This window comes from Hetaerina americana, unplaced genomic scaffold (genome assembly GCF_022747635.1).
Source record: "Hetaerina americana unplaced genomic scaffold, ioHetAmer1.1.p SCAF_9, whole genome shotgun sequence".
Taxonomy (NCBI): Eukaryota; Metazoa; Arthropoda; class Insecta; order Odonata; family Calopterygidae; genus Hetaerina; species Hetaerina americana.
This window is the reverse complement of record NW_027287538.1, coordinates 6,429,138-6,573,316: the sequence shown is the minus strand read 5'-3', so window position 1 is coordinate 6,573,316 and position 144,179 is coordinate 6,429,138. Positions and strand designations below refer to the sequence as shown.

At 40.0% G+C, this 144,179-nt stretch overlaps 1 protein-coding gene across 2 annotated transcripts; it reads right to left on the bottom strand.

Moving 5' to 3' along the window:
- Positions 1-70,349: 70,349 nt before the first annotated feature.
- On the bottom strand, positions 70,350-137,185 carry Sap130 (Sin3A-associated protein 130). 2 transcript variants are annotated; one of them, XM_071597515.1, is made up of 18 exons: positions 136,825-137,185; positions 135,875-136,037; positions 135,391-135,591; positions 116,446-116,575; positions 115,185-115,456; positions 113,617-113,783; positions 112,442-112,819; positions 109,358-109,700; positions 106,034-106,381; positions 93,221-93,709; positions 91,979-92,282; positions 88,063-88,358; positions 84,719-84,938; positions 82,315-82,368; positions 77,464-77,552; positions 75,238-75,509; positions 72,963-73,085; positions 70,350-71,638 (listed from the first exon to the last, which is right to left on the bottom strand). In XM_071597515.1, the coding sequence occupies exons 1-18, from the start codon at positions 136,945-136,947 to the stop codon at positions 71,489-71,491; spliced, it is 4,122 nt and encodes a 1,373-aa protein (XP_071453616.1). In that variant the 5' UTR covers positions 136,948-137,185; the 3' UTR covers positions 70,350-71,488. The 2 variants fall into 2 exon arrangements, with proteins under 2 accessions (XP_071453616.1, XP_071453617.1); XM_071597516.1 differs by lacking the exon at positions 82,315-82,368.
- Positions 137,186-144,179: the final 6,994 nt, after the last annotated feature.

The window sequence follows — 144,179 nt, the reverse complement described above, 5'->3', positions numbered from 1 at the left end:
ATGGACACTTTCTGTTCAAGCGATATATTCCATTTATAGAGATAGTGCAAAAGTATTTTCGTGTCTTTCTGGCTGCAGGTCCGTTCAAAACCGAAATCAATGAGATTAAAATTGGTACAAATGAATAAGGAGAGGATTGTTATATTATTTCCCGCAATTACACATCTGCACAATGCTTTTGTTTAGGGATCACGATGAAGATGAGAGCTTAATCGAAACCTTATCCTTTGGTTTTTTTTACCAATATTATTGTCGTATCTTTAAATCGTATATAAGGTTATTTTATCTTATGTCAAATGCTGATATAGTAGACAGGATCAGCTGGATGTCCGCGTCATTATTAGAAGGCAATTGCCTTTTCCATAACGCTCGACAGATGCAAATCATCAATCTATTAATTTGTATACAGTATTTGGTTCATAGCGATATATGTTTCTGGTATTAAGGGACACTGCTGCGGACGTTTTGTCTCCGAGTGTTAGGCATGTGAAGAATCCCACGAAGAGGGACACAGTCTAACCAAACACTTCCTTCCCAATATGATTTTTTTCTAAAGTGTCATACAGAAATTATTTTAAGAACAAAGAAGCAAAATTTTCACCAATAAGACACCAATTACAGATACAAAGAAGCATGTATAAATAACTTCGGAGGATCGGACTGATGAGGTGGATGTACTTATACTGGTTCCTCACCCTTATAGCTCGGGTTCGTATCTCGGCGGTCGCAGATTTTTTCAGGTGTCCAGATCTTTCCATGTGGCGCAGTGAATACATCACTTCCAGCGGAGTACGCCGTCCGTCGGATGAGACGTTAAATCGGTTGTCCCCTGGGCACCTCCCGTTATTGAGAGTGGGCTGATGTCGACGCCGGGTTTCAATCCCTTCATTTCCCATTCCCTGTAAATCCTACCTCTACAGAAATACCCATCTATACAGAAAATCCTATCCCTTATACCAATCATAGTACCCACAGGTGCGATTGACCTCAGCTCTTGGTCACCTTTCACACGGGAAAAACTGAAACCATACGGATTGAATTGAGCACATTTTAAATGAAGAGTAAATGAATGTCCCGTGAAGCACGTGAAAATTGGGAGCGAGATAACTGGTGGGCAGATTGTTCGGCCACAATGCAGAAGGCTAATGGTTCATTAACCGGTGACTTCGGATACCTACAGGTCGCCCCAGTCACGTCATTTCCGGGTGACGGATCACCCAGGAAACCACATTAGACAAGATGGAAGGAACTTGGGCCACCTCGTTACGTTGACGTGCATATTTCATCCGTCGTATGGTTTGGTATGAAGTGACCTCCACCCTGAACTATAAACCAACCTTCGGGTTTACTCCTTTGGTTTTGATAAAAATGCAACATGGGGCATATAGAAGGTAATATATAAACTGCTATATATCAAATTAAAATCCATGTTTGTGGAAGAGAGAAGCTGAATGCAGATATCACAATTCGAGGAGTGAAACTAGAGCAAGTGGAATCCTTCATCTATCTGGTCCGCAGGATAACTTGGGATGGAGGAAATTCGACAGACATGAAGCGAAGGATATCCCAAGCTAAGAACGTTCTCATGAAAAGGACGATTACTAAAGAACCTAAGCCTGGAAACAAGGAAACAATTCGTCAAGACTTTCGTTTGAAACTTGGTGCTCGAGGTGAGTGCTGAAGATTAAATGGAGAGATAAAGTAAGGAACGAGCAAGTATATAGAAGAGTAGTAGAGGATAGGACCATTTGGAGAACTCTACAGCAAAGAAGAAATAGATGGATTAGGAATATAATAGAAGGAAAAATAGAAGGGCAGATCCCACGAGGAAGGGACATGAGCATAGGACAAATTAAGAATGAAGTAACAAAGAGAATGCATCAGGGATTGAGGGAGTTGACATTAGATAGAGTAGAATGGAGGTCTGCAGTAAACCAATCCTAGGATTGAAATACGGGGATGATGAGAAAGCACTGTATGTTATTCCACCAAAAATACAGAATCTCGTTGCTAAGCCCGGCACATGGGGCACATTCATTTTCAAAACCTTCGACGCAATTACGATATCTCAGATCGTATCTTATATCTTATTTCGCATACTAACAAGTAAGTTTGCAGAAAAGCGATCAGGAATATCGAATTCTCGGAAAGGCATAAATTCTTTTAAGGAAATGTTTGGTAAAAATAAGAGTGTAATTAAAACACGCGGGTAAGGAACAGAACAGAAATTGGCAATTTTTTTAAAAAAACATTTTCGGTAAAAATATGTCAACTTGGTATAGTTCTGCCGTTTCACCGTTCAACGAATGATTTTTCAAATTAGTGAATCTGATATGAAGTGCAGAAAGTTTAAATATCATGGGTCCTGCTTAATTTACTTTCAATTATAAATAAACAATTAACGATCAATTGTAGGAAAGGGTCCAATGAAAATGCTTTCATTGCACAAACAGGGCGTGCGCTATAATCACCCATTCCATTGCTCCAGTTGGTTAATTAAAATGTTAAATGCCAAGAAACTCAACGGGAAAGTAAGCGCCGAATTCAAATACTGGCCTGGGGTACGTATAAATATCATACACCCGGGTAATAGGGAAGCCGGAATTCTCTGCTCATCCCCATCGGAGACGGCCAGCGAAGAGGAATCAGAGCCAGGCATCAAGCCGTGAAGGGGTGAAAGGGGCAGGGAAAGTTAAAGAGGCGTCGGGTGAACAGTTACGCCACCAAGGTCGCCCAAGGCAACGGCGATGGCAGGGGGAGGAAACCGGGAGGGGGGGGGTTAGCGAATAGGGAGGGTGTGACACCAACGCGGAAGGACTTGAAAAGAGTATTGATAATAAATCACAAAAACAGATTTCTGACAAAGCTTTATTACATTTTGCCAGTGAGGATCCATTATTATCGGTAACCTGCCGGTTAAAGTAGGTTGGACAGGTTTGACATTCAAGTTGGGTGAAGTTGACAGTGCCCAGAGGCAACGCCCAGACCCTCCGGGCAATTGTACCACCACACCCCAACATATTGACTAATAAGTTGATTTTTTAGTATTTTATAGGGGCAGTAAATGTTTCTATCAATATAATGATTAATGGGTTATTATTAAAAGGTAATATCCCGGTTAAGATAGATTTGAATGGACACAACTGCCAAATATCTAGTATCTTATAACAAAACACAGCCCAACATCCTACTCTACAACAAGTACCTCTCCATCTCCGTTTATTTCCTTCCTACTTTCGTCCCGCCCAACATCCCTATCCTATTCCTTCTCTTTCGTTGTTTTCCCAGTATTCTCCCCTCTATCACAGTCTTCAACATCTGTTTATCACATCCAAATGCCAATGAAAATGTTTTTCTTCCATTTTTCCTGCCTCCATAGGATTTATCCCAACAAACCCCTGTCCTCGCTCACCATACCAAGTACTTCCTCATTTGTTTTCTTCTCTGTCCATTTCACCTCCATTCTTCCTTGTGAAATCTTCTTTGCCTAGCGCAATTCTTCTCCTTACGTCCCTACTACTTTGACCGTGTTGGTCCAAAACACTACCGAGATACGTCAACTGTTCTACCTGATCTAGTTTTTGCCCTCCTATTTTAATGTTTAGCTTAGCCTTTATCTTTCTGGAAAATCGCATAACCTTTGTTTTATTTATATTTATTCTCATCCTATTTATATCGCATTGGATTTCCAATTCACTCAGCAATGCTTGCAACTTAAAATTAGACAAATATCCCTTTAAATTGGAAATTTTTAAAACCTCTTCAACATATCAAAACCATCGAGAGCATTATACGAGATAGATAGATAGATAGATAGATAGTCGTCTTTATTTGGGCGAAATTGAGACCAAATGGTCCCTTCTTCCATTTAACCCATTGTCATATACATATTATATTAGCCATTTAAACTTACAGTTACATTCAAATCTAAACATAAACACATAGAGATAGACATAAATTCATTAATCCAAATTTGCACATCGAAAAGAAAAAAGTATATACATATATATAGACACACACATACACATACATACACATACACACACATATATACCTATATACATACACATACATACACATATACATACATATCCACACACACATACATATATACACACACATACATATACACACATAAAACATACATACATGCATTCATAGACATGCATAAATACATACATAAGTACGCACATACACACCCATACATACATACATATATAAATTAAGAACATTATCGGTGATATCGAGGCATACGAGGGTCATCCGGAAAGTAGTACCCGTTCGTGAAATAAAGACACAAAAGTAAATATTAACAAACATAAAAAATTTTATTTGAAAGAGGATACTTTAAACTACTTCTCAACATAATCTCCAAGCAAATTAAGGCATTTGTCATAACGTGTGACAAGTTTCTGTATTCCTGCTGCATAGTCCTTCGCCGCCAGCTCATTGAGATACGCGAGGGACCCATCTTGCACAAATTTTTGCATAATGCAGATGGTGTTTAACAATTTCATGAACAATTGTTCGAGAAACATTGGGAAAATGCTCACAGATGTCATCAATTGTGACGCGCCGATCGTTCCTCACGAATTCGTCAACTGAGCTCACCAGTTGGTCTGTAATGACAGACGGTCTCCCCGAACGCTCATCGTCGTGTGTGTTCCCCCTCCCCATGTTGAAGTTGCGACACCACCGCCGAACAGACGACTCGTCCATTACATTGTCTCCATACACCTCCTTTAATTGGCGATGAATATCACATGGGCGAACGTTTCTTGCATTGAGGAATTTAATCACTGCCCTCACTTCACAACTGGCGGCGTTCTCAATTTTTTTAAACATTGTAAACAATCACAGAAACAACACAGGCAATGCTAGCGTCACGCAACTTGGCTCAGAGAAGGCAGACAAGCCACTGAAGCTATCTGACCTCGTCCAGCGGCTACTCGCGTCGTCAGCACTTCATGCGGCACGAACGGGTACTACTTTCCGGATGACCCTCGTACAAAGGAAATTAACTCCAGTCCGATTGTCGAAATTTTCGCGCAGAGAATTGAATCGTTGCTGCGATGTGTTCAACGTTCGACGCCCTTCGCGGTAGGACGGCAAAATCTCAAAGTTGCCTGGTTGAAGCTACAGCCCTGTATATACAGGTCCAGCCCTGTACATCATTTTGTGCGTGCATCAACTTCAGGTTATCTCACCGGTCGGGAGGGAAGGGATAATCCCCACCTTTCCTTCCCTCCCCCAACAGCCCTCCAAGGAATTTCGATCTCCAGCCACCAGCGGGACGAACCCCTCCAACACGTGAACCATTCATTTAAATCTCAACGGTGCTGTCGTGATTCGTCGCGAGCGTCTATCCATCCGTTGGCCGTCATCCGACCGCGCCGATGACGCAACCGCCCAGGCGTAATAGAAAAAAGAACCCCCCCCCCGCCTTCACTCTCCCCCTCCAACGTCCTATTCCCTCCCACCCCCCCCTTACCAATCATCCCCCGGTGGAAGAAGAAGGCGGGCGAGGGTGGATGTAGTCGCCGTGCCCTGTGAAATTCACACACGGCAAAGCCTCCTTTTTAAACTCTTCATTCATTTTTTCCCCCGGGAGGAAAAAAAGGGAGAGAGAGAGCGCCTCCGGAGATGCCTCGTATCCTATTTTTTGACACCCAAGCGATAAAAACCGCAACGCGCAGAGCTTCAATGAACGATAAACATAACCTCAACCTTGGGAACTTGACTGGGGGGGACCGGATAAAAATGGACATGGGAGCACTTCGGCAACGAGGAATCATGGGAAGTCATGCAGTGGAAATATCGATTAAAGCGATATTCCGGGGTTGTGTGCGAACTTTTCGTTAAACGTATCCCCGAAAAAAGAAAAAGGACGGACTTTGACGCGTGCGCGGATGAACTTGACACAAAGGGAGCTATGAATAGGAAACTGTGGCGCCATAGAACATTAGTGGATGTTGCTGCCGAGATTAAATACTTTTAGGAATTTAAAAATGCATCGATTGAACTCCTCGTGTCTTTGTTTCAAGTTCACCAAATCAAACATGGCGTTTTTTCCGGGGTAATTGTTCAGACAATTCGGTCTCTGCTTTGAGCTAAAAATGAACTCATAATGTGAATTCAAGTAAAATGAAGATGAGGGAAAAAGAGATTCAGTTTTTTCAAAAAAAAAACAAAAGAGAGACTGATCTCAAAGAACAACATTGAAGGTAACAACTTAAAAAAATGGGTTTATGACAGGTTGTCATGGAATTGGAAATCAAAACGGGGTAAAGTGAGATAGCTTAGCCTTTTTATTCTTGGAAAACAGCATAACCTCTGTTTTACTTATATTGATTCTCATCCCATACCTGTCGCACTGCATTTCCAAATCACTAAGCAATGCTTGCAACCCCTTGGCTGACTGACAAACTAAAGCTTGGTCATCAGCAAACCTAACTGATTTCATGGATTCCCCGCCCACTTTCACTCCTACCTCCAGTTCTTCCCATGCTTCTTTAATCAGCTCTATATATCACATCCAAATGAGAACATTCGTTTTTTCAACGGCGAGTGACATTTCGTGAGTTGTCGCCAAAATATAATATATTCTTCCAACTTTAAACTCCTTTTAGTCGTGGTGGGCTGGTAAACACTTTCGATTGCCTCCAGAGCACGTCGCCGAATTCTCTGGATTGATGAATCAGGACAATTTATCTGGATGTGCAAGTACTAGCAGTATATGCATATATAAGCCGTCTCTCTCAACAACAGCGGCCGCATTAACGAAGACGCAGTGAGTCAAGACTCTTCCCCTCCGGATGCAATCTTTACGATGAAAGGTCACGGTTATCAGGTTTTCATTACTCTTGCGAGGCGACAACGATTTGCACCTCACTCCAACCAATGAGATCACGTTCTAAACACATACGGAAAAACCATGATGACGCTCGGAGTAGAACCGACGGATGGGCCTTCCGGATAACAGCTCCTCCTCCTTTTCATCCTGGGCTCACTGATGTCTTAACTACACACAGAGTTCTCTCCATTTTTAAAGTGTATTCCCTTCCCATTATCTGAACACTTTTCCCTTACATAAACGGACATTTTAATAAAGTTTTAAAAGTTTTTTACACAGATATATTAATAACAATTGATGTTTGCAGAAACACTATAAAGAACGAGGACGATCACAAACACCTCATTGAAGGAAAAGCAACATGAGCAGAAATCGAACCCGCGACCTCCTGATTAGGAGACGACGACCCTACTACTATCACGCAGATAAGTATAGCACACAGTGTAGGGGCATCCCAGAAGTAAGTACGTACCGCTACGCTTACACGCCCGCCTTAATATAAGCCATTTTTCTACTCTACATATTTTCATTACCACCAAGCCTTGACGTCAAAGGGTCTATCCCCCCCCCCCCCTAACTAACATCCTTCCCTCTGACACACCACAACTTTCAACATCGAAAGGCACCTCCCAATCTCCTTCATCCTCGTTTCCTTCCGTCTTCGATTTTTTTCAAGAAAGGAATGCATCGAAAAGACATCGTACACATCTATGTACGTGGTCTATGCAATAAACGCGCGAACTGGTGCAATCTGGCGGCCATGACGTGGACTATAAGCCCTGCTCACTATCGGCGCTAGTTGCCTGAGACCCAATGTCGGCCGTTTGTGCTTGGCGGATCGTCGAGCTGTGCGTATGGCGCCAGTTATGTTAGTTTCTGTTATCCTTGTTTTTACTGTTCGTCGAAAATGGAAATTGACGAAATCACGGAACAACGAATCAACATCAGGTTTCTTAGTGGAATGCGGTAAAAGTTATCAAGAAAGTGCTGATATGTTGACAGCTGTGTACGGCGATAACGCTCTGCAGAAAACATCCGATTCTGTTGGATTAAGCGTTTTAAAGATGGTCGACAAGATGCAACGGATGATACCTTCAACCACCTGTGTTGACGACAACATTGATCGTGTGCGGTCTCTTGTCCTTACCGATCGTTGGAAAAATGTCCGAATGATAGCTGATGAACTGAATGTAGGAAAATCAACAGTGGACACTACTATTTTTATCGAACATGATGGATGGATGCTTCGCCATGACAATTCACCAATGCACGTTCAGCATTGATTGTTCGCAAAGTTTCTGGCAAAAAATTCAATCACCATCCTTGATCATCCTCCTAATTCGCCAGATCTCGCCCCCTGCGACTTCTCTCTATTCCCTAAACGAAAAAATGTGATGAAGGGACAAGAATGGGAAGATGTGGACACAATAAAGCAAGAAACGACGAGAAAGGCAAAAAAGTCCAACTGCCAAGAGGACTTCCAAGGGTGCTTAAAACATTGGAAAAGAAGATGGAATAAGTGCATAGCAACGAATGGAGAGTACTTTGAAGGGGACAATATCGATGTAGAATAAATTTTGCAAAATACAGTTTCTATGGCTTCAGTTCGCGTATTTATTGGACAGACCTCGTATATCGCCGGTCAGAACTTTAAGGTTTGGCCTAAAGGATGCGACACAAATCATTCCCCACACAAGGGGACACTGCTCACGTCACCTAAAAGTCGTTACTTTGAAAATATATGGCCACTGAATGAATATTTACGCTAACGACGCAAGATTTTCCCTCGGTTCCTGTCCCAGATCAGTAAATACAGGTATTTGCTCCATCTTCGCCGTGGTCGACCCCTGCCGCCCGCACCCTTGTCACCCTAAACGGAGATAAAAGACGCCTCGCCACCTTAAGGGGTCTCCCTCTCTCTCTCTTCCCGATACACTTTTTGCGTTATTCTTCCTTTAAGTTGGCTCTTTAAATATGAACTCTTAAACTCTTTGCCGGAGCCCAAATAGTTTATTTGACTGCGTAAATATATATATGCCAGTTGTCATGAAAAACTGATACATGACATAACTTGATTATCTATATGAATATTTATGACCAGTGAACGCGTGAGTGGTTTTGCAGATTATGCATTTTAAAGAATTGAACTTTGGAAATATTTCACCTAGAGCTGAAAATAGTGCCACAATTCAAATACAAGTTTATGACGTGAACAGAATATGAAGAGCATCATATAAATAAGCTAGAATGTACTTACACAGATAATCACATCATATTTGATCGTTTGGAAATTGTATATGCATAATATCATCAGCTTAAGTGTTCGTGATTTCATAGTGCCGATTTCTTTCAAGGAAGCGAAATATGCCAGGAGTAGGGTTGAGTTCAAGTTACAACCTTATGCATACATCATATCATGACGATCATTAATTAATAATCAATTACTCCATACATCTATAATTCCTTGCAGCTACCGGGAAGGTATGTGGCAGGGGGTGTATCTACGCCAGGCATGCAGAGCACACGAACAGATCGAGTCACGCACCACGCGTGAGAGAGACAATTCCTGAAAACACATCGACAAGCAAATGAACTCGCAACGACATGTTTAATGTTAATACAATAGCCTCGCTATAATAAAATATCTGTAGTCATATAGTCTCAACTACTTTAAATATATGTACACTTTCGGGCGCATACATTGCCATACATACACAGATGCATATAAAAAAAACCATAAACACAGTAATCAACCCGAAGGTCGGATTGGTATGTGATGGCAGAGTTCACCCAGTACTAAGCCCGGCTTCACACATTAGCAGGGGTTATAATTTGGGGGGGGGGGGCAGTTCCTCTTCCTGTACCGCCTAAGGCTTCCCAAAATGACCTGGTACCCGAAAACCACATAGCTAGGGTGAAGCTGGGGGTGCTTCGAGTGGCATGCCCCGGGAATCGAACCAGGGCCCTTCGCTTATTAGTCCAACGCTCTACCCTGTACTACCATGTATATGCATACATTGTATACATACACTAAAATATGCACACATTTTTTAGTGTGATAAACGTCCGGGGAAAACTGATCGGTCTCAAATTAACTTAAAAGATTCATTCTTAAAATTAATCTTCGTTTTTGGAATCGGAACTTTCAACAATATCGGTGATATAATAAGAGCAATTCCACATGCTAAGCCATATCATCCCCATCATACAAATGTTCACTTTTTAATAATTAGGATAAGAAACATGATAGTTGACAAATTAAGGCAGTCTGGTCCCAGACGCATCACCTTCGAGGGTGCGCCCACGTCTCGATTCGGAAACTCGGCCCGTCTCCCCACCTCTCACCGCGATCCATCGACCATGGAATGCCGTGAAACGTCCGAGATTCCGCGACGAAACCGCAGCAGCGTACCCATCGCCCGTCGCCGATGAAGGAGCCGGGCATCGTCACGTTCCCGTTACGCCATAAATTATTCATGCTCTGGGTTTCACTAATCGTCCTCCTCTTTGATGGTAAACCTATTGCAACCGCTTCCACGAGCCTCGGGAGCCACCCGCGGTGTAACGCCAACACGGATGGAGATAAAAACTTTTTGAGCGACTGAAAAACGGAAGTTAATTAGGAATATCGTCTTGCTTGAGAGGGGAAACCGATTCCGGCAAGGAGTTACTCCGTGATCGTTCCCTGGTAATCAGAACCACGGGGTGGGGAAAAAGAATTTTTCGATCCGTTTTAATAATTACGACTCCGAAACCATTAAGTAGTCGTACGGCACGAGATCACGTCAGTGGAATGTCGAACGAAAATCAAAATATGTTGCAGCACACCAATCCGCATTGAAGGAAATATTAATAATTAAAAAAAAACACCACAGTGAAAAGAACCTCTTTTAAACTACGCCAAGGTCCTGGTATCCCCCGATCTCTATTTGACATGCCTTGCGGAGAGCACTTTGAGCGACTACGCAGTCCGTCGAATGGGAGTCACTCAGTCACTTGCTAACCTTGGAGCCCGATGGCGACGCCGGGTTTCTCTCCGACCTTCATCCTTTCCCATCCATCCCTAATGGCGCAAATGACCTCAGCTGTCGATCGCCTCCCCTAATAATAACTACTACTTCTACTACCCCGTCCCTGTCCACCAAAAATGCTGATTACGTGCCATGTCTCGATTGTCCTCCTTATTGACAGTACTCTTAAGGATTAAGGTTCCTAATGGACCATGGCACGTCACCGTGCTGCACTCAGAAGCTCTAACTAATTATTATTTATTTACTATTATTTAGGTAATCTACCGGTTAAGGTAGGTTTTTGGATGGACACAGCTAATAAATAAATATTTTGTGACTCCTACAAAACTCAAAATCCATCATCCTACTCTACATCAGGTCCATCTTCATCTCTGAGTACTTTCTTCCTCCCTTCAACACTCCCTCCAACATCCCTATTCTGTTCCTTCCCTTTCCTCGTTTGCCTAACATTCTCCCCTCTATTACAGTCTTCAACATCCCACTGCCGGTCAATACCCCCTTTATAGTATGACACAAAAAATCGATTATACTTCTATTATTTATACTATATTTTTCTCGAAGTCTTCTGCAATCATTTCACTGTCGTAGCTATCTTTGATTATTCCATCTTTCGCTTTGACCTCGAGTGCCTTGATTATTTCTCCGTTTATTTTGTCAACTCCTGGTGCCTTGTTGTTTCTCAGGTCTGCCACGGCTCTATCGAATCCGCTTCTTAATATCTGCGGAAACCTATTGTCTTTACCTATCATGCTTCCATCTTTAATTAATACATCTTCTATGGGTCTGGGAGCTTGATATAGTACTTCAATGTATTCTTTCCATCTATCATCAATATCCTTTCGTTAGATTTCCAGTACGATATTATTTTCCTTGCCCATTTGTTCGAGAGTATGATGTCTACTCCTGCAATTTTCAGGTCGTCTCCCGAGTATATCACCCTGTAGCCGTCGCTCCAGGAGTCGTTCGCCCCCGCCCGCTTAATTTCGCTCACTCCCAGGATGTCTTTCCCCAGCCTATCCATCTCCATCTTGGTATTTTCTAATTTACCGCACGCCCCTAATGACCCGACGTTCCATATCCCTATTCTGCATTCATCCACCTTGATTGATGCTCCCCTCCCAGTAGTCCCCACCCGCAGATCCGATTGAGGGACTAGTTCACCTCCGGAATATTTTACCGGGAGGAAAGCCATCGTGTCATATTCGAATGCAAGGATGCATATTCTAGGGAGAATAATCAAAGGAGGTTTCCCACTTAACTGAAGTATAAAACATAAATCAAAAGATGAACGATAGATTACATGAAAAGAAGACTTATTCGCATCTTTCTCACTCATGCTAGAGCGTTATGGGACCATGGAGGGTTATAACTTTTAATGGGCGTTCAACAATGGCAAGGTGGTATTTAAAAATGCAGTTTAACTTGGCAACTCCACACAAGCCCACGGCTTTCTGGACCACAATGAAACACATTATTTTCTTCAAGATGTTGTTATCCGCTGAATATTAACGCTAAAGTATTTAGAGAAGGGACGTTCACCACAATTCGCAAAGTAAATTATTGGACGGCAATACGTGTTCAATGTCCGGAAAAGACGACTGGAAGGGAACCCAAACAAAATTATGTTTGCACGGGAGATAAACTACCGCCTGCCTAAATAACTTGTGCTTTCAGAATCGATGTTTACCGCACAAAAGACACGACGCCGTGCGCTGCACACTGTGAGTGTCCGTGCCGGAGATATGATCGCCATTGTTTTGTGAGAGCATTGACGGTATAAGTAAGCCCGAGGTATTGTTTCCGAAGTAAGGACCGGTGCGTCGAAATACAAAAGCGAAGCAAGTAATGACGAAAATCTGTAACTCATTTAATTATTCACAAACATTTCATTTTCCTACAGAGCCACTAGCACTTCGTGGATCTACTAACAAGCTACTACCTTGATCAAAAAGTTCCCGGAATAACCACCGTGTGGCGCTCCCATCGTTCCGATTTGGGTTTTTTTTGGTTAAATTGGTACATCTGTTGTTGATATTCCCTTTAAATCTTAGTGTCATAACTTGACATTTGCAAAAGTTACGTAGCCAAGAGTACATCTATCTCTGTGTGTGTTGGCGATTTTTTACAATTTCAGAAATGGATTTAAATTTGCAACAACGAACTTGTATTAAATTTTGCGTAAAAAACGGATTTAGTGGCGCACGGACGTTGGAAATGTTGGAAAAGTGTTTCGGCAACGATTCTCTAAAAAAAACGGTCGTTTACCAGTGGCACGAGCGGTTCAGAAGTGGTCGTGAGTCAATCGAAGATGATGGACGCAGTGGCAGACCATCGACATCGAAAGTCGGTGAAAAAATTGATAAAGTAAAAGAAATGTTGGTCAATAACCGCAAATTAACCATCAGAGAAATAGCGGAGGACTTGAACATTGCCTATGGATCCGCCCAAGACATTGTGGTTAATGATTTGGGTTTCCGTCGTGTAGCAGCAAAGTTGGTTCCAAAAGACCTCAATTTCATGCAAAAAAGAGACCGTGTTGACGTCGCAAAAGACATGATTTGCGAGGCTGAATCCGATCCCACATTCATCAAAAGGATCATTACTGGAGACGAGACGTGGGTTTATGAGTACGACACGCAATCCAGACATCAGGCAAGTGAATGGCGTTCACCAAATGAGCCGAGACCAAAAAAACCACGTCGTTTTCAGTCAAAAAAGAAGGCAATGCTGACGGTTTTCATGGATTACAACGGTGTAGTGCATCATGAATTTTTGCCAGAAGGCCAGACAGTAAACAAAGAGTATTATTTGGGCGTTATGAGACGTTTGCGTGAAGCAATTCGCCGAAAGAGACCAGAAATGTGGGCAGAAAACTCGTGGATTTTGCACCATGATAACGCACCGTCGCACAGTGCTATCATTATTCGTAATTTTTTGACGAAAAATGCAACAAATACCATCCAACAGCCACCGAATTCACCTGATTTGGCTCCCTGTGACTTCTTTCTGTTCAATCGAGTTAAAAAACCATTACGGGGAACGCGTTTTAGCAGCCGAGAGGAAGTAATGGAAAAATCGCAGGAAGCATTGATGGACATACCGAAAACCGACCGTAACTTTTGCAAATGTCAAGTTATGACACTAAGATTTATAGGGAATATCAACAACAGATGTACCAATTTAACAAAAAAAACAGAACTCAAATCGGAACGATGGGAGCGGCACACGGTGGTTATTCCGGGAACCTTTTGATCAAGGTAGTATTTCAACCCATGTTCATAAAAATCTACCGCCTGAGATTTTGGCCAGTTTTAACACCACGTATTTCTCCCCTCGCTAACTCCTCACTGTTCTTATACAGATGAGAGCCAAGTCGCTCCTAAAGGCGAAGGAAGATCAAGTCACGACCAGGCCCAGGCGCTAAGGGGAGGTGGGAAAAAGGGGGCGGGGGAGAAATAATCAAAAAAATACACGTTAAGTTTTTGGCTCATTGATGAAGAAATTGAAGCTCGTATTTTTCAAGTACAATGTGGCTCATTATTGCCTATCACTCGATATTAGCAACCGAAAATTACTTTTGAAAACGAATCGTAAAGCAGTACTATAGCATAGGATATAATATTTACTGTGGGTCGCGGTATTCCAGGGGGTAAAGCGTTGGACTGCTGACCGGAGGGTCCCGGGTTCGATTACCGGCTGCAAGGCACTCTGGGCACCTGCAGCTCCACCCAAGCTGTGTGATTTTTCTGGTACCAGATCTTTCTGGGAAACCATAACCGGCACAGGGAAAGGAACTGGCCCCCCTACCCTGATGTGTGAATTTCACACGCCGTATAGGGCTTAGTACTGGGTGAACTCTACGATATTATCACCTACCAAACCCACCTTCGGGTTGATTACTGTGTTTATGGTTATTTACTGTGTAATGTATACCTTACACCGGGACGAGGTAGCCCATGGGTAGGGCGTTGGACTGGAGGGCGCGGGTTCGATTGCCGGGCACGCCTCTTTGCACATTCTCAAACTCACTCGAGCTGTGTGATACTTCGGATACCAGAGCTTCCTTTAAAGAACGCCGTAACCGAAATGTTATTTTTTTACCCAAATGTTTTACGGTATCACCCTCTCTCCAATGTTTTTCGTGCCATCAACTCCCGTCCACCATCTTCCTGATTTCCCTGACGTTCCCATCCAAATCGATTATATTCTTCAACAGTTCACAATCTCTCGATAAACTTTGACTGTGCTATTGCAAATACATCCACTTAATTATACACACTTCCCACGGCCAGCTTAAAACTTCCTTTCTCGTTTATTGCAGTTCGCTGACCGAATCTAGACTTGCACTTTTGCATGCTGGTTCGGGTAGGTATACATGACATGCGATGATTTCCCATGCTTGAGGATGCGGCACGACCTAGCGTCCGTCAAAACACCTTAAAAAAAAAACCCTAAACCTACTCTATTTCAGCAATAGTTAGACAGAAATACCTTCGTTCATGTTCTTTTTTTAAAATATGCGTATAACGGTTTTAAAATACGGTCAAATGAGTAATAATTCACTGACGTACACTTTCTTTTTCGTAAAAATGATTGGTTTTCAATCTCCAAATGTATCCCTTATATTTCGGCTTCCCATGGTAATAGCAAGTAAAATAGGGTACCTAGGGATCCCTAGGGATATTTTATGCAACAGTATCATGGGTAAACCAAGGGAATATAAAATGGAACCGAACATCTTGCCAGAGATCCCCAAGAATTGAAAGAAGGAAGTGTCGGCATGATTTTAGAAATAATATGTGTATAGTTATTTAACAACAAAAGTCTTCGTCGTCTCTTCTCTTGTATCAGCAAGGAAATTGTCGCTTTAAACACAACCAAATATGTTATTATTAGCGTTAGTGTATCATCGGTTTATGGTAGGTATTTGATGAACCCGGGCACCATTGCTTTTAAGCTACGAGGGCGTATTGAAAAGGAAGGTCTACGTATTTTTTTTCGTGGAAAATCAAATTTATTCTCTACTTTTCGTACATCGTATGGAAAGGTTGAGCATTAAACTATTTTTCTACATCGTCGCCTTGACTATCAATCACTTTTTGCATCCTTGTAAGCAGCTTTTCAATACCGGCGTCGTACCTTTCTACCTCCGATAGGAGACCTTCCTTTTCAATACGCCCTCGTGTAACAAAAATGACACAAAATATCCTTAAACCTCACACTACATTTCACAATAGCTCATTCTTTAGATCTGCATAATTTCTAACTCTTTTAATTCCACATTCCCACTACATTTCGTATCGCTTACCCAGCACTCTCCTCTCCTCTTACCGTCTTCAGTATAATATACTACACCTACTTGTCCTCCCTTCTTCGAATTTCTCCAAACAACCTCTTCTCTTCACATGCCATTTCCGAGAACTTTCACCAAATATATCAATAGTATAATTTTTAACCACATTTCGGACGGAAAAGGAAGCTAGAAACATTATTCCACCATGAGTCGAAAATAAGTGTCCGGCCGTCATCTCACTCCCACAAATGCAGAATTCCGTGCCTGATGACCTTTTCGGGTCGAGATGCACACCGCAGTTCGCGGAGAACTGCGAGAAGAATGGATTCCATTTCGCTCGCAACCAATCTAGCAACTCCTTAATGGTCACCCGGGGGACCAATTCTTAAAGCTATAAATCCTTTTACAAATCCTCTAAAAACAACTTTAAAAAAAAACAGAAACATAAAACTTCCAAAGCGACAGCCTCTGAGAAAAGAGATACGTGAGAAGTGCTGCAACGGATTTATTACCACTGAAAAGACCTCTCTATACGCTCAACTAACTATAAACAGTAAATTATCAAATCACTAGCGCGCTCAAGTATACGGAGTGAGACATTCCGACTTGACAATCTAAAATATTGCCTAGACAAATAACCGCCCTTGAAATACCGTATACAAAAAAATAAGCACAACAGGGAGATAATTGAAAGACAGAAAACGGTATGACAAAATCTCAGGTACCATTGACTTCAACGAAATTATATACTTTTGTACGAAAACTCGTAGTTTGTCACTAAATTGAAAACAAAGTTATGCATATTGTTCGCAGAAATTCTTCCGAAACAAACTCTGCTGCTAAGTATACAACAAACAGAATCCGATGCGTCTCTCGTGTTCACTGGACTTCGGAAATTTCCAAATCTGATCACCGAAGCTCTTCATGATGCCTAACTCAAGAATTATTTCAAACAGACAAGTACAATTAATTCGATTTAAAGGTCATTTTGAGAGAGTGCCTATTTTTTTAACATTAAACATTATATAATATACACAATACAAGCATAATTACTATGGAATAAAAAAATCATGAGCTTTTACTGCCTTCGTAACGTTAAGAAAAAGATCAAAGGTCAAAAGATAATTTTCGTTAGACAATCAGAAGACAATACACGATAAAATAAAATTTAAAAAAGTAAAACTATCAATTATGGCCATGGTCCATCGGCGAACACTATTTAGCATTCCAATTATACTTGTTTTGAAACGCGATCGACCATATTTTTGTGGTGGAAGCACAGTACGTAGTGAGGGAAAATATTCTTTGAGTAATCAGGACTGAAGTTGAGAGAGTAAAACAAAGGAACGGTGCAGTGGGAAGCACGAAAATAAAAATAACCCAATAGGATTCGTAAATTATGGATACCCACATTTCTTCTTCTTTGGCGCAAGGGCCCGGTATGGGCTTTGGCCTCCCTTAAGATGCTCGTTCATTCTACTCTCTTCTGAGCCTTCTCCCACCATCTTCTATCTCTCATGATCTTCAAATCCTCTTCGAAGTCCTCTATCCATCGCTTCCTTGGTCTTCCCCTTCCCCATACTCCCATTCAGCAACCCCCCTAGGCATTCTTCCCTCACTCATTCGCCCCACGTGAGCTAGCCAAGCCAACGTGGGAAACTCACGTGTCTAATTAACCAGGATGTCTTCTCCTAGGAGAAATATTTCTATTTCTCTACTATATCTTATTTTCCTTCTTACCCCCTCTCTCTCACTCGTCCGTAGATCCTATCCACATTTACCGCTTGCAAGGCCCTAAAAGGGCCCTCTTGGTCACACTTCAAAGATGCTCTTACGATACTCTTTCAATCATTTTTAAGACCAAAGGAGCATGGAAAGATAAGTCCATTTACCACCGGGAGTATTTCGCAGGCATTACTGATCGTTTGGGGCGAGGAGGAGAGAATCTTTTATCAACTAATTTTCACTTTGAACTAAAATTTAACTATTGAACTTTTTTACCACTAAAATATACGCTGAAAATTCATTAAATAAGAAATAAAACGAATTAAATCATTTAACTTCACTAAGAAATAAGTCAGCCAAACATTTTAGTTTAACTTTACCGTAAAAAATGTCAATCGTCCATCGCACGCAAAGAAAAATTCAAAGAGACCCAAAGTACCCAAGTGTACATTCCACCGCTGAATTAATGAAGCTGTAAAAAGGCCCTTGATCAAAGGGGCCCTACAGGACCTATCATGGGATCACATGGGTGGACCGAGGGATATTGTAAAAAGCATTTCCCGAAAAATATGCACACAGTCCCTGAATGAGAGTGCTACATCTCATCTCGATCAAATCCAATTGCCTACAAGATGTGAAAAATATCTATTTACCATTGAATCAGACATATATGTGAGCTTTTTCCTCTGCTATATGACTAGGATATGATATTCATCAAAGGAATCAAGGTGAATTGGAAAGAAACTCACAGGCTCCGCTATCTGGGTGACCTCGCAATTACAGCAGAGGATCGAGGGAAGGCATGCGGGTATCCTCGAACGCAGTGGGTAAAGTACTTCAAAAGAGTATAAAATGAAAATAACGAGAATAAAACTAAAACCGTAGCGGAGGAAAGATGCTGGAGGCAGACGCTGCACTGCGAAAAGAGAAATTAGATCAAGTGGAAACTCTTTTATTTCTCCACCTCGGAAGCTGCACGGCCTGGAGTGAAAGAAATTCAACGGATATCGCCAAAGGATAATACCTTTGACTTTGTATGCGATCACCGGGAAGACGCAACTGCGACATGTATCGCAGAAGATCGGATGGCAAACATGGGTGGCGGAATGCGAAAACTATATTCTGAAGCAAGGCAGTTTATTAATTATGCATGCATCACTGATTGCCCCACGCTATACTATGGGTAGATCAGACCACAAAGATAAAATAAGGGAGACAGATTCTAAATACAGATAGATAGTAATACTCGTTCTTTCCCCGAACAATCAGAAATCATAATAGTAAGAAACCGAAGTCACTTTAGAAATATTAAAAACATTGAATTTACAAGTCGGAACAAAATTAAACATTACAAAGATCTTAGGTATACTTGTAGGTGCATGTGTACGTTGATTGGTAGTTTGCATGTTTACATATGTGTGGGGTGCAAGAGTTTTTGCATGAATGTATGCCATGTTTTGTTTGTGGATTGTAAATATTGTTGCTTTTGAATGCCTTTTTTTTCTTAATTACGGGTGGTACCCTAACATCCCCCGCCACAAGCCCTTGCGGCGGCTCGCGGAAAGAAGAAATGGGTATTTGTACAGAAAATTAGAAGAGGGAAGTCCCCTATAAAAGCAATAAACAGGTTGTGAGTCGAATCGGATTTGTTTGAACATAATTGAAGGGAAAATAAATTAAAACATCTCCAAAGGGAGAGGAAATGGTACACACAGGAATTGAAATTTCCGCCCGGTTTGTCTTTCGTGACACAGTCGGCGCGTAGAAGTTTACAAGAACTAACGTCGTGCCGCTTCCACAGCTTGGAGAGCACTGAGACCGGTTGCGCGGCAAAGCTTAGCGTCCCCCCACCTACTCTAAATGGTTTGATCTCACTCCGACCAATAGAAGCGGCGCGGGAAATTCATTTGCATTACCCTTAGAACGCACCCTGTACCCTCACAGTCTTGCATTGTTTCACACTAGCCCTTCTGTTTCTCCCGAGAGGTATAACATTGCCCTTGACTGGCCAGTCCGTTCCAACATACTCAACCGTGACTTTCTCCGCCCATCCCTCTCCTTTCTCTCCCACACGATGCACACTTTTCTCATATATCAGCGTGGAGATTCGACTCTCAGCCATTCCCTCAACTGGACAAAACCAGCGAAACACACTTCCATACTTGTCCAATACTCTTTCATCAAATCCTCATTGCTTCACGACCAACTCATTCCTTACCCTATCTCTCCAGATTTTTACCAAAAACATTCCTCAAGCACTTCATCCATACACGCTGCATTTATTATTTATTTATTTTTCTTTATTAAGTACCCTAAGAGCCACCAATAGGGTGTGGGGCAGGGGGTCACTACCCTTGACCCTAAAAACTTTCCCTCCTAGCGCGGTCGGACAAACGTTATTTTATTCTGATCCCTTATCGTTCGTGAGAAAAATGGCATCTTGAATCTGTTCTACACTTAATATCTCAAATTTTATCGACACGATCTCGCTTACCTAATACGATGGGGCAAATGAAACATTTTCAACATCATTACTAAAAGATATCCTTCCAATGAATGCAAGGAATTTAATCTGTAATTTAACCTACGCTCCGAGAGTGATTCTCAACTAGATCCTCTAAAATTTTGATACGCCACTCAGTTTGTCACAACATATTTGGATATTTATTAATTTATTTACACAATTACGTTGCAATTAGGCGAATTACCTGGTGGCAACGGTCAAGTTAGGTCAAAGATAACTCTTACAACGAAAATTAAATAAGAACACATATAAAAACAGATAAGAGACAAAATATTTTTACATACAATCACACTTCCACATCACATACAAACAAACTTCCACATCACATACAAAATACCGTCCACATCACATACAAACAATATTTTCACAACTACAATGAAGTTTATTACCCAGTGGCTGCTTTACATTTCGACTTAAAACTTCTAAAATTGGAAGGAAAGGACTCAAACAAACCTCCAGGCAGCTGGTTCCAATCAATTATAGTTTTGTTTAAAAAAGAGTATTTTTTCTTATTTGTTTTTTGAGTCCTTATTTTTATTTTGAAGCTATGGTCGTTTTTTCCCTTAAAGTTAGGCTTTTCTATCCCTTGCCATAAATCTTCCCACGCTTCGTCCTTTAGACTTCCACACACCAAATAAATTCATAGACGTGCACCAAATAAATAGGAATTTCAAAGGAGAGAGGATATATAGTAGGGCTAAAGGAGGGTGGGTTGGATACTCGTATCTTCGGATTGGAGGACTAATGAGGGCCGTGGTAGTCGAGAATATAGACAGAACTCTGCCACTGACTGGAGGACCTCATTTCGATTCCGGTTGATTCGCTGGGTACCCTCAGCTTTACCCCAAACAGTCTATCTTTTCGAACGCTACAACTGCTTGAGAAATCACAGGTGAACAAGGAAAGGAACTACCTTCGCGTGAGAATTTTACACACAGTGCATTCGATGAGATTATCTATCGAACCTACGGGTTAAATTTCTGTGACGGCTTTCGCGCAATAGTGTTGATGAATACATATCTATTCAGGATCTCATTCGCTTGTGATGAAAATAAAATCGCAACAGTTACGCCGGCTTTTCAAACGGCTTCTTCAAGTGAAGTATAATTTTTTTCCAGTGAAGTCTTCGCCGGTTTCGGTGCGTTAAATACCTTGAGGACGAAGGACATTAGCTATCGAAACTTCGACAGCTGCAACGTCGATTTGTTGGAAAACCCACGAAGAATTCATTGGAATGGAATTCCCGAGCGAACACAAACGCAACGATTAGGTCAAACTAGATCCACGCTTACATAAGCCATAATATAATACTGAATTTCAAATCACCTGAAGAAGCGGGCTGGAACGCCGGCGAAACTATTTTGTGTTCATAACTTCATAAGCGAATTAAATCACAATTAGAGATGTATTTATCAACCGTCTGGATGATTACTGAGGTTTGTTTGGAAGTACTAATGAAGAAACGAGAATTCCTTTGGATCGGGAGGCTAGAAAGGATTTCCCAAAGTCTGACGGCGAAGTGTTGAGAGCCAGAGGGGGTGCAAAATTCTTCCAGGCGTTCGTCCCACACGGCAGATGGGTGCCCGCATAATGCGTATCGCATGCCCGCCATTGTGACACCCACTTGCAGCGAAGGATGGAGGCGGAACGCGGGCGCCACCGTCATTGGCTCCTCGCAAAAGGAACGTCACACACGTCGGCCTAAGGAGACCGTGTGGGGCAAATTAAATTTCACGACCGAGGTCATACAGAACGTCGCCGCGGGCACTTCACGCTGTTCACAAGCTTACCATTACGAAAGAGGGGGGTGTCAGAGCGTGTGGCGTGCTTAAAACACTCCTCCGTGGGGATGCATCGAAAAGATCAAACGCTTCAGTAGCTCTGGCCTGACTACGTGACTTCGTTTCCATTTCAATATTTAACTAGTATTAACAGTTGATAATTACATTTATTTCATAATTTATATTATTTATTACTAATTGTATATATATTTTTTTCTTTTAATTTATGTTATCTTGTTAAAAACAATGTCTTAATCTATATTTATGCGTCTTTATCAAAAATTGATGCACGCCATTTAGGTGTTATCTTTACAAATATTATATATATATATATATATATATATATATATATATATATATATATACTATATTATATATATATACACTATATTATATATATATAATATATACTATATTATATATATATATATATGTATATTTATATATATATATATATAAATACACACACTCAAGCCAATAACATCTATTCATGTAGAAACGGTACCCCTCCTCCGACATGATCAATCACAATAGATATTAATTTATGATCCCCATTCATGATATGATATATTTAAGGGTGTAACTTGACATCAGCTATATACTTAGTATATTTAAATTATTAGATAGAAATCTGTATCATAAAATCACCTCGGGGATGCTATATTGAAATTTTCAGAATATCTCGAATAAGTGACCCCAAGGCCAGAGCAACGATAAGATCACCTACCGTCTTCTGGAGATCAACCTTCGGCGCACAGTCCAGATATCGGCGAACGTCTGCTCAATAAGAAGAACCAGAGATCCAATTTTAATCAAAATGTCCAACTAGGGCAATGCAATGTAGGTCTTGCGTGGGCTTAACGGTGTATGGTGATTGTATTTTGCTTATACCCAGTGGATGAAATCACGCATCTCCAGGCGAAAGCTGGGAATAAGTAAGTGGGTATTCACTTGTGGCGTGAATCCGCAAACTGGGGACTGACCATCGAAAGCGTTAGCCACCAGACAGTGTAAGTACTGTGCGGGTAAGGTAATCCGTAGCCAAATTTAAGTTAAGCGGTTCTGATTTTTGACTACTTGTATGAAGAAACTCGACGAACAAGGAGACTCCTCTTCTATCACCACTCTCTACGCTGCACAAGAAGTAATGGGAAAGTGTTTCTCAACCGTTTCATCACATCGAAAGAAGGAACAATATCCCCAAAATTGAAAAAAATAATAACTGAGTAGTTGCAACAATTAATCAAACACGTTTGGAATGAAACATAATACTGCTAAAAGCTCTCAAATTATTTATTGCGACAAAGGACGCTGGACAGTTGTTGGAAATTTAACACCGCGTATTAACGACTTGCGAAAATCTCTCCATGCTAAAACCCGAAACGGATTCAGATGAGAAAATGATATTACTCAGTCCAAAAGGGCTTTCTCTCGCGTTCTGAAAGTTTGTAATCAGCAAAAAACAAAGAGTTGAGTGATGAAGGATTAGAAGAGGGCTGACACAAGAGTTGACCACAAAAGGGTTCGCGCCGGGCATGGAATCACAAGTCAGGATCTGTTATGGAGGCATCCAGCTAATGCCGCATGAAAAAGGATCCCGAGAAAGATGACACACCCACGCGACTCGAGCGCTGCAGAAATTCAAATTTACACGGATGCACATTGTAAAATATTTTATAGAAAACATGGGTCCTGATAATTTCTACAAGGAAGAGGGAGTTTACGACAAAGAATAATTGGAGTAGGGCAGTAATTGGATGTAAAGAAAAGGATTAATGAAAACTTGATTTAGGACGAAAAAGTAAAATGGACGGAAAAGAAAACAAACGAAGTACGGGGGGTTATGGTGGAGGAGGATAGGATTGTTGGGAGAAAAACCCAAAGGAAGCAGGAGAGATGCATGCAGAGCATTTAGATTGGTGATGGAAAGTCGAAGACTGAAATAGAGGGCAGAAACATTAAGCGGGAGAGGTGGGGGGAATGGGTAGTGTAGGTAAGGGAGGGAGGAGATATGCATAATTGCAAGTGTTACTGTTGTCGGGTTGCATTGTTATTTTTATTACATTATAACAACATTGTACCCTGCACGCGACCGCTAGGATTTGTGGCAGGGGGTGATTATACACCAGACTACTTTTGACACAAAATACTTCCCCCGTCGTGGCCGGACATCGTTATTCTGATCACTTACCGTTTGCGGGAAAAGTGAAATCTCAAATCTATCCATTCTACACTTAATCACTCACATTCTACTGACATGACCTCTCCTACCGTAGTGCGATAGGCCAAATAATACAGTTTCAAAAGGGATCGAGATGGTGCGATGGCTATCGTACTGACTCGGGTTCAAATCCAGGCGGTGTTGAATATTTTTCAGTGATACCCGGATCCCTACTTGAGGTGCTTTGTGGAGGGTACAGTGAGTGAGTAAGCCGTCCGTCGGATGGGAGGTTAAGCTGCGGACCCCTTGGCGCCTTTCGTTAAGAGTAGGCTAATGCCGACGCCGGGTTTCTCTCCACCCTTCATCCTTCTCTGCCCATCCCTAATGGCGCAAATGACCTCAGCAGTCGGTCGCCTCCCCTAAATACTACTACTACTACAATACAGTTTCAACATCATTCCTAAAGGGGCATCCTTCCAATTTATGCAAGAAATTTAATCTGTAATTTAACCTTCTGTCAATCCAGTTTCTCTAATAATTTTGATAAGATGCTTATTTTATAATGAAAACGTTTTACAAATATAGCTCCTCTAACGTAAATGCCTGTGCGTCCACCCAAAATCTACCTTACCTTTTAGGTTGAATACCATGATAGTAAGTTGGTCTCGATGACCCATTCATACCCCATCAGCTTCAGGATACGGCATCAGGCTCTTTAGTTCTCCATCAATAAATCTCGCAACTGTTTTTTTCGGGCAGTCATCAACCCTGAATTTTATTTGGCGTGACCCCCACCGTACCAACATCAAATAAAAACGTCAGTAGCACACGGAAAACGACTTGAATGACGACAGAAATGGGCTCTGATTCCGCAATCCAGAGAGCATTAAATAGCAAGCAAACGCGTGAATGGGATTTAGCCTTGACGCCATGAGTGTCACGACTGAGTCCAGTTGGACCAGCTCGCAATTCACCGCCGTGGAACAAATTCAACAAAACGAATCCCAACCGGCTGGGGCCCGGAACTGACCAAATGACCGGAGGGCAGGTCTCCCTAAATTAAACACCACAATCCCCCCCAACCCCCAAAACACTCACCTCTGGATCCCAACCAAGCGGGCGAAAAATGCTCAAATGAAAAAAAAAAGGCTACTTCGCCATGAATTACGGAGATCGCGTAAACTGAATCCTGAATTTTTGTGCGCACACGTTTGAAATAAATTCCGCAAAACCGCTCAAACACACTCCGTCACCCGAATTCGCTCCTCGCGGCCCTTCCACACACGCACCGGCGGCGATTTAGCGGCTTTTAGGTGTAAGGACTGTGGCTCTAGCAAGTGAGGATCGAGGGATATAAATACGTATCCACTTTTTTCATTTGCCTTGCTTCATTTACTATTTACTCGATAGTCTACCGTTTACGGAACGCTTTGGATGAACACAAGAGCATCGCTACCTTTCTAGGCCTCGCCCAACAAGTAACGACCTGACATCCCCCACGCTAAACTAGTAGAACTACATTCAATTCCCAATATTTCCTACCTCCCTCCCTTCATTCATTCCGTAGGACATGCCTAGCCTTTCCCTATCTCTTCCTCGCTTACCAAACTCTCTCCCCCCTACAATAGTCGCAGTATAAGTTCATAGGGGAGGCGACCGACAGCAGAGGTAATTTGTGCCATTAGGGATGGATTGGAATGGAGGAAGGGTGGAGAAGAACCAGGCGTCGGATCAACGAAAGGCGCCAAGGGGTCCGCAGTTTAACGTCCGACGGATGGCGTACTCACGCAAAGTGCTCTCCTCAAAGAACCTCAATTAGGGATCGAGATACCTCCGAAAAATATTTCTTGTCTCCAGGAATTTGACCCAGGCCCTCCGAGTACTCAGTCACAGTCCACATCAAAATTCTCTGCATCCATTTGCCTTAATTAGAGAATTTTAGGATTCCCTTCTTCGGATTTACACCCTGTGATCCCCTTCTCTTCCCCCACTATACCTCTTCTTCCTTTGTTTCCCTTTCCGTCCAGATTTCCCGTCCTTATTTCTTATACCTCATGCTTACACGCATTACAACAGCCACCGATTTCCCCTTATCACTTTGATTCATTGATCAAGTTTTCGCGCCGTACAAAACCAAGCTCCAAATCCAGGTTTTCACTAACCTTTTCTTAATAATCTTACTAGAAATAGTTTTTAAGGGAAGTGACCGACAGCTAAGGTCATTTGCGCCATTAGAGATGGATGGGAAAGGAAGGGTGAAGAGAAACCCGGCGTCAGCATTAGCCTACTCTTGTCGAAAGGCTTCAAGGAGTCCGCAGTTTAAAGTCCCATCCGACGGTCGTGGTACTCACTCAAAGTGCTCTCCACACAAAAACCTCAACTAGGGATCGGGATACCACTCACAAATATTTGTTATCTCTAGGATTTGAACCCGGGCCCTCTCGGTGGGAAGCCTGTACGTTATCCCCCGCACCATCCCAATTCCCAACTATCTTACTCTACGCCCATGTATTCATTGAATTAAGTCATACAAAATTAACTTAACTGTTCATTTGTTGAAGTTTTTCACGGAATTAAGCGTTTCCATTATTAAATTATTTCTGGATTTCCAACTGCGCATTGAAAAAATTTTTTTCAATTAACTTTAACGGAAATTTTTTTTTAAGAAATAAGAAAGATTATCTGACCATTTGGCGGAAAAGACAATCGCTGTTGGGATATGATTGACCGCTTGATATTTTTTTTATGTTTGAAAATAAAAACGGCCTTCTCAGCAACGTGCACGTAAAGAGCCGCAAACAAAAAACCAAATGAAGAGTCCGCCTTAGACTACGTTCTCAGTAGGAAGAACATCGATGCCATGTTAAGGTGAAACCCGTCAGCATTTTTTCAACTTAGAATTGTAGAAATATAACAATCCTGTCTCCTCTCTGAAAATTAGTATTAAAATGCTAGATTATTTATTTAGTATTTTAAACAACCATTTTACTGTGATAGCAGGATCGTTCGTGGGACTCCATGAGGAAAATGTTCTTTTTTTTTGAAGAACGCTTTGAAGGACGAACCAGCGTGGATATTGGTGTCAATAAAAACGAATGATTCTCTCAATCGAGATGACCCCATTGAGGGTCATATTGTGGATTTTATTTGTGAATATCCGGGAGTCATCTCGTCTTGAAAGTACAACTACCTTAAGACAGAAACACTGATACGCCCCTGTCTCCGCTGCCGAAAGTAGAACGGGCGCGTGTTAACTCAACGCTCCGTGTCCCAAGAGAGTATAATAAAAAAGGGGGCAACAATGCACCTGAATGACTTGTAAGATGGGGGAAATCACAAGAATGTATGTGAAGAAGGTTTCGTAAATCTGAGGAAACGAGTACACACTAAGGGTCGTAACAATAGACTATATGCATTTGGAAAGGGGTCAAGGGAAATGTGGAAATACATTTGGAGTTGGCATTTCAAGAAATGAGAATCGTGAACAAGTGCAGGAGTGAAGCAGATTAGAAGATACGGAGAAGTGGTTCGACCGAACGACATGCGACGAGTGGCCATCCACTTAAGGGAAGCATTACAGAGATCGGCCAAGGGCGAATAACGAGACGCCATTACGAGACCCTAGCGGGAGCTGTCAGGGTACCACGTGCGTATGGACGGGAGCAAACAACTATGAAACATATGCAGAAAGCAGGACACTACGTAAATCTATCACAAACCAATACTAGTTGGATGACCTATGACAACGAAATAAAACGACCACTGACCTCATAGGGTCCAAATTGGGACGGGGAGGGAGAGGGGACTGATATTTTTTTAAACTACTCCGCACTGAAAATTTTTCAGCATATCAGGGTAACATTTTATTCTCTTTTCCCATCTCAAACATGATCTTCCCAACATCACGTCCCGTTTAAAGAATCAAACCGCGAAACAGTTGAAATTTACCAAAATGTGGTTTTCATAAAAAAATATTCAAATTATCTCTTTCAATTTTAGGACAACACAATTCGAAATTTAAATGCACGAAAGATTCGTCGAGGAAACAAACGCCACTTTCATAATGGCGGCATTTTCGTTCAATCCGAAATTATCTAGAATATCCACTGAATCCAAACAAACGTTTACAAAAATCACATTATTCTTACCTATTATTTTATTATTATTAGTAAACTGCCGGTTAAGGTAGGCTTCGAATGGGCACAAGCTACTAAACGGTACAGAGACAATATCCTTTTGTCTCCTAACAAACACGACCCATAATCCTATTCTACAATTAGCCCCTCTTCAACACCGTGTACTTCCTTCCTCCCTTCATTCCATCCGACATCCCTATTATCCTGCCCTTTCCTCGCTTGTCTAAATTTCTTCTCTCCATCACAGTCTTCAGCATTTCAATGCCAATCAATAGGCCCTTCATCTACCTTTCCTGCCTCTACCTATTTCCTCTTATCCATTACTTACCTCTTACCTCTTAGTGAAGGAAAATTTTTAAATACGACTCCTGGTCACCCAGAGATTCCTCCCTCGCCGGACTTCATTCCGAACCTCTTCAAACTTCTCACTTGGTCTCTCCGGTCATCAACTCCCGTAGCGAAAGAGGATGCAACATCCTTTCCACCAGACTCCCCAATTCGGGAGAAGAAAAGCACCTCGAACTTGAGGGTCACGAAGCCTATGAGAGCACATCCCTAAGGATTCAAAAGAACCCAAAGCGACCTAAGAACAGGGTGACGTCGATTACTGATCCGTGATCCAGTCTTCATCTTCAACCAAACGTGTTTTCATTCTTTCGTTCATTCATACCACCGCCACTGTGTGTGGCAGGGGATGATAACACAGCAAACTTTACTTTCATCTAAAAATATAATCCCCCCCCCTTAGCGCGGCCGTGTAATGCTACCCTGATCTTTTATCGCCCGTGGGAAAAATGAAATCTTAATCCATCTATATATTACACTTAATCTCTCTGATTTCATTCATATGATCTCTCCTGCCGTAGTTCGATTTTGCTAATAATACATTACTAACCTAATCGCTAAGAAGAGATCCTTCCAATTTATGCAATAGATTTAATCTGTAATTTAAACTTTGCTCCGTGAGTGAATTCCGCCCTTACTCATCATAATTTTGATACACTACTCATCATATGTTTGTCATAACAACGTTTAACAAATCTAGTTCCTCTACGCTACACGCGATCTAATTCGGCAATGAAACCATCACTTGAGGATCCCATATACTAGAAGCATATTCTGTTCTTTTTGTGTGTTCATGGGACTTTAATCTCCCCTCCTCCCATCCACCCCTAAGAGTGTGGAGGGATTAATTAAAAATCTGTCTCCAATTTAATGTTTATGAAAAACAACAGTTTCTCCGGCGTTCCAGTCGTCTTCTTCGTGCGAAACTTTCTTCTTGGTGGTGAGCACACGACGAAATAGATTTTTTAACTAATTCTCTAAATATCAATCACTTGCGTATTTATTTTCGCTTTCCCAATATCCTGCATCTACCACTGCAAGGTAAACAAATCGATAATTCCTCAGGCATCACTGGGACATACTACCTTGATCAAAAATTTCCCGGAATTTATTCAGAAAATTAAAAATACAAGTTTATTCATCTAAATCTATATTGTCCCCTTCAAAGTAATCCCCATCGACTGCAACACACTTATGCCAGCGCTTGATCCAATCCTCGAAACATTTTTTATATTCGGTTTTCGGTATGTCCATCAGTGCTTCCTGCGATTTTTCCATTACTTCCTCTCGGCTGCTAAAACGCGTTCCCCGTAATGGTTTTTTAACTCGATTGAACAGAAAGAAGTCACAGGGAGCCAAATCAGGTGAATTCGGTGGCTGTTGGATGGTATTTGTTGCATTTTTCGTCAAAAAATTACGAATAATGATAGCACTGTGCGACGGTGCGTTATCATGGTGCAAAATCCACGAGTTTTCTGCCCACATTTCTGGTCTCTTTCGGCGAATTGCTTCACGCAAACGTCTCATAACGCCCAAATAATACTCTTTGTTTACTGTCTGGCCTTCTGGCAAAAATTCATGATGCACTACACCGTTGTAATCCATGAAAACCGTCAGCATTGCCTTCTTTTTTGACTGAAAACGACGTGGTTTTTTTGGTCTCGGCTCATTTGGTGAACGCCATTCACTTGCCTGATGTCTGGATTGCGTGTCGTACTCATAAACCCACGTCTCGTCTCCAGTAATGATCCTTTTGATGAATGTGGGATCGGATTCAACCTCGCAAATCATGTCTTTTGCGACGTCAACACGGTCTCTTTTTTGCATGAAATTGAGGTCTTTTGGAACCAACTTTGCTGCTACACGACGGAAACCCAAATCATTAACCACAATGTCTTGGGCGGATCCATAGGCAATGTTCAAGTCCTCCGCTATTTCTCTGATGGTTAATTTGCGGTTATTGACCAACATTTCTTTTACTTTATCAATTTTTTCACCGACTTTCGATGTCGATGGTCTGCCACTGCGTTCATCATCTTCGATTGACTCACGACCACTTCTGAACCGCTCGTGCCACTGGTAAACGACCGTTTTTTTTAGAGAATCGTTGCCGAAACACTTTTCCAACATTTCCAACGTCCGTGCGCCACTAAATCCGTTTTTTACGCAAAATTTAATACAAGTTCGTTGTTGCAAATTTAAATCCATTTCTGCAATTGTAAAAAATCGCCAACACACAGAGATAGATGTACTCTTGGCTACGTAACTTTTGCAAATGTCAAGTTATGACACTAAGATTTAAAGGGAATATCAACAACAGATGTACCAATTTAACAAAAAAAACAGAACTCAAATCGGAACGATGGGAGCGCCACACGGTGGTTATTCCGGGAACTTTTTGATCAAGGTAGTATATGCAAACAGCAAGTTTCGATGAGAAAACGAATGAATGCCTTTGCTCGACGTTGTTTCGGTACATCTTGGCATTCAAAATTGCCCCGAGCCGACGGAAGGATGAAATAGGGCACCAGCTATAAATGGAAAAATACGAGCACATGTATGAGTACATATTCGCTCACATTGTAACACAAACACAGTGTGATAAACGTTAGCAGGGTAACAAATATTCTTCCAATGCCAAACCCTCGACGTCATGAGACATAACCGATGGAGAGGGAACATCTAGGATTATTAAGATAACAAATATTTCGTGCACCAACATAGAAAACATAAAAGAGTCGAGGAGAGGGGAGTACGTATCTATCGACGATAGCGTGAGAATAGTGTAAAACCGCGCAGCGGATGCGTGCTTGGCGTTAGGGGATGCAAATTTGGACGTTCGATGTCGATCAGGTAGCGACGCGATGTCAAAATACGGGCTGGCGATTTCAATTTACGTCGCGTCGTGATGTTCATAATAATCGAACAATCCACCGAGACCCATGACGCAGGGCCCACCACCGAGACCACTACCCTCGAAGGGATTCAGGGTGGGGGGTCAACGAGGACCGGTTTGACGGAACGGATGAGATGGGTGCCGAGTTCGGGATAACGAGAGTGGACCCATTACAATGAAGGGGTTGGGAGGGGTGGCGTTGGGGGGGGGGGGCGAAGGGTCACGAGGCCAGGTGGGGTGAGGTGGAACAAACCCGCTTCGGACATCAAGGCAACAGATAAAGGGACTCACGGACGCAATCCTAACGGATACGACCGATCGTGTCAGCGGTAAACGAATTCATGGGGTCCGGGCACAGGATTCCGACTCTCAGGCATTGGGAGATTGGCGAGGATCGTAGGTTAAGAATCGATGGATTGGAATTATTAGTTTCTACCCGATTATTACCCGATAAACATGGTTTGTATAAAAAGTATCGGGAAAAGTTTCGGAAAAATAATTTATTTCAGATATCGCTACGATTTATCCAAATGTTTACCAACCCAGATGTAGCGGAACATAATGAAAAGAGAAACTTTGTAATTCCACATAGATTTATTAGACGGACGACCTAGGTTTCGACGTGGCACGTCATCATCAGGTGATGATGACGTCCACGTCGAAACCTAGGTCTTCCGTCTAATAAATCTATGTGGAATTACAAAGTTTCTCTTTTCATTATGTTAAGTCGATTCCATGAAGTCACGCCCGAGACAATGAATTACAGATGTAGCGGGTTCGATTCCCACCTACGCGGGGTTTTCTCCACCTAGGGCTTGGGAGTTTTTAATTGTTTCTATTGTTATATAATTTTTTAAGTTCAATGTTTCGGCCGAAGTGCTGTTTTCAGATTAATGTGAAATAAATAAATGAATTCTTCCAAGTACATCCATTGAGCGTCCACCCACGTTGGTCAGTGGCTTTCCCGAACAACTCGAATGCTCCCTGGTATGCGGATTCCGGAAGGTCCTTAAAGGTACGCGTGCAAGCTTCTTTGACGGCACTTAGGGTTCCATAGTGGTGTCCTTCGAGAGAGGATTTATGGATTATGATCCTAGTTTGCTAGATCCTAGATTAATAGGTAAAATACTCTGGTTTTTCACTCACGTCAAACTTTTCAAAGGGATAAAAGATATCGAAAGAGCATGAGGGTTTAGTGAAACTAGAATTTCATCGGATGGGTTGCGTGAAAACGTGATGAATCTGTAAAAGAGATGTGAAACTCACCGCCTAGTTACGTAGGCAACGATTGGAATACGCGGCACGCATTCGGGGTACATGGGACAAGATGTTTTCATTATGAAATTGGAAAACGTTCAGAGAAAAGCTGCTAGAATTGTAAAAACAAAAATGCCTACGACAAGTTAGAAAGCGTGCATAGGAGTGCGTCGAAGGGATCAGATTGGGAAAGATTCACGAAGATGGAAGGCGAGATCATAACTTTTAGAAATGTACCAAACCCCTCACAATTAATACCACCTCGTAGCAACTCTTATTTTTTTATGGAGTCCTTACTTATTTTCTCCCATGCATCCCAAACGCTTAATTACAAATAAGACCAAACTAAGGCGGAGTAACAACTCTCTCTGGCATATTAAATTAGATTTTCCCACAACTTTGCAAAATATTTTTTAAAAAAATCGACATTTCCCTACGATGTTTAATATTTGCATTTACATTACCTTCGAAATCATTTCATCTTCTTTCGATATGCGTTGGGCATAAGAGCGGCAAAATTACTAAACATTTAATCCCGTTAAAATATTAGTTTTTCGATTGATTGGAATCGTCCATCTTTCCCTTCGTTTCGCCACTATGTGCGTGGACATCGCTGACCTTCAAACACCTAGCGGGCGGTAAGGCGAAGGAAGGCCGTATTAGGAAAGGACATCATCACTCGTAAACAAGATCAACTTCCCACCAATTCATTCTCACTCGACTTCGCAGTCGCCAATATCCGCCGCATTGCTGTCACGATTTTCCCGATCCTTTAATTTGAATTAGTGTCAGAATTCAGTAACGCCCACCGGAAGACTTGATAAAAAAAGAGCAAAGACTTCTTGGGATCCTATCTCGGTCATACGGACGGCCGAATGTGTCGCTCATTCAAGTAAGTGGCTCTGGCCACGTGAATCTGCCATACCATTTTCAATTACTTTATAAACATTGAAAATAAATTAATGCACTCTTTATACATTATCAAAACGATAAAAAAATCAAACGCTATGCGGTTTTCGAAAAAGAGGAAAGTTTAAGCAAAGCGTTAAAATAGGAGGGAAAATCTAGAGCAAGTGGAGCAGTTTACTCATCTTTATTTTCATTTAGATATTTTCGTACCCTGCAAGCCACCATTAATCTGTGTGTGGCAGGGGGTGAATACACGCCAGAATAATTTTGACCCGATTAAGTTTACCCCTACCGCGGTCGGACAATGCTATTCTGATCCCTTATCGTTCGTGGAAAAAATGACATCTTAAATCTATCTGTTGTACGCTTAATGTCTCTAAATTTACCAGCATGATGTCTCCTACCGTAGTACGATGGGGATAATAATAATAAATGTTCAACATCACTGCTGAAGAGACGTCCAATTTATACAAGAGTTTCAATCTTTATTTTAACCTTCGCTCCATTGATTGAGCCTAGCTGCTCTAATATTATGGATACGCTACTAAGTTTATCATAACAACGTTTTACAAATCTAGCTCCTCTACGTTGCGCGCAAACCAATTCAGCGGTCATTCTAACTTCGTGAGGATCCCATATACTAAAATCATATTCTACATGAGACCTAACCAGCGTCAGATGATATTTCTCTTTGAATCTTGGAAGAGTTTTGGACCAAAATGGTCGAAGTAGCAAGGACACAAGGAGAAGAATTGCGCTAGGCAAAGAGGATTTCACAAGGAGGAGGGAATTTATGACAGGGACGTTGAGTAAGGATATTAAGAAAAGACTCGTGAAAACTATAACAAGGAGTGCTGTTTCGTACTTCTCGGAAACGTGGTCATTGAAGCAGGAGGATAGACTTAGACTGGAGGCTTTTGAAATGTGGGTGTGGAGAAGAATGGAGAAGGTGTAATGGAACAGAGAAGACAACAAATGAGGAAGTGCTAGATATGGAGTGATAGAAGGAGATTGTCGGGAGAAATCAAAAGGAGACAGGAAAAATGGTTACAGAGCATATTTATTGGCAGTGGCATGTTGAAGACTGTACTGGAGGGGAGAATGTTAAGCAAACGAGAAAGGGCAGGAATAGTATAGGTATGTTAGACGGAATCAAGGGAGAAAGAAGTATGCGGAACTGAAGAGACCTTACCGTGTGCAATTTTATTATGTCAGGTTGTGGTTTGCAGGGTAATGCAAGTAAATACATTCTAGAACAATTGTATAGTCTGTGTCCATTCAAAGTCTACCTTGACCCCTGGAATGCCAATAATAATAACACATAGTTCTAGCAGTTAGTAATGACAATCCCCCACCGATATGATGGATAACGACGCGTGCTAATCAATGATTGTCATGATATGATACTGCGGAAGGACGGAAATTAACTTCAGGTCTACTCGCCTTGAGTTTCGTTTCTGCGAAAGAAAGTCAATACATGATTACACTTATCATAAGTGACATTACATATTTTTTTTCCAAACCCACAGATACCATATGATTATAAGTATATTTAGCCATATTTTATTCAAAACTGCTCACTGTAAATACTTGCAGGTGAAATATGATGCTATATTTTAGATGGCGGCGAAATACGATTAGTAATCTTACTTGACTATTAAAATATATGTTTTTTGGGGTGTAGGAAGAAATCTTCAGGTTGAAATAAGGATTCTTGTTGAAAGCGCCATCTTTAAGAAAGAACTACGTAAAATGTACCAGGGGAACTCATTTTTTAATGTAATCCTAGTCAATAGAATGAACTTAAAAGATAAAGACGATGAAATTCTCCGAATAACTGACATAAGGGACCCTCAAAACCCCAGCGAACGTGTAAGTTAATATGAGTAACATAAACTAACGGGACGGGTACCTCGATAAAACCCGAAAATAACTCTACCCTCAACATTTCACACCGATGTAGTTAGTAGGGAGACGAAAGGTGATTTGAAAAACAGTATTCAACAGTGTCGTGAAATCGCATGGTCTTATATAAATGTGAGTTGCCAAGTGAATGCGACGTGACCACGGGAAACGTGGTATGCAATATCAACAATTTATTTTGCCATGGCGGTTCAGTCGCACATTTCTCGAAATTCGATTCGCAGCACATGGCGCCCGCCGATCGAATTCGATCGGGCCAGCCTCCCGCTCCCAAACGAAACCACTTACCCCCGAAATGCCGCTCTCGCACCCAATATCCGGCGGCCTTCGCCAGCGACAAACAAGGGGAGTTGGATGAGGAGCGAAGGTCTCCTTGGACCCCGGAAATATTATAAGAACGACGGTAAGGGTGAAAGGATATTACAGAAGAAAGTAGGAGATCGCAGAAAAGCAATAACACGAAGATCGTGCCGTGCGTTTGCAAAAAAACAAACGGGAGGGAGCAAGTTTCACGGAAAGAGCAAAGCACAGGCGTCACAAAAAAGCATTTGGTATCTCATGCAAGAGTTCGTTAGGCAGATATCTGTCTTCCTAAGTTGAATAAGGATAATTAAAAAGAAAGAATTTTTTACGTTTAAATAGTAGCCGGCAAAGCCACCGCTAAGCTTCAGATTAAATCTCTTGCACATGAATTAGAAGGAGGTCTCTTTAGCAGTGATGTTGAATATGTATCATTACCCCCATCGTACTAGAGACTAAGCCAATAAAATTAGAGAGATTAAGTGTAGAAGAGATAGATGTAAGCGGTCATTTTTTTCCTCGAACGATAGGGGATCATAATAACATTGTTCGACCGCGGTAGGATCATTTACGGGTAAAATTATTCTGGTTGGTATTCACCCCCTGCCACACACCCTCAAGGCGGCTTGCACGGTATATATAGAAATAAATAAAAAATTGGATGTGTGGCAAGGGGGGGATTACACATCAGACTAACTTCGATCCGAAATCCTTTTCCCCCCCTAGCTCGGTCGGACAACGTTTTTCTGATCTCTCACTCCTACAGGTCTACACTTACTCAGTCTACGCTTATTTACATTATTTTTCCTACGATGGAGTTAACAATTTCATTTTCAACATCATCGCTAAAGAGCCATCCTTCCAATTAATGCAAGACATTCTATCTATAATTTAAACTTCGCTCTGTGAGTGATTCCCTAACCTATCTCCTCTAATAATTTCGATACGCCACTAAGTTTATCATAGCAACTTTTCCCAAATCTAGCTTCCCTATGCAGCATGCAATCCAATTAGGCAATTGATCGAACTTAATGAGGATCCCATATACTAGCAGCATACTAAAAATGAGGCCTAACTAGCGAAAGATAACCTTTTCATCAAATTTCCCAATTTTCCCGACAATATAATGCGTTTGAGGACGGTAATTCAAAATTAATCTACTTCCGATCATTCTATAACCACCACCACATCCGCTTCGTATAATAGAGGATGACTCTGAAAAGGAGAACGAAAAAATCCCGATGTGTTTGAAGTCAATTTACGAAGTGCACTTAAAATAATTGGCGCTGGTAGCGTTTGTCTAAAGCGTCATATGGCGTCACTAAATTGCGACACTAAATATGTCAGGCAAGAATCGACTGCAAGCCCCGCTATTACGCAAGCCCTTCAACTCCTGAAAGTAATACTTCCTGGGTAATCTAGGTAGTTCCTTTTTCTGTCTCTCCTTCGCTGTTCCAGTAGATTATCCAAAAATCGCAAAACTTGGATTTGGTTAAGTCTACCCCAGAGACATTAGCCATATTCGAATCAAATTCCCCCCAAAATTCCGCCATGTGATCGATCAATCAGGTTAATTAATGCACGCAATAACGATAGTTACATTACGATCTGAATAGTTTCAGTAATTAGAGTAATCAGTATGTGCAGGGGTAACTTTGTGGAATTTAGTCATCTTTAAATTACGCAAGTCCACTTTCGCCCTAACGTAATTCAGGAACCATTACTCATCCTCCACCCCCGATAGGCCATTTTAAAAAGAACAAAAAAATACGTATTGGTAGTTAATAGCCGAAATTAAAAAAAAAATAAAGCAACTGAATACTATCACCCTTATCCAAAGCACAGGCGCAGATACAACTATTGGGACTGAAACCTGGTCATCCACAGATATCGCCGACAGTGAAATTTTCCCAAAATCCTTTTACGTTCACAGCAACATGAGAGAGTAAATACCATCGGGGGCGGTATCTTTATTGTAGTTAAAAACTCTTGCGACATCAAGGATGAGGCAATTCCAAACATAATTCCTGAATACAAAAGAATAACGCATGCGCGTTTTCAAATGCCGCCGGACGACAAAGATTATTCAATACCAGAACTAAACAAGCAAATCGAAATTTAATAAAACAATGATCGCGACGTTATAATCGGTGGAGATTTTCAATGTCCCATCTGTTGACTGGAGCACACATAGTTTGGCAACGGGGGGTAAAGACAAAGATATCTGCGAGTCGCCATTGAATTCCTTTACGTAGAACTCCTTGCATCAACCCGCCACTTCAACAACTAAAGGCGATAATATCCTTGATTTGTTAGCAACGAACATACCCAAAAAAGTGTTAGAAAACTATAGAAACTATAGAAGGAATTAGTGCAAACAGGCTCTTATTGGCGCTATTATTATTATGTCCAGCAAGTTCCCTTATTATAAGAAAAAACGTATTTAGCTCTGAAAAAAGAGTTTTTCACTACGACACTAATTTACAGGTCGCTTCAATTGCGTATGCGTACTCAAAGAAGTACATTAAAATGAAAACAAATTGTTTTTTTAAACAAATAATTTTATTCATATTGGAATACTTGAAATAAGGGAATGAAGCAAACATTATAGAAAACATTTAAAACAGATTGGTTAAATCATTAAATAATTCCAAAAGTGGAATTACATAAATGCGGACCGCCTGCCACACACCACAGTGGTGGATTGCAGGTTAGCATGTCCATAGATAGATGCGCAATGTGTTCTTTGGTGTTCAAGGATAATTAAAATTCTCATCCACTAGCTGACATAAATGTAATGATTAACTTTACGTAAAACTACTCTCTTGAATTACCTTCCCTCCCGTTAGGAAACGTAATGACATTGGGCACCTCCTTTCCTCCACACATCTTACGCAATTTAAGTACACCCTCTTATTTATTCTTACCGAAATTAGACAAAATACCCTCGATTATTTCACACAAATTACTGCGGGATGACCGAAGGCTCTTTATCTTACATCAGGGTGTTATGGAAGCATTGTAAAACGCAAGGTTATCGACTCCGAGGACCACGAAAAACACAGGGAGACAATCCAGAGGTTAAGGTCTGTGCAAAAACAAGACTCCCTAACACGAATTAAGACTTGAAATCAATACTCCGGGTTACACGAACACTTCCTAACAAGAATGAAGACTTGAAATCAGCTCACGCCATTACGAAATACGACGCGCCTTTCTCTTAATGGATGGGGAGGGGGGGGGGGAATGTGAATCATCCCGAGTTCCCTCTCATCCGCCGCCCTCGGGATGACCCCGCCCCCCCCAACCCCACTCGGAATAGCCCCCTGCGCCATTGGCCTTGCTGCGTCTCTCCGGCACAAACCGCCCCCGTGTCACCATCATCCCCCCCCGCGTCACACCCCCGCCCCAATTCCGCTACGTCGCAAAAACCTTGCCGAGACCACGAGAAGTAAACACTGCGAGGCAAAGAGGGTGGGGGGGGGCGGGGGGAGAGGACGCATGTCGTACGCATGCGCGGGAGTAGAGGCTGCGCGCCAATGTTTTCGCCAAAATCATCGAGCACACGCACTTCCAGGACCGAGATCGGCGAATCGTGCCCGGAACGGAAACGCTACTACTACATGAAGTAATACACGGATTACATTGTCGTGCCCGTACGTTCAATACACTCTGAAATAATAATAATTATAAGACTGTCGGGATTATTTTCACACTAAATGTCTTTTTCACATTCTTACTTTATTACTATTATTATTATAACATAAATCTCGTCGCAATTGGGCGATTTTACTAGTGGCAACGGTCAAGTCTGGTCAACTGTCATTCTAAAAAATGGAAATACATACATACACGAGATGAACAGATATGAGACAAAATGCTCTCATATGGAATGACACTTAAAGATCACCAACCGCACCTTTACCATCCATCACACAAGGGCTAGTTGGTTCACACCACACATGAGCTACAACGCTCCGTCCATAATCACGCACTCTTCAATTTCATATATCGTTCAAAATCACGCTCCGTTATCACACATAATTCACTTTTGCCATACAACTTCTCACGCCGTCCACATCACTAATAGGACAATATTTTAATAAGTACAATAGTATAATAATCACTGATCAATGAAGTTTATCACCCAGTGACTGCTTTACTTTTATTCTTAAAATTCCTAAAATTGGATGGAAAGGACTCAAACCAACCTCCTGTGGCAGCTGGTTCCAATCAACAATAGTTCTGTTTAAAAAAAAGAGTATTTTTTTCTTATTTGTATTTTGAGTTATTATTTTTATTTTGAAACTGTGGTCGTTTTTTCCCTCTAAGTTTGGTTTTTCCATCTCTTTCCATAAATCTTCCCACGCTACGTCATTTTGTTACAATTCTATGCATCGCGCCTAACCTACTCTTTTTTCTTCTATTTTTTCAAACTCTCCCTCCAACATTTCTGCAACACTATCAGTTCTTTTGTACCTTCCGAGTGCAAATCTTGCTGCTTTTCTTTGAACTTTTTCTATTCTTTTTGATACTTCCCAACTCGTATATATGTACATATATATATGTACATATATATATGTGATATATATATATATATATATATATATATATATATATATATATATATATATTAAATCTATTTCCATGTGAATGAATAAAAAAAATATATAATATATATATATATAATGTATAAATATACATCATTATTATTATTAGGTAATCTACCGGTTAAGGTAGTTTTTGGATGGACATATATACACATAAAATGTTATAACAGAAAACACGGAGGGCCACGAAAAGGATTGTAAAGCCACAGGAAGGAGTAGAATGAAAATAAAGAGAGGATTTGTAAGTGCACATAGAAGGAACAGTCGCGCCACGCAAGAGGGATGGAGACAAACTGGAAAGATTTAAAGAGACCGACGAAGAAAGCCTTCGTACCGTAAAGGAAAAATGAGTTTTATGTAATTCACCAGAGAATTTCCGATACTCCCAAGACAGTCACTCAATGAGCACCAAACAACCAGTATGGACAATGGAAAGCATTGATGAAACACGACAGCACTGGGAGGTATGAAGGAATTTAGACATTGGTACAGAAAAGGGAAATTTGGATGGTGGCCAAAAACCAATAATTGGAGTGATAGCTTCCACGACGTTTTGTATTGTCATAAATTTGCTTTGCCTTTCAAATGAGGAAGTAATAAGGTCCTCATCACTGACCCCGCTGATCCTTGCTCGCCGTCCAAGCACTGACACCAACCGAACATCTGACCACGTGAATTGAAATCGAAAATCCCAGACATTCCGCCAAACAATTCCCGCCGCTCGCTTTTCTTTTGTTATTCCGACATACTTAGCATTTCGCCGCCAAGAGCGATCGGGTGACGATGCTTCGCCGCCTTTCCCGCGACCTTGACCTATCGAGTCGGGACACTTCCTCCTCCTCTGACCTCCTCCTCATCGCTGACGGGAATAAAAATAGTCACGAGTCATTCAATGCATCCAAGACGGACGATGCATTGAATGACTCGTGATCACCAAATCGGCGCCCAACGTGACCCGTGAAGGGGACCCAGCGATAGGACCGGTAGGGAGAGAGGGGACGCTTCGTCTGGGACGCTGAGACAGTACGGACGCATTGACCGAAGCGAAGCGTGATCCTGCGGAGGTGACCATGCAAAGGGGTCGACACGCTCAGCACCACACTTGAAAGGCAATACTTGCGCGGGCATCGCACCCGCTCACGTAATGAGTTCACCAGATCACAGGCCCCATGCCTGGATGGAGTAGACCGACGTACTGGTCACCGTTCTGATGTGTTGACGATAACTTAAAGCTTAAATCGATCAGTAAGGTAAAAAAGCCGTACATTTTATCCATCAGTGTCTCCGAGTATTAAATGCATTATTCTGTGATTTAAGTGCCATCGGAAATGTGGAAATGTTTTTTTTTTGCATTACAGACGCAGGGCAAGAAGAATGGAAGAAAAGTTGACTCTTAATAGTTTTCACAAGATGAAGGAATGTAAGGACGTTCTGAGTGGATGTCCAACACAAAAAGATTACAGACCACTTTGTTTCGGGACGTATTTTTGTGCGACGTGGAAACTAGATCGTAGAGGCAAACTGATAGGTGTGGATTGGATGACTTGGAGATGTTGGTGTGGAGAAGGACGGAAAGCTAATTAAAAAAAGAAGCATTATGCTTGCAGGCGAGGAATTGACATCCAAAGGAAAGAAGATAAATGGATGCAAAGAACTTCGATTGGCGATGTAACGTTGAATACTATGATAGAGGAGGGAACGTCATGGATCTAAGAATTTTCAAGGATTAAAAATAAATACGTTCCGGCATTAAAATCGATTTTTCGGCATCGAAATGTGGCAGGAGAGCGTGGTCGGTTAAGGGTGGAAATTAGGGATCAGATAAGCTAGCCCTCTTACCCACCCTGTCCGGAATGGAAACTGACCAGAGACTTCCGGGTTCGCAAGCGACCTCGCAAACCCCCGTCGAACCTATTTATAATCTATCACTAAAATTCTAAATTGCATAATGCCTATCAATAACGTACTTTCATTCCAACAGTTAACATTTGTCCAAATTATTGCAATCGTAAAGGAAATAATTTTGGGGTTAAAGCCGTTGTGATAAGAGGCATGAATTGATTTAGGTGACGAAAAGGTTATGAAGAGCTCAATGTTCTCTTTCGCTGGTTAGGCCTCGTTTAGAATGTACTGCTAATGTATTATTGGACCCTCATGGTGTTGGATCGACTGGCGAATCATATCGTCTGCAGCTAGAGGAGAGAGATTTGAAAAATATGAATAGAACAAACTGAGTAGCCTATCAAGATCATTAAAGATGCCACTCTGGGAATTAATCACGGAGCGAAGGTTAAATTATAGATTAATTCTCTTGAATAAATTGGAAGGAGTACCCTTTAGCGATGATGTCAAAAATGTTTTATTATCCGGGGATCGGGATGGTGACGTGGATAAAGTACAGGCTTCCCACCGAGAGGGCCCGAGTTCAAATCCTGGAGACAATAAATATTTTTCACTGATATCCCGATCCCTACTTGAGGTGCTTTGTGGAGAGCACTTTAAGTTAGTACGACGTCCGTCGGATGGGACGTAAAGCTGCGGACCCCTTGGCGCCTTTCGCAAAGAGTAGGGTAATGCCGACGCCGGGTTTCTCTCGACCCTTCAACCTTTCCTATCCATACCTAATGGCGCAAATGACCATAGCTTCCGGTCGCCTCCCCTAAGTACTATTACAACAACTGTGTTATTATCCCATTCGTACTACGTTAGGAGAGACCATTTAAATAAATTAAGAGAAGTTTACTTTAGAATTATTAGATTTAAGATGTCATTTTTCCCACGAACGATAAGGATGGAGGGGACCCATTGTTCTCATATCTTATCACAGTCTTCAACATCCCATCGCCAATCAAAGTAAGAATACGACAGTCCAGGCACTCTGCTCTGAAGACCTGACGTCATCTGACAAAACGATATGACAATTCACATTGAAAAAATCGCAAAATTATTTAGCCAAGACCCGAACTACTTAATTTTCCGACCCTTTTCGTGTCTGGACAACACAACAACAATTCGATACGGACGATCTGTCGATGCAAAAAAACATGTTCGATGAGGCTTAAATGCGATTAGGGATGAACAACGACGACATTGCTCGATACACACGATATTGTCGGCTTCGATCGAAACCCAGATGAATGTCGACACGTCGAAATATCGTCGCCAGCTGGATGTTTCTTTCAAATCGTGGCTCGACATCGAAAAGCGGTACCAATGGACGGAGTCCCATAATGTCGACTTCACTACAATGCAGCGGCACGGCCAAGTCGGGCCCACGAGGTCTCGGGGTTATTCTTTTCTTTCTCCGGCAACACGGGGACATGGATAAGGGGGAGGGTAGGAGGAACGGGGTCAGTCGCGCGTGGGCGTGGGGTGGACCCCATTCATACGGAGGAAGGACTCCGAAAACGACAAGCTTTTCATTCCCCGCCGCAAACACACACACACACATGCCCTGCCAAGATCCGGACAATCGCATTATTCACGCGTTTATAAAAAAGTGTTTCGAAAGTTTCGCGTCCGCCCGTCTGCAACCATAAATACTGTTTTTTTTTCCATACCATCGAAATGCTTTCAGCGCTTCTGACGGCACGCGATGCATCATAGTCCGCCAGCTATCTCGGGAGCGCGGCGAAGGCCTTGTTGATCCAAAGGAACCACTCCCAACGAAGCTCTCTTCAAATAATGAAATATAAGAGTATTATTCCGAGACCCCCATCCGCAACTGCATATGCATTGAATCCATTAGTTTCATGAGTATTGGGGTAAGAGAAGAAGCTGCTGAACGAGCGCAATTCGAAAAAATCAGACAAGGTGGACGAAGTAAGATATTACGAGGGTAGGCTGAAAACTAATGCACACATGCTTGTAGACCACAAATAAAATTACCTTCAGAAGCACTCCTGGTGGCATGTGGAAGTAACATTCCTCATCTACAAGCATACGTCAGGTTTGAGGCCATTACATTCATCCAGAGTACTTTGAGAAGCGGAGGAAGTATGGAGACGTGTTCTAGTGCTATGTCAACGCGAGTTAAACAGCGTGCTGTTATCGAATTTTTAACTACTGAAAAAGTGACGCCTACTGAGATTCATCGTCGTTTAAAGGCTGTTTATGTTGAGGAAGCTGTTGATAGGTCTATTGTAAACCGATGGGTAGTAACATTTCGCGGTTGCGAGCCTATGAAAGCCATAATTGTTCATGAAAAACGCAGCGGACAACCCGATCACTGCCGCAGACGATAAACATCGCAAACCCGTCGAAGATTTGATTCAGAATGACCGGCGAATCACACTCAAAAGCGTATCGCAAACCATATTGGAATATCCAAGGAACGTGTCGGCTTCATTATTCAACAATTTGGATACCGTAAAATCTATGCGCGATGGATACCACGCCGTCTTACAGAAGAGACAAACAAAACCCTCCTTATTCCCCCGATCTTGCTCCTTGCAATATTTTTATTTTTTTCCCGGCTCAAGAGACACCTCAAGTGTAATAATTACACAACGGCCGATGAGGTGAAGGCAAAAATTCGCTAACAGCACGCAATTCAACTCGTCAACAACGTTCAATGACAGGGATGTGTCGGAAGATCAAAATCTTCACCGAACTGAACCTGGCTAACAAATACGAGTCCGCTTTCATCAACAATAATGGCTTATTTCCCAGGCTCGTAACCACGAAATTTTACTACCCATCGATTTACAGTAGACCTATCAATTGTATTGTCACCATAAACAGCCTTTAACCGACGATGAATCTCAGCAGGAGTCACTTTTTAAGTCACGGTGTTCAACTCGCATTGACATAGCACTAGAACACGTCTCCATACTTCCGCTTCTGAAAATACACAGCATGAATGTAAAGACCTAAAACCTGCGAATGCGTGTTGCGGGGGAATGTTACTTCCACATGCCAAAAGGAGTGCTTCTGAAGGCCATTTTATTTGTGGTCTACAAGCATGTGTGCATTACTTTTCAGCCTACCCTCGTAATTAAGAAGTTCTTGTCGGAAGGAAGAATAGTAGATTCGCAGGGACCAAGTAGACAGAGCTTGTTTCATTGTATTTCGGGTAATTGACAGCATGTAGAACTAATTAACCGATGTTATCTACCAGTTTAAGTGGCTTTTGGATGGATCCAATTACTAACCCCTGAAACATTTCTAAGGTCCACCCGAATCTAATTAATGTAAAAACCTGCCTTCCAATTACTAATTCTCCATCTACGTCTACTCCTTTCATTCCGTCCAACGTACGTATTCTTTTCCTGCTACTACATGGCTTGCCTAGCGTCATTTCCCTCCGGTTAGTCTTGCCGCGCGAGGAAAAAAAATTGTCGTAATGCATACATTCAGTTGGCTTGTCACTTTTCAAAAAGTCATTACTAACGACGGTATTAACTCTCAAATTTCTAACGTACTGAATATTTTTACAAATGAATAGCGCACGGGCCGTCCGTTTCAAGCCCACTATTGCGATGGAATGCATTGAAGGCGCACGGAAAAGAGCACCAGTCCACGCTGAAGTGCGCTGAATACTTCAATCGACTGAGCAAACGAAGTTTTTAATTACTGCTATCGGAAAATTCCCAGAAATCACTGACCTGATTACAAGATTTTCATTCCAACTTAATCGGAGGAAGAGATTGCCAATTTGCGGTTGATTTCGACACAAACTCAATTTAACGTTTCAGTACCTTCGACCTTCGGCAGATAATAAGGCAGGTGTGGGCATCAATTCTGGAACGACTTGGGATATCAGCCAATGAACAAACTGACTGGCGCGGAGTTGCATCTCATAATTCTCAACACCCACTTCTTGGAGCTCCAGGCTGGATCTCCTCCAGTTAAAAAAAAGAGGCTGCTGTTTCGACAATTGACTCGCGTGTACACAGACTCCTAACCTTCGTATGAAATGCAGCTTCCGACGGAAATCAAATCTTGAAGGCATCACTTGCCACGTTGATGCTGAGAAGGAATTGGATTTTAAATGGGAAAACAATAAATGGAAGTATTTTTCGGGAGATGGGTTTAAGATTTGATACAGGTTATCCATTATTATTGGTAGGTTTTCGATGGACACGGCCTAAACTGCACTCACTGCAGTAAATTGCACAAAAAACACATTCACTTGCCTCTCACAACAGAAAGCAAAACCTGAAATCGGGCTCTTCAGGAAAATCCTCTTCAATTCCGCCCCTCTACTCCCCCACCTTGCCTATAGCACCTCCTCATTTGTTTTCCATTCTGTCTATTTCCCCTTCTCCACACCCACATTTCAAAAGTCTCCAGTCTACGTCTATCCTCCTGCTTCATTGACCACGTTTCCGCACCGTACATAGCTACGCTCCATATCAAAGTTTTTACGAGTCTTTTCTTAATATCCTTACTCAACGTCCCTGTAATCAACTCCCACCTCCTTTTTAAAGCCTCTTTGCCTAGAGCAATTCTTCGCCTTACGTCCCTACTACTTTGACCGTGTTGGTCCAAAACACTTCCGAGATACGTAAACTGTTCTACCTGCTCTATTTTTGATTATTTGATATCTGATTATTATCCTCATGTAAAACAAATAATTAACGATATAGGATTTCTTTCAAGCTTTTTAAACTTTCTTTCAATAAAAATGCTTAGTGAAGCTCGATTCGAATTCGTTTAGTGACAGATGAACGAACATATACGAGATGCATGTTATGTCGTTCCGACGACATGGCATAGGTACTCTACTAACTTGATATTCATGTTCTGTTCGAAAATATTTCTTGTAACTGGAAATGGTACCCTTAACTAGTCGTTGTTGTGGTGATTTATTTCTAAAAGTTTTAATCACATGCAATCGAACCGAAAAGGGAGTAAAACGTTAGCCGTAATACTTGTACGCTTTTTAGCTTGGATCAAAGATGGCAGACTTCGCCAGACATCTGACGATTTCACCCTTCATTCAATTCTTTGATCGCTGGTTGATCGTATCATTAATCTCTGTCGCATATATACGCAAACTGTTCCACCTGCTCTAGTTTTTGCCCTCCAATTTATAATGTTCAACCTGGCCTTTCCCTTTCTGGAAAATCGCTTAAACTTTGTTTAATTAATATTGATTCTCACCTGTCGCCATACCTGTCGCACTGCATTTCCAAATCACTAAGCAATGCTTGCAACTCCTTGGCTGACTGACAAACTAAAGCTTGGTCATCAGCAAACCTAACAGATTTTACGAATTCCCCGCCCACTTTCATTCCTACCTCCAGTTCTTCCGATGCCTCTTTAATCATTTCATCCACATATACGCTGAACAGCACCGGTGATAATGTACAACCCTATCTAATTCCCCTTCCTTACACAGCCCATCCGGACTCTCCGTACAAGTCTGAGACGTGTAGGTTGCGGATAAGTCTATGCTAAAGGCATTTATGCACACAGGGAAATGAGGAAGGGAGTGGAGAGAATCCAGGGCGCACATTACCTTGCTATTAATAGAAGGCGCTGAATTGCCCAAGGAAATGTTTCAGGGCGAATGCGACCGGGTGAACTACATTTAAATTGTACTCAACTCATTATAGAATTGCGAATCAAGATTCCAGAAGAAAATTCGTCCGCTCTGGGACTAGAACACCGGACAAGCCATACGCGGAAAAGCATGGTGTGATAGACCGCACCATTCCGATCCAACCCGAGTTTCCCCCAAACTGGTGAAATTCTCGCAAGGGCAAATCATTCAACCGTTTCAGTTCTTCGATGCACTCCGCTGACTATAGAAAGTTTGCTTTTTTTTTCGTTTAGGTCTTCTTTTTTATTTTTTAGGTCACATGCACGTTACGTACATCTCACATTTTTAGGTCATAAAAAACAAGGCGATAACTCATTGTATGGGTGCGTAGTCTTTCGAAACTACGTTGAAAAATCGGTTGCATGACTGAAATATCACTTGCGGCAGTTTACGCCTGATGCACGAGTTTTAAGTGTCTCCAGTCACAATATTGAGGGAGGTAATTGAATGTTGGCAAATTATTAACGGACGTCAAGAGTGTAAGTTATATAGTTTCTTTCGGCGTGGGAACGATATTATTATCTTTTCGATTGGTGACATTATTTTCCCAGTTAGACCTCATCCATCGGTCGCTCGGATTTCCTAAATTGTGAGTATGGTGTATGGGATATAAATAATTACTATTATTTGGTAGTGTGTCGTTTAAGTTAGGTTTTGAATGAAAAAACAGTCTCACGACACCACATTTCTAAGCCTCGCCTAGAGCAACACAACCTGGCATCTTAAATTACAACAAACACTTCTTCAACTCAGCAAATTTTCTATCTCTCTTCATTCCGTCCAATATCCCTCTTCTTTTCTCCCCCTGCTTCTCCTTGGGTTAAATGGAAGAAGGGACCATTAGGTCTCAATTTCGCACAAATAAAGACCTACAGGGTCGCACCCAAAAGTGGTAGGACTGATTTTCTCTGGCGCGAACGGAGCGGTGGAAGGGGGTCTGCCTAGCAGGGTAAGGTGGAGGGGGCTCTTAGCAACAGACCAACACCAACCTCAGTCGCCTGCGGGCTGTCGTTGAGTGAGGACACCGTTTTTAGTGAAGCAAGTTTTTTGTCCGCGTCGAAAAACAAAATGAATCTGAATTTAGAGCAACGTTATTCCGTGAAGTTTTGTGCGAAACTCGGGAAGACGGCAACTCAGACCCTCGATATGATCAAGCAGGCTTATGGGGACACTGTCTTAAGCCGTACCACAGTATTTGAGAGGCACAAGTTGTTTAAAGAGGGTAGGGAGCTCGTTGAAGACGACCATCGCTCCGGACGGCTGTCGACGGCAAGAACCGACACGAATGTGGACAGAGTGAGGACACTGCTGAACACAGACCGACGCTTAACCAGTGAAGAAATTGCAGACCAGTTGGGTCTGTCTGCATCCAACGTCCAACGCATTAATTTCACAGAATTTGGCCATGCGCAAGGTGTGCGCCAAGATGGTGCCGAAAATTCTGCCATGGCGCGCTCGTCGTCAGACAGCTCCTGGCCAAATACGGCGTTGCCACGTTGCTGCACCCGCCCTATTCTCCCGATCTGGCACCACCGGACTTCTTCTTCTTCCCCCTGACGAAAAGACAGCTCAAGGGACGACGTTTTGACTCGATAAAGGCCGTTCAAGAGGCTTCGACGAGGGTCATCAACGGCATCCCCAAAGAAAATTTCCAGCGGGCGTATGGGGAATGAGAGCAACGTTATACTAAGTGTGTAGCAGCTCAAGGAGCATACTTTGAAGATTATTAAGTCGATGTAAGTATATCGTCAATAAAATTCTTTTAAAAAGTCAGTCCCACCACTTTTGGGTGCGACCCTGTATGTCTATATATCCTGCCTTTCTACCTTCTATCAACTGTCTCCATGATTCTATCGCCTATCAAATTTCTCTGCAATCAACTTTTCCACAACCCTTGGGTTTCTCCCAACAATCCTCTCTCCTACCCGACCGTGCCTAGTACTCCTTTCGTTTCCCTTCCCGTCCATTTTAACTTTTTCAACACAAAATCCTCCAAAATATGCCTATTATCCAGTTTCCAAGGGCCATGTTTCTTCGCCGGACAAAACCACTCTCGAAATCAAACTTTTCACTTATCATTTATATACATCTTTACTCAATGTCTCTGTCATCAACTTTCCCCTCCTGGTAAAAAGCTTCTTTGACTAGCACAGTTCTTCTAACTTGGCCCGAAGCACTCGCAAGTCATTTACATATCACGCCACTGAAATGGACCGAGAAAAAAACCGGATATTCAATCTCTTTCTTTTTTTATATCCAGGGAATTAATTGATCGTTTAAATTTACCCTTTCGCACACAACTTACTATATGCGATTCGAGTGCGCAACTGAGTTCGCAATTCAAGCACCGGCAGAGTCGAGTGGATGTTATTTTTTATTTTTATTTTAAAAAAGAATAAGGAACGATTGATGAATGTGTACACTGCTCCATCGGCTGGCTGCACTTTATTTAAAAAAATAATCAATATTCCCTGCAAAATGGAATTTAAAAACGTAAACAGAATGACAAACTAAAGAGGAAGTCCCGAGGCATTTCTCAAGTGCTTACTGTGTTCTAGGTCAAGGTTTGCTTATGCTGACCTTAAATTGGCGAATGTCATTTTCTGAGCCCAAAAAAAAAATTAACCTCGAGGGTACTTCGAGCGAGTGAGGAGGTCTTTCTCGGGAAATTCAACGTACACACGGCACCAAATACAAGAATCAATGGGCTTAGACGCTTGGGTGGATGTAATTGACGTGTTCAAAGGCGCGTTTCTCGGATTAATTGTGTACATTTGAGGCAGGTCACTTATCCGAGGATGTTTAAGACACTTAACGAGCACCGTCTTACTATGGAAGAACAGATCACGTAAGTAGAATCAGGGAAATAGATAGTATAACGAATAGACTTAAAATATCATTTTTTTCTCGTACGATTACTCATAAAAATAGATATGATCTCAAGCGCGAAGTGGATAATTAGTACTGGTATTGCATATGTTTTAATGATATCCTGCATACATCGTAAATAGACCTGTTTTTGCAACATTATTCCTCGCATGATTTGAATATTGTCATGTTCCCGAATATTTTTGCATGTAAGCAGCTTATTTCGTCGTAACTAATTTTGTGCGAGTAACAAGCTGTCTGTGTAGTGTACATGCAATGATTTTTCATGCATGAATGGTGACTTTTAACACCCCACGCCACACGCTTTTGCGGCAACTGGCGGGTTGTTGTGTAGACGTAGTTAAAAGACTAACTTAAAAGTCCTCTAGAAATCATTGTCAACTAAATGTATCGTATTTGCTAACAAATTCTACGACATCCACGTAAGTGACCATAACTGAGGGAGATTCACTGTCATCAGAAGAGAATTCTGGGTAACGGCAACCTAGTGGGCTAACGACCACGGGAGCGAATTAGGGTAATGCCCTCCAGATACCACCACCTAAACCTTCATGCTCTCTCATATTCTTGGTTTCTTTTTTTTTCCTGAAAAAAAACACAGGAAACGGAACAAATCACCCCCACCCCAATACATGAATGAAGTACGCCATGACTTAATATCAGGTGCACTAATACCATCAGCTATTAAGCCTCAGGTCTGAAGACAGGATTGTCTCCATATGTTTACTCCAGAAAGCCTTAAGATTTGAAATGAACAGAGGAACTATAGCGGAGTAATTTGTGGAAATGTGAGAAGTAACATCATCGAGGGTGTAGGAAGGGTGAAACCAATGTTATTTTTCTTGGATTTAACTTCAGAATTTCTAAGCATCACATGGATTTCCAGAGGAAATTAACTCTATACATAAACTTTCGCGGTGAGACAAAAATATTCCAGTTTCTTAGCGGGCGCCATTCTTCCAATCGTTAGAGGAATATTGTTAAATTTGTTTTCACAATGTTCCCCGTTTACCTATTTACAGAATAAATTTTGCCGTTTATTAGACCATACAGACGATGCCACGATCGATCGCGCAGCTGGAAAAGACTAGCGAGGAGTCTTCCACCAACGGGATGTTCTTTGTTTCCCTGCAAGGCCTAGAACCCTAAACCTGGGATCAGGGAGTAACCCTGGATTACCCTCGATCCTTTAATCCCAGAATTATTTCCCAATCCCAAAAAGAAATGCTCCTGGGACTAACATCACGGTTTCAACCCTCTCTATTCCTTCTCTCCCTCTCATCCGCAACGGGGAATGCATTAAAATAAAATATGAATGGATACACGGAAGTACTTTCTAAAACAATACAGTACTTTCTATAATCCGTCATACCCTTATTATAACATAGTAACCTTCCCTGGAAACACGACCATCTCCAATAATGGAAAGGAAGAATTAAGCTTCTTACGGCCATCTTTAAGACTGAGAATATAAAATAATTTAGCCTTAAAAACGCTAAAGGGTTTTACCCTTAAATGCTTAAGGAAAAGCATCTCTTCTTCAGCCATCTCCACTAACTTGACATCCATCGTACTACTCCAGAGATGCTCGGAAATGAACACATTAACCAGATGTGTAATTCAGTTAAAATAAAAATCCGAAGTGGGAAGGTGCGAGAACACAATTCAAAGTTATTGCAAAATCGAAAGGAGGCGAAGAAAAAAATGACACCCACAAAACTATTTTTAGATGGACATTACGTTGAACTTACATGATGATATGCCTCTCACCTTTTCCTTTGCCGTACGTTTACATCCGGGAACAATTACGTTCACCAGAAATATTACACGTGTCTATCCAAATTCATGAATCATAAGGTACCTTTACGTTCTTACAAATATTTGAACTACTCTTCGGAATGTACAAAAAACTGGAATAAAGTAGTCAAGATTTTAATTCAGTGCAAACATATGCTAACTCTTATCAATTAATGATTACCCATTAACTAAAAATTGTTGGCAGGAAAACTAGTCACACGTCCACTAGCTTAAGTATTTCAGGAATCTTCAAATTTTAATACAGAACCCCTTCTCCGATCGAACCCGAAGAGTAATCTCGGCCAGTTAAATTTAACATAACCGCCTAATTATTTACTTGATTGTAAGGAAAAATAATCTATCGACTTCCGGAAAAAGTTCCGACATTTGTCCGGATTGCAATACCGGGTTGGCGGTCTATCCCGTGATCGTTTCTGAGATTCGATTTCTCGGAGGGTTCCGGCCCTGTTTTCTGTCTCTCGTCAAAAGGCTACTGGAACGGTGCTACTGCGACAAGTATCATTAAAACTGCGACATTTGGAGATTTTCACTTTCAGAATTACTTGACTCGCTTAGTTTTACCAAAAGAATAAGAAATTTCAGTTTAATTAGCCAAAAAAAATATAATCAATGAAATAGAAACATTACTGGCTAAGATTTATTCGTATTATATTCGTCGGTTTTTCATCGCGAACGAATCGCAAAGGCGATATTTTTTTGGGTTAAAAACAATTTCCTCAATGCCTAAACAGACAAAAGAGCAATACGTTTATTACTGAATATATGGATAAGATAAATGTGTTGGCAATATATTAAGGAGTCTAATGTAGGGAATTGAGGCAAAATACTACAAAAATCACCATTTCCTTCAGGTTAATGAAAAAAGAAACTGTAGAATGATTGCCAACTCTGAAATAATTGATTAAGGAATGATTTTTGAATACCTGAGTATAATTCTTGTGAAAGACGGTACAACAGATAAAGAAATGAGTGGAGGGGTCTGAATTCAGGAGGAGTGGCTGTTTTATGTGACATACCCACGAAACAATTTTTATCTAAGAAAAACGACGCAAATGTATTTCCAGTTAAACTAGCACAAATACCTCACGTAAAAAGTTATTATTTAAAAACTTGCTCCGACGAAATGTTTATCTCACAGAACTAAATGGTTTATTCGGTTGAAAAGGATACCCAAAACGGAACCTATTCGGTTCATTTAGACGGGACGACATTACTAGTTCAACGCATTGGGGCAAAACCATGAAAAACAATTCGAAATACCACCATAGCTTCCGGTTTCCCAACTCTGCACACATTAGTTTATTTTTCATTTCCATTTTTGGAGCGCTTCCGTGAAAGGCATTTCGAAAAAAAAACTTTTTTTCAGCCCACGACCTGGAGTTCACCCAAATGGGTTAACTCATGCATCAACACGATATCTCCCCACATTCAAATTTTAAAAAGGGATACGAAAACAATTAGCCGTCTCTGTAATGCACTAGGAATAATTACTCTCTGTACTCAAGGAATCTGGCAGGAATTCAATACTAAATCCCTTGTACTCGGAAGAATACTTCGCTATACATCAAAATGGAAGCCCTTTCTCAGAAAATAAATTCTAACATATCACGCTTAACTTAATTGTAAAAGAAAATAATTATATACGGGTCCTAAAAAATATGAGATTCACTTTATAAGGTTATTTTTGTATTTCATTCTGTTGGATACTCTCAATATTGGCGTTTATAGTATATATCACCCGACGTATCAAAAACGTGAGGCTTTTCTTTTTGCATTTCTCAAAATGAGGTCATCTTGCTTTGAAGAAGGGAAAACGATTGAATTCAAAAAACTAAATTAGTCGCGTAACAACTATGCACTATACTCTTCATCTATATTTTGAAATACGGTCTTGAACTCTGATGAATGCAAAAAAAAAACACGGAAGAAATCATGTTTATCAACACACCTTCACTACGAATCCAATTCACTGATACGAATTATTATAGGTAGCCTACCGGTTAAGGTAGATTTTAGATGGACCCAACAACCAAAACAAATACGAATTTTTTTAAACTTAAAAAAAATTCTCTCGTAAAAATTAAAAATATGAGACTTCACATTCCCTTGCGCCATATGCTTCAATTTTATTTCTGAATCAAAATTTGAAGAATGCAACACATTAACACTGCAGAGAATACACGAAGAATTAGCTCCTTTTACTTTTACATATGAGAGAATTGGTCAATCTAAAATTCTGAAGTGAGGTTCACTAATTAAGCTAAAACATTTTAGCCGAACCTTTGGTATAAAGGAACCCCATACCTTATACATAAATCCATGGTAGTCTGCCAGCCACCGCTACGGTGGGTGACGGGGAGTATTTACACACTATTGACACAAACTACTTTTCCCCTGTAGCACGGTCGGATAAAGTTAATCTTATCCCTTATCGTTCGTGGAAAAAGTGGCCTCTTAAATCAATCCGTTCCACTTAATCTCTCTTGCCGTAGTACGTTGCGGCTAATAATTGTTCCAACACCAACAGTAGAGAGATATATTCCAGAAATTTGATCTGTAGTTTAACCTTTCCTCCTTGTGTGATTCCAAACCTAGCTCCTCTAATAATTTTGATACACTACTCTAGTTTGCCATTAGAAATTTTACAAATCTAGTTCCTCTACGCTGCACGCGATCTAATTCTGCAATCAATCCAATTTCATGAGGATCTCATATTCTAGATACATATTCAAAATTATATACATAGATACAGCAAAAGATAGCATTAGTACGCCTTACAAATAGACCTTGGATATTGTTAATGATTTTAGGGATATTGTGCCGAGCTTTTTATTACAATAAACAAGTCCAACCTACTGACATTCCCATTTCTCAAAGCAAGAAAATTGACATTTCGAAGAAGTTCACTCCAATGAGAATTTTTCCGTTGTAACATTTGCCACGTTCGGTTTTCAGAGAACTCGTTCTTTTAGAATGCTTCACATAATATCTACAAATATTAACAGACTGACATGTAGGTTTCACAATCGGGCATCAAAATCTTCGAGTATCGCGAATCAATCTCGGGAAATCAAAAGGGAGATTGTCCACCGCTGGCATTTTTTTAAACAGCTGAACAGCTGACACACGAAACCCTTTAAAGGCGTGCATGCCAAACGCCGATATTTGAATATATTTTCCTGTTACGTCGACTGTCATTGGGGTTGATTCCCCGCATTAAATTCGATCCTTCCCCGGCCGGCCTAAATCCAAACAGTCGATCGTTTCCATGACGACGATCGTGCGTTAGCGAGACCGGGTTAAGCAAAGAGATTTGGGTGAGGGAAGCCAGCTGGACTCCCGTCGGCGTCCACTGGATGGATGGATACAAGGCGACCGACCAGTGCTGGCGGACGACATGCTAAATAACACTGCTCACGGTGAAAACACGTCACCGTAGGCATGTTAGTGCCGACGCGAGGGAAATTACACGCCAGTAATTCAATACCTTACGTAAGGATACAAGACTAAATCCAATTTACACCCCATTTCGCAAAAAGGTTTCGCCAACTAAGTCTTACGTCCGGGATTTTTTTATTTATTTAACTCTTCTTCGGTTGCTGTGGAGGTAGTGACGGATTTAGGGGTAGGTAAACCAAGCGAACGCCTAAGGTCTCTCGCGTCTTGAGAAATTAACCATTTGAAGGTCGGAAAACCGTTAATTATCGACACACTTCCTTCATTTGAAGAGAAACAAAATGATGGTTTACGCACAGAACGAAGACAAATCTTCAAACCGAAATGCCAACAACCAAATCATGGACTCGCAAACTCACAGCAATGTCCTAAAAAGAGTCTACGGTCATGTCAGCGCCAGAAGTCCATACAAACCAAATCATTGAGAATGATCTCGGCAAGCAAAATGTCGCTGATACCATTTCAGAAGCATCTTATCTTACGTGCGGAGACGAGAGCTGATTTTGCGCTCCTGATTGGAAGTCTATCTTGTTTCCATGACCACTAAGACTTTACCAATAGATCGCTGCTGTCAGCTATTCAACTTTTATTTAGTCCCAGGATATTTCACAGGGCAAAATGCATAACTTTCGACGGTTAAGGATTTTTTTACTTATCCATTTTCGAACTTATTTCTTTAAGTTTGCACGCAGCACGATCGGAAATTGAGAACGCACACGAACGCATTTAAATTTGTATACCCTCATTCGTGCACGCATGCATAAAAAAACACCGTGAACTATTACTCCTAAACCCGGAAATGCTTCCTGGAGGTATTGAACAGGCACGCTACGCCACAACACGCGAAACGTATTCCTTACTACCCCGACTAAACTAATAACTTAACGCCAGAAAGGTCGCCCGAATCGTTAAGTCATCGCGCTCTCTTGAAGACGTAACGTGGTCTAAAATTAGGTCAAACGGTGGACCGTACGAAAACACCGGCGGAGCTCTCATATTTACACGAAAGCACACTGCTTCTGGCATGCGCAAACCTCACTCTTGCGAAGAGTGATTGATGATAAAATTAATGACATTTTGTTCACTTTTGGCACGGGCTGACATGATTCCTTTGCAGATGAGAGACTTTTTCGATCGTGCAGGATGCAGAAAACTCCAGCTTGGTGCACTCGTGGGCTACGATCATATGGCAGGAGTTGGATGGGAATAAATTAAAATCTTCTAACTAACGGCTCACTATAAAAAAACATAGCCAGGGCGACTAGTGAATGCCTCGTACCAAAACCAGGTGGATGAAAAGAATAACGCCAAACCGCCAAGATAATATTTTCACCTATTCCGAGGTGGACAACGCATGAATGCACTCAAAATGCCTGAATTATTCTCGTCCAACAATGAAGTCGGGAAAGTTCATGCGAAACGTAGGCGTATAAAACTACTAGCCGCGAACAAGAACACTCATGCCAGCCAGAACGAGCCCAAACTGGGGAAAATATATGGAGAGGGGAAACATCCGGATTTACACACCCACACAAACAAGGAGAGATGGAGGAAAATGAAACATAATGGAGGCGATGACCATACGGGAACGTAAAGAACAATTTTCCCGGACAGGTGCAATGCGTCAACATTAAAATGGACACGGGCGGGTGCCCTCAGAAAACAACTGACGGAGAAATGGAAACATTATCACGGTGCGTGTTTTCAATTTCTTTATCAAATAACAGGTTCGCCAGGAAATCGGAAAATGCAATCATAATTTCTGTTAGAGGTGGAAGGCACGCCTGCCTGCAGGATGAATGCTTCGAACGCCACAGTGCTGAGCTCTAAGCATTTCGTAGTTTGGCATCACTGGAACGCACAGCTGTTCGCCGTAATGTTATTCCTGCAGGGCCACCTTAGGATCTCTCTTTATTAATGCAAATGGTGAATCATAAGACTTAATATCACAGAAACACACACTAGAATTTGATTCGATAAATAAATACTGACCTTGTTTAACCCTGCACGGTCAACACAACACCCCTTAAGGTACTGCTCGAGTATCCTTACGTCCGAAAACAAGGTATCGAACACAAGGAACGACTAACAAAGGTCATGGGGGTTAAATGATGAGAAAAACACCATTTAAGATAAATTTAAGGTCCCAATAGGATGAATAATCAATGAATATGAGTGCGTCATCACTGAATAAATGGAAAATGCACGTCCTACCCTGAATTAAGGCGAAACTTAGCATTCAAATTAGGAATGCAAGGCGACCATTAACTATATATGCTGTGAGGGTCTGCTACAAACAACATCCCATTAAGTGTATCACCAAGCCTACCTTTTCATTCATTCCAAGCAAGAGTGACTAAAATGTGAAACGTCCACGACCACTGCCTCAGCAACTTGTTTCTTTCACAATGTCAATCTGAACAAGGCACTACTTTTTCCAAAGAATGAGGGACTCATGCAGGCTTAATGAAACTGTAACAATGATAACCTGGAACGTCGAGTAATAACACAAAACACTTCAACTCTAAAACGCAAGCTTTTAAGTGTAGAAGAATCATACCTCGTTAAACGCCATGGTGATGTCTTTCAACCTCCTGGGACCAGATGGACTCCGGAAATGTAACGAATGTGCAGAGAGTTGATCTTAGTCCATTAACATGAGTTCACGTGAACACCACTAGGAATGTAAACACTAAATGCGCAGGTAACCGAAGCACATCTCTTCCATCACAGCCAAATAAGGATGAAGGTGTCACACGAAACAAGACACATTTAACATAAGCAAGGTAAAAATGAAAATTAAGTCACACGTAAGCTAACAAGAAGACATTCCTCAGGTGGGCTTATATGTTCAACACTTTCACTGTTCAAAAATCTAGCCAGAAAATCAATACCAAAAATGATAATTTGAACACTTATTCTCCACGGACAGCTTGGCATTAGAATGAACCAAAACAGGTACAATAAACCAGCAAATATTCGAAATTTTCAAGTGCTCCCTCACCTCTTGGCATGCACCAACTCACACGATAGCGCCATGTTGGTTTGATGTCACAAGTGACTTCACAGCTCAGCAGAAGAAATTATTGCTTAAAAAATACAAGACCTATATTTCTGGAATACGAGAGGCATGCACTGCGTTTACGAAAAATGCCACTTCACTATATGAGCACAACCTTCCAACTGTTCGTTATACTTGCAACAACAAAACCGTTAACAGTGTATAAGTTGATTATTTACATAATATAGCACTTAGAATTCCGTAGTTCAACATAATGCCGATAGGAGTTTGTATTGTTGTTGCGTTCACCTCAGTTGCCTGACGTAAGAGGGCAGCAGTCGCTTACCGATGCTCAAGTCGTTTGTAAAACGATGGCGGCAAAAGCATCTCGCCTAATAAGACCTTTCGCGCTTAATGTAATGTCTTTCGAAGGGATGATAGAAGTTTACCCAGTAAATCAAATATTAAAGGTCAATATTGAAATATATTGCACATGCTTATAACCGCAAAAGTAAGGAGAACTATCTTATAATATGAATTAGTTAACAGTAAAATATATAAACAAAAAATATCCGGGCATGTAGTGTTTCTGTCAAGCCAAATGAAGACATGAATTTCATTGTTAATAGGATATAAAATAATTATTCTTCTTCAAATATATACATATTTTAAATATGAGAGGTGCATAATTTTGCCGATATTAGGTGTATTTATGATGTTAATGATTCGGAATAGGTGTTCTGTCCATCAAAATGGGAGTAGAAAATATAAGGAGCCAAAAAAACTGCTTGGAGCATTTTGTGATAAAACCTTGAAAAAATAATATTGATTTCACAATGATAATAATTGATTTTAATAAAGCATCCAAAACCCATATCTACTTTTAACGGACTACTTTGAAACTCAACAGTGTAAGTATTTTAAATTCAATAGTGATCGTTACATTATAACAGCTACTGTTGATATAAAGAGTCACTGTGATATTCCAACAGTTTACTGTTGAATTATAAAAGTTTCACAAAGGAATAATTTGAATTCTTAAAGCCTTTGGGCATGACTTCATCATCAATTAGACTAGGCACAAAGTCATACCGCTGCAAACTTGTGTTAGCCATGGATTTTTCCACCTATGAACAGGATCCAAATTTTTAGTTCTTCCTTTTTAAAATAATATTACCCAAAAACATGTTACTCATAAATTCCTCATTTTCTTTCATTACCCTTCCTTGTGGGACTCCAGAGTATAAATTCTTTTATTCATAATGTCATTTCACTTAAATTTTATCATCCCATCATCTTCGATTTCTAAAAATAGAATTTCATACTAGAAACTTGTCTTTTCAGGGTATGACCAAAAAATATCACAGCCATATGATAATTAGCACTCCTGATGAGAAGTGTACCCCACTTTTGCCTAAATTTCTCTGGCAATTGCAAAGCATAGCTTCAATTGCTCATCATGTCTAGATTTTGCTCATCATCGCCAATCTTTTTTATTCCTAGTTCAACTTTATCAAAATGACTGGTGACATCACAGCATGTAATAGACATTCTTGAATGAGGAGAAGGAAACAAAGAGAGGGGATTTTTACACTGCACCTACCGCCCAAGTTTCACATTTGTGGAAAAGTAAGGGACCTATATGGATCAAATGCTTTATGAATCATTTCCTTAAGTCTAATACTTCTACAGTTCCCATCAGTTGTTGTTTCTCTTGATAGGAAGTCCTCCTCACCATTCTTATTCTGCTTACTTTATAACTCTTCCATTACTAAGGATCCTGCCACCTAAATAGCGAAACTCTTCCGCTTGTTTCAGCGAATCCTTTCCTAGTTTTGATTTGAGATTATCTTTCCTACCTCAAGTGCTGAATTTCCCTATGGTGTGATACCTGGAGGCTTAACTTAAACCCTGGAAAATGCAACATCATGACTCTTGCTCGGAAAAAAAACCCCTTGATGTTTAACTACTCAATTAATTCAAATCCCTTAAATCGAGTAACAACCATTAAAGACCTTGGCGTTTTAATTGACCAGAAACCAAATTACTCCGACCACATACAGACTTTAAAAAAATAAAGCAATGTCCCTACTAGGCCTTCTTTACCGCTTCACAGAAATTAAAGATCCAATTGCACCCCATTCATACTTCTCAATAATTGTCCTTCCCATCATATCATATTGCTCCCCCATTTGGTCCACCTCATCCCCAACTAACCTTAAATCCCTCGATTGCATCTCTCACTTCTTTGCCAAAATAGTCAAACACAGAGTCCCACTTTACCGCAATATGTCCTCAAATGCTGTTCTGTCTTCCCTATCCATTTCTAGTCCCCAAAGCTGCAGACTTAAAGCTGATGTAAAACTCCTCCACAACACCCTAAAATCGGCTATTGATTGCCCTGAACTGCTATCTTTCTTCAACTTCAGGATACCAACCCGATCCACCCGCACCCACTCCCTATTCCATCTGCCTCCTATTCCTAGAATATCTCTCTCCAAGCACTCATCTTTACTATTTCGCCTCTCCTCCCTTCTAAATTCACTCCCTCACACTCTCCATCCTTTTAACTTATCATGCAACAACTTCACCACCCAAGCTTTATCCCACCTTTCAGTAAATTAAAATTTTCCCCGGTCCATGCTTGGTTCTCGTTTTTATTGTTATGCTGTTGTTGTCTTTTGTCCTCTTTTATGTTTGTTATATTTTTCACTGTAAATTGGCGCCACTGCTGTATGTGAACAATGTTTTAAAATAAAATAAATAAATAAATTACCTTAGTTTAAAATTTGTTTATTATGAGGTGGTACTTTTTCATCGCCTCCACAGTGGCTAGTATTCTTAAAATTTACTTATTCTCGAAAATCATAGCATACATATCCTTTCTTACCGTATTCAGCTCTCATTATTTATTTTTTCATGATGTTACATAGATATTAAAATTGAATCCCTACCATGGATTATAACCTTGGAAAGGCTTGCACATTCTAATGACCCATACGGCAGTGCTGGCAAGAGAAATGGTTGCATCTGGTAGAGTGAGACGCTCATAGGTTGAAGGATAGGAGTGAGATGAAAGGTACTCCGCTCAACATCTGTTCCTGAGTGAGGTGGTTGCAAAGGCATCTGATCCCCATGGGGTGGCCATTTGAGTGATGTGAAGCCTCAAAAAACACTATTTAGGATGGCAAGAGGAAACAACTTCAATTAATTATCCCATTACTTAATGATGAACACAATTATGATAATGAGTCCTGGGAAATGTGGCACTAGGCCTCACGGGCCATTTGCCATCCCTGGCGATGGAAGAGTCAGGGCTTTCGTGGTCATCATTACACAAAATACAAAAAGCAGCAGCGAAGAATACATAGAAGGGAATGAATCAGTCACAATAGGGACTGATAGAACTTGATTAAGGACAGAAAAATTAGAAAATATGAAGCAGCCGTTGGAAAGATGAATCAAGGATATTTCAGGGCAGTGAGATGGAAGAATAACAGGGATTGTTAGAGTGATAATTATAGAGAAATAATAGAGCAAAGGGGAAGAGCCAGCGATTTGTGATGCAAAATGCTGTCAATATATTATTGCGCTCACTCAACTGATAGGAAAGTAGCTATGAACATTTTTCTCTCTAGGAAGGACTAAAATTTAGATATATAGTATGTTAAGTTTAAATGAGGTATATAGCATCAATTTTAAAATTTTACTCACTCTGTTATCAACTACATACTCGATCAGATAGTTTTCTAATTCAAACCTTTAAAAAAATAACAAAAACTGTAATATAATGTCCGAGGAGCAAATATAAGCGAAACGAATAAATAAGTGATGGAAACTTACTCCTTTGCTCAAGTAGAATCTCCAGAGGATATTAAATAGTATAGGTAGGTACCACCAACCCAGGTACTCCTATTTTGGCAAAAAATGAAATCACATAAACATATTTAGAACGCATTTATGTGTTCCTTCAAGAATAGTTCTTTCAGCTAATGCATACAGTTAAATAACCATGTCCTTTTTATATTTCAGACTAATGTAATTCTGAAATTTCTATTAAACCATTGCCAGGGAAAATAAAATTTGAACTAATTAAAAACTAAATCATAAGTTCCTTCATTTTGATTGAAGCATTTTTATCTCAAGTGGTTATGTTGCAGAGTTAATAAAAGATAAAACTAATGCCTTTAGCATGACATTGGTCAAAATTTTACCTTTTCCACTTGATGTTGTCTTACTTCAAAGATCTGAAAAAGTCAATTTTTCCAATTGCACTGCAATCCATGCGTGATTTATCTTGGCAGACTCTCACTTCAAATGTAATATTAAATTCAGAAAATATGGATAAATGTAAATTTGACAAAAATTGTAACATGAGTTTACATAAGTAGAGCTTACTTTTCCTATTTCAATATTGTAACAGCTTGTTATTCTTCAGAGTCGCCCTTCACAAAACCCAAACGGAATAATGCATGTAACCTACTGATAAACCTCCCCATGGACTACAACATTGACGTGGTGGAAGGGTTTGTCCATTCTGATGACTACTAGAGCTGTGCTGGTAGGATCAATGATAATTGCTCCTGGTAGGGGTAGTAGTATTTAGGGGAGGCGACCGACAGCCGAGGTCATTTGCACCATAGGGGATGGACAGGAAAGGATGAAGGGTGGAGAGAAACCCGGCGTCGGCATTAGCCCACTCTTAACGAAAGGCGCCAAGGGGTCAAACAACTTAACGTCCCATCCGACGGACGGCGTACTCACTCAAAGTTCTCTCCACAGAGCACCTCAAGTAGGGATCGAGATACCTCTGAAAAATATTCTATACCGCCAGGATTTGAACCCGGACCCTCTGGGTGGGAAGCCAGTATGTTATCCTGGTAGGGTCACCCATGCCAGATAGGTCAAAGGTTAGGAGCCAGACGAAAGGTACTCCACGCAGCATCTGTTCCTCAGTGAGGCGGCTGCAATGGCGTCTGACCCCAGTGGGGCGGCCATTGAGTGATGGTGTCACGTTGAAAACACTATTGAGGAAGGCAACGGGACACCACCTCAATTAATTAACCCACAAACCAAAGGTGGATAGGGTTATTATAGAGTCCTGGCAACTAGTAGTGCATGGCAGCGGGTAGGGCAAGGCTTCCCCAGTTATCATCTCACAAAATCCTTGCAAAGCAATGGTAACAGCGTAAGCACCAGTACAGAAGATAGAGAAAATGACAGAATTAGTTGGACTGGGAAATTTGGAATGTTAGAAAAATGTTGAGGGCTGGAAAATGAGAAATTGTAAAGTGAAAGATTAAAAGAGGATGCATATGTTTAGAAGGCTGTGCAAGATGAGATGGAAGGATGGCCAGGATTACTGGAATGATAGTTATGGGGTAATACAGAGCGGAGGGGACGAGAGTCGGCATGGAGAGGTTATAATACTGAACCAAAAAGGTAAGAAGCATAGTAAACATAAAAAGTGTGACTGATAGAATATTACTGGTAGAAGTAAAATCAGAACTAATGAACTTGGTCATTGTTTGAATAAACATACCACCAAGCAGAAGTGGATAGGGTTTTATGATTAGTTAGATGACATAATGGTGAGTATTTCTGCAGGGAACATTTGATAGTGATGGGGGATTGGATTGCGACAATATGCAAAGGAAGAGATGGTGATGACATGGAGGGTTACTGTTTGGTTACAAGGAATGACCACTCGGAGAAAGCAAGAGACAGGGTTTAATCTTCACCAACACTTGGTTTAGACACCACAAAAGGCATAGGTATACATGGAAAATGCCAGGTGACTCAGATGGGTATCTGTTAGATTATACTATGGCTAGATACAGGTTTAGGAACGGTGCGATTTATTAACAGTTTTCTGGGAGCAGTGGACCCAGCCCATAATTTAATAATAATGAAGTGTAGTCCGACTCAAAAAGATAAAATGGGGCAGGCAGCTTACGAAATAGAATTTGGAATCATTTACAGAATGGCAAGAAAGGAGTATTAGGAAGCTTTAGAAAAAATTCTGAGCGAGGACATGGAGCAGGGTAATATTAAGGAAAAATTGAGGTTAATCAAAGAATGGATATTGAGGGCTGCACATGAAATGACAGGAACTGTAAATAGGAAAAGGAAACCATGGATGATGAACGAGATGATTACAGTGATAGATGAGGAATGGAAATGTAAGAATGTAAATACAGAGTTAGGTAGAAGGAAGTATAGAGAGTTAAATAATGAAATGGGTAACAAATAGAGCAAAGGAAGCATGGTGAAAATGCATAGCAAGGATATGGGAAGTCTACAGAGGGAGGGTGAAATTGGTGCACTATACAAGGAGTTAAAAACCCTGTCAAGAGGCAAAAAGAGAAAATCATTGCAAACAACCTAAGATAAGTCAGTAAAAACATTAGTTGAACCAGGAAATATCAAAGAGACGTGGAAGGAATACAGTATATTGAAGAACTATTTGGTGAAGAAATTAGACCAACAAAGTTAGACATAGAGAATATGATCTAGAAGAGGATAGCTTAGGTCCAGTCTCATTCGATAGCAAGATAGAAAGGATATTAAGCGAATTGAAATCAAATAAGACCCTGGGGGTAGAAAACATTCCTGTGGAACTACTTTTAGGAAAATGTGGGAGGAAGAGTCTTTATGGATTAATTCATAGCATCTATGAGGAGGAATATGGCCAGAAGACTTCGCGAGATCAGTGTTAGTGTCTCCCAAAAAAGGTTAAGGCTACATTATAGGAGGGCTACAGAAAAATAAGTTTGATTTTGCACGTAGCTAAAGTGGTTCTCAGGATAATCAACCAAAGGATGGAGAGCAGGGCAAATGATTAATTAGGGGATGATCAGTTAGGGTTCAGGAAGGGGAGAGGCACGGGTGATGACATAATAGTTATGAGGTCACTATTAGAAAGGAACATAGAATACAATCAGGACACATTTGCCCGTTCCAGAGATTGCAAGAAAGCATTTGATAGAGTGAATTGGATAGAATTAATGAATGCAGCACAAAGCAGGAGTAGATTGGAGGAATAGGAGACTTCTGTGCAACCTGTACATCTTACAGAATACACAGGTGTGCAGTCTGTAACATGTGGTGGATGGAGAGTCCAGATGTGCAATGTTAGTAGGAGGAGTAAGGAAGGGTTGTCAATTATCACCCATGCCATTCAACATACATGCAAAAGAGATAATTAAAGATGCATGGGAAGAACTGGAAGTAGGAATGAAAGTGGGCGGGGAATTCATAAAATTCAGTTAGGTTTGCCGATGGCCAAGCTTTTAGTTTGCCAGTCAACCAAGGGGTTGCAAACAATGCTTAGATCATTGAGACCAAGTGCAATTAGTACAGGATAAGAATAAATGTAAATAAAACAAAGGTTATATGGTTTTATAGGAAGGGAAAAGATAAGCTAAATATTAAGGTAGGAGAACAAAACTAGAACAGGTGGAACAGTTTACGTACTTCAGAAGTGTTTTGAATCAAAATGCTCAAATTAGTAGGCACATAAGGAGAAGAATGGTGTTAGGCAAAGCTTTCAAAAGGAAGAGAGAACTGGTGACCTGGACATTGAGTCAGGATGTTAAGAGAAGGCTCGTTAAAACTCTGACATGGAGTGTAGTTATGCATGGCGTGGCAATATGGTCATTGAAGCAGGATGTAGGTGTAGATTGGAGGGTTTTGAAATGTGGGTTTGGAGAAGGTTAAGGACCTAAACGAAAACAAACAAGGAAGTGATAGATATGGTGGGGGAGGAGATGGGATTGTTGGCAGAAATCTAAAGGAGGCAGTAAAGATAGACAAAGGGCATATTGATTGGTAATAGGATTTTGAAGACTGTGATAGAGGGGTGAATGTCAGGAAAATGAGGAATGGGCAGAGATAGGTTAGGGATGTTGGATGGAATTTAGGGAGGAAGGAAATATACAGAAATGAAGAGGGGTTTGTTGTAGAGTAGGATGTTGGGTTGTGTTCCGTTGGGAGAGACAAGATATTTACTTGGTATTTGTGTCTATCCAAAACCTACCTTAACTGGTAAATTACCTGTGAAAAAATGTACATAATCCGAGTATTAAGATGTACAAAATCCACCACTCTTGTTCCAATAAATATATGCAACATTTTTCAATGGAACAAAACAAAAGCTTAGATTGTCTCGGTGTATCACTCAGATTTGAACCAAAGACCCCAGGGCATAAAAACTAAATTATCCACCCATGCCAATACCATAAAAAGAGAAAACATGGTAAAATTTTCAAATATCAAAAATACTGAAGCCACATTCAATTTCTCATTAGATAATTCAAATAGCTCACTATCAGACTCGAAATGATACACCTGAAACTTTGAAATTGTCCCATGCAGGTAAATTTTCTCATAGAGCTAAGTATTTAACCCATTTTGAAAGCTTCATGCACTCTTCAACAAGGTCATTGTGAAAGCTTCACTACAAGATTTGATAATCAGATGGATTCGTTAAAGGTTTTGTGAACATATTCACATATCTCTTGGAGGAGTCATTATATGAATATTCATAATTCATGCCCTTGCATTATACCAACAGCTTCCTTTGTTTAAGGATAAATTTTCATTGGCTTCAACATATCAGTTTTTCAATCACCGTTGCTGAAAGTTGACCAAATGTGCATTTTGCCTAATGTTTTTTGTTCCCTTCATGTCACTTTCTTCATAGCCAGTCAAGTACATGAAACTCTAAAATTTCATGAAATACAATACTCTGAGAGTCTTGTGACGAGAGTTTCAAGGTTCTTGATTCTATTGTTTCGATTACATCCGCAGTATCATTGAAAAGATAGTTTTACATAAGTAATCCAGCATCTGCAAACTACATTCTGTTTCCATTCTACTACTCACCTTTCAAAGAGACATTCATCTTTAAAATTTCTGGAAGATAAACACCGTGGTTGCCAAGTGCTCATGGCACTTCATCAAGAAAAGTTCTTCTTATTGCTAAGGCTTTACACAACCTCATACAAATTTAGCTTGCGCAACAAGCACTTACCTACAAAATGTGCAAAATATACAGCAGAACTCAAAAGGGTGGGACATCATGCCTCACCCCCTGCACTTTGTGGTATATAGTATTTTTGGCTTCAGTAAAATTTGATTAACTGCTGACCTCGGTTATATAATTATTATACGTAGAGTGCATTGTAGTCAATAAATTAATGTGATTAGGTTAAAATTTAGCATGATTTTCAACTTCCTTTGCATGAAAATATTTTATAATACATTGTTCACTTATTTCAAAGGATACCCTTAGCAGAATTTTTTCAAGATCTACACTTGTAAAACTGCAACTAGTTTTTACATTCTCAAGTAATAAAACTTCATTTCAAGCATTCACATTTAAAAAATATTTCGAGGGCCATGTAAATGACTTGTCATCATTATGTTTAGTTGTTCTGTTGTGTGGAAGGTTCTCTCATGACTGACTTCCATGTCTTCCTGTCCTGAGCCATTCTCTTTGTTTCTTCATCATTTCTTCCAATTTTAACTCTGTCCAACATCATATACCTCTTCCTCTCTCATCCTATCTTCCAGGATTTCCTCCAACACAGTCTTTAATGGGCACTACTTTCTCATACATACTTACATCTAATGCCCTCACCAATTAACCTTTGATTACCAATTCTCTCTTCTCCAATCCTTTGAAGTACATCCTCATTCTACACTCTATCCTTCCATTCTCCTCCAGATCCACATTTTTGAAGGTCTCTCATTATTTTTACTTCATGTTTCTGCACTGCATAACATCACACTTCAGATGTAATATCTTTCCAATCTCCTTCTCAGTTCCTTTATCAAATGCTCCCATACCACACAGTATCCTCTAATTATTCAATCCCTCTTTTGCCATAGCTCTCTTGACTTGATTTTCTTGGAACAGGACATGTCTGCAGTGATAGTACTTCCCAAATATCTCTCCCAAAACGCTCTCTACTTGTTCGATCCCATCACCTTCCAATGTGATACTGATCCTTTCACCTTTACCTCCAATTTTCATACTCTTAGTCTTGTTCTTACTTATCAACATTCTGTATTCCTTACATTTTTTATAGAGGTCTGCTAACATCTTTTTCACTTTTCGTTTACTATCTGTCACACCAAAAGCCATGTCAGCAGCAAACCTGCTGCATTCTACTCTTTTGCCTGCGCTGTTCACTCCTATACTTCCATCAAAGCATACCATCATTATCTCTTCCAAATATATGTTAAATAGGATTGGTGACAAGCAGCACTCTTGTCTAAGAACCTTTCTTATTCCAATCCCATTTGTCAAACGACCTATTTTTGGCCTTGACTTTGACTGAGATAGAGGCTCTTCTTTCCCTCCAATCAATTCCAAGCTTTTTCTGAATCACAATTGTTTTGTACCACCTAGTTCTATCATAAGATTTCTTTTGCCAATTACTCTCTACAGACCCATTGCAACTCTTGTACTTACACCTCTTCTGAATACACATTTTTCTTCTCCCATCACACTTTTTAGGTTCCCATACAATCTTCCATTGATTGTTTTTAAAACTACTTTAGCCACGTGTGAAATCGGGCTTATCGTTCTGTGTTCCTTACATTCCTTGATATTTTTTCTTCTTTTCTTAAGGAATCATTATAGTTTCCACCACGTCTTTAGGCCATTGACTCTTTTTGTAAATCTCATTAATTCTTTCTTTCCTTTCTTATCGAGTGCTTTCAATATTTCAACTGGAATTTTGTCAACTCCTGTTGCTTTCCTGTTCCTCATCTATTATATAGATACTTCAGTTTCACTTTCAAACATGCCATACACCCTTTTCCATCATAATTGACTTATGGATAATGCCTAATGCATCAGATTACATGTAATAAGCAATACCTGTAATGAAATATTTTCTTTAATCACAATCACAAACAAATTTGCTAATTCAAAGACTCGAAAGAAAATTTTACATACAAACTGAACTTAAATACAAACCCAACATTACAACACACTATCTGGCACTATACGAAGATTTTTAAACGCAGCAATATTGCATCGGAGCAAAGCCATTTTGTAAGAGGAAAATGTTTAAAAATAGATTTTTTTTAGTAATCTGAATAGCAAAGCTTATAATGACATCAAAAAGGCAAGATTAGGAAGTTTACAATTGTTTCCACAGAGAAATAATACTACACTCTAAAAACTTATTACAACAACAACTGTTCAATATTTACATAAGCTCAAGTACTGCATACCACATCGAAAATTCCTTAATGCAATTAACTCAAGGAAGCTATCCCCTAAATGCAATTTGTCGCTAGCATTATGCATTGTTAAATTTTCATTCATTCAATACACAACATTTATAAGCCTAATTATTTCCTCTCACACACATTTTTTCCTTATTACATTTTGAGAAAATAAAGTCACAGTGGTCAAAAGTACACTTTTGAGGCTTACACTCATGTAAATGATACAAGGATATAAATGCATTCATAAAAATCTGATCCATCTCTAGAATGGTAACTAAAATGAACAAATTTCTCTGATTATAACGCTTATAATAAATATTTCAGATATATTTTCTGTTCAGAAAAAATGTCACCATCGGGCTTAATCACCCCCTTCCCAAGTTCAATTGAGCGGTGTAAAATTAAAATGATTTTATTTTACGATAGAATATCCTAAATCATTAGAAAAGTGACAAATGACCCAAGTCTTACTATATATATATATATATATTTATATATTAGGTACAAAAATTGTTTTCACTTCACTCTTTATGCGATGCATCTTTGCACTTCACTTTCTTCACTCAAAAGTATATCATCTACATTCACCGTTTAAATAAAATTGTCCGAGGGTTATCCTTGAGAGCACCTAGTATCCAATCGGGCACAAGCCTCATAATTCGTCCAGCATATTACACACACCTCCCTACAGCAGTGTCAACAACAAGGAGAAACCCCCGACAATGACGCACATCCCCTTTCAAAGAGAGCAACACTAACTCGCTCCAAAGGGCTCACAAACTGGTTACGATTTTTCCCTCTTCTTCACAGTTCTTTTCGAAGCATTTTTACTGAGTATGTCCGACACCAAGTCCTTGTGATCAAATATCTTCATCACCTGACTCTTTGCCTCCTGCATCTGATCTTTGATCACCTTGCTCCTCTGGAGATTACCCTGGGAATTAAAAAAAAATAGACGAGGGTAGTGAGATGAAAGAGGGAGGCTGTATTAAATGATAAATGGCGAGTTAAAGTATGCATGCTACTGAAATTCAATAAACGAATACACAGTTAACATTTGATTGTCCATGCCAATGGATTCATGAACAAGTAGACATAATTGAAAAACAGATAACCAAAAGACACGGAAAAATGGTAATGATACAAGTGGATACATAGGGAGACTCTCTTTGTTCATTCCGTGTGATTAATTCAATTTTTTTAGCCATAGAAGGTACCATTCTTCCTCTATTTTTAAGCCAACACATCTATCATCAATTGAATAGCAGAACTTGTTTTTCTCAGAAAGCTAAACCTATCACATAGTCAGGAAAAAACCAAGGACTAGCAAAGGACGAATACTGACCAAGGATCGCAGAGATTCATATTAATCATGTAATACTGATTAAAATAAAGCAGTGAAGACAGTTAATGACTCCTTTGTTACATAGTAAAACCATACATTTGCTCGCCATAAAGATCAAAATGGAGTTCTCAAATTAAACCTTGCAAGCTGAGAAAATGAATGATCACACACTGTTCTTGTACACTCCATATTGCCATTTTAAGAACTGAAAACACTTCTCACTCCAGGGGCAGCTATGTGAAACTTGTGCTCTTTGCGGCACAGGCATCCATGCCTTGTATACTTTGATAGTGCATTTATTGCAAGCCCAAACAAATGTATCCATCCACTCCCAGTCCCCGAGAAAAGAAATAGGGTGACCTTAGAACTTGAATGCACCTCGTAGAGGGTAAAACAGTGAGGAATTGAAGGTGGAGAGAAAAGGACTAATGGATGTTCGATCGCTCAAAGGAAGGGCTGAAACTAGGATGAGCAGAAGAAGACAGCAGTACTAGGCTAAGGTTTTTCATAATGAATAAAAATTTGAAATAAATGCTATCTTTTTTGGAAATGAAATCATGTCCGCAATGCAAGCAGTCAAGGGTGTAATTTACAATGCATTTATACCATTTAACTAAAGGTAGGAAACTGTTTCACGTTTTATTTTGTCGAAGCTATCCATCACAAAGATAATGACAAACACTTAGTTAAATCCACTCATGAGTGGATTTAACTCTCAGTATTTCAATTTCTAAATGTTGTAATACTTCCCTTTAGACTGCAGAAATTATTTAGTGGGAAATGACAAGAAAAGAAGAAGTAAGGGAGCTCTTTTCTTAAGTGTTAGGATGAAATAATTTCCTCTTCCTGAAACATTTGAAAACAAGAACTGAAGCAACACAAAACAAAAGAGGTGAATTACAGACAAACTAACCTTGATGAGTTCATTTATTCGGTTTACGTCCTTCTCCAGCTCCTTGCCGCCAGTTGGCTGCTTCCTTTCCATCATGCCCAGCATTTCGGTCAACTTCTCAAACACTTGAATCTCCAGTTCCGCCTAAAATAAAAAAAAAACATCCAGTCATGCAGATCATTACCAGAGCCAGCTGGAATTGTTAACATGTGCATGGAGATTCATTTCCATCCAGATACTACACCGCTGACATCCTCTAGGATGGCACGATATGCAACAGTGAGCATTCGTGACCAGATCAAACATTAATAACGAAAAATCATTGAATTAAAGTATGTAGAGAGCAGGGCAGTTGCCTCTCCAACTGTCTGGCAACCTGGTCATTTTTCCACAAGCACTCATGTAAGATATGAGACTATCACCTTTTTGGATGTAAAAAATAGTTATTGGGGAAACTAAAATTTATGAATAATGTTCATTTTCTACACAGGCTGATGAGAACACCCGAGCAGCATCAACCCTTATCAATCTTGAAGTTATATTGAAAACGTCAGCTTAAAACATAAGCAACACTATTCTTGCTATTAACTCAGTGTTTTGACATCCGAGAGGACATTGAAGAAGGTTTTATCCACAAAGCACGACCATCAGTATCACTTCAAGCAAAGCACATAGGAATAACCATTAAATATTAATCATTAAAATAAAAATCCCGACCCATCACATATGCCTTACTTTATTTCAAAAAGCACCTTTACTTAACATTTTGAAGATGAATAGTGGTGTTCCTATGCTTCATTGAGTGGGAACATGATGATGGAATAATGCCAAGGGCAAAAACTGCTGAAGAAGCAGACTAGAAACGTTAAATATTTTAAGCAATGCTCCTGCGTCTCTGAGTGTAGGAATAATTGCAATAATTTTATGCTTAATTTCCCTATGAAATTCACTCTAGATTGTTAAAAGACCAGTTACCCTATGGATAATTCATGAGACAATGAATCTTATATCAAAATTAATCTTCATCTTAAATGTTATTTTTAAGGTTAAAATTATTTCAATCAAGAATTGTTTTTATGACGTAAATGAATGTCAAGGTAAGTCATGTTATTACAGCCATTTCTCAAAATGGATGTAAGCATTTTTTATTTGTGTGTGACATATCTTATATTTTATCATTGTAAAATAACAAGATGAAATAATAAATAAATCAGTTTTTGGATAGCTTTGAGGCACTTCTTGTTTAAAAATGTATGTACCCTCCTGTTTTATGTCACTCAAAAACTTCGATTGTATTGCTTCAATAATAAATGATGTTGTAGGTTTAAATAACTTTCATCTTGCATAATGCCTCATTTCTCCTTTTGCTTGGACAAAGCTAATTACATACCTGCCTGAAAGGTATTGTAAAATTTCAACCAATGACACATTAAGTACTGTTTTATAGATATAAAAATATAATAAAATGACCGTTCATCTATGATTCCCTGAAAATATACACAATACACTAAATATTGCACAAGGGCCACAATGATGCTAATGGTTTGATATTGGGCAAATTTTGATTTTCCACGGTACATCCTAGATTGGAAGGCTATGTTGAGCAACATAGCCTTCCAGTTGTCAATAGGCAACTGCATCTATGTCAGCTTTGAGGTATTCCAGCTCCTTTCTCATCGCTATCCTCACATGTCCAAGAACCAAACTATAATTGCCTGCATAAGAAAGAAAAACGCTCAGCCATTCCATAAAAATATAAATTTACTGAGACTGATTACAATGAAGCATATCATCATCGCTGCATAAAAAACGGCCGCAGTAAATCTACATTTTTATGGAATAGCTGAGTGTTTTTATATTCTACGTATCATGAAGGAGTTCCACAAAGTTACTTCATCCCCCATCGCACTTAATTGCAAGGGATAGGAGTACATATTTTTTAAGGCCTAGATGAAATATTTGTGGGGGGAAAGAAGGTAAGGGGCCAAGATTTTGGACTACTCCAAGAGTCAGTGAGCATTAAAAATGAGCTGGTATTTCCCTTGAACCCACATTGGGAAGAAAAAGAATTTGGACTTGGAGATGTGATGTGAAATAGGGACAGGCAAGTATGAGGACAACCTGATGAATGAAAGCGTGAACAGAAAAAGGTTATCATGTGATGCAGGATTAATTATTAAAGGCCATAACATTTTGTGACATCTTTTAGGGAGCAGACGAAACTATTAACAGCAGAACATCTTGAATAATAATCATACATTCACTGTTTTTTTGACCCGAGTAGAGATGTACATACCAGCTCTTCCATCTGGGCGCTTAGGTGATGAACTTTCCAACCATTGAGCTTCTGATGCACCCTCTTCTGTGCCGCTATGTCTGCAATCGAAGGCCTCCTCTCCTCCCTTGGGCGGACGTCACCAGGCCGGACAAAGTGGTTCTGCCTGGACTTCCAGGCATGCCGATATCCATTCAAGAGACTCATCCCGCTGGGTCGCTTGGCGACTGGGTGCGGGGGAGCACTTACAGGCACAGCTGAAGACATTGAAGAGGCGTTCACCAACAGGGACACTGAAACGAAGGCAGAATCTCCTACATCCAGGGCACGCAGTGGAATCTTACATTAGTCGGTGACTCTCCTGGAGGCTGTGCTCTAATTACTTCAGGCTTTTATGGGTGGGGCGAGACTTCATAAAGTTTCTTACTTGTGTGTGGGGGGGAAGTTCAGGAGGAATTTTACTTAAGATAATTTCATTAATTCAGTCATAAATCATGAATAAAGAAATTTAATTATCCTTGATAACCACAGTAAATAATATGCACACGATCGCTAATGAAACAGTCACTTGAAAATAATTTCAGCACTCACCGACTGATTAAAAGTTTCAAAACGTTTAAATTCACCTCACATTCTGATTCCGCAAAAGTAAAAAACAAAATTGTATTTCTGCAGTGGTGCACTTTTTTTTCAGGGCCAATATAAATGGGGTGATCGGCATATAATCACGGAGAAAGACACGCTTCATTCAAATCTAAATGCAATTTAATCTTTGAAAAAAGTGCCCATTTGATATTATTAATGATAGCACCAGCAATTATGTGAGAAGACAAAGGGGAATTCATCAACTCCTTGTTTGTCAAATTTCCAAGAAAATTACCTTCATTCACGCATAAGAAATGTTTCTGGCTCTACTCAGGGGACTCCAGGCTTTAACTAGGATATATAACATCGCACTTCCGCATAAAGATACTCTTTTCGTGGAGAGTATGCCGATGAGTTTTTCTCCACTCTTCTCCCAAACCCTGAAAAACTTTACCCTAAAAAATTAACCACCAATTCCTAATTGAACAAATGATCTCTCTACTGTCACTCAATTCCCCTCATATCTACTACCTAATTTCACGGTTCTTCCTCGGTTTGGGGTTAAGGTGGTAGAAGAGACTCAATAGTCTCAATCTTGCCCCCAAAATAAGGATTACTACCTATCCATTGTCACGTATCTTTCTATTATTTTCGATTATTAGCTATTCAACTATTTCATTTTAATATGTTGTTCCAATTCATTGAAAGAACATTCTGCTTTATATCCAAAATCCATTTCTCTAAAACTTCAGTGATCATTTAAACAATGCTAACATGATCTGTTTACCAATGGGATTTGATTACTATTATTATTTCTTGAATTTGAAACAGATCAGGATTTCCAAAATTATAACTATTGATACATTCAATTTCAATTTGATAGAAGATTCTGAAAATTTTTCCATAATTTGAATGATCCCTTCTTCCATTATCTTTATTTTATATTTAAATTGGTCTGCACAACTCAATCTGCAGATTTAATTATGCCATGAAATCTCAGCCTAAAAATATGTACAGAGAGAACCTTAAATGTAAAATAATACTTGATTTCATAGGAATTTGAAATGAATATTAACATTTATTGTGTGTAAAATACAATAAAATTAGTAGTAGTATTTAGGGGAGGCGACTGACAGCCGAGGTCATTTGCACCATAAAGGATGTACGGGAAAGAATGAAGGGTGGAGAGAAACCTGGCGTCGGCATAAGCCCACTCTTAACGAAAGGCACCAAGGGGTCAAACAGCTTAACGTCCCATCCGACGGACAGCGTACTCACTCAAAGTGCCCTCCACAAAGCACCATAAGTAGGGATCGAGATACCTCTGAAAAATATTCAACACCGCCGGGATTATATTGTCAATTTTATTGTTCCCCTATCATTGAAAGTTATTTTGATCCTTCCATCAAATTTTGTGGATTGCAGGGTCGAACTTATTTCCAAGAAATAAAATCCATCTTGGGCATGTATCAAATTTGGGATAATTTAAAGAATCTTGTAAAGCTTCAAAATTTGAATTTTATACTACAGTACATTATGGCACTTTCATTCAGAGACGCATACGAGTATCTTGAGACTCAATCGTTATATTCGTCTAAAGAGTGTAGGAGGAAGGAGGAGCATAGCATGTCACCAAAGGAAGAGTAGATGTTGCATCCTTACCATTCTTCACTTGCTTCTTGACCTTTGCCTCGGAGAGGAACTCCATCTCGTCTTCGCTGAATTTGGGCTCCTGGAGTTCATTTCCAGTCCTGAGAACATTGGATTGGACCATTCAGAATTGATTAAATCTTAAATATACTCTTCAATAGAGATACTCTTCAACTTGAGTAATGAAACAAAATATTTCTCTTTGAAAAACATTTCTAGCTTTTACAGTTTCCAATTCTAATTTCTGGACGTTGGCTTAAAAGATTTTTCAAAATCAACTATTGCAAAATGGTATTCAGGTTCAAAGCATCGAGATTGAAAATAAATCTGTGAATGCAGTTTGATGCTTCTTCCTCAACTTAGTGAGCCCAACTCAGTATTTTTGTGGTTAAAAGAGAAGAAAAATGACTCCGGTTGAACAAGATATGACGAGTTGAGAATAATGGCTAATATTTTTAAGATTTTCTTATTAGTACTTCTGTAACTGCTGTTAAATGAAGAAGTTGTCGCAGTATCCCAGGACGTATTACTGCTGTTGTGTTCGTACTGAATTGTTTTCATCCCTCAATATATCCTTCTTAAAGAGTTTCTCTGAAGATATACTTGCATTCCCGTACATATTCACTCTATTAAATTGAACTAGCAGTACAAGCAGCAAACACTGAACAACTTATCCTGGTTGTACCCATATAAATCAAACAGTTATGACATTGGTTGATAATTTATAGCAATATATACTAATTAATTCAATGTTAAACTATGCAAAATAAGATGCATAATGAAAATGATTGTTTTCCAATGGAATGACCGCTTTTTGACCGGTGAATTACTTATTTTAAAAGTCACAAATTTTAATAAAAGTCTTCAAGTTACCATACTCTTACTGAATCTACAGACTAATGTTCGGCTATACGAAAAGTACAAACACATCAGTTTTAAAACAAGTCACAGAAGAGGTTCATTATCTAAATTCCAAAGTTTAAAACCCTGGACCTGCTTTCTGCTATCAAATTTTCATACGCATTCAGGAGAATTCCCGGAATATTGTTCATGACAATGATTAAAACCTGTTAAAAAAAAGGTGGCCGTCAAGATATCGTGTCAAAATTTCCACCATTACTGAAAAGCCAATAACAATTTTGATTCAAGAAGTAATACTTCAATTCGAAATTTGGCCGCAAGAGAGGAAGATTTTAGCTAGAAAAGATATGGACACAAACCAACATTAATAATTAAGTCACTGATTGTATTTATAATCCAGACGGTTTAAAATTATTGTTAAGTCAATCATTCAAAGATTGCAAAAAAGTTGTACAGCCAATGAAGTACCATGTCCTAGTTGAGAAGACTAGGTTTTGCAACTTATCAATTTCAAATTTTTCTTTAGTCTTTGACCATAAAAAGGATTATCACACACACTTAACAGCTCACAAAAATGGCACAGCAAGAAAAAAATATACATGGGAACTTATTCAAATATTTTACCTAATGAATGCATCATCATGCGTGAGCTGGGTGCCATGGTGAACAAACTAGTCAATTGGAAAGCATTACATGGATAGCATCTTCTATAGGGCACATGGGTAACGTGCGATCAAATTTGAATATTTTCTAAATGATGCATTAAGCAATAAATATTTCACAATCAATTATCACCAATAGTAAGCGGTAAACAATTACATCAGTGGCTAGTGTTATTAGAAAACATATTATGAAAAATAAGATTCTCATATTTTCTGATATACTACCTTGATCAAAAAGTTCCCGGAATAACCACCGTGTGGCGCTCCCATCGTTCCGATTTGAGTTCTGTTTTTTTGTTAAATTGGTACATCTGTTGTTGATATTCCCTTTAAATCTTAGTGTCATAACTTGACATTTGCAAAAGTTACGGTCGGTTTTCGGTATGTCCATCAGTGCTTCCTGCGATTTTTCCATTACTTCCTCTCGGCTGCTAAAACGCGTTCCCCGTAATGGTTTTTTAACTCGATTGAACAGAAAGAAGTCACAGGGAGCCAAATCAGGTGAATTCGGTGGCTGTTGGATGGTATTTGTTGCATTTTTCGTCAAAAAATTACGAATAATGATAGCACTGTGCGACGGTGCGTTATCATGGTGCAAAATCCACGAGTTTTCTGCCCACATTTCTGGTCTCTTTCGGCGAATTGCTTCACGCAAACGTCTCATAACGCCCAAATAATACTCTTTGTTTACTGTCTGGCCTTCTGGCAAAAATTCATGATGCACTACACCGTTGTAATCCATGAAAACCGTCAGCATTGCCTTCTTTTTTGACTGAAAACGACGTGGTTTTTTTGGTCTCGGCTCATTTGGTGAACGCCATTCGCTTGCCTGATGTCTGGATTGCGTGTCGTACTCATAAACCCACGTCTCGTCTCCAGTAATGATCCTTTTGATGAATGTGCGATCGGATTCAGCCTCGCAAATCATGTCTTTTGCGACGTCAACACGGTCTCTTTTTTGCATGAAATTGAGGTCTTTTGGCACCAACTTTGCTGCTACACGACGGAAACCCAAATCATTAACCACAATGTCTTGGGCGGATCCATAGGCAATGTTCAAGTCCTCCGCTATTTCTCTGATGGTTAATTTGCGGTTATTGACCAACATTTCTTTTACTTTATCAATTTTTTCACCGACTTTCGATGTCGATGGTCTGCCACTGCGTTCATCATCTTCGATTGACTCACGACCACTTCTGAACCGCTCGTGCCACTGGTAAACGACCGTTTTTTTTAGAGAATCGTTGCCGAAACACTTTTCCAACATTTCCAACGTCCGTGCGCCACTAAATCCGTTTTTTACGCAAAATTTAATACAAGTTCGTTGTTGCAAATTTAAATCCATTTCTGAAATTGTAAAAAATCGCCAACACACACAGAGATAGATGTACTCTTGGCTACGTAACTTTTGCAAATGTCAAGTTATGACACTAAGATTTAAAGGGAATATCAACAACAGATGTACCAATTTAACAAAAAAAACAGAACTCAAATCGGAACGATGGGAGCGCCACACGGTGGTTATTCCGGGAACTTTTTGTTCAAGGTAGTAACTCGTGCAATGTGATTTGCAATGTGAATGATTAAGTCATGGAAATGCAACTCTAATCATCGTGTCACTTCAAGCGCTACGTGAGCAGCAAACCTTTTTAACTGGTCAAAGGAGAAGTGAGTACTGCTTGCAAGTTGTTCTTAACTTCCATGCCCAAAAGGGCATAAAAATTTCAAAATGAAAACTTTCACACCGACACAAAGCAATTACATCTGTCCCAAGAGCAAAAATACAGTGAGACCTAATGACAGAAATTAAGACCGCGGATGTCACCATGATATTGTTGGACACTTCCAAGAGATGCGGGTAACCAATTGATGGAATCCATTATCACCTTCCACACAAGTTCATTCATTTCAAACCATTCATTTTGTTTTTGGCAGATGCAACCATAAGTGTGACCAGAGCAGAGAGATTATTGCTTTCAATTTGCTTCAAATGTCACATGGGGAAAATATGCAACACATTGTGAATGAAAAAAAATCATTTACATTAACCTATATCACTTGTTTCGCGAAGTAACACAATGATCGATAATACCCTTTTCTGCTTGATTTATTGTTTAACTCCCAACATGAGGATCTCAACACAAGTCGAGAAAAATGAAGATTTTTGCCTTTTTTCCCCTAATAAGGGAGTTCTATTTTTTTGGTGTTGATAACAACGGAACTTGGCTAATCACTTAAGGTAAACATAAAGTCATATATCAAAGCCCAAAATTGAATGCTGCTAAATATTGAATTTTACTAAATGATTAATGACTTTTCTTGCAATATTTCATATTTAGTCCTAATTGCATAATCTATATTAATTTATTTCAAAACATTTACGCCTATCAATTAACCTGCACTACTTGAAACTTTCTAATTAATCATTCGATCATATATAAAATAACTAATCAATTTTGGAGAATACTACTAAATACTTGAAATGAATGACTATTCACTTATGTGGAACACACTGATTATGCCAAAATACCGTGGTAAAATTGTCTAACAATAATTTTAAACAGATTTGAATGATAAAATTCTATTGTAAAACCGTCTAAATTTTGCAATAAATTTTTTTTCATTCAAATTATGTTTCAAATTATTGCACAATTGTAAAGATGATTGAAATTTGTTCAAGTTGCTGCAGCTGCAAACATACCAATATCGCTGATTACTACCGAAGAACTGTCATTACCTCAGCTTCATGGCGGAGAGATGTTTCCAATCACCTCGGCTCAAATGCAATACACAACTCATAATGATGCAGTGGATGTGAAGTGAAATAATTTGCAGAAGGCATTTTAAAAGCACTCGCCACACTGGGCAAAGAACCTAAAAATATTATTATTCACAAACAAACAAGGACACAAGATTGATGAAAGACTACTTTTAATTAAGCCTAATAGTCAATTCTTCAGAATGAAAACAAATTTAGGAAAGTGAATGCACGGTTAGACATACGACTGCTGCCAGTTGGAATTGGCAAGTGTATGCTAACTATTAGGTTGTGTCCTGCATATTATTAAACCTGAGAATGAGTAGCTAATACAAAAATACTCTTTTTTTAACTCCAAAATTGTGAAGGATTAAGATTTCATCCTGAGGCCTACATCCCATCTCATAATAATTTCCAAATTCCTGCATCTATTTTATCATGAACTGTTACACAGAGCTCAAGAATACTGATGAAAGCATCATTGATAAATGATATAAAAGAAAAGCTGAAGATATTAGATGCATAACAAAGTTTTAAACTTGAGCAGATGTGAAATTACGGCACATGAGCGATTGCAACTACCTCTGGAGGCTGGGGCGCAAACCGTGTTTTGGCAAAGATCGGCTATAATCTGACCTGGAAAAAATTGGAACAACTGGGAGTCAGATGAGGAGGACTCGGGGACAAGTAAACAAACACAAGTGCAACTACCAGAGTAACTAAATACCAAAAATTAGGCTACTCTAAAGATGTGACTACAATGCACAAAACAATTCAGAGTGAAGCTAATGAAAAAAAATCCTGGAACTTCCATATCAATGATTACACATTGCAGCTTAACTTTTATTTTTAACTTCTGACATTAGTAGCAATTAAAAATGCTGCTATTACCATGGCAAATTAATTTCAATCTATTTCAATACACCTGGCAAAGACTACTGTAACATGTAAAGTCTACTGTCATCACATATTCATTGGTCAACACAATGACATTTGAAAATGGTGATAAAATTAAGGGAGGCCCAATTACCTAACTGCTGTCCTGCATTTGAACACCAAACATATGAAACCCTCTCAAACACTAAAAATATTCTTTTAAGTGCCACATTAAGGAGTTCTAATTATTACAACAAGCCCGACAGGCTGATTGGATCACGTTAAGATCAAGCATATTCTTAATAAAAAGATAATGGGCCTTTACTTGATTTCTAAGCATAAAAATAAATGCCCGCGCCAAATACTCAATAGATTTATATCATCTACAACCCAGTTATTTCCCAACAACAAGGCAACAAACACATTCATATGTAAGTAAAACTTGCAGAATTTATTGATACAAAGGAAATTGCAAAGAATAAATCATTTGCATCGAATATTTTAAATGCAAATCTCTAACAATTGTGTATAAAAACCACTGGTGACTGAGCTTAAGTTATTTTAACAGCAGTTTCAGAGATTTCCATGAACTGAAGGTGGACCATTCTGAAAATTCACTCTCAATTGAATTAGGTTCCTTACTAATTAAAATTAATCTAAATGTGACCTTAAAATACAAGCTTGAAACTTAAATAGTACAGAAGATATATACTGAAGCCGTTGAGTACAGCAACATTTGGCAGCAATATTATTTACAAAGCCAAATAAGATCCATATTAATACTGTATACATATGATGACAATGAAATACAATATGTTAAAAATCTAACTAAAATGGGATGTATTTAAATTAATTTAGAGCAAATGATGATAGAAGGGTTATATGATGGTATATTAACTTAAATACTCTTATTAAATAAAATGCCTAGATTTCTAGATTCAGGAAAGTATGAAGTAGCATAAATTGAGAAACTGAAGCCCTTTTACGCACAATGGAGGCCATTCCTAAGATCCTAATTTAATATTTCGTTAAATTATAGATTTAATCATTCTCAATGGAAGGTCACATTTAATTCTCCATGGACCTTGCTCAAAAATATTTCTTTTGCTGTGCCATGAGTAAGGAAACAGCATTCCATTCCAAAAAATTCTTACACTGTTCTAATATCCAATTAATTCATAGAGTTATTCTCAGATTCAATTAATTCACATACTTTACACAATTGGAACACAGAACATATAAAAACAAGGGTTCACTTCAATTGGTGCTGCATCAATTATTTCAATATAATTATACTTTAATCCTGAGGAGAGAGCAAATTTATCACCAAACTAGCAAGTATTGAATTCAGCTGTACTCAATTTTCCATTGAAACAGGGCGTGTTATTGTCAGAAAAATAAAACATTCATTCTCAGTGAAGTCAGGATTGACCTGAAGTCAAGGATTACTGCATACATTTTTATTAAGTTGACTTACATGGCACTTGGTATGATAAATATAATCATTCTAGATTTAAAGTTTTATGAAAGGTATTTGTGTTTTTGTAGGAGTTTGCAGGAATAGGCTGAAATGACCTCACAAATATTCAATGAACCCGGAAAACTACTTTTAAATATTGATTCACTATTTCATCAATCATTTTGGAGGTAGAGTATTAAATATTTTCAAAATGTGAGTTGAAAAAACTAAGCTGACACACATTCAAGGGGATTCGTAGGCTATATTTATTGTGCACACTTTTATTTTTTTATGAAAAAACCAAAACCATCATTTGAATAGTTATCAGATGACTACCTAGGACATAATTAGAGATTTAATATCCATAAATAGAAGCATAGGTCTAAAATGCACTTAGGTAAATCATCAAGATTAACTACACTCCATCTGACATACATATAGCCCTCTGGGATTTTTCAACAGGCAAAAACTTTAGCCAAACAATACCATGATTCCACCATGTATTTTTTTTTTAATTCATTACATTAAAAGAAGAACATAATTAATGAACTTCCTTGGGTAAGAGGAGGATACAAAGGTTCAAAAGAGCCCAGAGGGCTTTATTCAGTGGACAAAGTATAGTTATTACTGTGGGAACACTGTAAAACTTACAGCTGCTGCTTGCGTGGCTTCTTGCGTGGGCTCATCTCCACCACGACTTGCGCAGGAGGGGGAGCCGGAATGAATGGCCTGGCCTGCGCACCGACCCCACTCATGGCACTGTCTGTTGGCGGGTGCATGTCATCCATGGGCTCTGATTTAATCAGAGTCGCTGATGATCCTGGAACCGGCGGTGCCAATAACTGAGGCGGTAGGGAATCCTCACCTACATCTGTAAAATGGAAGAGAAACCGCACACATTACAGTGAGTTAAGCGCACTTGGAATATGCTTCCCAGACAATAACTTGTATCCAGGTGAGACCATTTATTAAAAAGGAACAGCTAGGGTGACAGGAATGGGGCGGAATGCAGAGGGGAACCCTGTGCAGGGGATGCATTGTGTGCTCTTCACAAATGCATTTAAGTTTTACAATTTCTACAGTGCAATTCCATTGTATTTGCAACATTTTTGCCGGGTATAGTGCAGACTTTTTTTGGGTCCAAAGTCTGAAGAAGAAGTCAGCATGATAGGTGGCTAAACTGTATTCCGACCAGTAGAAATACACCCCAGAAACATGAGAAACCATAAAACTCATCCTAAGCCACTTTGTAAACATGAGAGTATAATTACAATTTGTAAGAACAGAACCTGTTAAACCAAAATACTTAAAGATTAGAAAAATAGACTTACCAAAAAAGAGTGTTTTGCATGGTTTGGAAACTTAGTCATAGTCATTTGAGGTATGACGATTAGGAAGTGCAGAAGCTTTTGAGATGTGGATATATTAAGTAGTAGTAGTAGTTTTGAGGGGAGGCGACCGACAGCTAAGGTCATTTGCACCATAGGGGAAGGACAGGAAAGGATGAAGGGTGGAGAGAAACCCGGCGTCGGCATTAGCCTACTCTTTACGAAAGGCGCCAAGGGGTTAACAGCTTAACGTCCCATCCGACGGACGGCGTACTCACTCAAAGTGCCTTCCACAAAGCACCTCAAGTAGGGATCGAGATACCTCTGAAAAATATCCAACACCACCGGGATTTGAACCCGCGCCCTCTGGGTGGGAAGCCAGTACGTTAGCCCCCGCACCATCTCGATCCCCTGGATATATTAAGAGTTAATGGGATGCCGAAGATGGTTACGGAGGGGAGAATGGTGGGAAAGCAAGGTAGAGGGAGGAAAAGAAGAGGCATTTTGAACAGAATTAAGATAGGTGAGAAGTATGCAGAGCTAAAGAACGAGTTCTGGTGGTGTACATTATGGGCTTGACGTATAATTAGTACCATGTTTATCAGGGCTCATTGTAGGGGATGGTAGGAGTACTGCAGTGAAACTCTAAAGAAAGAGAAGCTACCCAACAAACCTGTGTGTAATCCTTAACAAATACAAGAAATTCACCGTAAAATAACCATTTGGAAGGTGTCACACATCTTAAAATGTAGGAGAAAATTTACACCACATTAAGGAGGAAATTCTGAAGCACACCTTGCATGAGAGGCAAGGGAAACGGAAGAGGAACTGATGGAGCATATGCCTTGCTGAGGGAGGCGTCTACAACCACTGTTAAAATGGTGATATGTGGAGCTTGATCATATACTGACTTATCCATTGACAGATTATATACTGACTTTCTACTGACTTATGTGATTAAAAATAACAGTTTCAGGTTTAACTTTGTGGAATTCCTTCTTTATTACGGTATAAAGAAACTTCACACTTCCACAAAAAAAATTTAATACTTCCCAACCATGGTTTCGCTACTGCGTATCATCACCAGGTAAAATACATCAACATTTTTTCAACTTATATAGTCTGGCTCCAAGAGGGGAGTGAGGGAGAGGAGAGGGGGTGAGGTAGGGGGAGTAAGGGAGAGGGGGTAAGTTGAGTTTAGGTGCAGCAACCTATTATTGGTCTACATCTACATCAATACCCTGCAAGCCACCAAAAAGGTGTGTGGCAGGGGGAATAGGAATGGTCTAGGGGGAGGGGGAGGGTATGAATTGGAAGGGTGAAAGAAAGAGAAAAAACAACTTTGCACTTCCACACACTTTTTTTAATATAACACGGCCATGGTTTCGACGCTGTGCGTCATCTTCAGGTACAATACAACAAAATTATTCAACTTATATAGCCAGGAGCCAGGTAGGGGAAGTCAGGGAGAGGGGTGGTAGCAATCATTGGTGGGTGAAGGGAAAGTGAGGGGGAACTAATGGATGCAGACGGTACAAAGGGGGGGTGGTTGTTTGCAACGGTTGACCCTCATTAACGGAGAGTCGGTGACTGTCACTGCCTTGGTGGGGGAGGGGATGGTGTGGGGAGGTATTCAAGAAATTAAGGAGAGGGGAACGCGAGAGGTAAAGGATATCTTTGACCACCTCAAGATTACCGGACTGAAGGGATTCCCAAATTTCCAACTCCTCCAGAGCGTTCAGCCGCCGACCTTTCGTTTCTGTGTGTAAAATGCCTGCTGTGAAATTGCTGGAATGATTGTAGTCTAAGAGGTAATTGGCGAATTGTGATCTGTTGTCTTTCTTCCTGAAGCATGAACGGTGTTCCTTAATCCTAATGTCGAAAGTCCTCCCAGTCCGTCTCCGATGTAGATGGCGTAGCAGTCCGTACAATTGAGTCTATAAACTCCGCTTTGTTGCATAACGTCAATTTTGTCTTTAGTGGAACCTATTAAAAGTTTTCAAAGTACGTGAATTGTAAAAAGCGGCTTTGATATTGTTTTTTGAGAGTATTTGTTGTGTCCTGAGTCCCGAGAGATGGCCAAGGAAAGGAATTCTTCGCCATTGGTGCTTGTCCGGTTTGGGTGTGTGATATATGGAATTCCGGGCTATTTGTGTTTGTTTTCTGTTGTACATGTTGTCAATCAATGTTTCAGGGTAACCGTTAAGCCTGAAACTGTTAGCTTTATGAATTGGAAGGTTACTGGCTCAAATTTGTTAAAGTTTATATTAATTAAATGATCATTAAATTAAGATCACAATGTAACACTCCACCATTCTTAGAAATAGCGGCGGAAAAAAAAAACAAAAAAAAGTTGATGTACGTTACCTGACGATGATGCACAGCATCGAAACCATGGCCGTGAAATATTAAATCATTATTGTGGAAGTTTTAAGTTTCTTTTTTACCCTTATCTGATTAAGATGAGTTTCTTCCTCTTAATACAAGGAAATGAGATGATAAAGACATTTAAAGGATGAGCAAATAAAAAAAATGAAGATATTTTCCAAGGCATTTTCAAACATCCTGATGAATATGCTACATATTCTCTCCCATGTGAAGAGAGGACATAAAATAACATTAAAAATTGTGTCCCCGGGCAATCCGGCCACACTGCCAAGGACTAACCAACTTCTCCGCCGGGAGATGATGTCGCAGAGATGGTTGTGGAGCCAGCAGAAGATGATGAAGATGAAGAGGATGAAGAGGATGTTGGAGATGATGATGTATGGTGATTGCCAGCACCATGGGATGGCGATGGAGGAGGAGAATGTGACGATGCCCCAAGTGACGCAAGGGAAGACGCTGCACTGGTTATCGCTGATGCACCAATCGTTGCTGCTGAAGAACTGATTGTTGACGACGATGCTGAAGTGAGAGCTGCCAGCGTGGGACCCAGATTTTTCTGGGCCTTCATCGGAGTCCTGAAAACATTCATCAATTAAGAGAGAGAGGATGTAACAAAACTAGTTTTGGGGATTCATTGGAAAGGACTAAAGAGTGTTTATGGAATATTATGCCAGTACATGCAATAAATATGTTGTAATAACATACTGAGAAACAACGTTTTTAAGGTTCAACAGAGAAAAATCGCCAGCTAAATGCTATATTTTGACAGAAAAAATTACCAATTACACCACCTAATTTCTAATGATTCCGCACACCACTTTTCTCACAAACACGCAGCCCTCCACTCCATTATCCACTGCCTCCCACACATCCCCCTTTCCCCCAAAAACTTCAAAATTGAACTCGTGAATATCACTAATATAGCTACCAACAATGGTTTCAACCCCAAACTAGTTGACACATTACTACGGAAAAAACAAAAAGCAATGGCCATAGAAAGCATTTTTGTATCACAGCCCGCAGTATCTAAAGATTTTAAGTGGTGCTCGATCCCGTTTCTGGGAGATCTTTCATATAGGATTTCCAAATGCCTACCCACCTCACTCAAAGCAGCCTTCTACCCACCCATAACCCTCTCCAAACTTCTAGCCAATGGAAAAGACACCCAGGATTGCCTTCTCAAATCAGGCATTTATAAACTGAAATGCGAGGATTGCAACAGCGTTTATGTCGGTCAGACCGGCAGGAATATCAAGTTACGATTCAAGGAACACGCTAGGTGTCACAAAAATCAGAATAACAACTCTCTCTTCGCCAAGCATTTACTAGAATTCGACCACAGCAGGGACTTTGTCCCAGAGATATTACACACGCTCCCAAAAGGATTAAAAATGGACGCTCTCGAGCAATTAGAGATTAGAAGGCACTTGGTAAACCCCAACACGACCCTTTGTAATGAGCAATTGTTCCCATACCCCTCCCCACTCCTCTCAGAAACACTAGCCTGGAAATGGTCAAAACAATCCATCAACGCACCTGCGAGCCCCCACCCCCCTCAAATCCTTCCAAACCTCCCCGCCCCCACTCTGTCCTGAGGGTATATATGCTTGCTCTGTCTGTTTTGCAAATTTGTACCTGATGATGCCGCAAGTCGGTGAAACGCGTTGTACCGTATAATAAAATCTGTGGAAAAGTACGAGTCTTTCTTTTTAGTATGGATACCAATTACACCTTTGGGAAATGCAAACCATACAGCATGCTTGCATTAAAAAAATTATACTTTGGATAAATAGACGTAGAGATTTATGGAGAAACAAGGTTTGCATTAAAAGTAATGGGAAAAATTTAGGAAAAATCATTTCAGATATTCTACAATGTTTCAAAATTCTTCAAAGTTCATCCCTTCAGCATCAACACATTTTTGCCCGCGGCTTTTCCATGATTCGAAGGCTCCCTGGAAGGTGGTTTCCAGAAGGTCTTTAAGGGTACGCATAGAAGCTTCTTTGATGGCACTAAGGGTCCCATGGTAGCATCCTTTGAGGGAGGATTTTACTTTTGGGAATAGTCTACTGGTGCCAAGTTGGGACCGTGAGGGTGTTTTGGAATTGTTAAAATGCGATTTTTCTTTTGCCACTTTTGGTCGTCCGTCAAGACCTTTGGGACAAGTTTAGAGCAGATCTTTTACATCCCCAAATGTTCAGAGATAATGGTGTGTACTTTCATCTTATCAATGCTAATACTATCTGCAATCATGCACACACTTAAATCAACGGCCATCCAGTGCAGGGCTTGCCCTTCACAGAATTTCTGCCGCCTTTGAAGAGCTTGTGTCACCTGCCCAACTGCTTAGAATCATGCCCAATGTCTCCATACCTCTTTTCCCCAGTCTAACACAACATTTGATGGAGTACTTCAGTTCAATTGTTTTCAGCGCTTGCACAGAGTGACTTGACACGGGTTCACTAGAGACATGATCTAGCCTGAAATTTATGCTTGCAGGTGGTGATTGGCGGTTGGCATGTGTTGAAGGTATGACCCTACAACATCACTGAGCCTGCATGGTGCAGGTGTGTGGCATTCCTACAGTCATGTCAAGAACAAAATATTTCCTATACTTTTTAAACAACCCTTGTACATTTATTGCCACTCAATGGTCTCAGCCTCAAATTAGTGAACACTCAGGCAGTCATTGCCGATTATTTGAACAATACAGGGTTCGTCCGGAAAATAAGTGTACTGAGCTCAGGAAAAAAAATTTATTACACTTTTAAATATCTTAAGCTAATATTCCTCAAAATAGGACCCTTGTGAGTCGATACACTTGTTCCAGCGGCGTTCCCATTCCTGGAACGTTCCCGCAAAGGCATCATCGGGAACCTCTCGAAGACTCATCGTCGACCTCTTCTCTGCCCTCCACGAACATCTTGTGCCACCGAAAGATCATGTTTCTGGACATTGCTGACTCCCCGTAAGCCTGGTTAATCATACCGACAGTTTCGGTAGACGATTTCCCAAGCTTTACCGCAAATTTGATGGAATAACGCTGCTCCAAAAACTTCGGCATCGCATTCCGTGACGTGGGTCGAGCGTGGAGGTTCGCGTTGACGGAGCTCCTCACTACACCACAGCTCAAAGCCGACTGCCTTTTTCAGCGTCGCTTGCCAACATACCCCCCTCCAATCGCAGCCCATCAGAGCGGTGCTGGGCACGCCGCTCCAGGCGCGCCCAGCCCAGGAGTCAGTACACTTATTTTCCGGACGAACCCTGTATGAGCTTGAATGGAAATTTCCATTAGGAGCAAAGAGTACCTTCTTTCTTACAAATTTTCATCTCGTGTCCAGCGATTATTTGTTTATTTATTTGGCCCAAGCCCAAAAACAGCACTTTTTTGGCCTTTTACATCGAACAAATAATAATGATAACAATGGACATGATTACGGACACCCAAGCCCTAGGTGGAGGAAAATCCACCCACGCGGGAATCGAACCTGTGACCCCTTTGGTTGGCAGACGAGGACGTTACCCTGCCGCCACCAGGGCTGGCAAAAAGGACCAAATTGATAAAGATATTATGAGAAGATAGCATCAGCAAGTATTTTACAAAGAGGAAAAAGTTGATGATAAGAACCATGAGTACACTGTATAAATTAATTCAAGGTCTGATGAAGAACCAACGGAAGGTTTAGTTAAGGAGTGTCGTGTTCAACCTTAAAAAAATTTGGTCTATTTGGAAGGGGGATGATTCTATTGAAAGATTGAATAGATTGAGAACATAGAGAAAATAATAATATGGACAGAGAGGAAGACAAATGAAAAACGTACCAGGAAGGTTGACATAAGAGAGATGGACATGGTTAAGTTTCATAGAACAGAGTTCACGGGAAGTTGCCTGGTATAATGGTGTGGAAAACAGTAAGAGGATAGCTAAATGGCATTTGAGAGGTAGGCACCATTTGGAGATGAAGAATGCAACAGTGTAAATTACAAGGCGATTTATAAGACGTACATTGATTTGTGATTGCTCAGTTCTTTGAAAGATGATACCATTCAACATTTTTCGGGGTTCATCTAACCCCTAACCAATATGGACTAAAACAAATAAGGATTTGGACAATTTAATCAAGGACCCTTAAATTGAAAAGTTCCCCACCAAAAGTATAAACTGTCGAAAGAACCTTTACGAAAAATCACTCACCCATCGCAATCCCTTTTCCTTAAGATGCTCGGTCGTGGTGAAGAATTTGGTTTGATGGGTGATGCCTGGACAGATACAATGGATGCAGGGGGTGTAGGAGGCGGTGCTAGAGTGGTAATTGGGTGCTTTGGCTGCAAAGACGAGGAGCCACTGAAGTGAGCACCAACAATGCCATTTCCAGTACCAGCAACTTCAACGAACTGCTCCTCCGAGAGGAAGGGCTGGGCCCCTGATGCACTCCTTGTTGAGTCAACCACCATCACAGGATTGAAGCGCACTGGCCCGGAACCTGTCGTCATTATGCCTGCGAAGATGGGAAAAGGGATTTTGTTAATAAGAAAACATTAGACATTTGAGCAATGCCAGAGCCTATCTTAACATCCTACTTATTTTATGCACCAAACCAAATCAAAAGATGATAATTCAGAAAAAGATGACTAAAACAAATACCAACTTTCATTGAGTAGCTTCACGTGTGATGTGGTGGAAGTCAAAATGAATAACTGATAGTACCACTTTCCCACTGGAAAAGTGCTAAGATCAGCTATTCATTACGTTTGACTTCCACCGCATGGAAAAGGGCTAAGATCAGTTATTCATCGGTGGAACCACTTTCATCCTCAAAGTTTGCTTCATAGTAAAAAGTGAGGTAAAGCAATCATAATGAATTGTTTTCATGGGAAAAAGTATCACTGATAGGGTATTCCTTAGATGCTAGATCATAGCAGCAAAGGACATTTAAGAATTCATTAACTTCAATTCACCACTCCCAAATGTAATAATATGGATGTAATCCTGAAAACTGATGTTTTTTGGACAGCAGAAGGGTTTGCCTCGATTTTTTAGCGATATATAAGAGCCCAGAATCAACTCAGTCCAGTGGTAATTGTATGGATAAATATGAGAGGGGCAGGACAAAGGGAAATCAGAAAAGGGATATCAGAAAGGAGAATGGAAACACAAATGGAAATGGCATGCTCAAAAATTAAGCAGGGATATAATGCTTTCGGTTCTTCTGAAAAGGGCAATTCAGATACAACAAAAACAACAAATGGATAAAAGAAGAATCTGAACTCAAAATTTATCCCCAAACAAAGACCGCTGATTGGATATTTTGTATTCAGGAAAAAAAGAAAAGTATTTGGATTGGATTGAATTTTGGATTCGACCAATTTATGCCTATTAACCTCTTCATAATGGCAAACAACCACGTAAATGCTGAATTAGCAAAGAAAAACTCACCATGGACTTGATGTGTGGTCAGCCCAGGCTGTCCAACCGGCCTGATTGTTGTGATTGATGCAGGGGATGCTGGTGCAACTGCCACGACTGACGATGGCGCAGATGGTGCCACTGATGATGATGAAATGACAGCAGCCGGGACTGCCTGGATCGGTACAAATGACGAGCCGGCATTCCCAGGGAGGGTGGCCATGGCTGAATTTGCCCCGCTGCCCCCTGTTCCCGAGAATGGCCTCGCCACGCCCACCGTGTATCCACTCGCCCCGTAGTAGTATCTGGTGGTCGGGAGGGCGTACGTGGCGGCTGTGTTGGTTGAGGTCGCCACGGTGATTGTCGTCGATGGGTTGGTCGCCGACGGAGCCGTTGATGAGAGAGTGGATGGTGGGGATGGGGACGTCGTGAGCTGCTGTGGCTGGACCACCGTGGCTGGACTACTCCCCGCCACCACCTGAGATCTCTCCCCCCGAGCAACCGTCGTGATTTGCGGAGCTGTGAGTAATTAAAGATCAAAGGAAGGAAGCTTGAATACGATTCAGACACGTACCCAGGTTTTGAGTCTAGTTTTTTGAGAACCAAGTCTCGGCAAAACATTGTGGTATGCATATGTTTTGGTTGGTAGAACAAAAAAAATCCAAAAGTTATCATTTTGGAATCCAATTATGCAGTAAAGTTGACCTGGCTTCCTAATAGAAAATGTGTTCAATATTAGCTCAATCAGTTACCATATATCTTGGCGTATAAATCACATTTTTTAAAAGATTGCTAGGGAATATTTAAACAATCAACAATCAACAATCAACACACAAAATAACTCGGCAACTTGGTGATTTTCATCTTACTTCTGCACTCAAATCTGAGTTAATTGTGAATTTTACATAACGAGCATTATTTTTTTTTTTTAAGACATCAACATGCATTTTAGAGAAGTTGGGTATGAAATGGCATTTCTCTGGCTTCTTAAGACCATTTCACAATGATGCCTATCTCAATTACTGAAATCAGGGTACCCAATAATTGATGCCAACTTGATGCCGAGTCTTGGATGAATCCTTTCATACGATCCAACTCTCCTTTCAACTTTTGCTCAAGTGCAACTGCTTTCGCTAACTGCTTTCATCAATGCCAGTGTTTATGCGTGAATTTCAAACAAGCATTTAGATTCAGATTGAGCAATCACTCATCTGGTTCCATTCATAGCATTGGTGAGAACATGACTTTTGGTATGAGGGGTTATGGAAATTGGCAAACGTTTATAATCCTAAAAACAAAACAATAGACATCTGGGAAGGAATTGCATTCGCAGGAGAAACTTAAGGAATGGTACTGGAGTTTTGTTGATGCTGCAAAATGAGCTGCTGAATATAAGGCATTGGCAGTTATGGAAATTATTTGCGATTGCTTGCTAATTGTAAAATGGTTGATATCCCGTTCGGTCCCTCTTGTTCAAGACCACATTTTTACCAGCAGGCCACAAAAAAATAAATGCAAATTCCACTGCATTTCATTGATTATCCCTTGAAATGATATCCCTACCAATCAGTGATTGGCAGTTGGATTCAAGAATCAGTAAGATCATACATATCGCACATATTTCTATTTTCAGTATTCGATATTGACTCAACTCATTTCTTGAATATGATTTAGCACTTTTCATGTTGAAATTATAAGTATGCAAAATTTGGTACCATTATCAGTATTGAAATAAGCATCTTGTGAATCAGTCTTAAAGACTTTGACACAATTAGAAAATATTTTCCTAGTAAAGCCCTACAAGTAAGAATTTTATTCACTTATGACTTCCACCATGAATCAGCTCTTTTCCATTTTAAAAAAGATAAGTTACCAAAGAACAATTCAATGATTTCAGCAACTGGGACTTCTTTGATGGACCATCATACGAACACAACAACATGTAACGCGAGTGTATATGATTTAACATGCATTAGCGTGCAAAAAAACATGATATCGACTTATATGCCATGACATATGGTTATGATTTATGTATCTATACCCTCACGGGTTGGAGCATATGCAAGACAGGTGATATTATTTGTTTGCAGGATGTGTTTGTAGCTGGGAAGACAAAGGGATGAGGGAGAGGAGGAGACAGGCTGGACGTAAACACAGGTTCAACATTAGCCTACTGTCAGGGGAAGATGTGCCAATGGGACCAAAGTTTTACGTCCCATCTGACGGATGGTGTCCAGCTCCTGAAGTACTCTCCACCCAAGTAGGGACTGGACCACCAATGAAAAATCCATCACCTCCAGGTATTGAACCCGGGCCATCGGCATGGGAAGCCGGTACACTCAACACCACCAATCCGATCATCAAGAGGGGAAAGGTTTGGAGTTTAACCTAAAAATATGGAATTGTAACAAGTATTATCTTCTTGTTCAGAGAAAAAATACCCACATGACACACAAAAACAACGCCATGCAGTATTGTACTGAAAATCAGGAAGATGATCTTTTGGTGACAGATTCGGGGTGAGATATGGTGGAGTAAGTCATTTTCAAAAAGGGCCTATGGTGGGGGTAAGTCATTTTCAACAAGGGTCTGCATATATAGAGAATGGAGTGACCTTGTTAAAAAGAGACGTTTCAGGCGTGATATGGTGGAACATCATGATTAATTAAAAATAGCAATTTTCCACAAAAATAAAATTTACACCCCCCTCCATTCGGCCACGACACGCTCTCCGGACTCCTAGGGTCTTTGCACCTTCTCTTCCCCAACCCTCTTCCCCCCCCCCACTCACATAGTCACCCATGCTGCCTTCTACCTTCCCCCCTCTTCCCCTCCACCCTCCCCTTACTTGCCTTTAATCATATATATACTGGACTCTGAGGTTTAACTATCACCTGATGATGATGTAGTAACATTGAAACCGGTCGCATTAAATTTTATTTTTGTGGAAAATTGCTATTTTTAATTAGTGACCTTGTTACACTCTTGAAACCTTGCAAATTCATGTAGCATCTGAAGTCAAGTAGCTTAATGATACATGGTGGCCAATTGTTTTCTCGCAATATTGGAAACCCTTCCCAATTTTCTCCTTTTCTGATTCCTCGAGGAGTCTGATGAAGTATTTTCTAAAAGTGGATAATCCCAAATCAATTAGAACACAAATGATGACTCAGAAGTCTCCACTACTATTAGGGTTGCCTCTGATTTTATTAGCCGTGATTTTTGCAATTATTCCAGTCCAAAAAATCATGTTTTTCTACAACTATCCCATCAAACTCAACTTGAAAGTCCCATGAATTCATTGCTTCCGAGTATTAAAAATGTAAATATTTCACATGCATCATACTATATAATCAACCAATCCATCACATCAATATGAAATGGTTAATTTTGACCAATTGTGTTTCAATAATTTTGGAAGAAATATTTAATGTGCACTTCAGAAAAGAAGTAATTAAAGAGTGAATTTCCTCTCATGTTTCCAGAAATATTACTAAGTTTCTCTTCCCGAAACCCCTCGCGGGTTTTTTGAACCATACCCACTCCAAAGATAAAAAGATGAAAAATGTAGAACATTTTTTCCAATATTTTCTGAATTATTCCCACATTCCATTCCCACTGTAAAAAAATCAGAATTTTCCAGACAGGTACCAAGATGCGGGCTCTGGCTAGTATTTCATCTTGAGTCAAGGGTTGGATGCATTATGGCTTACAGCTAACACATTGCGATGTTACACGTATAATGCCAACATCAATCTCACTGGTAATTCCCAACTTCCAAATTTATCATCCCTGTTCAGGATCAGGTCAAATTCCTGATTTTTTGAAAAATTCACTTTTCCCCCATATCAAACGAAAATGTTTGACAAGAATAGTAATACCTGACATTTTACCCATTTATCCTTAACTGAATGGCCACCCTGTATCATTTAAGTGCTCACAATCCCTTCAGACAAAACAACAACTCACTAAATTGAGGTCTGATTATTACAAATGCCAATTTCATAATCACCACAGTTAGCTAATTCCTGTCACTTTCTCAACAGCATAGCCATCACGTGAGCATTTTATACGACAGATACAAGAATTATCAACCAGGTCACAATTAATAATTATTTATCGTGAATTTATCATTTGATATAGAATGCATTGCCACTTAAGATGGAAAGTTTGTCCACAAGGGGGGGTCTTCAACAGGGCTGGTCTGTTGCACTGACCCACATACGAGGGTCATCCGGAAAGTAGTACCCGTTCGTGCCGCATGAAGTGCTGACGACGCGAGTAGCCGCTGGACGAGGTCAGATAGCTTCAGTGGCTTGTCTGCCTTCTCTGAGCCAAGTTGCGTGACGCTAGCATTGCCTGTGTTGTTTCTGTGATTGTTTACAATGTTTAAAAAAATTGAGAACGCCGCCAGTTGTGAAGTGAGGGCAGTGATTAAATTCCTCAATGCAAGAAACGTTCGCCCATGTGATATTCATCGCCAATTAAAGGAGGTGTATGGAGACAATGTAATGGACGAGTCGTCTGTTCGGCGGTGGTGTCGCAACTTCAACATGGGGAGGGGGAACACACACGACGATGAGCGTTCGGGGAGACCGTCTGTCATTACAGACCAACTGGTGAGCTCAGTTGACGAATTCGTGAGGAACGATCGGCGCGTCACAATTGATGACATCTGTGAGCATTTTCCCAATGTTTCTCGAACAATTGTTCATGAAATTGTTAAACACCATCTGCATTATGCAAAAATTTGTGCAAGATGGGTCCCTCGCGTATCTCAATGAGCTGGCGGCGAAGGACTATGCAGCAGGAATACAGAAACTTGTCACACGTTATGACAAATGCCTTAATTTGCTTGGAGATTATGTTGAGAAGTAGTTTAAAGTATCCTCTTTCAAATAAAATTTTTTATGTTTGTTAATATTTACTTTTGTGTCTTTATTTCACGAACGGGTACTACTTTCCGGATGACCCTCGTATTACCTGCCGGCCACATTTTGATTTTTCATTGCTATTATGAGCAGACAGGGAAGTAGTTCATTTGCTCATTGCTGCTAATTGGAAGTAGTGCACTGTGGATGTACTTTCTCTCTTTCCCTTTCCTGCACACCCTCAACACCCTTTCCTGTGGAAGAAGCATGCTATTCCCTGTCCATTAGTTCGTCATACTCTTCCCCCGTGCTGTCATGAGATATCTATTTCAATTTCTATGAATTCAGAGAGTGTGAAAACTCTCACACTAAGTACATTACTTACGTACCTTTGCTTAGGGTCATTGCCTGCCATATAATGGTCCATGTATTTCAGGGAATTCTGAAAATCTGGAAAATCTCATTTTCCTAAACTTGCAGCTTAAGGGGCCCACGCTTATCTTGAGTAGCATCGAATCTCAATTTTCCACCCTCATCATGAGTACTGGAAGGGTGCCTTTTAGCCAAGAGGAATACTGTAGTGTTTTACTTAAACGATTTCGTGGTAATATTATTTGCATCGAATGAAGAGACTGAAAAGTTTGTGGATAACATTTTTTCCAATCATTTCAGAAGCATGTGTTAGCAACGGAAGAGTTTCTGAAGACAAGGGCACATTAGTAACTCCCTCATGTACAAGCAAGGTATATACTCTGCCCTTTTTTTGACTCGTCCACCTCTGGTATAAAGGAAAACTGTGGCATTAGCAGGAATAGTCATAAGAGGGACTACTTTGAGTTACCATTCGATAGGTACTTGATAGAAACACGAGTAACGCAAGGGCATCTCTTATTATACCAAAATCCAAAAGTAAGTTACCTTTTGCAAATCTCAGTGGTACGGGGGTAAAGTCCTAGCCTGTCAATCCTGAGGTCATGGGTTCGATTCCCGGCTAAATGGATATTCCTCCACTTAGGGCTTGGATGCTTATGGTGGTCCTAGTTATTTCATGCTTATAGTCCAAATGTAAAGGGTCAAAACTAAACTATTTTAGAATTATTACTAAATAAATTAACAATCAAAATTACCCTACTTTGAACTTCATGGAGAATTTCTAACCCCATTTATTTTTTAAGCATGCAATGAGCATCAATCCATATACTAAGTTGCAGTTGCTGAGGAAGGGTTAAGGCACCACGGGTTTTGTCTGGTCAAATTGTATGTGTTGTCGACATGTATTCTGGATGGACTTTTTGTACGTGGAGCACATATCTGAACAATGACTCGGTGAAGTTTATCACAGATATGAGAGACTAGCAGTTTTATTAATATTAATTTCCCAAAACTGGTGATTGTTATGGTCACAAATGTTGACATACAATTATCTACATCTTTGCCTAAAATATTGATAAAAACTTATATTAAAAGCTTCTATTAATATACACACAAATCATATACCTAACAAACCCACATGAGCAATGTCAAAACATGAGCTTGTAACATTTCAGTTATTAGGACACTGACTACAGCATGATATTTTCATAAATACTTTTACCTAGTGTCAAACTAAGGTATTCGCTTCTTTAATGTCACCACATTCTGATTGATAATGAAAAAAAATTAGAGATATTAACATTGTCATAAAATATTGATTTCGTCTCGTTGGCGATATCTATTTTATGCTTTGAGTTAATCTAACCCAGGAGTGGACAATTAAAATTTGATTTCTGAACAGTACAGTGATCCCCATGCTCCCCACCTTCTACTGGACATTAAGCATTTTTTCAGGCAAGAATACTATATGTGGAACAATCCCACCTCATCTATTTTATATGAATTACTACTCATGCTATTCCTTGTAATATACTCTCCTGATTGGTCTAGTCTAGACTTGGGCAGATTTTTCTTCATCTGATTCCAGTTATTCTTTCATTATAATATTTTAAATGTCAATACTTTTATCTTCTCTTATATCAATATAAAAACTTAACTGCTATGCCCAGCTTTGCAGGACCAATTAATCCCTACAGCTGTAACTGCTTTTAAATCATATTAAGGACCTCTTTATTTATACGTGTAAGATGTGTTGTAATGTGTATGCAAAAATATAAATAATTATTAATAAATAATAGCTTTTATTAATATTCGCCATTATTCGGAAACACCGCTATCATAAAAAAACATCAAAGCATGTCATTTGATCGCTATTGCAGTACAGCTTTATGCAAAACATTCATAGCTTGGACATTTTTCTTTTAGAGTTATTTCTTAAAGAAATACTTCAAGACTATCAACTTTCTCGGTAGCAGTTGTACTAAGTAACATCGTATAAAGCATCTGCCCAGCTGTCAGTTTAATTCATAATATAATTACTATTATTACCAGTTATCTAATGGTTAAGTTATGTTTTTGATGGACACAAACTATGAAACAGTACAGCAACAATTAGCTTGTCTCTCATAAAAAAACACAATCCAACATCACAACAAAGCCCCTCTATCTCTGCAAACTTCCTTCCTCCATTCTGTTCCAACATCCTTATACTATTCCTGCCTCTTCCTTGTTTGTCTGAATCATAATATACATGTGTACATGATTAAATAGCTAGCAAAAGAATTTTTAGCTGGTTTTATTGCTGCTGATCCTCCACATTGAACAAATTGAAATTATATCTGAAATCTTATTAAAATCAATCATATGCTGAAAAAATATTCTTTAAAAAAAAAATAAGTTTTTTTTTCTAAAAAATTTCCTGAAAAGTATAAATCAAAATTGGATCCAGCCTGCGTTACTTTGTGCATTTTTACCCTATTTATGCAAAAATATAGAAGCCCTTACTCAGTACCGTCTTGGTGTGACGTGTACTCTAACAAACAAAGTAATTTTCAGATTTATATATTATCAGGATATCAATTATTTTTAAGCAAACACAATGGATTTGATTTAATTACAGGCCCCCTTAAGCTGCTTTTAATCATTTCGTCTAGCTGCTCAGGATCTTGTTGATCTATGCTGACATATCAATCAAAACGGTCACATTCTGTGATATTCAGAACTTAAATCACAATCCGTTGATGATCCATGCTGGCGCTGTAATCCAACTGAAACAGTTGAGTCCTACCGAAAACAAGCAAGCCACAAAAAGGATTCACGTTTAGAGAGGTGTACATATACACAGGCGAATGGAAAATATATGTTTGGACATGAAATATGTTAGCAATTTCAAGATTTCTATTTTGACTCAAATGTTGAATACCTAGTATATCAAATGACCACTGTGGGTAAAAATGCATGCCTCACTATCAACAATTTGACTTACACATGGTTAATAACTCAATAACTATGATATTCAACACCCACAGCAATGGCTATGCTATCTTCTAAGTCATAGGAATTTGCTTATTAGCAATTCCAAAATCACCATTGATAATGGTTAAGAGTTAAATATGGTGAGTGATTTTTTTTTTAGGGTTAGTTACATTGTAATAACTTGTAATTGCGATTACAACAAATCAAGATTGTGCAAGGTATGCCTGTACACCCTCTGCCCATCAGTCAATCTACATTCACAAAGACAAGGTCCACCAATATTGTCAGAAACTTTCACATATCATCATTTTCAGAAAACATTGAGGCAAATTCTCCTTTGGCATGCAAAATTTTAAATTATGTCCTGTAACATTTGAAAAAATGTTTTGCTTTCAATAACCACATGCTCAGATTTGTTTGAAAAATTGTCGAGGTGCAAATGGTACAAACTCAGAGCTAGTGATTATATAATTTGATATATTGGCTAGTTTTTTATACACATATGAGTACACATCACCAAATACTTAAATTTTATTCAGGATATCATGATGACGATAAAAGTATGTCTGAAAAACAAATCCATATCTTCCAAAATCTCATAGTTTGCAAAACTGCCATAAAATGGGAGGTTGTACTAATTCATGCTTTCGATCTTAGCTAATCTCTTCGATGCATACGACCAAAACAATGCATCACACACCACAAGAGGTTACACATATCAACCATCGCTTGAAAAACTTTAATGTATTTAAATGAATATCGGAGCTGAATTATAACTGCCATTACTACAAATTAAGACTGTTCAAGGCATGCCAGCACATTCTCTGCCCTCAAATCAATCTACATCCACAAACAAAAGGTCCATCAATAGAGTGAGAAACTTTCATAGCACATATTTTTATAGGTGCACACCGAATTGTTGCAAAGCCTCCATTGACATACCACATTGCATTGAATCACGCATCTATCAGATGCAGAGTAATCAGATTAAATTAAATTTTGTTTTGTTAGTATTCGAATAATTTGAGCGAGTCTGGTGAAACAAAAAGTAAACTGGAAGGAGTACCTCCCTCAGGTGTCACAAACATGGTGTGAAGATGAGGGAAAGTAGAAAGTTCAAGCTAGGAAAAAGAAGGAGAGGGACGAATACATTATTGGAAAAGTGAAAGAGGTGGAAATGGTGCACAGGAAATGATTTACAGAAGATGGGTAACAGTCCTGTTAAGCCCATGGTATACCCCTGGAGTCGAATGCTCCCTTTTCTCCTTGTCTCTTCAGAAGGTAGTTAATATTGGAGTGATGCAGAAGTAATGCAATCAAAGTATACAAAAAAGACCGTTACAAAAGTCTCACTTCCATAATGGTTTTGAAAATGTTCTAATACAAACGAGCCTGTAAAATATCATGACAAAGTTAACAAACCTTAAGGGTTGTATGTCACAGATTTTGTGAACACATTGAAATATCCTGAATAATTTCACATTTATTCATTATTTAAGCACTGACGGCAAGTTTACGGCTTCCTTTGCTCATGCAGAAATTTTGCCAGCCTGAAGACAAACATTTAATTAATTTATGGCTACTCGGACTATGTCCATCCAATTCTTTGCATTGCTTTAATTTACGGCATGACAGGAGTAATTAATTTCGTCAACAATTATATCTTTCTGAATCCCACATCATACTAAATTCAAGAGGCAAAGTAGTTCCCTTCACTATTGATCCCCTGACAACACAGTGCCATTGACATACTCCTAAAAATGGGATGATACCATAATTTACTGTCGGTACAATACCAATAAAATGCATATAGTATGATAATTTGAAATTTAAGAAAATATATATTAAACAATAGGGTTTTAAACACCATGTAAACAAGATGACAACTGCAAACATTTTCACTTATATTCTTTTCTTCCCAGCATCTCATGAAAATTTGAAAAGACCCTAAATTTTCAATGGTTTTCCCAAATCCAGATTTATTAGAGAATTTCTAATTTTGGACTTTAAAATTTATGGATCAAACAAATTCTCAAATTAATACTAGTGAGTCAAAGGTCATACCAGTTACAACAGAACCAATTTTGACATCTGTCTTAACATTGTAAGGAACTTTAGTGGAGAGAACACTACATTACCCATTGCAACCAGAAATAGAATTCGGAAGCACTATTGGTATACTATTATTGTATTTTGGGAAATTATCTCTACAATTTGTCACCACTCTTGCTTGCTCCCTTAATACTCGGAAAAAATTCCATTATGGTTAAACCATGTTATTAATGTTTTAAGCAAAACATTAATGCACACATGTTTTATGATCTACCAACCATGCGCCTCCTCTTTTTACTAAATTCTAGAAAAACAAAAGAGTTTCCAGGTAAACAGCAACATTTGTCGAAGAAACAGCTTTACAGACAGGAAACAATTCAAACCTAATTACATTACTTTCAGATGAATTCAGTAAAATATCAGGTGGGTGCAAAAATTAGCGATTAGAATTAAACATTACCCAATTTATCCTGAAAAAATTCTGTAGAAAATAAAATGGGAAACACAATTTTATATACACAATGGATAGAAATGAACACATGTAAATTTCTTAATAAAATCTTTAAATATTAATGTCATTAGGCACTGATAGACACATAACACCAAGTCCTATTGTCCTCATTTTCTACTTTATGGTTATATAACTTTACAAATCAATTTAACTACATAAAACAAATCCATTTTAAAGAGAAATTGTATATTTGCAGTAAGTGCGTGGAGTTTTTTTTGACTCGATTATTGCAGAGTCGTTTTCAACAGGCCACTAAATATTTTGTTTTACAAATAACATGGCGTTGATTTCATTTAAACTGAACCGAAATTATTCTGGTTGCCTCATCGTATGAAACTTTGAACAACGTTGAGAATGATAGGCCATGCAACACTTTGCTCTATAATTCAAAATGAAATGTGGCACTGACACTTCCAATTGGCTCTGTCACTTTCACACAGTCGGCGGGAGAAGAAAGTGTCGATGGCCATACGGCAGATGTTCTAGGGGATGCTCGACCCAGCTAAAGTGAACGCACACGTTCTTTTAAAGTGATTATGTATTAGAAATGATATCAACCAAACAATAATAGGCAAGGAATTGCTCGAAAAAGCTGTCATGAGTTTGGGGAACCCTTATTTTAAAAATCGGCAGAAGAATACGTCGTACCTCTCAATGTATTCACACGGGTATTTCATCGATTTTGCATGAAGACACACTGCACTGCAATTTAAATGCAAGGCCTCGGTTTCCAGCTATGATCTACAAGAGGTATCATCATAAAAACACCAAGATGCAGTGTCCCTGCGCCCCATCACCTGTGACAAATGCCATGCTTACTCAGGCAACAAATAGGGTGGGGTTTTGACCATATTTCAGGTACTTTTTTGAGTGCATTTGTCAGACAATTTATCAAATTAAATTAATTTTTTTTAATTGGACAAAATTATTTAATTTTATAATGTGTGTCAGTAATTATCCCCCTATATGGTTTGCACAATTACGCTTAAAATTCAGTGCTCCAATCTTTCAAGAAAAAATATTCTTCTTTTCAGCACCGGAGTTGGTCTTATTTCGAAAGGATATTATCTTGGGAGTCTACCTCTCAAAATTTATTGAAAAAAAAACTAAAATTTGGATATTTTATAATGACCTACTTCAAAAAAAAAGGTGAATTTTTGCAGGATTTTTTACACTGTAAATTTATGATATAAACAATAAAAATTCTGCATAGGTCCAAATGGGGTATCATAGAAAGCACATATTATAGTATGTACAGTTGAATTTCCAAGATTTTGCCTTAAGGACACAAAGAAATACAGAATCAAAGATGAATGACAGCCATTTTTTTGGCATGGGGTCCAAAAGATCCTGTCTGACCATTACACGCTATGGCAGGGAGTTGTGACCGCAATGAGTTAAACTAAACATATTTCCTTTTAGTTCTTAAGAGATTCCCTGCTCATTACACCTGTTCTGAGGGAAATTGAAGCATTTTTTTCCTTACATTAGTGGCAACTTTGGAGATAGTATCCATGGAAGTTGCGTATTTTAGAGAAAAAAATCTGGAACTGATAGGAAAAATTTCTATGTTGAAACCCAACAATTCTGAATCAGAACAAAAAATATTGGTTTTTCACAAACCAAAGTGATAGATATAATTTCTTAATTAACACTTTCCTTGATGGATACTAAATGTCAGCGTTGTATTCAAATTAGGTCTACGGGGTGCCTAATAAATTCTCTCCTCTAGCTACTTATTCACCTACCACAAATCAACAGAAGACAAATTTCCTTAAAAATGGAGCATTATATTTTTCCATGTGTATTCCCATTGAAACATTGCAGGTGAGAGTGACTTCTAAAGAATTGTAAGCCCTTATGTTATTAAACATAAGTCTCATATATACACACACTATTAAGTTTCCCAATTATTTTGTCCACAGGTTCTTTACAGGATATATGACGGCACATTTATGCCACCAATCCACATCCGTTACACCATACACAATGTGTGCTTCACAAAACAGACCGAATCATTGGTGTAGTCGTCCCCTCATCAATAGTACTATTTAACCTCACCTGGTGATGCCCTCGGATGGCTCGTGTGAATGTAGACCCCTTGTGTTGCTTGGTGCTGTAGTGACACCAGTGGCTGGTGCCCTGTGTGGTCACCTGATGATGTAACGTCCAGCCCAACTCGCCCGAGGCTCAGCGTCGCGAGCGGAGAGGTGAACACTTTCCCAACGGGAACGCTGCCTGGCGCTGTCGTGGTGGGAGGCGTGGCCGTCGCCAGGGGGGATGGCGATGATGTGGTAGACATTATTGCCGATGCGGAGGGAATGGCGGGAACCGAGAGCATTGTCGTTGGACGGCCCAGTGTCTGACCGGCCACCACCGTCCCTGGCACTGTTGGACCCGTATAGGTAACTGCAATGAAATATGGGGCAAATCCATAATCCATCTCAGAGATGATAAAAAAAAGACGCCATAAGTATTCATGACATGGTACTTGATGGCAATGGATAACCATGATAGGCACTTGGGGGATTGGGTTGGTGAAGTAATTCGTGGGTCCGTTCAAACCCCAATGGCACAGGTTGGAATTGTGGCAGTTGGAGAATACCCTGATCCCTATTTGGGATGCCATGTAGGGAGCACTTCAAGATGCAGGGTGCCATCCATCAGGTTGGACGTTAAATTACATGACCTCTTGTTTGGCTTTCATTAATAGATCAGGCTAATTCTCTTTTAATGAAATAACCATAAGCTGTCCGTTGCCTACCCTAATAACTTACTTCACCATGGCAGTCACAAACTCCACGTAATTAGTTCTTCTTATTGTTGCTTTCCACTGATTTCAAGAGAAAACTATGGTAAATTGTACTTTTTCCAATGAGCAATTTTTTAATGCTTAGAGGGCTAGCCCCATAAGTCAGCACACTTACCTAGAAACACTGTCATTTGTGGGTTTCAAATGATATTTTTAATTTAGTCCTGAAAAAGAAACTAGTATTTATACCATCCTGCCACAGGAACTATTCGTGGATGGTTCACAATTTGGATTCACACTTTTTTCCACTCCTTCAGACCCAGAATCGACAACTGGCTCACCTAAAACATCATAAATATCCGATGCACAGGCAATTTTGCCAACTTTACAGTAAAAAAATGAAACCATCACCCTCTGCACATTTCATCTACTCAGAAAAGCCCACAATGACATGATTATTTTGATTGCAGTGTGTCTTTCTGATTGGCCAAAGAATCAAAGATGACAACACGTGATGGTGGGGATTTCTACAATGGATTATATATATGGAATGGAATATATGATAATAAAGGATACTCATAACCTAAGTAAGTGTCGCATTCCAATTATTTTTAAATTTAACAAATGCTATGTTGTTATCCCCTTAAGGTCAGCCTATACATTTGGCATCAGTCGCGACTATGTAACAAGAGGTCTTGGGCTCCATTCCTGCATTGGTGGATTTTCCTTGTTGTTACACTCATGCTTACGAGTCCGATGAAAAGATAGAAACTTTACTCAATTTAGATTAGTACTAAATAAATAAAAAAAAAGACTTGAATGAAACATCTCATGTTTGAAAACATCAAATTATAATATTGATGGAAATTCGAAGGTAAACCAAATCAGTGTGAAGCATACTGTTGAATAATTTTGCCTGGTAGGTAAGATTATTATTACTATTATTAGGTAATCCACCGGTTAAGGTAGGTTTTTGGATGGACACAACTAACTACCAACCAAATATTTTATTACTCCTAACAAAACACAAAATCCATCATCCTACTCTATATCAGGTCCCTCTTCATCTCTGAGTACTTTCTTCCTCCCGTCATCCCGTCCAACATCCCTATCCTGTTCCTTCCCTTTCCTCGTTTGCCCAACATTCTCCCCTCTATCACAGTCTTCAACATCCCGCTACCGGTCAATACCCCCTTCAGCCACTTTTCCTGCCTCCATAGGATTGCTCCCAGCGAACCCCTCTCTTCGCCCACCATACCAAGTACTTCCTCATTTGTTTTCTTCTCTGTCCATTTCACCTTCTCCATTCTTCTCCACACCCACATTTCAAAAGCCTCCAGTCTACATCTATCCTCCTGCTTCAATGACCACGTTTCCGCGCCGTACATAGCTATGCTCCATATCAAAGTTTTTACGAGTCTTTTCTTAACATCCTTACTCAAAGTCCCTGGCATCAAGAAAGGTAGGTAAGATAGTACCGCAAAAATGTTTTAATGACCAACAATCTGCTGCAGAACTTAGAAAAACTCTTGCGAGAGGAAAGAGGGAGGTGAAAAGTATGTGAAAGAACAAAACGTGTTCAAATAAAACGTTCATATTCCACCATGAGATAGCACCTCACCTACCACTGATTCGAATATGGAGTTGAAACAAGAGTCATATTTATCACGGAAGACTTCTTGCTCCCGCATCTCGCTCCTTTCAGCCATGTGAACCGCCTGGAGCACAAGAAACAAAATCTATGTGGCTCATTCATTAAGTCCTGTGAAAATCCATGAAATGGTGCTCGTGGTATGAGAAAAGGTTTGGTTTTAGTAAGCTTCATCTCTCACTAGACTGTGATTGAAGTATCAGCTATAAACATCAATTGGTTTCATTTCCATAGTTGACTGAAGCAACAAACTGTCATTTAGGAAAATGGCAAAAAATGAGTTTCATGCAGTGATTGATCACTTCTATCTAAAGGGCCTAACACAGGTGCAGATCAAATCAGAGTTGGATGAAGATAATAGCACATCTGGTCCTGCACTCATTACTGTTTACAATTGGGTGAATGGGTTTAAACGTGGCCATACGTCGACAAATCATGAACATCATTGGGGATGTTCAGGGGAAGTGACTTCCTCCGAAATGACTGAAAAAATCCACACTATTGCTTCGATTGTTTGGCTAATCAAAGTTCATGTGGTTTTGAACCAAGTGGATGAAGCTAAAGGCATATGACGAGGTACAGCATTTTCAATTTTGCACGAAAACTTGGGTGCGATAAAATCTCGGCAAGATGGGTGTCGCAATTGCCCTCAGTGAAAATATAAATGCAATCATTTGATCGGTTCAGAGGCTCGCTTTGCACTTTAACGGCACAATCCTGGTGAGTATGTGCTTTGATACAGAACCGTGGACAAAATATGGATACACTACTACCCTCCAGAGACAAAGAAACAGTAAACAAAGAGTATGAATAATTTGGGAGAACCACAAGGCCATCAGGAAACAGAAAACCATGACTGGAAGTGAACTAAAGCCACCGAAATTTCAGAATGACGATTTCAATGATGAACATTTAATGACCCACGAGATCACGACAAGATCGCGGTCCAAGTGCAGGAGAGGGAGACTGAAAGCATCCTTACATGCTCTTGTCACCACAGTGGTGATGGCGATAGCTGTTCCTTGGTGCGGTTGAACAGGATGCTGTGTGTGCTGCTGCGGTTGTGCCTGTTGGTGCATGGCGCATATGGGAACAACCGTGTGAATGGTGGGGCCAGCTCCTTGTTGCGTGGCGGTCGTCTGGAGAGGGACATGTTGGGGCGACTGTGATGGAGATGGTGCCAATGATGATGATGGTGTTGGGGTCGAGGTGCTCGATGGCACTGCGTGTGACTGCTGCGCAGATGCTGACGTAGAAGATGGGACCTGCGCTGGTACCTGGGTGATCTGGATGGATGATGGCCCATGGACGGGCTGTGCTATCACCTGGACAACAGAAAAAAAAGGGAAAACATCACCACCAAGAAAAAATTCTCTTCTATGGTCAGTATATTAAGTTGTTCCATAGGATATGACATGAAATTTGTTGCCAACAATTTACACACACACGAGGCATATTCATAAAGTAAGGGCCGTTTACTTATATTTAAATATTGGCGCTTCAGGACACAGTTTTACTCCTGCAGCGCCATCTACTGATTCATTGAGAAGCTATAGCAGCACTTGTTTTGTTTCAGAAGTCATTTGCTTGCCCGTGAATGCAAACAACAATGTCCGCGACAATCGTCCATCCCGCCAGCTGCGAAGTGCGTTGTTCTGTCATACGATTCTTATATGCAAAAGGATTGTCGGCTGCTGAAATTCATCGGGAGTTATGCCTAGTTTATGGACCTACTGTTATGAGTGAAGGAAAGGTTAGAGAATGGTGCCGTGATTTTAAAAATGGACGAACAAATGTCCATGATGAAGAGCGAAGTGGCAGGCCCAGGATTCTCACTGATGAAAGAGTTTCCCAAGTGGAACAAAAACTGCAATGTGATCGTCGATTGATGATTAATGGTCTGGCTGAACAATTTCTTCAACTTGGACCCACTACTTCTACAATATTGCCACGGAAAACCTAAGATATAACTAATTGTGTGCAAGTGTAATTGTGTGAAAATGCTCACCGACCACCACAAAGAGCAAAGAATGTCCGGTGGATGAGAGTTTTTGGGCCCCCACCCTCCCCGTACAGAGTCCTGACCCTGCACTAAGCGACTACTTCCTCTTCTTGCACTTGAAACAGTGGCTCGGTAGACAACGTTTCGAAACCGAAGAGGAACTCAAAAACGGCGTTGTCATTTGGTTCAACTCTCAGGCGGCGAGCTTCTATGCAGAGGGGTTAAAGAAGCTGGTGCAGCGGTACGAATAATGCTTAGAAGTGAAGTAGGTTTGTAGCTAAGTAAAAGTGCCAATAAAATGTGTTTCATATGAGTATATTTTTTCCTGTGACTAAACGGCCTTTACTTTATGAATATGCCTTGTATACAGGGTGTGGCGCTTATATCTGGACAAGAACGCGTTTCCTCGAGTGAGATTTCCTCACCAGGTTAGTGAAACCTTCCCCAGACTTCTCCGAAGCATTTTACTTAGCCACATTATCGTAATATTGTACTTATAACACTAGTGTTTACCTTGACATTATTAAGGATTTGCTTCACATAAAACATTTTGTGGGTTAGCACTTCATATTTATATTCCTGCTCCTGGTCATATTCAAAAACATAGGGAAAAAAATGAAAAGAATTGCTTTTTTGCAAAACCTCCATTTCATTAACTTCAAAAGGATTTTTTTTAATAGGATAGCTAATTTACAGCAGATCATTAAACATTGAGAGCTTAACAGAAAATAGAGGGAAGATATATGTGAAACACTGTCCATTTATTACCGAGGTATTTTCTGCTGTGGTAAAAGAAATGTTTTTCAGCCTTAAAGGCTTGGCCAGGAAATATATGCATAGAGTGCAAGTTAATTGATACCAATCTAACATCCAGCATGACAGAGAAAATATGATAGAAACACTAGTAAAGCCAAAATTTTCAAACATAATATAATCAGTCACATGGTAAAACATATCGAGACGAAAAAGTTAAGGTTTTTTTCACAGCTTGACTCTTCATCTCAAATCTTTCTACTTTTCTGTTTCTCCTCATAGTCTTATTCAGAGGAAATGCATTTCACAAAGATTCACAGAGATAAAAGCTTATTTTAGTGATATAGGTCGTGTTTTACACACAAGTTAAGAGAACAAGGGCTTTCCTATGGATCCTCATGATTAACTATTTTAAAAAAATAGAGAAAAATAATTTTCACAAAAAGAATCAACATTGAAATATTCCCAAAGCAAGGATAAAAAAACCTTCGCTATCCTAGTTCAAGATACTTCTCTCAGTCATACCAAAAACAACTTCATGCACGACATCACCATAATTCCTAATGTAAGAATTTGTGATCCTCAAATCATTATATGTGAACCCTTTCATCTGTATTTTCCTGCCACATATCCTAAATACTAATAAACAACTTCTTATATTTCATAACTTAATAATCAATGCTTGACATTCTAACAACCATTGTAGCAAATCCTTGTTGAGGTCGCCTGCAAGATATAATATAGATAGCCACCAGCTGATTTAGATTTAAGAGACTATTAAAGAAATTAAAGCTTTTCCATCACCAAAGTTTTGACATATTATTTGGCAGATAGGAATTGACATACAGGTCTGTATGGTAAAGTACATAGAGGTCTATATTTACTTTATAAATCTTAAATTTTCAAATTAAAGTAATACTTTACCAACCACTATTTTAGTAATCATAGCTTTAAGGTAACAGTAATGAAATTAGCCGAAGTTTTAAATATCCATCATCAATGTGCAAGAGAAGTCCCATTCCTAGTTCCCTTAAACCAAAGACTTTAAAAGATGGTGATGAATACATTTTATTTTCATCCTTTGGCTTACAATCTCAGCACCAACACTTTGAAATATTGGTATATTAGGTAGACAGTTGGCAAGGGATTAATATATTCAAATAGCTTCACTTTGTGAAGACCTCAAGGGGTTTCCCCCCTCTTGTCTGGAGGCTACACAAGATGGGAGCAGACAGCGCGCCCAATTTCCTCCCTTCCCACCACACCACCTAGCACTAACTTAGGGTTCCCAGGGAACGTGGCAAGCCCCACCTTTGGCCCCACTATCTGCTGGTGTCCCCTGGCACCAGCTAGCGCTATCCTTGTTGTGGAGACCATCCCATGGAGTCCGCTAGAGGGCGGTGCTGTGGTTGTGGCAGAGGAAGATGAGGAGGGCAGGGCCGTTGACGTTGATGCCGGCCCTGGGGATGATTGACTGGGCAACACTGACGAGACGGGTGCATAGTGGAGGGGAAAGGTGCCGCTGGGTGCCGACGAGGAAGGAGGGGCAGAGCCGCTCAGTCCAGATACCGCACAGACTCGCTGCGAAAGCACTTGGGAGATGGTCACGGCACCCAAGGTTGCTGCCCCACTGGCAGATGACGATGCCCCACCGGTCTTGAAGTACCCAGTCTTCTCTGGGATGTGGTGCTGTGGGCAAGCAATAAAGTACCAACAAGTGCTTCTTTCACACTCTCAAAATACTATTCCTGCAAATATTGACTTCCGTATTCGAATAATAATCACTCAAATGAACCGCATGAAAAATCTAAATACTTACAGATGAGTTAGTTAGCCAAAACGGTACTGACAGGTTAGCGAAACACAACTTATGAAAAAAGCAGCTTTCATGAAAGAGGTTGAGTGCCTCAGTATGTCCATGCAACTGGATATCAATGTGTACGTGCCAAATGAGATTTGGACTGTCGGATCTCTGGAAGCTACACAGGATGAAATGGGAAATACTGAACTAAGAGACTTGATCTTGTCCGGACAAATCCGATGGGAAATTCACTCGAGTACGGCTGGTAATTCTATCGAAAACTTCAGAATTCAACCAATTATTATTATCTTCTCATAAAATTTTCTTTCTCTCTTTAAATTTAAACCACTTCACCAACCGTAATGGAATACTGAGATATGGATATTGACAGTAATCCTCTGAACTATCCGTAAAAATCCACGTACATCAGAGACTCCTATTAGTTGCATGCATGGGGATAGGGATAAGTGGGAAAGGGTATTCTGCTTTTCCTCATATCGACCCTGTTCGCACTTTGAAATTAAGCAAGGTAATGAGAGTTTTTTTAATGAAAATCATCAATAATTTCAATTGTGCATTCTTTCATGTTCAATTCATTTTTACCTGCGTATACACACTGCATTGTCCTCGAGTCTTTCAGTTAAGAAAGAGTTCCACGGTCATGCCAGAGGGAAATTTCTCTTACCTGGGCGACATGCTGTGATATGGACTGCTTGACTAATCCAGTGGTGTTGGAGGGTGACGATGATATCGCTGTGGTGTGACTCGAAGATGTTGAAGAGGCGGTTGTGGTCCTAACAGGGGTGGCTTCCGCCTGAAGCCGGTGGCCTTGAAGGGGTAACTTGGCAGTCACTGTAAGGATACACAAACAGAGCAGTCTATGTCAACGTGCACACAAAGCAAAATCAATCAATCTTAGGCTGGCTGCACATAAACGTCAAAGGTCACTGTGAGTCAGACGTTCAACTGGCTTTTGGCTACTGGAACTGCATTGCTGTTTGCCATGGTCATTCATTTTGACACTTTTCCGTATATAATTTCAAGACCTTCAAGTAATTCAAGACTAAATTTCAATTTCCCACACTGTTGAATAATTTCCAGTCTATGCTCCATCTAATGCGAGCACCTCAGACGGCAAGCAATTAACGGGCAAATATATTGTGTCCAAGAATAACTTGCATAGTGAGTGACATTTTGCATAACAAGTGATGCAGAAAGGGGGGATTCCTGGAGGGATTGCACCGGCTGTTTACGCTTAATGTGAGTTCCATTACATTGCAGTGTTGCAGCTAATCACACATTTGTCTAAACTTGTGTTCGGGTGTGCTATCTGTGACTTTTCGTGCACAGTTTAATGATATTTTATGGAATAGTTTTAAAAATTACCCCAAAGGAAAAGTCAGTCAAAAGAGAATAAAAATAACGAGAAAGGTCGTGGAACAGATCGTGCTCGTATTATGAGGTTCCGCTGTACTTCAAAGAAGAGGTTTCAAACTATTTATGTCACATGGAACATCAAAATTTAACAAATCTCTACTAAATGTCTTTGCTGACTGAGTCTCCACCACCAAGCTCCTACCTCTTTGAAAATGCTTCTTTTCCTAATACAATCTACCCAAAACTCATACTACTAACAATACAGCCAGTGGCAAATAAGCTTCACAAGAAAAGAAATGAATTCAAAAAATGAAATTTCACATAATTACTACAAAATAAAATTTATTAATAAACTAAAGTTTATTTTAGTTACTTCCACGGTACCGTACCAAATTAGCCTTGATCCAGTCAAGTAAAGCTTTGTTTCTTGAATAATTAATTCAGGGGAAAAATGCTAAAATCTTCATATTATTATTAAGCCCATTATCATCCAAAATACCTATTATATTAAATAAATATATTAAATTAGATAAAATTAAATAAATATTTATTTAATTAATGTCCTTCTATTCAGATATAAATTAAATAAATATTATCCCAGATATAAATAAATATTTTATCCCAGAAATAAACAACATTTGACATGCAGCAATTAAGTTCATTTTATGCAATTCCTATGAAAGCCAGCATTAAATTAGGAGATCAAATCCAAACAAAATATCAAATCATTGGATCAAATCCAAACTTAAATATAAAAGGCAAATGACAATAAATTTTGACGAACTACTAAAACAGCTGTTGACTACAAGTTTCTAAAATGAAATTGGACTGATCTCAGGCATGCCTCCCTCTCCATCAGTTGGGTAAGACACAAACCTGTCATGCCACCAGTCCGTATCTGTGAGTAAGGCCTCGGGTGATGCCCAGGTGGCTGAACGATGACAGCTCCGCCCACCGGTGTGGCTGTGGCGGCTTTGGAGGAAACCCATGCCGTTGCGGCCCCTGTTGATGTGACAACCGAAGTGGCAACTGATGATGGGGCACTGATGGTTGTTGTGGATGACGCGGGTGGGCTGGTGATGCGAGGGAGGATGGAGGCGGAGGGCGACGATGAGGGACGGAGCAGGGCTCCACCTGGAGACACATACCTGCAAGATGGAGAGAACACATTCGTCATCCATTATAACTATGTCTAAAGAAAAATTTGCAGTGATGGAGATTAATTACAGACTCAAGAGCTATGAGAACAACAATTTGATGAAGCATAGGAAAGAGATGCAAGGCATTCGTAGTAGAAGGTAGTAGTTTTTATGAAAGGCGACCTAAAGCTAAGGTTATTTGCACCATTAGGGATGGATGGGAAAGGAGAAAGTGTGGAGAGAAACCTGGCGTCGGCATTAGCCTACTCTTTACGAAAAGTGCCAAGGGGTCTGCAGCTTTACGTCCCATCCGAGGGACGATGTACTCACTATAAGTGCTCTCCACAAAGCACCTCAAGCAGGGATCGGGATACCAGTGAAAAATATCTGTCGCCTCCAGGGTTCAAACCCAGGCCCTCAGGGTGGGAAGCCATTATGCTAGCCTCCACATCAACCCTATCCCCACAAGGTATTCAAATGAGTAAGTCCCTAAATGGGTGGATATGAAAACGAAAATGGTTCAATGTGTTTCAGTTACACCGTGAATTATTCCAGTCAAAGAACACCAGATAAGCAGTATTAACATCTCAAATAAGCTGTTTCTGTAAAGCATAATGAAGGTCCTAATTGGAACATCATCTGTATCCATCAAATCTAATCCTCAGGGAGTACATTTTATTCCCAAAAATCAAAACAGCATTAAATGAGATATCTATCTCTAGCCCATAGATGTGGAGGAAGCAAATGTAACAACTCTTGAGCATGCTGCCAGAAAAGACCTCCAGTATTATCCACTTCTGACTCGCAACAATTCACGTGGAGTGGTGTGGGAATTGGGAAGGGATACATACGTATTCAAGCGGATTACATTATTTCTATTGCATAATTTTTTTAAACAAATATTTTGAGAGAATTAGAGTATTTTTAAACATCCAGATCTAATATGAAGTAGGCAATATGCTTGAAGTCATAAACAAATGGAATTTTCAGGAACTCACCCAACACAAGTGGCTCCTGATGAACCAGATGGACCTCCTGAAACCTGAAGACCGGAAGCTGAAGAAGCTCGAATGATTGGGTTGGTCACGGCTGATCTCGGAGATGCTATGTTCGCAACAGCGGCAGCACCTGGTGAAAAATAAACACATTGAAGAATCCGTGATATGATGGTTGAAACCATTATTTACAAAGAAAAGAATAAAAACATTTTCTACACTACAACTATTCAGGGACACTGACAATTTCTTACTGGATGAAATCAGTTGTGTGAGATCAACACAAAATGTTTCTATTGTTTCAGGCTTCACTTCGTGGAAGTAATTAATATCCATTATTAAAATAGAAAGAAAGACTCGTACTTTTCCACAGATTTTATTATACGGTACGACGCGTTTCACCGACTTGCGGCATCATCAGGTACGTGCCTGATGATGCCGCAAGTCGGTGAAACGCGTCGTACCGTATAATAAAATCTGTGGAAAAGTACGAGTCTTTCTTTCTATTTTAATAATGGACAAAATGTTTGGTGGAATTTTAATCCTTTTCTACAAGCTAAAATTCTACCAGATAAGGCCTGATGCTTCTTTTACCAAATGACCTCATGTTAATTCTACTCTGTCCAGATAACAAGGGAGACAAGTGTTTGTACAGCAACTTCTGAATGGAGAGCTATACAAGCGCAACGTTCCAATGAGCCACCATTAGTCTTTTCCATCACAAGGTTCCATTTGTCCATTCCTCACCATCAATTGCTAATCTTTCGGAACCTTTGTCCTCTTAAATGCACCCATCTGCAATTGATCTATGAATTTCTTAATAGACTTTCTTGCAGATTATTTTCGTCTATTTTGTACAGGTACCTAAATGAACCCATTTGACCACAGAGCAGTGTGACTGGGGGGTCCATCGTGCATACTTTTGTTTCGCAGAAGCCATACAAATGACCAACAGAGGAAACCCATGGAAAGTTTTGAGAGAAAATGGCATCAATGAGCTAACATAGTATGCTATAAAAGTGATGTACGAATGTCGTGAGGTGAGCGTGAATGAAGTGTTTGGGGCCTTAAGTGATGGCTTGGAATGAAGAATGTTGTGAAGCAAGGATGACTATCATCAAGGCGTTTCAATGTTTTTTGGACATACGCATAAGAAATCAACGCAAGAATAAGGTAGATAAGAGGATTCAAGATGTGTACATTCCCTTTTTTCTGTGGTCTGATGATGAATTATACCTGCTCAAGAGCCCAAAATATCTCAACGATCCCTGGAGAATTCCTGTGAACTAATAGGGAATAACTTGAGGGAAATGTATGAAGATGAAAATAGTACACTTTAATAAGTAATAGTAGTTTTAGGGGAGGCGACCAATAGCTAAGGTCATTGCACCGGATGGTAAAGGAAAGGGTGGAGAGAAACCTGGCGCCAGCATTAGCCTACTCTTGTCGAAATGTGCCACGAGCTTTGCAGTTTAACGTCCCATTCGACAGATGTCGTACTATCTCAAAGTGCTCTCCACAAAGCAGCTCAAGTAGGGATCGGGATACCACTGAAAAAAATCTGCCGCCTCTGTATGGTTGCTCGGTGGCTGGTATACCTGAATAATAACCAAGTTCGTCGGTTCTGCTTTATCTCTACTAGTAATAATCTATCCGCTACCTGCTCTATGTTGACTATGCTTCTTCCTACCTCTTCATTTAATACTATGGCAACCCCTCGTTGGCTCTCGTCCCCACCGCTGTTTATTATTCTATAATCATCACTCCAGTAATCCCCGCTATCCTTCCATCTCACCTCGCATAGACCTAAAATATCTATATTTCCCCTTTCCATCTCTCGCTTAACATTCTCCAATTTCCCTGCCCTCATCATTGTCCTAACATTCCACGTTCCTATTCTAACTAATTTGGTCTTGGATCGCTGCATCTTCAGCGCACCGTGGCAGCGTCGATCTTGGCATCCAGGAGGCGTAAAGTGTCAGTCAGGGGGACCCGTGTGAAAAGGGATACCACGTCCAAACTCACCAGGATATCCCCTTTTTTCTTGATGGATTCCCTCCAGAATTTTAACAAAATCTGCAGAGTTTCTCAGATGATTCTCGCAGCAGCCTACATGTGGCGACAGAACGCTGGTGAGGTGCTTCGCTAGGTTGTAGGTGGGGGAGCCGATGGCACTCACAATCAGTCTCAGTGGTGCTCCGATTTTGTGGATCTTGGGTAATCCGTACAACCTCGGGGGGGCTGGTTCATGTGGCCTCAAGTTCTTAGCAATTTCAGCAGGAAACTCGCTCTTCTTTATGAGTGCGTTCGTCTTCCTCATGATGGCGTCCGTTGGGTCACGGGACAGCCTTACGTACGCTGTCTGCGAGAATCACTCGTATTTTACTATGGTATTCCTCCTTGCCCATGACAACCGTAGCGTTGCCCTTATCTGCAGGTAATACCATGATGTCCGTATTCCTACGCAGAGCTTGGAGTGCTTCTCGTTCCTCCTTGGAGATGTTAGGTTCTGGCGGCAAGGCCCTTTTTAGGACCATGGTTACTTCATTCCTTACTTCCTCTGCTGCTTCGCTGGGAAGCTTCCGGACCGCCTGTTCAATTCCTCCAATGAAGTCTGAGTAAGGAATGGCCCGGCGGGGCAGTGCAAAGTTAAGTCCTTTTGAGAGGACTGAAAGGGTGGGTTCGTCCAATACCGCATCGGTCAAATTGATGACCGTTCTGCTCCGGTCCAGCGGCATTCTGATCGCCTTGGTGCTGCGCAGTCTGGCGAATTTATTCTTCTGTCTCTCCGAATCCTTTCTCAGAAGTAATTCACCATTGGCAGTGGTCGCACGGTCGATGTACTCCCAATCCATTGGAGAGAGTTTCGCTGCGAGCTGAAGATGCAGCGATCCTGGACGCCAAGTTTGACACTTCTACGGTGATGCTATTTCGCCACATCTTAACTTCCACATACTTCCTGTATGATGGGCAATACTTGGATGAAAGCAGGTGGAGTGGCAATGGGATCTCCATTCCCCCCGCCATAGCAAACTTCTTCATGGAAGACTTTGAAGAAAAAGCACTAAAATCAGCCCCGCTCCACCCAAAACATTTTTTCCGGTATGTAGATGACACCTTTGTGATTTGGCCACATGGGAAGGATGCACTTAATGAATTCCTGGGACACATGAATCGCCAGCACCCCAATATATCCTTCACCATGGCGATGGAAATCGACGGCAAACTCCCTTTCCTCGACATCCTGGTCCAACGTAAGAGCACACTCGGACATAGTGTGTATAGGAAGCCGACGCACACGGGGCTCTACCTCAATGGAAACAGCCACCACCACCCATCCCAAAGGCACGCAGTATTGAACACACTCTTCCAACGAGCCAGGGTCATCACCGACAAAAATAGCTTGCCGGAGGAGAGCAACCACCTTCCTCCAGAATGGGTATAGTATACGCGAAATCCCCTTGGCCCTAAAACAGTCCTTCGACCCGCAACCACGCACGGCGGAGGAAAAAGAAAAACCATTAGCCAGGGCCTGCTTGCCGTACGTCGCCTCGATATTCGGGAAAATATCCAGGATACTGGCGAGGCATAAAATCGAGGCAATCCATAAACCACCGGGGAAAATCAGAAACTTGTTGGTCAGAGCGAGGGACCCAATCAATCGGCTTAAAGACCCCGGGCATATACCAAGTCCCGTGTGCCTGCGGGGAGGTCTACATTGGAGAGACAGGGTGGACCATCGAGACGAAGTTAAAGGAACATAAGAGACATTTATGACTAGGGCAGGTGGAAAAATCAGCCATCGCCGAACACGGCATCGGGATGGACCACGCAATTGATTTCAACGGGACCGAGCTACTGGGACCGCATTATCAAGGAATCCATTGAAATTAAAATGGCAGGACGGAATTTCAATAGGGATTCCGGCTATTCCCTCAGCCAGACGTGGAAACCGGTGCTAATGGAGGTGAGAAGAGAAAGGAGAACAGAGCACAACGACCCGGCGACCAATCAGGAGGCTCCCCTTGGTCGTCAGACCAATCGGAAGTCACCTGAGTCCGAGCACGCATGTATATATAAGGCGGCCAAAAACCGAGTGGAAATCATCATCCCTGAAGACGATGCACGAGTCGGGCATCGAAACGTCGGCCAACATGGAACCCCTGACCCGGTGGAAGACCTGGTAGAACTTCATCAAGCAGATACGCAGGGAAAGCACCAAATCTTACTTCACCAAGAGTTATAAATATGGTACCTTTGTTTTTTAAAAAATATTTTTTTGAAAAACAAAGGTATCAAAAAAATTGTTTTTCTTATTCCTTTAAGATGAATGTTCACAAGGTTGAGCCAGATACCATTTTTTTAAAGGTAATCTACCGGTTAAGGTAGGTTCTTGGATGGACACAACTACCAAACAAATATTTTATTACTCCTAACAAAAACACAAAATCCATCATCCTACTCTATATCAGGTCCCTCTTCAACTCTGAGTACTTTCTTCCTCCCTTCATCCCGTCCAACATCCCTATCCTGTTCCTTCCCTTTCCTCTTTTGCCCAACATTCTACCCTCTATCACAGTCTTCAACATCCCACTGCCGGTCAACACCTCCTTCAGCCACTTTTCCTGCCTCCATAGGATTGCTCTCAACAAACCCCTCTCTTCGCCCACCATACCAAGTACTTCCTCATTTGTTTTCTTCTCTGTCCATTTCACCTTCTCCATTCTTCTCCACACCCACATTTCAAAAGCCTCCAGTCTACGTCTATCCTCCTTCAATGACCACGTTTCCGCACCGTACATAGCTACGCTCCATATCAAAGTTTTTACGAGTCTTTTCTTGACATCCTTACTCAAAGTCCCCGTCATCAACTCCCTCCTCCTTGTGAAAGCCTCTTTGCCTAGCGCAATTCTTCTCCTTACGTCCCTACTACTTTGACCGTGTTGGTCTAAAACACTACCGAGATACGTAAACTGTTCTACCTGCTCTAGTTTTTGCCCTCCTATTTTAATGTTAAGCTTGGCCTATTTCTTTCTAGAAAATCGCATAACCTTTGTTTTATTAATATTGATTCTCATCCCATACCTGTCGCACTGAATTTCCAATTCACTCAGCAATGCTTGCAGCCCCTTGGCTGACTGACAAACTAAAGCTTGGTCATCAGCAAACCTAACTGATTTTATGAATTCCCCGCCCACTTTCATTCCTACCTCGAGTTCTTCCCATGCCTCTTTGATCATTTCCTCTGCGTACAGGTTGAACAGCAACGGTGATAATGGGCAACCCTGCCTTACACCCCTTCCTAAAACTGCCCATCCTGACTCCCCGTTTCCCACCCGCACCTGAGCAGTCTGAGACATGCAAAGGTTGCGGATTAACCCCCTTACCCTGAAATCTATTCCTATTTTCTTCAATACTCTCATTAATATTTCCCAATTCACTCTATCAAACGCTTTTTCGAAATCTAAGAAACAGGCCTCCTGGTTGTGTTCTATATTCCTCTCGATTAATAATCTCATTACTGCAATGGCATCACGCGTACCTCTCCCCTTCCTAAACCCAAACTGATCATCCCCTAAGTAATCATTTGCCCTACTCTCTATCCTTTTGTTTATGATCCTGAGAACAACTTTAGCTGCGTGGGATATCACCAGATACCATTGCAAAGGAGTAATATCTGGTTGTTAAACCTTCAAACAATTAAAGTAGGTAACAACAAATCGTTGTTGAATGAAGTTACTTAAGAAAAATCAAGCTAATTTTTTAAACTGAAGGCTTCTTGTTTATCATCCAAATTCATTTTAAGTTCAAAGAACTTAGGGAGATGCCAAGGCAGTAAGGTTATTGTAGCCATCCGCTAATGTACATCAAAGTGCAACAATTTCATTTTAAGTCGTAGGCGATTAAACTTGCAAACTTGAAGAGTGGTGACAAATACTCAGTGGAGTCACATGTGTCCCCAGTTAACCTGGATATCACTTAATGCAGAAAACCTCTGGCCCCATATAGTCCAGGTTAGTGTGGGTTTGGTGTACTTATTTTGCCTTTGCTCCATTCCCAAATTGTTGCCTACATTCTCCTGTGTTACTTAAGCTATTTTTTCTGGGCTTAAAAGTCTTTTCAGCCACATTTACCCAAGACTGCCCATGCCTCTCAAACCATTTGCGCTTCTCTCTTAAATATTTATAGCGGGTGATTCTAATTCATGTTTTTAATGTGATCAAATGAGGATAACTCAAATGAGGAGTGCACTTCTTTGATATTGTTTCATTATTTTTGCATGACCCCTTGAGTAAGGATTTTAAAAATATAATGAAAAGTTTGATATGATGTAGATTTTTAACGTTGCAGAACATATATCATTTAAGCTAAAAGATAGGCATAGATTGGAGGCTTTTGGGATGAGGGTTTGGCAAAGGATGGCATAAATAAAATTCATGGCGAGGAGAACAAACTAAGAAGCTTCTAGGCATAGCTGGCAATGAGGGAAGATTGTTTGGAGTTGTATACACTAGGCTTATTTGTCTTTCTATAAACTCCTGATACACTCTTCCTCCCTCCCCTGGACTACAACCTTGACGTGGTGGAAGGGCTTGTGCGTTCCGATGACCCCCAGAGCTGTGCTGGCGGGAGTAATAATAATTGCTCCTCGTAGGGTCACCCATGCCAGATAGGTCGAAGGTAAGGAGCCAGATGAAAGGTAGTCCACGCAGCGTCTGTTCCTCAGTGAGGTGGCTGCAATGGCATCTGACCCCAGAGGGGCGGCCAGTAAGTGATGGTGTCACGTTAAAAACGCTATTGAGGAAGGCAACGGGAAACCACCTCAATTATCATTCCCAAGATAAATATGATGGTCACCAAAGAGATTTTGAGTCCTGGCAACTATGGGGTTCGGCCCAATCGGCCGTGTGTCATGCCCGGCAGCGGGGGAGGCAAGGCTTCCGCGGTCGTCATCCCACGAAACCCTTGCAAGGGAAAACCAGCAGGGCAAGACGATGCACAAGTCGGGCATCGAAACGTCGGCCAACACGGAACCCCTGACCCGGTGGAAGACCCGAGAGAACTTCATCAAACTCTTGGTGAATTTACAAAGTTTGTCTTATTCCTTTTAGATATCATCTCATTTACTTTATATTTTTACATATATTAAGTGAATCAATCAGGTTTTTATCAAATAAATGTTGACAATGCAAAAATTTCAGAGTGTAAAAATCATTCGCCTTGACATCATCCGGGTTCGAATCCCGGTTAAGGCAAATGATTTTTACACTATGAAATTGTTGCATTGAAATGCACATTAGCGGATGACTCCATCAAAAGATGCTGTTGCAGCATCTCCCGCAGTTTCTTTGGAATAAATGCTGAGTTTAACTTTGCTGGAGAATTTTCTTTTGCAACTTTCAGCAGAGTCGACACAACTCTCAGTCAACTCTGTTCTCTGGCATGTTTAAATTATACCATCCACAGAAAAAACATAACTATGTGTATTTACTCATCTTGCTGAAATATATATAAGTACATTACAGCTGATAGCTTTCTATGCGAAAACACATGGTTAATTTGCCTTTGAATATTGCCAGATTTTCTTGAAGGTGGCTGAATACTACGTAAGAATGAATTGGACCAATTAAAAAGCTATTGACAAATGAATAAAAGTGTGAGTGTGTTTGTTACCATTAACGTGACCATCAAGTTGGAATGTAATTACTAACAATTTCATGACACATGAGCTAAAACATATTATAACACTGAAATCATCTAAAGAATTAATCCTTGAAGAATTTCTAGGGATGGATGACTATTTCATCAAAATTTGAATGCATGAAATGATGTCACTTTCAGCATATGAATTCTATCCAATCCATGTTGATTGATTGCTAATGGATTGGATGACTTCCCCTTTGAAGCGTCACCAGGAGTGGGGAAGAATCGCTGGCATAGACTTGAGGCGAAGCAGACCAAAAAAGAATGGGAGTTTTCAAAACATGGAGGTGAATTCCAAAAAACTGCAGGAGATGTCGCAACAGTAACTTTGAACGCAGCCAACCGCCAAATGTGCATTACAATGCAACACTTTCATAGTGTAAAAATCATTCGCATTGACCAGGATTTGAATTAGGATCCCTTGATGCCTGGTCGAGTGCTTTAGTCAGTTAAGCTACAGAGGTGCCCTATTACTGAAAGGTATCCTCCGACTGAATAAGTCTCAACCTTGCCCAATCAAGTCGATAAATAAATATAATTCTTCTTTGGTCTGCTTTGCCACTAGTCTATGCCTGCAATTCTTCCTCACTCCTAGTGAGGCTTCAAAGGGGAAGTCATCCAATCCATTCATTAGCTACCAGTCAAATCTTCAATAGTTGCAACCCTGGCATTCATATGAATTGATGCACTGGACGGATGTCTCATGAATCAAGAGCTTAAGAATAGCTTAAAAAGAGCTCATATGAGAAAAAAATTGGCAAATTTCCATTTCTTGACTCCAAAGGGAGAGAAACTGGAGACTCATAAAATTGGCAACACAGCACCAAGACCACACTGTATTTTCACAGGTTTTTTACAACCCCTTTCCTATGTGGGTGTTCAACTGCAGTGGGTTTTTTTGTTGATGACATCAGTTTAAAACCATGCTTTTCCCACAAATGTATATATATTTTCACATTCTACTAAACTTTTTCTCCCAATTTAGCATTTTTTTGATTTATTATCATTTTTTTTTATGTTTCCTTTCATATTTCTCAGTAATTGCTGTGAAACTGTCTACACTTTTTGTTTTAATGAGGGTTAGGGTGTAAGGAGGGATTGTCTGATCTTAATCTTGTCCCAATGTTTTATTACTACTAGTCAATATTGAAAAGGTCCCCTCACCTTCTCCCAAAACTTTTGGAAAGAAAATTTATTTGGGTTATGGGCCTTCCTTTTCCTCTGGCACACCCTTTTTGCCTAAAATAGAAAACTGACGTGTGCCTTAATCTTAATCAATCATTTATTCCTTCTGCCTTTCCTCCTAAATTATAATATATTTCTGCAAAACTTACCTACACAAAAATACCCTCATGTGAACATATTTCCATATCTACATGGTTATTTACAAAGAATAAAATTTGATTACACAAATTTATTGAGCAATAAAAAGAAAACAAACACAATTATCACCCCGAAGGTAGGTTTGGCAGGTGACGGTAGATTTCACCCAGTGCTAAGCCTGACCGCATATGAAATTCACATATTAGGGTATGGGGACAAATTCCTTTCCCTGTGTTGGCTATGGTTCACCAGGAATATCTGGTACCTGCTTGGATGGAGTTGAGGGTGCCCCGCAATGGAAACCCGGGCCCTTCGATCGGTAGTCCAACGCTCTACCTCTGGACTACTGCGTCCCCATTTATGAGCAATAATATCAACAAAAGTCTAAAAAATAAAAAAAAATAATTTCTGTCTACAGTTTGTATCTATTAAAATTTTTTCCTACATATTTTAGGAAGGTGTAGTACAATTCTGTTATTGTTGAAAATGAAATATTTCGATTAGTTGATGGCATCAGTCAGAAAGGAATTTATTTATCAATAGGATTTCAGCACTATTTTATTTTTTAATAATTTTGACTTAACTTGAGAGGTTAATTGAAAAAAGTTACAATTTTAAAAATATTTTCTTATCTATTATTTTGACTATTTTCAGGAAAAAGGTTGATTTTTTTCTTAAAAAATAAAACTAGAAATCCTCATGGAATGAGCAACTACCATTTGTCATGGACTAAACCTTTCCCTCATTTGGAAGGAATATTTCTGACAATTTGCAGATTCACATCCATGCAGTGGAATGGAACTCAAGAAATAAACGGGGCCGAGGAAACATGGAAGTCACACATTGCATAGTTTCAGCCATGATGTGGTGGAATTCGGACAGAATAATGCACAAATAATAGCATTTTTCCAAAAGATATTGATTTATTACAATCGTTTGATTAATGTAGTACATCAAAATCTGTCGTGTGATAAATCTCGTGGAAGTGTCATATTGTGCATTATTATGAAAGTCACTCCTTGCCAACCAAGCATACTTCATCACCCTATAATATTTTACAGCTAATACCGAACAAAAAAGGTAAGAAGAATAGTAAACATAAAGATAGTGACCGATAGAATACTGACAGAAGAAGTAAAAGCATAACTTGTGAACTTGGTCATTGTTTTAATAAATATGCCATCAAACAATCACTGGGAGGAAGAATACAATAGAAGCAAATATACAATCAATTAGAGGGCATTATCGCGTGTGTTCCTGCAGGGAAATATTTGATAGTGATGGGGGATTAGAATGCGATGGTAGGCAAAGGAAGAGATGGTGATGAGGTGGGGGACTACTGTTTAGGCACGAGGAATGACGGCGGGGAGAAAGCAAGAGAGTTCTGCAAGAGACAAGGTTTAATCTTCACCAACACTTAGTTTAGAAACCACAAAAGGCATGAGTACACAAAGAAAATGCCTGGGCACATGAAGATATCAGTTAGATTACAATTTGTTCAGGCATAAAGGTAGAAACAACATGATTGATTACTGCAGTTTCCTGGGAGGGGACAGAGACCAAAATTTAGAAATAATTATGCGAAAAAGGTTGAAACAAGGAAAAGTTTTCGACAAAAAATAGAAAATTAAACATGTGGAAAATAAAAAAAGTCTTTTTCAATCATCTTCACCACAAGTGATTGAAATAATAAAGATCTGATACCTTATTTCATCACATGGTTCATTACTTTTTAATGTTTAAGCCAGTCATTTGCCGTAAGAGTAATAGCATTGCAAAACTGTTCATCTTTTGCCATACATGCTGCACATGATATAAGCAGGAATTATGCCATCACGTTGTGACATGCGTCAGCATGTTACCAGGATGCACTGTGCAGGATATCGAATGGACTAAAGTGACTCAACTTTATGAGCATGAGAGTTTGATGCAAAGCATTTTGATTGGCAAAGGAATGTTGAATACTGGAAGTGAGAAGAGAACATTAGGCAGGTGAGGTATGGAGAGAAAAGGATAGGCAGGTTGGATAGAATGAATGAAAGCGGAAGAAATTTAGAGTTAAAGAATGGTTTACTGTAGTGTCAGTTTGTGTTTCTCATACGGGGCTAAGAAATGTAGCAGCGTTCAGTCTGTCCATCTAAAGCCTACCTACACTAATAATAATTATAATGCACATAATTTCTGATTTTGAGCAAAAACAAGTCAACATTTATTTATCTTGTTCGGACAGTCTTATCTATGCCAACACCACTCTTACTTCCGCTAAAATTTCTTCAGTTCAATTATTTATGGAAACTACAACGTTGCCACAAAAACGTTATGAACAGAGTAATTAGAAATTATGTTTCACTATTGATGTTATCAGATTGAACCTGTTTATCATAACAAAATGATAGACAATATCCCATAAATCATGAACAATATTCGAAGACTGCCTACAACAGTAAGATCTGGTGCTTTCCCGGCGTATTTGATTCGTGAAGGATTCTCGGGTCTTCCACCGGGTCAAGGGTTCCATATTGGCCGACGTTTCGATGCCCGACTCGTGCATCGTCTTCAGGGTTGATGGCTGCCATTCCGTATTTGGCCGTCTTATATACCGGAGCTCCCGCCTCAGGTGACCTGTGATTGGCCCGAGGAGGGGGGACCTCCTGATTGGTCGCCGGGCAGTTGTGGTCTGTTCCTTCCTTTCTTTACTTGGTTTAGCACCGGTTTCCGCATTGCATTGCTGAGGGAATAGCCGGAATCCCTATTGAAATTATGTCCTGCCATTTTAATTTCAATTGATTATTTGACTATTCGGTCCCAGTAACCACCGGCGCGGGCAAGTACCTTCGTCTCATTGAAATTGATGGAATGATCCATCGCGATGCTGTGTTCGGCGATGGCTGATTTTTCCAATTGTCCCAGGCGAAGGTTTCTTTTATGTTCTTTTAATCTTGTCTCAATGGTCCGCCCCGTCTCTCCGATGTAGACATCTCCGCAGGCACACGGGACTTGGTATATGCCTGGGGTCTTTAGGCCGATAGGGTCCTTTGCTCTGACGAGCAAATTTCTAATTATCCCCGGTGGTTTGTGGATAGCCTCGATGTTGTGCCTCGCCAGTATCCTGGATATTTTACCTGAGATCGAGGCGACGTACGGCAGGCAGGCCCTTGCTATCGGTTTTTCTTTTTCCTCCTTCATCGTGCGTGGTAGCGGGTTGAAGGCCCTTTTTAGGGCCAGAGAGATTTCGTGTCCGCTATATCCATTTTGGCGAAAGGTGGTTTTGAGATGTTTAATCTCCTCCGACAAACTATTCTTGTCAGCGATGTCCCTGGCTCGTTGGAAGAGTGTATTCAACACTGCTCGCCTTTGGGTTGGGTGGTGGTGGCTCTTACCGTTGAGGTACAGCCCAGTGTGCGTCGGCTTACGATACACCCCATGTCCGAGTGTGCCATCACTCTTTCGTTGAACCAGGATATCGAGGAACGGGAGTTTGCCGTCAATTTCCAATTCCATGGTAAAGGAAATGTTGGGATGCTGGCGATTCATATGCGCCAGGAATTCGTTCAGTGTATCGTTCCCATGTGGCCAAATCACGAATGTGTCATCGACGTAGCGGAAGAAATATTTCGGGCGGAGCGGGGCTGATTGTAGTGCCTTTTCTTCGAAGTCTTCCATGAAGAAGTTGGCTATGGCAGGGGAGAGTGGAGATCCCATTGCCACTCCATCCGCTTGTTCAAAGTACTGCCCATCGTAGAGGAAGTAGGTGGAGGTCAAGACATGGCGGAAAAGCATCACCGTGGTAGCGTCGATCTTGGCATCCAGGAGGCGTAAAGTGTCAGTCAGGGGGACCTGTGTGAAAAGGGATACCACGTCCAAACTCACCAGGATATCCCTTTCCTCCAGACGGATTTCATCCAAGATTTTTACAAAATCTGCAGAGTTTCTTAGGTGATGCTCGCAGCAGCCCACATGTGGCGACAGAACACTGGTGAGGTGCTTCGCAAGATTATAGGTAGGTGAGCTGATGGCACTCACAATTGGTCGCAGAGGTGCCCCAGTTTTGTGGATCTTCGGTAAGCCGTATAATCTCGGGGGGGCTGGTGCTTGTGGCCTCAGGTGCTTAGTGACTTCGGCAGGAATCTCGGCCTTCTTTAAGAGTTCGCTGGTCTTTCTCATGATGGCATCCGTGGGGTCGCGGGACAACCTTACATAGGCTGTATCTGAGAGGACTTCACGTATGCCTACAACATATTTTATCATATCTATATGATTTGGAATACACTGCTAGTACATAGGATTCTCATGATGTTAAATTGATTGCCGAATAAGACCATGTACAGCGTAGATAAGAGCTAGGACTAGTAAAATTTTATTATGATGAACAGAGTAGCATATCTAAACTGTTAGAGGAGCTAGGTTGGGAATCACTCATGTCGCAAAGGTCAAACTACAGTTCAATGCAACAATTTCAGAGCGTAAAAATCATTCGCCTTGACCAGGAATGATTTTTACACTCTGAAATTGTTACATTGAAATGCATATTAGCGGAACTCCGTTAAAAGTTACCGTTGCAGCATCTCCCGCAGTTTCTACACTACAGATCGAATCTCTTGCATAAATTGGAAGGGTGTCTCTTAAGCAATTACATCAATTTTATTATTAGCCCCATCGTACTTTGGTAGGAGAGTTCATGCACATGAAATAAGAGACGTTAAGTGTAGGAGAGATACACTGAAGATGCAATTTTTCCCATGACCGATAAGAGAATTCAGAATAATGTTGTCTGACCAGCCTATGGGGGAAGAGTATATTGTGTCATAAGCAGTCTGGTGTATAAGCACACCCCTAATGACCGCTTAAAAGATATCATGTATGTATCCCTAAGCTTTCTTCTGCTCCAAGCCTCATTTAAAACACACCATTCTTGTCTCTCACTAACTAGCCTCTAAGGGTACTTCAGCCAGATCACCCTCTGGTCCATTGTGGTACTAACATAAGTATATATCACTCATGTCCCAGGATGTTCAAATTAAACTTGTGTTTGCACGTTATTAGGGCAAGAAGGATGTTAACAATATTGCTACTAATTATCAAGGCCCTTTTTTCCACTTTTATGGATAGGCATGGCATGGGCTATTCAGTCTATCCAGTCAAATTGGCTTCCACTAAGAACTTAATGAACATGTTTTCCAGGATGATTGCCTCCTCTTTCGGTAATTCCTTTTGGTCTTTAGTATTTGTTAGCTTTGATGGAGATTGGAATTGTCCAATTCACCCCTTATGACATATGATTTCATTTACTGTGTATTGTACCTACTGCAATACAATTAATTATTCTACCAATTCACTCCATCAAACATCTCAAAATCTATGACAAAAGAAACATCCTGATTGTATTTGGGGTTCTTTTCTATATATGACCTCATTACTGCTCTGGCATCACGCCTTACCATCCTCCTCCGCCTGAAACCAAACTGACCATGCCTTGAGTAATCATTAGCCCTCCTATCATTAATGATCAAAGTAATACCTTAGCTGTATGCACCATCAAACTCATTGTACTATAGTTCTTATATTCAGCTACCTTTCCACTTTTTTGTGATGCAAACTAACACATCTCACTGAATCTTTCAGCCAAATTCGTCCTACATAAATACTACAGAATAGTATATTAAAATTCTTTATCCAAGTTTTCCTACAACCTAGAATAGTTCTGTTGGGATTGCCCTAAACAGGCTCATTTGATTACGATTCCAATAATGCACATTCTTGTAAAAAAATGTACGCCTGGACCTAATCTACGCCCAATTGATGACGTGTTCACTGTCAAACCTAGCTGGTCTAATGTATTTGCCATTTAGTTCCTCTATAAATTTATTCCATCTCACTTGAATTTTTTTGGTTCTATTAATAACATTTACTGCCTCATCTTTAATAGAGTGCATGGTTTTTCCCTTCATGCTTCCTGAGAGAGCTGCCATCTTCCTGCCTATTTCACCGATTTCGCACTGCATCTTCCACCACCCTTGTTTCATCCTGCAAGCACAACTACTAATATCTTCACATGCATTCAATTGCGAGTTAATGACCAAACAAAAACTCTGAATACCACAAATTTATACTATCATGAGTCAAATAGGATGAATTTGAATGGAGTAATAGTGATTCTTTGACAACCACTCACACTAAGTTTCCTGAGAACAACTGGGTTATATTTCAGTGATCTGTGATACCAAAACTGGGGTCATTTTGACTCAGAAAAAAACTGCATTAAAGGGCCCAACTGCGTCGCAAAATTACGGAAAAATACGAGGTGGAAACAATTGGAAAATAGGAAGAATCAATCCAAAAGTATCAATTGTTTACTCTAATGAGCGATAACTGAGAAAGGAATACTAGGATCGTGCTACAATCATAGGAATACAGCGCAAAAACACGAAAAACAAATTCTGGACATGCAGATTTTTAATTACTTTTTCACACAACTCGTAGCCACTATTTTTTAGAGAGTAAAATATCATTAAAGCAGATCTCCTTCTTTGCACATATCTCCTTCATATTTACGGTATTCTAACTCTTCCTACCACACACATACACTGCAGTATAAAAAGCAGATGTTGATTAATTGGCTAATTTTCTTATCGCTCCGTTCGTGTGATCATACAAACAAATGCAGGAATGTAAATTATAAAATTATAATATATATATACATATATGTATGTATATACGAGACTATTTCTTGCAGTGTACAAGACTCCAGGATAGTCGAAACCGGATTGGCGAAACGCTCACAGCACTGCGGGGCTCAACAGGCCAATATGCAGATACATTACTTGATAATAGCGCTGCTGCTTTATTGAAAGTACCACGGCTCATATTAGCAAAATGTCGTATTGCATATCTTGGTAGAGGAAATAAAAACCCACATCTAAATCAGCAGATATTTTGGAAACAATAATGTAGAAACTAGTTCTCTAAACTGCCGCAGACTAATTGGCAGTTGCTAGCATACAATCTTGCCGCATATTAATCAACGAATAATATTTTTAACCTACGCAGCTGATAATTAATCATGTTAGCCATGGATTGCCTTAACTTCTTCATAGGAATCGGGGAATGACTGCACGCACGAGATACGGCTCTTCCTCAATGGAATTCTAACTGAAATCGCAGCTTCCGCATGATAAAAACGTACTTTCATCAACGACGCTTTGAATCGTCTGCCATTTCTCGACGAATACAGAATAAATGTAAAGGCCTTCTAGCCAACACTTGTGTTACAAAACGCGATTCAATGGACTACATAATAGGAATCGAGACTGTTAACAATCAACGATGCTGTAACACCGGAAGCGTCTTCAATACACTTTCATCAAGGCCAAGAGCCACCACTCGTCCGTGATCGATAAGTAAATACGTAAGTGTACTACATGGCGGTAACGCGAAGGAAACTACACAGCTTTATAGGGTCAGTTCGTAGAAAAACGAATCGAATATAAGGGCGGGGCAATGGGAACTTGAATACATTAAGGCAGATCCACACTTTCGAAACCCTAAAATTTTAGGTCATCAAGCCAACCTTATACGCTCGTACACAGTGGGAATTTCAAGTGTAGAAGACGGTTGGCACTTATTGACTACACTGATGAACAATACTGTGACCTGATTTTGTTGTACAATGAAAATGAATATTGAAGGTCATGCTTTGCGGCAACTTGAAAAAAATACAAGATACTTATTCTGAAGACGCGTCGTATATTCCATACGGGCGAAACGTAAACAAAGCCATTGCGACGGAAGAGACAGAGGGAGAGAGAGAAAGAGGAAAAATGCGCGCCGACGGCCAGGCAACAGCGCATGCAACACCGGTTGCGCCCATGTACGAGGCTACGGGGGCGATGGTGGGAATTAAGGTGGACGATCGTTGATGGCAAAGGTGAAAAAATAAAACAGAGGCGGAAACTTAAGAGCCATTGCTTCAAATTTAACCGATAGCATCACTGCAATATTTTCCTGGCGGATACACTGTCTGGTTATCGGAGTAACTAAAATAACTAACTCGGATCCACAATTTCCAAAACTGAAGACTGGTAAATAACATTTAAATCAAAAGAGACATAAATAAGTTTTTAATTGGTGGCAAAATTTGTAGATATTGCACGCTACCTACAGCGACAGGGATTGAATTTTGCGATTTGGTATACTCCGAGGGAAAACCCCTTCGAGAGAGCTACGATACCAACGACACGTAACAAGTTTTTTTTTATTCCAAGTGACAAAACCTTGACTCGAGACACCTGAAGCCACGACTTGAATATTGTCCACAATACCCTGGCGTTGTAACATAGAAATTTGGTTTCGTTAATGACAGATGCAATTAACACCTCATCCTCTACAACTACATGCCGAAATCCAAGTACACGAATACCGTTCCATCAACGATTAAAGCTATAATTTCCTGGCAGTTTGATGATGCATAAAAAAACACTACGAGATCCTAAAGCTAACGTTGAAAAGACCTTGAAGATTAATTATGTTGGTGGGATTTTCAAAATACGCAATGCAGAATGGTGTTTGAAGGAAAGAGAAGCGGGTTCAAACAGTAATCGGTTTCAAATCCGAATTTCCGGTGAAACTCATCCACCATAAGTGAAATCTACATATGACGACGGTTAGGATTCAAAGGGAGGGGAGGGAGGGAAGTACATTCGCGTACTTCAACATAGGTGGGAGTGGCGACGGGCGGTTTACGAATGATCCCAGTACGCATCGCATCTCGTGTCAACAGGCCACCTATGAAAAAAGTGAGCAGCTCGAAACACGTCTCATAATACCTCACGGAAAAGGAAAGGGAGGCGTTCACCAAGGAAGGGAAAACTGGGGGCGTAACTTACGTCTCTAAATGAGATGAGAGGCGGGATTTATCGTGGTAACGTTTTCGGGGACGTGCTACCTTTAAAATGCGTCTGCCATTACAATAAATACGCTGCTCGATGTCTTTTTTTCTCCGAAATCATGTTATTCGAAATGAAAGTCCACACTTTCTCTGCCGCGCGAGACTGGGCGGATGTCTCTAACGTGGGGAGCGGGATCCTTCCCAACATCCCTCCGTTTGTGAGAGGAGGACCCGATATATTTTTACGGGACACTGAAGTCGGATCTCATGGGGTTGCAAACATGCGAAGTGCATTGCCGAATTGATCACTGCAAGTTGGCCCGTATAGTTTATCCCGACCAATTGACGAACCCGAAGAGTTTAATTTCAAATTTAAATCAACCATTCACTAACAAAACAGAGTAGCTACTAATCGGCAAAATGATAACTAAATTATTATATGGAAAAGGAGCGACATACGCTTCTGCTGACACTGAGGGAAGTGAACGGGGCGTTTCAAGAGCATTAATATTTCCACTTGCACACTTATTCGTACCACTCAACCTTCATTCTCTCTCCTTTGCTTCCCCTCTCATTTCCCTTCTAGGTTGCCTAACACTCATCGAGCAGATACGTCAACCACCGAGACAAATTTAAACTTAATGAATCAACCAATATTGGAAATGTAAACAGAACCTTAACTCCTGACATACTGAGGCGTGATGGTGCTTGGAAGTGGCACTTTTTTACCAGAGGAATTATAATCCCCCATAGAGTTAACTTATTATATCAGCATTCATTCCTCACATTTAAGAAATTCACCACTTTTGTTGCCTTTCTAACGCAGATTCACTACAAAAATCACAGAGCAAATTTCACTGCTGATTTCCTAAGGGTTAATTTCACTGCTGAAACTTAACGAAAATTGGTCTGGCGAGAAAATCGAGTCCTGCACTGTAAGCATTTCACAGACACTGCAAGTTTACGTCAACTAGTAAGCGATCACTGCTGGTACATCCACAATGGATTGAATAATTATAAAGCATTCTGAAACATACCTCTCGGTACATGATAAGTGGTGCCCGTAGCCACGGAAATGAGGGGATTTTGTGGCAGATGATATTGCACATGGTGTGATGGAGATGAAGGCAAGTGAGGTCGAGTAAGCACCAAACCACCAGGAGTTGATGCTCCTCCAGAACCTACAGCAGACGACTGGATCAGTGTTAAAGTGGCACTTCCAGTGCTTGAAGAAGAAACTAAAGGAGAGAAAGGGAGAAGATGCTGAGACACAATCTAAATATACCTTGGTTTATATTACACAAATAAAAGAAATGACAATTACAGCTACTTGGGTGATTCAATGAAGGTAGCGTAATGTACCACAATCTTAAATCATACACATAATACTATAGACAAGCACGAGGCGGGGTTCCAGCCAACGTCTTGATGGTAACCCAGCGAGCGCATAACCCGCTGGATTGAAGGGCCATCACAGAATTAAGAACTTAAGTAAATAAGGTGCACTGACGGAGAACTCACCTTGTTTGACAGATGACTGGGATATAGGAACAATATGAGAGGTTATCTGACTGCCTCCAAGTCCACCACCCACTTGGCTGCCTGAATTGGAACCTCCAGAATTCGCTACATTTTGCCTCGCTTGGACATTCACACTTGAATTTCGGAGACCGGTTATCTGTACCTGTAAAAATATAAATTTTGCAATTAGGTAAATATCTGGTACCGTTGCGTGGCGTTAAGAAATCACAGAAATCAGCATTTCAATCTACAACACCCTGGAGAAAGTAAATTACACGGGGAATGTCGAAGGGCAACAAGAAAGAGTGAACTCCCATAAAAGATCCCTTCAGAAGATTCTTTTAACGACCGACGACGCCAATAACGTTGAATATGACATGTACTTCGTATACATATATATATTCCATGGTAGCTCTCTAAAGCTCAACTTCGCTCATTTGTAATGTCACTGCTGACAGCGTAAGTCTTTAATTTAAAGAGATTCACTTTTAACCTATCGTCACAAGATCAGATAACATACACGATAACATAAAAGGCTTGTTGAACGCTTTGAAATTTTGGCAGTAAATATATATAGATGGGTAATGAAATATCGGATCATTTACGACGAGCGTACCGCTAAGATTTGCGAGTTCTTTTCAATGAAAACGCAATATTAGACTCGAATTATTAATGAAACATGATTCTTAGGACGAATAGTAACAATCACAGGGTCCAAACCTTCTTTAAATGCGGAAAACCGTCGCATTATGACAAAATAAGAGCGGACAACCAAGTTACCAACACAGTTAAGGTTTGCTCATTTCCTAACCGCCCAGATGCTTAACGACACCAAAATTAACCAAATTTTGCCAAAAATTGGTCGAACCAACAAAATACTAACAACAACATAAGAAACACTCGATTTTATCACAAATATACATTCTTAAACATGAGAGATATCCACTCACCGAAGATGTAGTTGTTCGAATCGAATCAGCGGTAGACTTCATCCCACTCACTTTCGACACTAAATCCATTTCATTTCCAGGATGTTTTGGTGATTCCAAGGAACAATTAGCGATGTAAAACATAAAAATGCGAAGTAAGAGCGCCAAATTGCATATGGATGAAAACAAAGCTGATCTACTTCTCAACCATTTTCAAAATAGCCTCTCGTTTCGAATGAAAAGTATTTTTCTCGCACTACTTACAACTTCCTTAGATACATTTACGGTTCCTACCACCAAATAACTAAAGTTTTTTAACTTGCACGGGCGGTGCACAACGTATAACAAATTCTTCTGAGTCCATCTGGGTAGCTGAATTTGAAATACGTTGCTCAGCTGGGCTTCGCTGACCTTTAGAGGAGATATGTGGATACAAACTTATCATATCATTTAACGGAATGTAATACGAATAATTGACCTACTAAAAAACATTTTTAGACTTTTAAACGCTTTTAAGTAATTTATAGTTACAATTATTCCCGTACAAAGTATTTATTAAAAATTGATTTGATCCGGAAACCGTCGCGCATTACTTTGTAAACATCTTTATTGCAAATATATATATTAATACACAGCTTTTAGCTTACGAGTGATATACATTTATTTGTTCTTATAATTATCTATATGTGCCCACGGTAATATTTTTAAGAAATTGAAAAAATTAATATAATTATTCCGTATTTATATGTAGTATATAGTTTCCTGGGTACGAGATTACCTTTTATAGAAGTGGCCAAAGATTGCTTTGTTTATAGGCATATTTAGGCTAGTAAGTTGAAGATTCATTTTCAAGGCGTTATATGTTGTGGAATAGTCACTAGCGAATTTTTACTGATCTTTTTTGAGGAGAGCGAGAATGCTGAACGTAACATTTCTTTCATTATAACCGGGTGAATAATTGCGAAAGGTAATTTTAGTACAACAATTTTGTGAGGGGAACATCATCTGTTTTCATTAAATATTTCTAATGTGTTTTGCTTGATTACTTCCACTCATTATCTCCATTTAAGTGTTCACACATATTGCATATAGGTTTCCGCTCAGTCGTTGCGTGATATGTGATATATGTTGTGGAAAGCCAAGAATGTGGAACAATGTTTGGGTGGGAACGAATTTATGAGTATTATCTACCTTCCAAATGAAACTTACTGCGAAATTCATTTGAGACTAAATGATTATCACATTGATTTGCTCTTACGAATCTCAGCATTGTTGCCCTGAATTTCTTTTTCCGTAAATCGTTCTTGTGTAAAGCCACGTATTTTTTTTCAATCGAGTAGGATACATGTTGTTTCATCCGGAAAATAGGTGATTAAGCATTATGCTTTCCATTAGGTGTGCGGTTATATCCGTTCGCACGAAATCTTCTATTCGCATCTAGCGTTAAGTTTTTCTGCTAAAGACAGTTTAGGAGATGCTTACTCAGTCAGGATTGGAAATGTCGGTATTCTGATGGCATTAAGGTCTGGCCGAGGAAGTGTCTTTTAATACTAACTTTTAATTATGCGAATTTAGCTTCTTTTAACTGTGAAATGTACGTACTAGTAATATTTACAATCGAGGATATTGCTTCGGGATTTCTAATTTTTTTCATTCGCCCCACCTTTCCCATAAATAACCCCTCGAAGTACTCTAGCCCTCCCCGAAGTACCTCTTTCAGATAAATGACATTTCACGATAACTGCCAACAGTAAATAGTGAAGAATTATACAGGTCATGAGTGATGAAAAAGTTAATTTTGGTTGTTGAGCTGAGATACAGTTACCTAAAACCTATCATTGAGTACTCTCGGAAAGGTCTGTGTTAAAGAACAGCCCTGAATGGGCCGTAGATGAAGAAAAAGAGGTTAGGATATCTATATTAAAGTAAAATGTTCTGTTTGATGACGCTCGATTGTAATTCTGTTTAAGGAGGAAATTGGGTGTGGTGTTCTGACCAACATCTATGTGCTCTCTATTGCATTATGTAGGTTGCAGTGCCTTCAAATCGCAAATTTATCCTCTCCTTGCCTCCTATCCACTACCCAACAAATATATGTTGAATTCTGATGCCCTACCTGCTTAAACTTTTGCATGTGTACCTGAATGCTTAATATTTGTTCTTGATGATGCTGTAGTGCAGTGAAGGACTAAGGGTCTGAATCGCAATGAGTAATAATGCCTTTCCACTTGTTGGCTTTGTCTTATATCTAAGGATGGGTTGGAAAATAGCTATAGACGTAAATAATCATTCTTTTCCTACATCTATCCAGTCTTGTTTATAAGATAAGAATGTCACCTGAAGATGCTATCATATGATAACCCATAGGATTTTTAAATTGTAAATGTGGGAACTAAGTTTTATTTGAACAAATGTGTTGCTTTCTTTCTTTGAATTCAAAGCATTACGATTTTAAAACAAATTGCTGAGGCAAGTACCGTGTTGCTTGATTAGGAATTGCACTTGCAGCTATCTTCATATACAATGGTCTGGGGTGTGCTAAATATGGTGCAAATGAATTGGGTGTGGAAGAAAAGTGAATGCATGGCAGGCAAGATGGTCAAAATAACGTCATCACAAGTTTTCAATGCGGAGATTGATTTGTTACTGCTCTTCAAACTCTCCGTGTTCTCTGCCAGTCTCTTTGTCCCCTCATAGCTTCTAGCACTGACATTGTCCATAACTTGCCTCTCTTAGGTTATCCCGAGACTTCCTCTTGAATGCTTCCCCGGTGTTTCTTGCAATTATGGCCTTTCATAAGCTGTCATGCCTCAGTATGTGTCCAATCAACTTCCCTCTTCTTCGCTTGATTATCCTCCATAGGCTTTTCTCTTTAACCACTCTTCCAAGTGCTTCTTCATTTTATATTCTCTTCATCCACCTTTTTCTCCTCGTTCTCCTGTGGCACCAACTTCCATTGCCTCCAATACCGCCTTTCTCTACACTATGTTTCTGTACACTTCTATGATGCTTCTGTTGTGAACAGCTGTAGAGAAGTAGACTCCATATATACTAGCACTATTTGCCATTAGTAGTGTTTCTTCCAATAGAAAGCCTTCTGCACACTATGTCCCTTTTGTTTCTTTCTTCCATCACTGGTGTATTTACAGCCTGAAGAGCAAAACTCTTCTACTTACTTCAGTTTGTCTGTCCCTAATTTTACTTGGAGATTATCTTCTAAAATTTGACTGCAGACCATTACCATTCATCCACCTTTTTTATCTTTAGAACGTACTTACTCATCCTCTTCTCTGAAGTGTACAGCATCTTTGGCAAGTGTTCTTTCTACTCTGCAAATATAGCCATGACCTCGCCAAATGGCAGTATGCACATCCTTTATCAGTGTATTTGTATACGGCCTCATTTTTTCACTCGATCTTGTTGTTTAATGCATTAAATATTGAGACTGTATACTACTCACTGCAGTACAATGTTCTTAATTTTAGCTTATTCACAGGTCATACCACATCTAATCACTGCTGCCTGCTCTCTATGTAGGTTTTGAACCAGCTTCCTGTTTTTGTAGTTCATTCTAATTTCTTTTAGGATGAGTGGCATTGTGTATTCCAGGTCATGATGTCAGGGGCTTTCTCCAGATCATAGAATGCAATATAGGTCTGTTGACAATTCTATATCCTCTTGTCTACAATGAGTCTTAGGGCAAGAAAGCTCCTTTTGTTCCTATAGAAACCATAAACACATTAATTAACCCTAAGGTCGGTTTGGAAGGTGATGGTAGAGTCCACCCAGTACCAAGGCCTATACGGCGAGTGAAATTCACACATCAGGGTAGGGGGGCCAGTTCCTTTCCCTGTGATGGTTATGGTTTCCCAGGAAGATCTGGTCCCCAAAAAATCACACAGCTTGGGTGGAGCTGCAGGTGCCCAGAGACTTGCCCGGGAATCGAACCCGGGACCCTCCGGTCAGTTGTCCAACGCTCTACCCTTGGACTACCACGACCCACTTTGTTCCTATACTTCTTTTAAATCCAAATTGTTCCTTATTTAAATAATCTTCGGCTTTCTTCTCCATGATTCCTTTTAATGTCCAATCTACTCTTTTCACTCTTCTCTAAAACACTTCCTAAATAGGTGATCTGTTTTACCTGTTTTAGGTTATATTCTCCAACTTAAATGCTTATCTTAGACTTTCTATTTCTTGAGAATCTCATTATCTATGTTTCCTTAAGATAATTCTCATCTCATACGTATCTCACTGATTCTGCAATTTGCTAAATTACTCTGCATCAATATTATTAAGAAGAAGTGATAATGGATATCATATATCAACTACCTAACACCGCCCATTCTGACTCCTTCTGTTATCTGCCCCTGTGCAAGACATGTACAGGTTCTGGATAAGTCATCTATCCCTGCCATCTACTCCTATCTTCTGCTAAATATGCATTAATTGTGACCACTCGACTTAATGCCTTCTCAAAATTCGTAAAGGGTAGAAAAATCTGGTTGTTACTAAAATTACTTTCCACTATTGAACTTATAATTGGAATGGTGTTTTTTCTGAACCAATATTGATTTCCTTCATAATATTCATTTTCTCTCCATCTTTCTGTTCTTTAATATCTACTCTGTCATAAAAAAATTTAACTATTATGAGAGGAGATGTGAATTTCTGAAGAATACAATACCCAGAAATCAAATTTTGAAAGCTATTCAAAATTTAAAATTTGTTAGAGGAACCACAAAGGGAACAAAGCTTGTAAAATGGATGAAAATCTGGGAAGTTGGTTTAATTTCCAGTATGATTAGACATGGAAGAACTCGATTTGTACTAACTCCTAAAGTACATAAAATCTCGTTTGGGGTAATTTTGACTTCGTCTGTGGGGTACATGGTTTAATGGATTGTTTATTGCAGAATTAAATAATATTCTGTAGAAAAATTTTAACATTTCAAATGAAAATCAATCTAATCATTCAGTCTTAAATATATGCACTATCACTTAAAAGTATCCATGCAATCGCTGGCTCACCAGGCATTGGATAATGTTGAAAAAGGGTTGCTGTTCCTTGCATTCATTGACTGGCAGGTCCCTCTGCCCATCGGGGTAATGTAAAACTATTGCAACTCAAGTGTCTAGTAGCCATTGGATGCCATCATACACTTTTTCATCTTTTCCCAATTCTCAAAACACCAGCGGTACAATTAAAATGTGACAACATTTCAGAAAAAAAGTCGGCCATACAGGGAGGTTAGAAATCTGGATGTATAAAAGGATAAACAGCATGTAGCTTCAAAGTATTTAAAAAAGTTTTCAAGCAATTGATTAAAAATGTTCAGTAAGGTGAGTGTATTATTTCAATTGGCTTTATGGAATAATATACATCCATGCACACAATACCACTAATATAATTAGGCCAATGTATACATAACTATATTTGGATTGGATTTAAGGATTCAAAATCGTTTGAAGACACCATTAAGAAAATGTCCATCCAGAAGTTAAAATAATCATGCATCAGAAAGAAATAATTAAAAATCTGTTAGAAATGCTTACTGCCAATATATCATGTAATTTTTTTTTCAAATATAGGACACATTACAGAAAATTATACTGTTTCAAATTATAGTTGCAGATATTCATCAACAGAGTGGAATATGTTAACAGATATTTTCAAAGTTTTTTTTTAAATGTTGACATTTTATTGAGATTTCTCACATTGTCAGGTAATTATGAAAAAGATTGAGGCCCATATTTTTATGTCCAAGTGCGGCATTTCTAGTTCTTACAAATGATTTGGGCAAGTTTTTAGAGGTTTTGGTATGATAATTTTCATTGCTATTGCAGAATTGGATTGGGTTCTCAGCACTGATAATTCTTCTATATATATATATATATGTATATGTTTATACACACACACATATATACTGTGTATATATATATATATATATATATATATATATATATATATATATATATACACACACAAATATATATATACACACACACACTCATATATATATATATATTTTTTTTTTTTTTTAAGGTAATCTACCGGTTAAGGTAGGTTTTTGGATGGACACAACTACCAAACAAATATTTTATTACTCCTAACAAAACACAAAATCCATCATCCTACTCTATATCAGGTCCCTCTTCATCTCTGAGTACTTTCTTCCTCCCTTCATCCCGTCCAAAATCCCTATCCTGTTCCTTCCCTTTCCTCTTTTGCCCAACATTCTACCCTCTATCACAGTCTTCAACATCCCACTGCCAGTCAACACCTCCTTCAGCCACTTTTCCTGCCTCCATAGGATTGCTCTCAACAAACCCCTCTCTTCGCCCACCATACCAAGTACTTCCTCATTTGTTTTCTTCTCTGTCCATTTCACCTTCTCCATTCTTCTCCACACCCACATTTCAAAAGCCTCCAGTCTACGTCTATCCTCCTGCTTCAATGACCACGTTTCCGCAACGTACATAGCTATGCTCCATATCAAAGTTTTTACGAGTCTTTTCTTAACGTCCTTACTCAACGTCCCTGTCATCAACTCCCACCTCCTTGTGAAAGCCTCTTTGCCTAGCCCAATTCTTCTCCTTATGTCCCAACTACTTTGACCGTGTTGGTCCAAAACACTACCGAGATAAGTAAACTGTTCTACCTGCTCTCATTTTTGCCTTCCTATTTTAATGTTAAGCTTAGCCTTTTTATTTCTAGAAAATCGCATAACCTTTGTTTTATTAATATTGATTCTCATCCCATAACTGTCGCACTGAATTTCCAATTCACTAAGCAATGCTTGCAGCCCCTTGGCTGACTGACAAACTAAAGCTTGGTCATCAGCAAACCTAACCGATTTTACGAATTCCCCGCCCACTTTCATTCCTACCTCCGATTCTTCCCATGCCTCTTTAATCATTTCCTCTGCATACAGGTTGAACAGCAACGGTGATAATGGGCAACCCTGCCTTACACCCCTTCCTAACACTGCCCATCCTGACTCCCCGTTTCCCACCCGCACCTGAGCAGTCTTAGACATGTACAGGTTGCGGATTAGCCTCCTTTCCCTCCAATCTATTCCTATTCTCTGCAATATACTCATTAATTTTTCCCAATTCACTCTATCAAATGCTTTTTCGAAATCTACGAAACAGGGAAATACCTCCTGGTTGTATTCTATATTCCTCTTAATTATTAATCTCATTACTGCAATGGCATCATGCGTACCTCTCCCCTTCCTAAATCCAAACTGATCATCCCCTAGGTAATCATTTGCCCTATTCTCTATCCTTTTGTTTTTGATCCTGAGAACAACTTTAGCTGCATGGGATATCAAACTTATTGTCCTGTAGTCCTCACATAATGTAGCCGTTAC

Excerpts from the sequence above, each read along its gene's own strand:
- Sap130 (XM_071597515.1), bottom strand. The coding sequence starts at position 136,947 with ATGTTTTACATCGCTAATTGTTCCTTGGAATCACCAAAACATCCTGGA. Across the intron at positions 116,576-135,390 it reads CACTTATCATGTACCGAGAG|GTGCTGCCGCTGTTGCGAAC; the intron begins GTATGTTTCAGA and ends ATTTTTCACCAG. Across the intron at positions 106,382-109,357 it reads CACTGTGGTGACAAGAGCAT|TTACCTATACGGGTCCAACA; the intron begins GTAAGGATGCTT and ends ATTTCATTGCAG.